General features: G+C 36.7%; 3 protein-coding genes and 1 pseudogene across 11 annotated transcripts in view; 2 read left to right on the top strand and 2 right to left on the bottom strand.

The window, feature by feature from the left end:
• Positions 1 to 16052, top strand: part of DNAJC25 (DnaJ heat shock protein family (Hsp40) member C25) — a 25849-nt gene extending 9797 nt beyond the window's left edge. Inside the window, exons 2-4 of the mRNA XM_025888152.2 lie at positions 10768 to 10920; positions 12538 to 13008; positions 14838 to 16052. Coding sequence (XP_025743937.1) covers positions 10768 to 10920; positions 12538 to 13008; positions 14838 to 14960 — 747 coding nt within the window. The 3' untranslated portion in view covers positions 14961 to 16052. The remainder of the gene's footprint in view (positions 1 to 10767; positions 10921 to 12537; positions 13009 to 14837) is intronic.
• An 8921-nt stretch (positions 16053 to 24973) lies between these two features.
• Positions 24974 to 59725, top strand: GNG10 (G protein subunit gamma 10). 4 transcript variants are annotated; one of them, XR_012373514.1, is made up of 4 exons: positions 24974 to 25120; positions 29700 to 29831; positions 43034 to 43141; positions 59425 to 59725. XR_012373514.1 is itself a non-coding variant. In XM_025888154.2 (3 exons), the coding sequence occupies exons 1-2, from the start codon at positions 25040 to 25042 to the stop codon at positions 29823 to 29825; spliced, it is 207 nt and encodes a 68-aa protein (XP_025743939.1). In that variant the 5' UTR covers positions 24974 to 25039; the 3' UTR covers positions 29826 to 29831; positions 59425 to 59717. The 4 variants fall into 4 exon arrangements, 3 of the variants coding, with proteins under 3 accessions (XP_025743939.1, XP_025743940.1, XP_025743938.1); XM_025888154.2 differs by lacking the exon at positions 43034 to 43141 and having other exon boundaries at positions 59425 to 59717; XM_025888155.2 differs by lacking the exon at positions 59425 to 59725 and having other exon boundaries at positions 43034 to 43153.
• On the bottom strand, positions 37433 to 140416 carry SHOC1 (shortage in chiasmata 1). Of its 6 annotated transcripts, XM_073876549.1 has the most exons (28): positions 124447 to 124545; positions 123668 to 123710; positions 121852 to 121932; positions 119582 to 119705; positions 115730 to 115820; positions 107701 to 107885; positions 100114 to 100276; positions 99589 to 99685; positions 98013 to 98163; positions 96716 to 96817; positions 95311 to 95419; positions 82939 to 83033; positions 76269 to 76682; positions 74310 to 74438; positions 72896 to 73072; positions 69888 to 69992; positions 66680 to 66858; positions 65331 to 65403; positions 61171 to 61240; positions 59486 to 59664; positions 57721 to 57838; positions 56978 to 57089; positions 54710 to 54831; positions 50370 to 50463; positions 44789 to 44920; positions 43008 to 43157; positions 41382 to 42345; positions 37433 to 38037 (listed from the first exon to the last, which is right to left on the bottom strand). In XM_073876549.1, exons 3-28 carry the CDS (start codon positions 121894 to 121896, stop codon positions 37937 to 37939), a joined length of 4281 nt encoding a protein of 1426 aa, XP_073732650.1. In that variant the 5' UTR covers positions 121897 to 121932; positions 123668 to 123710; positions 124447 to 124545; the 3' UTR covers positions 37433 to 37936. The 6 variants fall into 6 exon arrangements, with proteins under 6 accessions (XP_073732650.1, XP_073732651.1, XP_025743941.1 ...); XM_073876550.1 differs by lacking the exons at positions 123668 to 123710; positions 124447 to 124545 and adding an exon at positions 140342 to 140416; XM_025888156.2 differs by lacking the exon at positions 123668 to 123710 and having other exon boundaries at positions 124447 to 124566.
• On the bottom strand, positions 84303 to 85601 carry LOC112836445 (casein kinase II subunit alpha pseudogene; annotated as a pseudogene).
• Positions 140417 to 144179: the final 3763 nt, after the last annotated feature.

Raw genomic sequence — 144179 nt, 5'->3', positions numbered from 1 at the left:
GGTGCTAAAAGCCTTCACGGAGCAAAACAGTGCCACATGGTGGAACCCAGAGTGGCTTACACTGAGCGCAGCCCACTGGCAAGGGAGGTACATTTCCATTAGGGCGAGGGCACTTGAGAATCAGTGCAACAGGCCCCTCCCCCAGAAGGCGAGCAGGAACAACTGGCTCGCACCAAATTTACTGATCATAGATGGCTACAGAGCTTCTGCTCTTGGGGAAAACAGTATATAGCATTTGTGGGGGTTTTTTATTCTTTAGTCTTTCAGTATTATTTTTTCAGTTATTTTCTTATTTTTTCAATTATTTTTATATATATGTTATATATTATTCTTTCTTTTCATTGTATTTTATTTTTGTGTATATATATATACATATATATATAAATTTTCTTTCTTATTTTGGGATCTAGTTTCCTTTAACAAGCAGACCAAAACACACCCAGGATCTAGTGTTTTGTGGGTTTTTTTGTTTCTTGTTGTTTTTTTGTTTTGTTTTGTTTTTTTTCTGATTTGTTTTGTGTTTTTTCTGTTGTTATTGTTGTTGTTCTCTTTCTTCTATTCTTTTCTGGACAAAATGATGAGACTGAGAAATTCACCCCAAAACAAAGAACAGGAGGTAGTACTCACTGCCAGGGAGTTAATCAATATGAATAAAAGTAAGATATCTGAACTAAAATTTAAAACAATGATTATAAAGATACTAGTGGGCTTGAAAAAAGCATAGAAGACACTAGAGAATTGCTTACTAGAAATAAAAGAACTAAAATCTAGTTAGGCTGAAATTAAAAATGCTACTACCAAGATGCAGTCCCAAATGGAGTCTATAAAAACAAGAATGAATGAGGCAGAAGAAGGAGTCAGTGATATAGAAGATAAAATGATGGAAAATACGCTGAAAAGAAGAAAGAAAACTGTTGGATCATGCAGGGAGACTTAGAGAACCCAGAGATTCTATAAAGTGAAATAATATCCAGATAATAGGGGTCTCAGAAGATGAAGAGTGGGAGAGAGGGGCAGAAGGTTTATTTGAACAAATTATAGCTGAGAACTTCCCTAACCTGGGGAAGAAAACAGGCATTTAAGTCCAGGAGGCACAGAGGAACCCCCCCCAAATCAATAAAAATAGGTCAGCTCCTCAACATATAATAGTGAACGTTGCAAATTTCAAAGATAAAGAGAAAATTCTGAAAGTAGCTTGGGGCAAGAGGTCCTTAATCTGCAAGGGTAGAAACAAGGCTGGCAACAGACCTGTCCACAGAGACCTGGCAGGCCAGAAAGGACTGGCATGATATACTCAATGTGCTAAATGGGAAAAATATGCAGCTAAGAATACTTTATCCTGTAAGGCTGTCATTCAGATTAGAAGGAGAGCTGAAGAGTTTCCAGGACAAACAAAAACTAAAGGAATTTGTGAACAGTAAACCAGCCCTGCAAGAAATATTAAAGGGGATCCTTTGAGTGAAGAGAGAACCCAAAAGTAACAAAAATTAGAAAGGAACAGAGACAATCTACAGGAACAGTGACTTTACAGGTAATACAATGGTACTAAATTCATATCTTTCAATAATGTAAATGGACTAAATGCTCCAATCAAAAGACATAGGGGATCAGAATGGATTTAAAAAAAAGATGCTGTTTACAAGAGACTCAATTTAAACCAAAAGACACCTCCAGAGTGAAAGTGAAGGGGTAGAGAACCATTTATCATGCCAGTGGACATCAAAAGAAAGCTGGAGTAGCCATCCTTATGTCAGACAAACTAGATTTTAAACCAAAGACTATAATGAAAGATGAATAAGGGCACTATATCATAATAAAAGGGTCTGTCCAACAAGAAGATTAACAGTTGTACATATTTATGCCCCTAACTTGGGAGCAGCCAAATATATAAAACAATTAATAACAAAATTAAAGAAACTCATTGATAATAATACAGTAATAATAGGGGACTTTAATACCCCACTCACAGCAACTGACAGATCAGTTAAGCAGAAGATCAACAAGGAAACAAGAGTTTTGAATGACCAGATGATCTGTATTTAACAGATATATTCAGAGCATTTCATCCTAAAGCATTTCATCCTAAAGCAAGAGAATACACATTCTTCTTGAGTGCACATGGAACATTTTCCAGAATAGATCACATACTGGGCCACAAATCAGGTCTCAATCGGTACAAAAAGATTAAGATTATACCATGCATATTTTCAGACCACCATGCTTTAAAACGTGAAGTCAAGCACAAGAAAAAATATGGAAGGACCACAAATACATGGAAGTTAAAGAGCATCCTACTAAAGAATGAATGGGGGCGGGGGGCGCCTGCATGGCTCAGTTGGTTAAGCGTCTGCCTTCGGCTCAGGTCATGATCCTGAGGTCCTGGGATCGAGCCCTGCATCGGGCTCCCTACAGGGAGCCTGCTTCTCCCTCTCCTCCCCGCTTATGCTCTATCTCTGTCTCTCAAATAAATAAATAAAATCTTAAAAAGAAAAAAAGGAATGAATGCGTGCGTCAACCAGGAAATTAAAGAAGAATTTTAAAAAATACATGGAAGCAAATGAAAGTGAAAACACTACAGTTCAGAATCTTTGGAATGCAGCAAAGGTGGTCCAAAGAGGGCAGTATATAGCAACACAGGCCTTTCTCAAGAAACAAGAAAAGTCTTAAACACACAACCTAACCTTACACCTAAAGGAGCTAGAAAAAGAACAGCAAATAGAGTGCCTGGGTGGCTCAGTCAGTTAAGCAACTGACTCTTGATTTCAGCTCAGGTTGTGATCCCAGAGTCCTAGGATCAAGCACAGCATCAGGGTTACCACTCAGCAGGGAGTCTGCTGCTCTCCCTCTTCCTCTGCCCCTTCTCCTACTTACATGTGTACTCTTTCTCTCTAAAATCTTAAAAAAAAAAAAAAGCCTAAATCTAGCAGGAGAAGAGAAATAATAAAGATTAGAGCAGAAATCAATGATATAGAAATCAAAACCTGTAGAACAGATCAATGAAACTAGGACCTGGTTCTCTGAAAGAATAAGATTGATAAACCAGTAGCCAGACTTATCAAAAAGAAAAAAGAAAGGAGGAGAGATCACAACCAACACCAAAGGAATACAAACAGTTATAAGAACATGTATATGAGCAACTATATGCCAACAAATTCGGTGATCTGGAAGAAATAATTGCTTTCCTAGAAACATATAAAGTACCAAAACTGAAACAGAAATAGAAAACCTGAACAGAACCATAACCACCAAGAAAATTGAAGCAATAATAAAAAATCCCCCAAAAACAAGAGTTCAGAGCCAGATGGCTTCCCAGGGGAATTCTACCAAACATTTAAAGAAGAAATAATAACCTATTCTTCTGAAGCTGTTTCAAAAAATAGACATGGAAGGAAAACTTCTAAACTCTTTCTATGAGTTTTACCTTGTAATACTTGGTAATACCAAGTATTACCTTGATCCCAAAACCAGACAAAGACCCCACCAAAAAGGAGAATTACAGACCAATATCCCTGAGGAACATGGATGCAAAAATTCTCACCAAGATACTAGCCAATAGGATCCAACACTACATTAAAAGTATGATTCATCACGACCAAGTGGGATTTATTCCTGGGCTCCAAGGGTGGTTCAACATCTGCAAATCAATCAATGTGATACACTACATTAATAAAAGAAAGAACAAGAACCATATGATCCTCTCAATAGATGTAGAAAAAGCATATGACAAAGTATAGCATCCTTTCTTGATTAAAACTTAACAGTGTAGGGTTAGAGGGAACATACCTCAATATCATAAAAGCCATCTACAAAAAGCCCACAGCGAATATCATTCTCAATGGGGAAAAACAGAGCTTTTCCCGTATTAAGGTCAGGAACACGGCAGGGATGTCCACTATCACTACTGTTGTCCAACATAGTACTAGAAGTCCTAGCCTCAGCAATCAGGCAACAAAAAGAAATAGAAGGCATCCGAATCGGCAAAGAAGTCAAACTCCCACTTTTCCCAGATGACATGATACTCTATGTGGAAAACCCAAAAGACTCCACCCCAAAATTGCTAGAACTCATACAGGAATTCAGCAGAGTGGCAGGATATAAAATCAGTGCACAGAAATCAGGTCGCATTTCTATACACTAACAATGAGACAGAAGAAAGAGAGATCAAGGAATCAATCCCATTTACAATTGCACCAAAAACCATAAGATACCTAGGAATAAACCTAACCAAAGGGGCAAAGGATCTGTATTCAGAAAACTAGAGAACACTCATGAAAGAAATTGAGGAAGACACAAAGAAATGGAAAAATGTTCCATGCTCATGGATTGGAAGAACAAATATTATTAAAATGTCTATGCTACCTAAAGCAATCTATACATTCAGTGCAATCCCTATCAAAATACCACCAACTTTTTTTCACAGAGCTGGAACAAATAATCCTAAATTTGTATGGAACCAAAAAAGACTCCAAATAGCCAAAGGAATGTTGAAAAAGAAAACTATAGCTGTTGGCATCACATTCTGGACTTCAAGCTGTATTACAAAGCTATAATCATCAAGACAGTATGGTACTGGCACAAAAACAGACACATAGATCAGTGGAACAGAATAGAGAACCCAGAAATGGACCCTCAACTCTATGGTCAACTAATTTTCAACAAAGCAGGAAAGAATATCCAATGGAAAAAAGTTTCTTCAACAAATGGTGCTGGGAAAATTGGACAGCCACATGTAAAAGAATGAAACTGGACCACTTTCTTACACTGTACAGAAAAATAAACTCGAAATGGATGAAAGACCTAAATATGAGACAGGAATCCATCAAAATCCTAGAGGAGAATGCAGGCAGCAACCTCTTTGACCTTGGCCATGGCAACTTCTTACTAGACACATCTCCAAAGTCAAGAGAAACAAAAGCAAAAAATGAACTACTGGGACTTCATCAAGATAAAAAGCTTCTGCACAGCAAAAGAAATAGTCAACCTATGGAATGGGAGAAGACACTTGCAAATGTCTTATCAGATAAAAGGCTAATATCCAAAATCTATAAAGAACTTACCAAACTCAATACCCAAAGAACAAAAAATCCAGTCAGGAAATGGGCTGAAGACATGAACAGACATTTCTCCAAAGAACACATACAAATGGCCAATAGACACATGAAAAAATACTCAACATCCCTTGGCATCAGGGAAATACAAATCAAAACCACAACGAGGTACCACCTTCCACCTATCAGAATGGCTAAAATTAACAAATCAGAAAACAACAGATGTTGGCAAGGATGCAGAGAAAGGGGAACCCTCTTACACTGCTGGTGGGAATGCAAACTGGTGCAGCCACTCTGGAAAACAGTATGGAGGTTCTGTGACAAGTTAAAAATAGAGCTACCCTATGACCTAGCAATTACACTACTAGGTATCTATCCAAAGGATACAAACATAGTGATTTCAAAGGGGCACATGTGCCCTAATGTTTATAGCAGCATTATCAACAATAGCCAAATTATGGAAAGAGCCCAAATGTCCATCAGCTGATGACTGGATAAAGATGTGGTATATATATCCAATGGAATATTACTCAGCCATCAATAAGAATGAAATCTTGCCATTTGCAACGACGTGGATGGAACTAGAGGGTATTATGCTAAGCAAAATAAGTCAGAGAAAGACAAATACTGTATGATTTCATTTATATGTGGAATTTAAGAAACAAAACAAATGAACATAGGGGAAGGGAAGGGAAAATAAGATAAAAACGAAGAGGGAGGCAAACCATAAGAGACTCTTAATGATAGGAAACAAACTGAGGGTTGCTAGAGGAGAGTTGGGTGGGGGTAAGGGGTAACTAGGTGATGGGCATTAAGGAGGGCATTTGATGTAATGAGCACTGGGTGTTATATGCAATGGATGAATCACTAAATTCTACCCTGAAACTAATAATACAGTATATGCTAACTAAATTGAATTTAAAGAATTTTAAAAAAGAAAAAAGTGAACAAAATATTATTACATTTTCATATATAATTGATTCCTGGCCTTTAACATCCTAAAATGGTTTCTCCTATCTGTGTAACTGAAAATTTTTAATGTAAAAGTGGCTGCAATATCAAATTATTGCAATTATGTATATTGAGATCAAACAGTTCATTATTTCTTTCAAGGGCAAGAATGTAATATATTTTTGCCTCTGGGGAGGGGGGAGTATGATCATTTTCATAAGAGAAGGAAGGATTCAGTGCTTTCTTTGTTTGTGGGTTTCCTCTTGTTCACTTTTGATCTAGATATTGGTGGTTATGTTCCAGTCCTCCTGCATGTGCCCAAGAGGATTGGGAGTGGAGTGGACACCAGCAGAAGCACCATTTTTTCCTGTAGACATTAGAAACAAGGAGCTTATTGCCCTGCTTGTCAAGGCTCAGGACAGAGAGGAGGAAGAAACAAGTATAAAGGTTTTGGTTTTGGAAAGAAGTTGGAATCTCCTGACCGTGGGACCTTAAGATCCACAAAATTGCTGAAAGAAAAAGTACTACCTTATTGAAAGGTAAGACATTAAACTGTTTTAAGGTTTAAGCCGTTTTAGCCACAGTAGCATGTCTTCCTAAGCTGTGAAATCAAGCAGTCATTTCTGCTAAGCCAAAGTTTTTGTGAAATAATCACCCATCCAGCCTTCCTGGTGAGATAGAGACCTGTATTGCTCAAGGGATGTTTATAGTGAGGGAGAGCCTTTACAAAATTGTACTCATTTTTAAATTGACATTTACTGAATGCCAGGCACTGTGGTAGGCCTTGGATATACAGAGATTAATGTGTCAGTCACCCTACCTATCTTCCAGAAGTTCTCATTCAAGGAAAAGAAAAAACTGATATTTGCAATGTGATAAGTGCTATAATAAATAGGTCACATGTGTAATAAGAGTGGTCTAAATCTGAAGCAGTAATGTTTGTGTCCCAAAGGATTAATGGAAGCTCATGAGGTTGGAAGAAAGGGATGGGCATTTGAGGTAGAGAGAATTATATGTTTAAAGACATAGGTATGAAAGAGGGTGCTGTACTGGAAGAACACACCAAATTGCAGAAATTACTATCTGATGTTTGCTATGGGGCAGAAGGGGGGCAAGTGATGAGATGTTGCTAGGTGAGAGTGGACTAGTTATGGAGGTCTTGTTGCATGCTAAGGAAATTTTAACTTACTTATTAGCCATGGGGAAGCATTGAAGATGAAAAAAAATTGTGGGACTACCTGAGTTCCAAGATGGGTAGGAGAAAAAATAAGTATGATGGTTTTAAAAGAAGTATGTACCTGTAGCTCTCAACTGGGCCCAGTCTCTTGTCTTTCCTTTTTTGCTAATAGTCCTCGTATCCTTGTGTTCTTACTAGGTTGATTCTAAACTTTGTAGGTTACTGGAGAGTAGGATTTTGATTTAGACTATTGAGGACTAACTCTCCAATCTGTGTCAACCTTGAACACCTTCCAAAGTGTATTCATGTCTCAACCTAAAATAATTTTCTTCATTCTGGAGAGAAAGCTATAAACCCAAGAGTAAAGATTCTGGCTGATTAAATGCTGAAACAAGGAGGTGGCCAACCTTTCTTGTCTTTAAAAACAGGGTTATAAATTTATGGTGACCTCAAGGAAAAGAAAGTCATCCTAAGAGAAGTCAGACTTGATCCTGAAACCTGCAGGAATTAATTTGAGGACTTATTAAAGGGCCCTGGTTGCAGTAGAGAGGTCAGACACAAGGTACAGATTTTGGAGTGGCTGGTCGCTGGAGTATTAGTTGACTATCCTATTAGAGGAGCTCAAGACTCAATGAAGTAAGTCAAACATTTAGGGACCAGTGAGAAGATGGTGACCCTGGTGGAAGAGCTGGGTGAAATGTTTGAATAGGGATATCTGCATTCTATGGATTGTGACCTTCACTAAGATAAGGAAGGGTAGTTATTGGACCCATGACATTCAAATGGTAGATTTCAATGACACTCAAAGATCTTGCTGTATACTTTAACCAGGAGGAGTACAGTCAGGCTGGGCAAAGGGCTCTGTATAGGTAATGATGCTGGAGATCTGTCAGAATCTGATCTCAGTGTGGCAGTTAGTTTCAAAACCACATGTAATCTAGTTGGAGCAAGGAGAAGAATTGTATTTGAAGAAATACATTTCAAAAAGCATCTGCCAAGATTGAGAGGCTGAATTGAAAGTCAAAGATCTCAGGCCAAAAGCAGAACATTTCTATAAAATTAGTCCAAAAAACAGAAACTGGAGGGAGGATCGAAAAATTCTTAAAAGATGTCTTGAAGTACTCAAAATGAGATGCATCAAGAGTTGTAGGCCATAGTCTTCAGAGCTATCTGTGACCTATAAAGTTTCTGTATGTCCTATAAAGTTTTACCCTCTTTAGGTTAGAAGCTCTAAAGTATGATAATGGCTTATAGGAAGAAGAATAGATTGACAGTTGAGGTATGTGGGAGTTGACACAGAAAATCTTTTTTGACAGAAAGGAACATTCAAGGAGTGAATTTGAAAATGATTAACAGCCTGAGCTCAGCCCTCATATAACAGACAGGTCTCATACTGGCCCTCTAAATAGTGCTGTGGAATAGACTTTAAATATATTTACATTTAATTCTACTAGATACTAGTTTATCTAGTTTCAAATTCTAGTCAGAGGTAAAAAGTATTTTGAATGGGGGTACCTTGGTGGCTCAGTTGGTTAAGCATCTGCCTTCGGCTGTCATGATCTCAGGGTCCTGGGATCGAGCCCTGCATTGGGCTCTCTGCTCGGTGGGGAGCCTGCTTCTCCCTCTCCCTCTGCCTGCCGCTCCCCCTGCTTGTGCTCTCTCTCTCTGTCTCTCTAAAATAAATAAAACCTTAAAAAAAGTATCTTGAATGTACTGAACCTAAGAGAATTGTCATTCAGATTCAGAATTAAAAAAAATGTATTTAAAAAATTTTTTTTTTAATTTAAGATTTTATTTGAGAGAGAGTGGGAGAGAGAGCACAAGAGGGGGAGGGGCGGAGGGAGAAGCAGGCTCCCCACTGACCAGGGAGCCTGACGTGGGGCTCAATCCCAGGACTCTGGGATCATGACCTGAGTCCAAGGCAGACACTTAACTGACTGAGCCACCCAGGCACCCCCAAAATTATTTTTTTAAAAGATTATTTATTCATTTATTTATTTATGAGAGAAAGAAAGAAAGTACGTGCTCACAGGGAAAGGAGCAGAGGGAGAGGGACAAGCAGACTCCATGCTGAGTGCAGAGCCCAATGTGGGGCTTGATTTCAGGACCCTGAGATCATGACCTGACCTGAAACCAAGAGTCAGATGCTTAACTGACTGCACCACCCAGGCACCCCACAAATTCAGAATTCTTAATAGAAAGTATATGATTTTAATGGGTACAGAGGAGATTTTGTCATTAGCAAACTTATTTTAAGTCTAAGAAACTGCATGTTGGAGGATCAGGAGGTCCTGAATAGACCTGAGAGCCTCTGTCTTTGGTAGGAAAGCACTAGGTGTAGATTTTGAAATGCCTTTAGTTAAGTATTTGCAACTTTATGAGTGTTGAATAATTCATCCTAGAAAGACATCCTCTAGTTAAAGAATTTTTTTTTTTAATTTTCATAATGATTTGTATTGTACTCCCTTATAGAAAGTAAAGAATTTGTTGTGGTTTTACTCTTTAACATTTTTTGGGCATAAGACAAAATGAGGGTGCCTGGCTGGCTCAGTTGGTAAAGCATGCAACTCTTGATCTCTGGGTTGTGAGTTCAAGCCGCATATTGGGGGTAGAGTTTACTTAAAAAAAAAAAAAAAGACAAAATAGGTTTACTGTGTGATTAAAAAAAAAAGCAAATCATAACCCAGTGTAATAGTTCTTCAACCTATGTAGCTCAGTAAGAGATTAGCATTTATCCCTATTTGAAATTGATTAGAATTAAAGGTTTTAAGAAATGTTTTATTTGTGAACATTCAGGGCAGCATTTCAGAATGCTCTGATTTTTTTCAACATGTTTGTATGATTAAGAAAGATGTATATGTTAACTTATTTATGAACTGGGCTGGGACAATATGTTATACTAGTATATGTATTATGTATTTGTAACGTTTTTGTATATCATTTGATATTCAAAACACTAAAATTAGTAAAGCAGATATTATCTCTGTTTTACAAATGAGGAAGAGTGAGACTCCGAGGCTGAAAATACCACGTGAAGTCACAGAGTTAAACTTTCAACATTACTGCATCAGGGTTTCTTTGAGATGAGCATAATTCAGTTTTATAGGCACAGACTGGCTTTGTCTCCTTTTTATTGTCTTAGTCATTGCTTTCAACAGACAGCTTTCTACACAAGCCCGGAAAATGATTGTGAATATCTGTAACAGGGATAAACATTTGTTCCTATCAACAGTTACTGAGAGAAGGTAGCAACATGTTCTGAGGTTACAAGAACACAACATCCTTATTACAACCATTAACACTGGCTAAAACGGCATAGTTAATCGTTATTAAAATGTTTTTCTTTTTCCAGGAGGACTAACAATACTTAAGAATTACTTTTATTATGCTTATACCTAATATTAAAGTTCTAGAAGCAAATTTATGTGTGCTTTTGAAGAGTGGTAGGAAATTTTTTGGTTTTGATAGTTTCATTTCTTTTGTTCAGATTAATCTTATATGGTTATAAAATTCTGTTTGACTTTAACAGATTATAAACTACAGCCATTTTCTGAAATATCCTATGAAATTGGGTATCTTGTTATTTTACAGGATGAAGAAACACGAAAAGATTATGACTACATGCTGGATCACCCAGAAGAGTACTATAGCCATTACTACCACTACTACAGCAGGCGCTTAGCCCCTAAAGTGGATGTTAGAGTTGTGATTTTGGTCAGTGTATGTGCTATTTCAGTGTTTCAGGTGTGTATTGATGGAGGAGTGTGTCTACATGTGCACGTTGCCTAGTGCTGGTCATTAAAACTGAATTAGAAGTACCTTTTTATAAAATTTTACCTGTACTTGAGACTGATTTTTTTAGAATAGAAAAATATTCATTTATTCAACCAATTGATTAACACTGGAATCTTTGTCAGTTGTAAATCCAAGCAATTGATGATAAATGTCATTATATAATAAGAAAACCCAACAACAGATCTTTTTCTCATTGTTCCCTTTAGAGTATTTCCCTCCTAACCTGATAATATTTTGTAGGACTTTTCAATGATTTCCCATTAAATTTGTGAAAAACCTGAGCTTCTTGATATGACCTGACAAGTCTTGGCACCTATCCACCATCACTGTAACGACCAAAAATGTCCCACGCATTTCCACTGTCTGCTAAGGGCAGTTTTGCTTTGATTGAAAACTACTGAAGTAGATTAAAAGAGTAGTAATCTTTCATGTTTTAAATGTCACACAAATTTAACTTCAGCTTGAAATGAGTTTTTCCTACTATTATTCTTAAACTAACCACAGCTATCTTGTCTTCTTTTAGAGGGAAAGAACATGTCAGGTGACTAGAATAAATCAATTTGCTAGTCTGAAAAATGCTTCTCTAGTTTAATTCCCAGAAATGAGATTTACTTTATATGACAAAAAGAATTACTTATTGAAAACTAAGGTTGTGGATTTTAAATGTATCTGCTTTTGCAGAAATATTTTCCTTCCAAAGGGGAAAGCAGGGATAATTTTACCTTTCTGTTTTAGATAATGTAATACCCTAGTAACATTCCCCCCCCAGTCCTAATAGAGTGCTGCTATAGTATTTCAAGATATTATTGGTGTAACTGCAATATTCATTCAGTAAAAGAGCAAATGTGTGGAAATGTGAATAGGACTTTTTCTGACAATTAACGAAAACGCTTTGTGTATATTTATGAAATAAGTTACGTGTTTTCCAGTCAGATAAGAGTTCAAACATATTAGAATCCTTTACTTCAGAATATGATGAGCATTACTGTGATAGATCGAGACGGTTTAGGGAAGAGATGGGAATGAATATAGTTGCCTGAGTCTATATCCTGTGATTTTTCTTTTTTTTAAACAGGTTCTTCACTGGCTAGTTTTGCCATGTAACTCTTCCCCCCAGAATGTAGGTCACAGTCTCACAGTCTTAAAAAAAAAGAGAGATTTCTTAATAGTGATCTAGGGAAAGCCAAATGGTAGATGTGAAATCACAGGTGTGGTGTGATTCTATTGATTTATCCCCTAATCTTGGGTATCTCCTGTCTGAATTAATGGCTTTTTGGCCTAGCTTAGGGCTTACCTGATTTATCCAGCCTCAGGTCCCATGTACGTGTGGGCATTATTCAATTTTATCTTTTATTTACAGAGAAAGATGATTGAGGTCCCTATTTTTTTTAATTAAGTAAGCTCTATGCTGAATATGGGGCTTAAATTCATGACCCCACTAAGCCAGCCAGGCACCCCTTGAGGTCCCTATTTTTAATCAGAATTGCTTTGGGTGGGGGGGGATGGTGTTCACCAAGGTGCATTTTGGTAGTAAAATGACCCATTTTTCTTTGTTAAATATTTCAGTTTTTCAGCTGGTGGAACAGCTACGACAAGGCAATCAGCTACCTAGCCACAGTGCCCAAATACCGTATCCAAGCCATGGAGATTGCCAAGCAGCAGGGGCTACTCAAAAAAGCCAAAGAGAAGGGCAGAAACAAAAAGTCCAAAGAGGAAATTCGTGACGAGGAGGAGAATATCATAAAAAACATTATAAAAAGTAAAATAGATATAAAGGGAGGCTATCAGAAACCCCAGATATGTGATCTTCTCCTGTTTCAAATTCTCTTAGCACCTTTTCACCTGTGCTCATATGTGGTCTGGTATTGTCGATGGATCTATAATTTTAACATCAAAGGCAAAGAATATGGGGAAGAAGAAAGACTATATATCATACGAAAATCCATGAAGATGTCGAAATCTCAGTTTGATAGTCTAGAAGATCATCAGAAAGAAACTTTTCTTAAACGAGAGCTCTGGATAAAGGAGAATTATGAGGTGAGTAATTATTTGCTGGGATTTTTGTGTCCTCTTACTTATCTAAGTTAAAATTTGGTGTAGGGGAAGGGATCACAGAAATGCACTCCAGTTTCTGAAATCCAAGATTTAAATAATGAATAAAGATCTTATTTTTATTGAAAGTGTGACCGTATTTGGTAGTGGGACAGTGGGTTTTTAACCTGTAATTTGTCTTAAAAGATGAACTTCAAATATTTTAACTGGCTCATGCTGAAAATCTTAAGAATGGTCTAATTTGTTATGTTAAACTGCAGTGGGATAATATGTATGTTTGCAAGGATGTTACAACAACTTTACGTTAATTGCTCTAATTAAAATTTGTTCTTCCCCAAATTTTCTTTCAGTCATGTAAACTTAGCTACAGGGATTAAAAAACAAAACAGGGAAGGAATAAGACATGGAAATTTTGTTGAAATAACTTCATTTCAAAATAGAGCACAGAATCTTCTGTATAACTAACTTATATATGAAAAGTTACTTTTATTTTTTAAAAAATGCCTCTAAACTTTGGGCAGTTTAATAAATGTTATATTCTGTAGTTGTCAGCTACACCAGTTACCTTGAGGTGATCATGTGCTTAGCTAAAGTCTTAGAGGAACTATTTATCTCATCATAATAATATTATTTTAGGTTTTGGGTAAAATTACTTGGCTAATGTATTAAAGATAAGAATAAAGCACAGTGATGGGGTACCTGGCTGACTCAGTCAGTAGAGCATGTGACTCTTGATCTTGCGGTCCTGAGTTCAAGCCTCACATCAGGGTAGAGTTTATTTAAAAAACAAACAAAACAAAAAGAACACAGCACAGTAAAATCTTCCTAAGAAATCTGAATATATTTGTGTTTTTAGTTTCGTAGACATTCCTTTTTATATGTGGTATACTAAATATATTTTACTGAAAGTAGAGTTCCAGTCTGAATTATATTTAAGTAACTTACTATGAATTGCCAGATTGTTTTGGCAAGTAGATATAGTTGGCCTGCTTGTAAATAACATAAAAATGGAAGGTAACATACTATTTTGCTCCTAAAGTATTTGAAAAGTTTTCTCTTAAGTAGGGTAAGCAGTCCAGTTCACAAAACTGTATCTTTCATGGAGTACTACCCTGGGCTGAATTACCATGTTATTATATGAGGTGATCTTAGTCATTACTTCCTAAAATTTGGAAGTAAAGTCATTTCTTTCTAAAATTTGATGCAACTGGTTATGAAAATTTGTCCATTTAGTTTCAACTGACATCCACAAAAAGTTATAGAAACGAAGATTTTCTTTGTCCTTAACCTGCATGGTTTATTTGACCCTCTTTGGGAACCTTAATAAAATATTTTGAAAAACCAATAATTATCTTTAAATTTGGAGACAGTGGTATATATAAAGGTCATTTTATTCCTTGGTTAGGATCAACAAATACTGAAAGTCATCAGTTAAATTTTCAAAGGACCATATTAAATAGTGTGATTCTTTAAGATTGGACATTAGTTGTAGAGAGGAAATGTTTAAACTCTTTAAACTCAGCTGATGGATGATGTCAATGAGGAAAAGAATGTATTCTCAGGTTACAGAAATCAGTGACAAAAATTACTAAGTTCTTGTACAAGTTTTTTTTTTTTTTTTTTAATTTAACACCAAGTGTTAAGGTGCTTAACTGCTTAGTATTTTTAGATGCATGGTCTACAGAAGACAAACCAGTACATTCATAGGAAACTTTTACCTAAAATGTAATTTGAAAAATGTAAATATGCGTAAAGGTAATGACAAATGTTTCCCTTTGGATGGTAAAGTAATTTAGTGTTATTTATACTTACAGGTTTATAAACAAGAACAAGAGGAAGAACTAAAGAAAAAATTGGCAAATGACCCCAGATGGAAGAGATACAGAAGATGGATGAAGAATGAAGGGCCTGGACGGTTAACGTTTGTGGATGATTGAGGATTGCTGAATGCTACTATGCTAAACCTTAATTGTGATATTTTCATAACTGAATTATTTTAGAAATGTATCAACTGCTCCTCAGCAGTACTTAAAACTCCTCAAATATGTGATTAAACAGAATAATGTAGAAATTTAAACTTCCCCTTAAAACTTTATACATAAGACATTTATGATTGTTCAATTTTTATAACCTATTTGTGGATTTTGTTAAATGATCTGAAGATTTACTTGTTGCCATTTAAAATTTTTATATGTTTAGTTAAAAGATTTGACATGAAAATTTATTAGATACCATTTAAAATTTTTACGTGTTAAGTGTTTATTCTTTACAAGTGCTTCCTTATTCTTGGTTATAGTGCTACATTGTTCCGCTTCCATGGCCTCTAATATTTTCACAAAACATAAAAAATTATAACAGCATTTAATTACATTGTGAGTGTCTTTAGACATGAACTTCTTCAGCAAAATGATTTCAACTGTCATGTCATCTTCATCACAGTCATTCTAGGATTGAAATATGTTCAAAATACCTCTCTAGGAGAGTCTTCTGCCAGAATATGCTGATACTATTTTTCCCCCTGTCATAATATTCTTAATAAGATCAGAAACTCTCCAAGAGAGTGAATCAACCTTCATGTCCTTGTAGGATGATCTTGATTACAGTCATTATAAGACTATAACTGTATTTTCAAACATTTTTTCCAGAAGACACCTTAAAAAGGTCTTTTGTACCATAGTATTGCTTTCCCAACCCCCTTCAGTTAAAAAAAAAAAAAATGACAGAGCAGAAATAGCATACTGAAAAGTTGTTCATGTATTACGAAGTCCTTGAGCCATGGAAAATCCAGCGTACGTGAGTGTATTTACGTGCATTTAAACCAGAAAGAGGAGGTGCATGGCTGTGTGCTGTTCTTTCAAACAATGAAATATATGTTTTATACATGTGGAAGTGAAGTAATTCACACATAAATTGACTGAAGCAAGTATGATACTGCATCAAGGTATCGATACACAATCATGATAGTGAATCAGTACTCCTGTTAAAGGATTTATCTCATTGCTTCATATTAATAAAATGGTTGCAATATATCACAAGTTTGTTGGTATGGCATTTTGAATCAAGGATTAACATAATTGCTTTTGTATTATATAGTTTTAAAAGATTAGTGTAGATAATAGATATACAGAGTCTGTTTCTAGCTAAAAGAAAGTAGGGCTTTCTGGAGCTCAGCCCAAATATGTGATATATACAAAGAGGCAGGAGGGAGGAGTTTTGACCTTGTGAGTCATTTAGTCTGTGAGTGAGGGCCTCAGTTACCTTAATAGATAGAAAGTTGGGGGAGGACTTTAACTAGATTATCAGTAGGACCCCTTTGCTGTTCTAAAATTCTGAAATATATTTTTCTAAGGCACTTGCCCCTCTGTTAAAATTTCAAACTTCTGGTATTCTAAGTATTTTTTTGTTACACCTAGTAATAAGGAATAATAAAAGGACTGGGTATGTTAGCATTCATAAAGGTTGGCTGATACAAACAATGTGTGTTGGAAATTATTTTGCATATCTGCTAAATTATTGTATTTTTCCCTGGCTTTATTGAAACCTCATTTCTGGAATCACCCCCAGCAGCCTTCTCCCTTGGTAAAAGTTTGGTCATTCTTTTAGAATCAGGGTCATTGCATGGGTCAAGATAAATGGATTCTCCTTACAGAAGGACTATGATTTTTCTCTTTCCTTCCCTCAACAAAATATGCTTCAAAATCCTAGAGTGAAGGAAGAGCCATTAGTTGTGTCATTCAAGTACTATGAATAATCTTTATTCATACTCTGTCCATCCCCCACCAAAAAACCAAAAGCTTCTCAATTTTAGAACCATCTGGAGGAGAATCCTAGGTGGAGGATCCCACAACCTCACTAGTTAGATATTTTTTCTTGTGCTCCGTTTTAAGGCTACCCTATCACCATTTCCTTTTGTTTGACATGTAGGGGTTTATAGTGCATAGTTGTTCACTGCTATCTATTATCACTCTATATAATTGAGGTCTGTGCTAAAATTACTCTTAGGATCATATTCATGTCAAATATCTTCATGAGAGATTCCACTGCTAGCCCTTTCCTCAGTGGTCTTTCTTTCCCTCCCTCCCTCCCTTCCTTTTTAAAGCCCTTTCCCTCAGTGGTCTTCTTCCTTCCTTTCCTTTCCTTTCCTTTTTCCTTTCCTTTTCTTTCTTTCCTAAGATTTTATCTATTTATTTGACAGAGAGAGAGGGCACAAGCAGTGGGAGCGGCAGGTAAAGGGAGAGGGAGAAGCAGGCTCCCCGATGTGAGGCTCAATCCCAGAACCCTGGGATCATGACCTGAGCCGAAGGCAGGCACACTTAACCAACTGAGCCACCCAGGTGCCCTTCAGTTGTCTTCTTTATGAATTCTCCAAGTTCTACAAATCAGAGGTTGCTGTTTCATTGAACATCTATACACATAATCTTAAAAATTATGGTAGATAGGATTTTTAAGTGTTACATGAAAAAAATAGTTGAGATTAGAGAATATTTTAGTACTACTGAATTTATGTTTAGAAAATCATAGTTCATTTTCTTTGAGATTCTTTTTTTTTTTTTTTTTTTTACTTTGGACAGGGTAATAAACTTTTAACTCCCAAACCTTGGAGATATTTTGCTTGAATGGAAGCCATCGCTAAGCTAAGCTAACATTCAGCTAGTATTATGAACCAGTCTACTGGCCCCAAACCAAAGTTTTGTGAAAAGTAAAGATAAATGGCTTCTATTAGACATTATTATAAATAGATCTAGCTACTTTAAGACATTAAGTCAGACATGATCTCGAGTTGCAATTGTGCATTTGAGGGAGATAAATACTGGTATTGACACAAACTAGTGTATGGATGAAGTATTTAATCTTATTTGCAAAATGCAATACTCTTCACATTTAAGAATGGGTTAAGGCCAAATCTAGAACCTAATAACTCAATAAAATTTGCTAAACAAATTATTTTACCTTTCTGGTTTCCTCATCTGTGAAATGAGGGGATCTTTTTAGATAATTAGGATTTAACATTCTAATATAGCCTGCAAATTCATATAGGTTTAGGGTCTGAAGTAGATTAGATTGCCTGCAATTGGGAAATGTTATGGGTATTAAAAAGCTACCTAATTAGTTGTAAACTTTAATCAGATTCTTAGCATTTGAAGGATTCAGAGTATCCCTGACAATTATGTATGGAATGGATCACATGGTCTTAGGTCAGTGACAAATGGGGTTTCTTAATAGACCCATCCTCCTGGGTGTCATTAGGGATGGAGAAACTTCGTCCCCTTCAACAGTTCTCCTTTTATAACCTCAGGAAGAGTGAGCCAGATGCAGTGGAAGGGCTCAGTCAGGCTTTGCAGCCAGATAGACCAAGATTTGGTTTCTGACTCTATAAATGACCAGTAACTTGACTTTGGGCAGGTTAACCTCTGAACCTCATTTTCTCATTTTTAATAGTAGGTTTACTAACTACACAGGATTCTTGTGAGAATTAACCAAGACAAGGGTAAAGTATTGGCATATGTTAAGTGCTCAATAAATGGGTTTTCTTGCGTTTAGAGGAAACAGGGAAGAGTCATTTTCATTTGTTAAAATCCATGTTAACAGGAGTGTGTTTAGTGATGACTACAAACCCCTTGTTTCTTTATTCTTTTAATAGGTATTTGAATCTCTTACCTTGGGCAGGGTACTGTGCTAGAGTGGGAAAGTGATGCCCCTTAGGGCTGGGATTATATATTTTACAGGCAGCTACCTGGCTCTTGTTGCATTTGAGGTAGAAGTTGAAGCAGCTGAGATGACAACTCAAGAAAGACTGAACTTTCAGGGACAACAAACAACATCAGCTACTTGCTAGTTTACGGCCTACATTCACTGCAGGGACACTGTCAATGAGATAAAGAGGCAGGCTTGGAACAGCTGTTCAAAAGGACAAGGAGCCCTAAGTTCCACTGCCTCCCAAAGTCTCAAAAATGCCTGTGAAAATCTCTCTGGAGAAGCTACACCTACAAACCTGCTAGTGAGCCTTTAGCTCCTGCTTCATTATTCTAAGTTCTAAATGCAATGGGTGTAAGAAGTGAAATAGTTTTTTTATGGTACATTATACTGTGTCACATGAAATACAGCTGTTAAAGCGTTTTCCTGTTTCTTTTAAATCATTTTAGAAAACTGAAGGTATATATTGTTGTCATTCTGACATAACGTTGGCAGAAATACAAACCTTCCCATTATATATCATATATATCATTTTTTAAAACATGTATTTACTTACTTGAGAAAGAGAGCGAGAGAGCAAGCAAGTGGGGGTGGGGCAGAGAGAGGGGGAGAGAGAATCTCAAGCAGACTCCCTACTGAGTGCAGAACCCGACTTGGAGCTCAGTCTCATGGCTCTGAGGTCAGGGCCTAAGCCAAAATCAAGAGTTGGCTGCTTAACCAACTGAGCCACCCAGTCACCCCTCATTATTTTTATGGAGAAGAGTTATATGAAGCTCCTTTTCTGGAAAAATAACCCACGGTTAGTAAAAAGGTGACAAAAACACAGGTCAGAGGAGTGAAGAATTATATACATTATAACAGAAACAAAACATTTGTCCTTACAAGGACACTGACAGGGTGCCTGGGTGGCTCAGATGGTTAAGCATCTGCCTTCGGCTTAGATCATGATCCCGGGGTCCTGGAATCAAGTCCGCATCGGGCTCCCTGCAGCTTGGGGAGCCTGCTTCTCCCTCTGCCTCTCTCTGTCTCTCATGAATAAATAAAATCTTAAAAAAAAAAAAAGACACTGACATTTCTAAAAAGTACTGAGATTCTTAAAAACAGTGGAAATTAGTAAGTTCTTATTATTTTACTTCAAGTTTTTAAATTCTAGTTGACACATATGGTAAAACTGGTTTTAGGTGCAGACTTGAGTAATTCATCACTTACATATAACACCCACTGCTCATCACAAGTATCCTCCTTTAATCCCCATTACCTATTTAGTCCATTCTCCATCCACATCCCTCCATCAACCCTGTTTGTTCTTTATATTAAGAGTCTCTTATGGTTTGCGTCCCTCTTTTCTTCCCTTCCCCATGTTAATGTTTTGTTTCTTAAATTCCACATATGAGTGAAATCATATGGTACTTGTCTTTCTGACTGACTTAACTTCGCTTAGCATAATACCCTCTAGTTCCATCCACGTCGTTGCAAATGGCAAGATTCCATTCTTTTTGATGGTTGAGTAATATTCCAGTGGATATATATGCCACATCTTCTTTATCCAGTCATCAGCTGATAGACATTTGGGCTCTTTCCATAATTTGGCTATTGTTGATAAGGCTGCTATAAACATTGGGGCGCATGTGCCCCTTCGAATCACTATGTTTGTATCATTTGGATAAATACCTAGTAGTGCAATTGCTGGGTTGTAGAGTAGCTCTGTTTTTTTAACTTGTCACAGAACCTCCATACTGTTTTCCAGAGTGGCTGCACCAGCTTGCATTCCCACCAGCAGTGTAAGAGGGTTCCCCTTTCTCCGCATCCTTGCCATCATCTGTTGTTTCCTGAGTTAATTTTAGCCATTCTGATAGGTGTGAGGTGGTAACTCACTGTGATTTTGATTTGTATTGTAAGTTCTTATTTTAACCAAGAAAAAAATGGGTAACAAATTTTTTAAATAATATATTGGTGATCTGCGCATTTTAGCTGGGGTAAGAAGGAAAGGATTCTCTGTCCCTGGGCCTCACCTATTTTCAGAGCTCTAGAAATAACTACATCTGTGGGAACAGACTCTACTCCTCCAGATGAGCAGTGACTTCTCTTGGAAGCTAAAATGAAAGTTCTTTTCCCTACTCCTACTTTGTGAGATACTACGTAAGTCACTTTCCTTAGTGGCTCTTAGTTTCCTCATCTCTACAATTGGGATGGATTACATTATATGAAGGTCTCTTCACTCTGAAGTTCCATGATGCAAAAATGATGGATGAGAAGACATTTTGGTAAAGAATAAAGCAAAAACACAGATGGTCAGTGGCACCAAGCTTGCCTGTCTATGGATCACTGTGGGAGGCTCTATGCTAGAACCTTGTTGTTTCTTTCCAAGTCAGACCATTCCTCTCCAAGAGAGTAGCACAATCAATCATACAGAGGTGGGCAGAAATAGTGGGTGTGTACAGCATGAAAAAGGGAGATGGGACTCACCTCTGAACATTTTCTGCTACCTGTGGTTAACACACAGGTATTACATCATGTGTCTCCTCACTGTGGGCAGCCCCAAGCTGTCTTTTCTAAATGGAGATAAACTCACTGCTTCAGCTGTCATTGTGCTGTGCAGATGTCTTCCATATCAGCATCTTGCCAGTTAACATTTCTAACTACCTAGAGGCACACAGCATTACAGCTGAAGACTTGGTTTCTCCTAAGCCAAACTCATCTTTGTTCTTTACTCCTCCCTTTAAGCCTAGGACTGTTTCCTAACATCTGTCACAGGCACCAGTTCTAGCCTGCTCTCTGCTTCAGAACCTTTACCCCATTTCCTTTGCATTTTATAACCGCCATGGAATATGCCTGATTTAGTCTTTTTAATTTGTTCTCCATCCCACCTTTGTAGTCCTACCTAGGGCCTCATTCCAGCCACCCTCTCCACCAAAAAGACAAAACAAAACCATTATTGAAGTCATTTTGTTTCCCCAGTTTCAGTTTATTTTGTATCCTCATCCCAGATTAACATTCCTAAAATGTGTTACCATGTGGCTATACCACTGTTTGCCACAAACTTTTCTATTTCTTTTGAGGTTTTCTGTGACTTTGAGTCTTATCAGCTTTGTATCTTCTATTGCTCACTAGAGCCTTCTCCATTCGTCATTCATTCCCTCCATGTATAGATGGCCTGCTCTCCCCTCACTCCCCTGTGCTCTGTGCCATGTGCAGGACTCAGATTTTCAAAGTCTTGGTCCTGCCATTTATGAGGAGCTTTCCCTAACCCTTCCACTCTGTATATCTTTGCTCTGAGTTCTTTGCCACACCTTTTTGACACATGACCATTCTACTCGCCTTACTCACCAATCTAGTAATGTTCCCAACATGTAGTTTCATCTTTTGACTAGAATGTAATTTAAGTTTTGTGGTAAGGAAACTTGTCACTAGAGAGGGCTTTAACATTTGCAAATCTGCTCGTCATAAGAAAAATTTTAACACCGCAAAGACTGAACACATAGCTCACAAAATAAAAAGAAATGTTCAGTCTCAACACTTAAGATATTTAAGAGATTTGAGATGCAATATTTCATCTATTAGGTTAGTAAAGATAAAGAACCACAACATAGAATTGTGAAGGTGCAGAGAAATAAGCAGTCTTCTGGTGGGAATAGCAGTTGATTGCTACCACCTTCTGGAGGATCAAATTGGGAAAAGTGTAAGAAACTGTTTATATTTTTAGTCCATCAATTCCACTTTTAGGAATGCATTCAAACCCTGCTCCCAAACCAAACATGTACGAAGCTGTATGTTTAAGGAGGTCATCACAATGCTAAGTAATAGGGCGGTAGGTAAGTTATGATCCAGTTGTACAATGGAATATCATGCATTCATTAAAAGTAATAGGTGTAGGGTATATCTTTTCTGACTGCTCCTGGCCCCCTTCTGGTATCAGCATCTGGTTTTCCTTTGGGGAACCACTCTTCCCTTACCCCCCTCAGTCCATGTAGTTTGGGTGTCTTAGCTTGGGTTTCTCAGAGAAACAGACTCTAAGAGATTTTCATGCAGAAAGTTTACTGGGGGGAGTGTCAAAATCAACCCCTGTGGGAGAGGCTAGGGAGTGAGGATTGGGCAGAGGGAGGAGGTGAACTGTGACGTAGTTGCCATAAAGGCCTCAGATGATCCCAGCAAGGAGCTGTAGAGGTGGGATCATCTTTCAGTGTTGTTCTGACTCGAGGCAAGGGGGTTAGGGTTTGGGTCTTATACATCCCACATCAATTTGGATGAGCACTGACACTGGGAGGGATGGCTATCAGCTAAGGGCAGTTCCCAGAGAGGTACTTGGCTGAGACATCAGTTGCAGCTACTCCCAGCTGCTGGGGGAATGAGTGGCTCAGTCCTAAATGGGGAAGTTGGGTGGTGCATCCCTCCTCCTCCTCCTGGCTAGGCACAGCTAATCTGGGCATTCCAACTCTACATAACGCTTGCTTTCAAATAATGATTGGTTCAGGGTGGGCACATGACTGAATAAGGTTGGTAAGATCCAGTATAGGGGTTTTTGTTGGAACAATGAGAAAGAAAAGAGGCGCTCTTGCTCCTGAGTTTGCTAGCTTGGGACAATGAAAGCATGGAATGGACCTTCCTTTACAGTACCTCTTAGAGAAAGTCTATTTACCACTGAAGAAAATGAGGCCAACATCCCAAAAAAGCAGAGCCAAAAGGTAGAGAGCCCCAAAGCTAGTATTTGGGCAATTAAATCCACTACTTTAAAGTCCCTGGGCTTTTCAGTTATGTAAGCCAATATATTACCTTTTGACATTACTCAGTTTAAATGAGTTGACATATACAGCTGACCTTTGAACAATGGGGGAATAGGGGCACTGACCCCATGCAGTCAAAAATCCACATATAAATTTTGACTCCCCCAAAACTTAACTACTAATAGCCTACTGTTGACTGGAAGTCTTACCAATAACAAATAGTTAATTAACACATATTTTGTATGCTATAATTTTTACTGTACTCTTCCAATAAAGCTAGAGAAAAGAAAATGTTAAGAAAATCATAAGGAAGGGGCACCTGGGTGGCTCAGTTGGTTGAGCTACTGATTCTTGGTTTTGGCTCTCATCATGATCTCAGGGTGCTGAGATCCAGCCCGGGGTTGGGCTCCATGCTCTCCAGGAAATCCGTTTCTTTCCTTCTCCCTCTGCCCCTCCACTCCCTCTCTCTCTCAAATAAATAAGTAAATAAATAGGTAAGTCTTAAAAAAAAAAAAAAAGAAAATCATAAGGAAGAGAAAATATTTTCAGTACTGTACTGAAAAAAAAGTATAAGTGGACTCGCGCAGTTCAAACCTGTGTTGCTCAAGGATCTACTACTGTACAATGGTGTACAATGATAAAGGCAATATTCACAACACATTAAGTGAAAAAATTTAACACAAAACATACATTTTACATGTAGTAATGATGCCGGTTTTGTAAAACAAACTAATGTACACAATTAAAAAAAAAAAAAAAGAGGGGCGCCTGGGTGGCTCAGTCAGTTAAGAGGCTGCCTTCGAGTCAGGTCAGCCCCTCTCCTGGCGGAGTCGGCTTGACATTCTCTCCCTCTCTCCTCCCCCTGTTCTCTCTCTTTCTTTCTCCGATGAAATAAATAAAATCTTAAAAAAAAGAATGCAGCACAACAGAAACAATGTTATAGTTAAATGGTGAGATGGGACGGGGGGTGGGGGAAGCTGAATTTAGTTTTCTTCTATAGGTTCCAGAAAGATGTCAAGGCCTGGGATTTGAGCCCTGCTCACCTTACTTACCTACCGAGTCGTCAACTTGACGGGATTCCCACGAAACAGTAACAGGTGACCCCACAGACCTGTTAGCGTTTCAGGGGCTCCTTACCAACCGTCCTCCCTCTTCCCCCAGCCCCATTGCAGCAAGGCACGGAAGCCTTCACGAGCTTACTTCAACTCCTTTGCCACCTGGGCTCCAGCCACACGGAGTCACAGTCCCGATTTCTCAGGAGTGCGTCTCCACCTTCCCGAGCCCCAGAGCCCCCCAGCCCCGCAGGTCGCGCCCACTCCTCCCGATGCCCCGCCGCGTTGAGGAGATGGGGCCACCGCGCCGCTCCGCGTCCAGGCGCAGCTGCGGGTACTAACCACGTTTAGAGATCAGGGGCGACTCGGGACGCGACACCATCGCTTACCTGCGGCTCCGGTCGCGCGGGGCACGGCCACCGGGAGAGGCGGGGCGGCGGGCGGCGGGGCGGGCGCAGCGGCTTCCCCGCCCCGGGGCGGCGCTCGCGCTCGGGGCCTCGCGGCTCCCGCAGCCCGGCTCCCCCGCCTTCGGAGCCCAGCGCCGCCGCCATGTCTTCCGGGGCCAGCGTGAACGCCCTGCAGCGCCTGGTGGAGCAGCTCAAGCTGGAGGCCGGCGTGGAGAGGATCAAGGTGAGGCGGGCAGCGGCGCCCTTTCCTCAGGGCGCGGTGACGGCGCTCTCCCGCCGCCGCCCGGGAGACAGGAGGGGAGAGGCCGGCTGCCCCTCGCCGCGGCTAGGTCGTGGTGGGCGGCCGTGAGGACGGCGGCCCGGTCCCGGCCAGCTGCCCGGCCTCGGCGGGGATGCGGCCGGTGGGAGGAGGCCGGGCCTGGTGGGCCGGGGGAGCCGGGCGAGTCCTCCGGAGCATGGCCGGGGCCGAGCGCCCTGGGGGCGTTTCCCAGTCGGCGGTGCGGCCCGGGACTCGGGGTGGGGGCGGGGTGGGGGCTGCGGAGCCGGGCGCACGCGCGCAGGCCAGGGATGCGGGCACCGCGCTGCCGGCCTGGCTGGGCTGTTGCGGGAGGATGCGGTCCGGGCCTGCGGAGGCGACGAGGACCGGCCTTCGTGAAGGATTGATAGGACGAGAGCGAGAGCTCGGAGGAAGACGGGGCTCAGGTTTCTGGCGTGGTGACCGGGTGTAGGGCGCTGCCCTTCGCCGCAGCAGAGGAGGGAGAGCGGGTTCGCGGAATGAGGAGTTCAGTGTTGGACATGGGGCCTTTGCCGAGATATCCAAGTAGGGCTGGAGGCTCAGAGAACAAGGCCTAAAGTCATGAGAATGTGTGGGAGTAAAAAAAGTTTATTAACGAAAAGACCAGAGTGTGGAACCCAGGACCAGCCAAAAGATGGCTGAGAGGAGAGGAGAACCCAGGGAAAGCAAGGAAGGAGGGGTTTTCAAAAATGTGGGGCTTAGTTCTTATGTCTAATGTTTAGTCAGTTGATTGAAAAGCATCTGCTGTATATTGTGTTGAGCAGCTAGGGTCGCAGTATTTATAGAATGTACGTCCGTCTGTATGAATGAACACCGCCGGGATAGTCCATGTACCTCCGTAGTGCCTTTTCTCTGTAGTTGGCACTATTCTAGGTACTGAGAATATGGTGATAATAGTGGCGAAGATCATCAATAAACACATTAGCCGATAAGTAAAATAATTTCAGACCATAGTGAAGATTATAAAACAAGGTGAAGAGAGTTATGGAATGCAGAAGAGGTTTTAGTGACATATGTAGTAGTAGAAGCAGAATCTAGATTGTAAAAGGGTAGACAGGCCTTTTTAAAAAAGAAATCTGGTTCTAAGAGGAAACAACTTTTTTTTTTTTTTAATTTAGGAAATGAAAAGCTTTATTTGGAGGTTGAGGGAAAGGAACAAAGTGTTTTTAGATTGAGGGGGACCAAATAGAGAAGGCGAATTGGAGGTAGAGGAGACAGGCAGTCTGCCTGTGGGGACATGGATTGGAGGGGCACCTTGTGAGATAGGAGGAAAGGAGATCAGGACGTGTGTGAAGATAGATGTTTCTAGACATGTGGACTTAAGGACTTGTATGATGACAGTTTTCTTTGTGAAATAGAAGACCAAGTTTTCTTCTAGGGCAAAGGGGAGGGAGCTAATAGAGTCACAAGAGTGAGGGTGGAGGAGAGTGCTGTTGGGAATGGGAGAGGAGCCCCTACCAGGCACATCCATAGACACCTTGTGACTCTGAAGACCCTGCTCCTTTGAGATTGGAGACTGATTGCCCTACTTGTGGATTTTTTTTTTCTCCACTAGCACTTAGCCACCCAGGAATGTGAGTGTCCAAGGTGAATGGTAGTTGATCCAAGTAGTGGGTTAGCAGAGGCGGTATACCAGAAAGATGGAAGTGGGGGCAAAGGGCAAGGAGCTTGAGGGGTTGGCCAGAAGGAGGCTAAACATAGGCTGGGTAGAGAAGGAACAGAGCCAGCCTCCTGGTGATGGGCGGCGCAAAAGGGGAGGAGGCCTTCTCCTTGAGGTCAAAGAACGGATGTAGTGAGAAGGAAGTAGCATTCTGGATGGGTGGGAGAGATTGTGATCAGAAAGTAGGAAGTTGAAGTGTAAAATTTCAGTTGTGGAGCAGTTACACATGTTGGCTATAACTGTTGGCATTGAGGAGAAGGCTGTCTGAGGAAAGGAAGTCAGGGAACTGAAACTAGGGTTGTTGAAAATGGTCAGGATGATGTTGGCACCTGAGAGGGAAAGGAGAGCTGTGGGCCAGATTCTTGCCTACCTTGTGGAGTAGCTAGGCAAGATATTTTCTACATTTAAAAAATAATTTTGAGTGATGAAACAGAGCCAGAGAATTCAAGTGAATTGCTCAAGGTCACACAGATAATAACCTTATTTGTGAGGTGTTCTCATGGTAGTATGGTTTCAGGTGCTTGGTGGGCTTCTCTCAGGCAGTACCCTAGGGAGTCACAACACTCCACGGTCTAGTTTGCCTCTTTGCAGGGCTCAGTAGTGAATGGATGCTCTTAGCACACCCACAGATGTCTTCTCTAGCAGACTTGCTAACTAGTAAATAAACCAGGACATCAGTTTTCTAGCATATAGTGGAGGGCATCCCTTCCCAGTGATTGGAATGCTTGATATCCTTCCAAGGGCCCCTTCTCTGTTTTGGAGAAATCTCAGAAGTTGCTGGGTGAGCATGGACTCAAACCAAGGAAAGCCATGTAATTTGGGTATCCTACCTCCCATGGCAAATGACAGCTTCTGAGTGTTTGGGCTTGTACTCCACCCTCACCCCACACCCAGAGTCTTTTTCCTGTAAAAGTGCTAGAGAAATGCTGACCACTTTTATTCTTCTCTTATTTTCTCTGCATATCCACTCATCTTAACTCTTTGACCATGTTCTTTAGGCCAGGGTCCAGTTAGTCCCATTTTTCCAGGGGTCCTGGAGGATAGTCTCCTTCTACCCATTGTGTGTGAGTTCGTCTGTTCCCTCTGATGGAGAGATACTAAGCATGAGCATAATTGGTTCTAAATTCCTGTGAGTTAAAAGCTGCTATATATAACCATTAATTCCAGTTATAATTAACATGAAAATGGCAGAACTTCTTTTGAGGGAAAAGGAAGCTTAACTATTAGTTTGATGATAATATTTTATTTTATTACATTAATGAAACCAAAATTCCTAAAGCATTCTAGAAACTTAGATGGTAACCATAACATAAGGGGCTGATTTTTCAGTTATTTAGAAGCTTGGAAAATTAACACAAACTAGTAGTAATACTTGAACAGCAATTGGAACCATTTTTGTATGATAGGAGTGAGATTTTATACAAAACACCTTCTCAGTGCACATAAAATGGAATGTGAGGAAAGCCTCGATGTACAAATCTGCATCAAATGGAGGCTAAGAAGAAAGGCAGAATAATATTTATCAATGCTGCCTAATAAACTTCTCCAAAACTTAGTGATTTAAAGCAACATTCATTAATTCGCAGTTCTTAAGTCAACAATTTGAGCTGGGCTCAACTGTGTTGTTTTGCTGATCTTTGCTGGGCTCTTCCACACATCTGCAGTCAAATGGAGGGTTCTTTGGTGGCTGGATGATCTTCTCCACAAGATCTCCAGCAGACTAGCCTGAGCTCATTAGATGGTCTTAATTAAGAGTTCCAACTACAGCAAGAGAGTTAGCAGCAAGGGCTCTTGAGACCTGCGGCTTAGGACTTGCCCATTATTTCTGCCACATTGTCCTGGTCAAAGCAGGTCACAAGGCCAACCCAGATTCAAGGGGTCTTGAGTAAAGACTCTACTTCTTGGGGCACTTGGGTGGCTCAGTCGGTTGAGCATCTGCCTTCGGCTGGGGTCCTGATCCTGGGGTCGTGGGATCGAGTCCCACATCAGGCTCCCTGCTCGGCGGGGAGTCTGCTTCTCCCTTTCCCTCTGCCTGCCACCCCCCCTGCTTGTGCTCTCTTGCTCTCTCTGTCAAATAAATAAATAAATAAAATATTAAAAAAAAAAAAAGACTCCACTTCTTGGTGAGAGGAGCTGCAAAATATTGTGACTGTTTTTGTAGTCTGCAACAACTGTATTGCTGACCATGTGTCGACACTATTCTAAGTGTTTTACATGCATTTAGCTCATTTAATTGTCTCATCAACTCACTGAGTCAGGTACTATTACAAAATACATTTCACAGATGAGAAAACAAAAACTGAGAAATTAAGTTAACTTGCCCAAGATCATACAGGTAATGTTGGAGCTGAATAGGAGTCCAGGCATTCTGGTTCCAGAGGCTGCACTCTTAACCAATAAGCTATCCTGCCTCAAAGGCTTGGTGGAGAAAACTTGTCACTTGTTTTGGGCAGACTGGATAAGGCTCCAGCCTTGTAAACATTAAAACAGTTTGCCCACATGGCAAATCTGACTATATCAGTGCACGCTTTGTAAATGAAAATTTGTAAAGGAAGTACTAGAATGAGCTTTCTTTACCAATTCAGTCTCAAAACTAGGATTCTAACTGGATCAAAGATACAGCTTTATTTTTCCTTTATTGAGGGAGCAACTGAATAAAAAAATACCCTTAATCATGGAAATTGTAACATTCCCTCTTTCAAGTTCAGTTATTAGAACTTTCAGCAAAAAAGAGACTTTTGGAGATCACAAGATGTGGGACCTTTATCAAGTGGTAGGATCATTTTCCGGAGTATCAAATGGCTCTGGCTGCGAGCAGTACGGCAAGCTGTTGTCCCTTTGTTTCAGGTCTCGCAGGCAGCTGCAGAGCTTCAACAGTACTGCATGCAGAATGCCTGCAAGGATGCCTTGCTGGTAGGTGTTCCAGCTGGAAGCAACCCCTTCCGGGAGCCGAGATCCTGTGCTTTATTCTAAAGGCTGGTGAGTAATGATACACCATGCTATCTTGGGGCCATGGCATTATCACAGGGCTTCCCAAGGGGACGGGCAACTGAGTTTTGAATATCTACTATTCTTGGGGAGATTAAAATAAGAAACAGCAAAATGCACCTGAAGGGTGACTCTAGTCAGCATGCCTGTGGAATACATCTCATTAAGAGAGTCTCAATCCTCTTGGGCACTAACTCATGAGATGTTAATATTCTTATGTACTTGAGCTCTTTAACTGAGTTGGCTGATAGTAATTTCATGACCTTAATCCTACCATCTCTGTCCTAACACCATCCCAGAGTTGTGATTTGCTGCTTGGTGCTATCAGCAGACTTGCTGCTCTCTGGACTGAGGACTCCCCAGAGGAGACTTGTTCTTACCACCAGCTATGATTTCTTTTCTGCAGGCTTTCAGAATATATCTGTTTTAATAGAGGAAGAAATGTAGCTAGTAGGGAAAAGTGTGGGTAGAGTTAAAAGAGCTTTACAAATGATTGCTGAAATGAAAACACCTCTTTGGTGGCATATTAGAAATTTCATGGGTCCTAAAGTGTTGTATTTCATTCATTCACATTTTCTTTCTTTTTTTCCCCCCCCCCCCTTTTTTGGAAGAGGTCAGGGCATAGGTTACTGGAGTCTTTTGGGGCGAACATATTTCAAATTATGTGTTCTGAGGGTTTTTCATACAGTAAGTAATCATCTTAGATCCTTTTTCACATATTTGCAAAAGGAAATTATTCATATTAACAGAAGGAAGTAATCATGCTATCAGGTGCTATTGTACCTTTTAATGGAAAATGTCCACATTTATGGTATTAAAATAATAGTCTTATGCTGGCATAGCATTTTCCTTTTACAAAGCACCTTAATGGGTGTTACTCATTCAACAATGTAGCTTAGATGTTTTTTATATTGTTACTTTCTACTTTGAGAACACTAAAGTGACCTGTAATGATGACTAGTTAATTATATGTATAAATCTTACTAATGTGAAAACCTACCTAATTCTCTTTCCAGTAAGGAAGAAGTTCACTGAGGAATGCTTCTAAGCGCAAAGTGATGAATAACTAACTGCCTCCAAGTCTCAAGAAAACACTTTTCTCCAGACAAATGACTCTTAGATATTTCAGACCTTTCCTTGGCCTGGTCCTATAGCCAAAATTCTATAGAAATTGATAAGTTTCTACTCAGATAAGGAAACTGGGTGAGGGCGAAGACTTTAGATAATAATGGTCAGACTCTTTTGGTAAAGTGCTTTTGTATTAAACAAAAATGTTACCACCAAATACACCTCTTTCATAAGTGAATTACTGGTGTTTCTATAGCTGGAATATTATGTTTGTTGTATTTACTGGATGTTTACATTTTGGGAAGGCAAACATTTTTGTTTGTTAAAAAATTGAATATTTGTAATTTGTTGCTCCTAAGATTTTTATACCCTAACAAAACTGTTCTTTTCTCCTGAATTTACAGTTTCTAAATGAAGACAAGCAAGTGTAAAACTGGGGGAAGAATAGGCTTTATTAGTCAAATGATGTCTTGATTTTTCTAAATGAGAAGATTGCTTTATTTTTAACACTAAACATGAGAGCTGTTTCTTAGCAAACTTGTTTGGAAAGATTCATGTTGTGTTGTGTATTAGATTGCCCCATCTTGTGTATGAGCAGATTTGGTCTTTGTCTTCTTAAGTTCCTCTACTTTATAGTTGTGGTTGTACTTAAAAAACAGAAAAACAAAAAAACACACCATTATCTCATGTCTTTAAAAAAATGTTTAAATGTGTTACTCAGAACATTGCAAATGATTAAAAACAATGTGAAAATATTACGACCTAAATAAATTCTTAATGTCACAAGTGTTTTACGTTGATGATATGCCTTTGATTTAATTTGGGACACTTTTAAAAGGATACTTTATTTGTGTTTGTAATAATCTTTGATGAGCTTGGAAATAAAATTTCTGCTTAATTCATCATTTTCTATGATAGCAACATTTTCTGTCTGCTTTTGTTTTAAGGCGTTACAGATTTTTGTTTCCTTGTGAAATTGAGTGCTAGAAGTGGGAAGTGAGATTTTTGCTTGTAAGTCCTTGTAGAACTTTGTAAAAAAAAAAATATATATATATATATACACACACACACGTAAAATTTGCAGAAACATCTCAATTTCTGGTGACATTTGCATTTCGAAATAGTTATGTATAAATCCATAAATAAATAAATGAAAATATCTTTTAGCATAGTGTTACCAAATAGAGAAAATAGAAGCCATCATATGGAAACTCCCTTAATTTCTGGCCACTAAACTTCCAAATCTAAATGATCTGAATCTCTCCATTCAATCAAAATTCAAGTGTCCCTTTTCTAACCCTGCTATTTATTCTCTGGATCTGTTTGACCTTCTCTGAAATCACACTATCAATTATCCTTTCTCCTTTATCTTCAGCTACTTTATTGGATCCTTTCTGTCAACATTTAAATATGTTCCAGTCTCCGTCTTAACAACAATAAGCATTTTTAAAAATCTCCATTAAAAAATTCATTTTCATTTATAAAAGTAAGTCTTAAAGATCTACTCTACAGCATAGTGCCCATGGTTAGTATATTGTATTATATACTGAAAAATTTACTAAGAGAGTTGATCCTATGTTAGGTGTTAACACAAAAAATAATAGGGTGGAAGGAAACTTTTGGATATGATGGATAAGTTTATGGTGTAGATTGTCATAATGGTTTCAGAGGTATATACTTAACCTCCAAACTCCTTAAGTTGTATACATTATTATGTACAGCCTTTCGTATGTCAAAAAAAAAAAAAATCTTTTCTTGATTCCAATTTCTCCTTTGGCAAAAAGTTGGTAAGATAGTACAAGAAACTATAGGTGTCTCACTTATGAATATAGATATTTGCCCTAAATATAAGCAAATCAAATTCACTAGTATATCAAGAGAAAACCTGACAAAACTATTTTTTTTTAAAGATGGCACCACATATTGGTTGCTGTTTTTGTTTTTTTTTTTTAAGATTTATTTATTTATTTGACAGAGAGAGGCACAGCGAGAGAGAGAACACAAGCAGGGGGAATGGAGAGGGAGAAGCAGGCTTCCTGCCGAGCAGACAGACCGATGCGGGGCTCGATCCCAGGACCCCGGGACCATGGCCCGAGCCGAAGGCAGATGTCCCAATAACTGAGCCACCCAGGCGCCCCTGACAAAACTATTTTGATAAAATCTGTCAGTGTAATTCATTACATGAATGGTTAAAGAATCTATGCCAACAAGTCATTTGACAAAATTCAAGGGCTGTTCTGAGTAAGAACTAAATGGCTTAGGGAAATTGGAAGAGAAAGATGATAAAGACTATCAAAAGCAACAGCAAATTTCATACTACATAGTGGAATGTGGAAGTATTCAGCATGTTAGGAACAAAACAAGCATACTTTTTATCACTACTATTGTTCAGCATTGCTTTCTTTTTTCTCTTTTTAAAAAAGATTTATTTGAGAGACAGAGAGTGAGCTGGGGGAGGGGAAGAGGTAGAGAAGCAGACTCCCTGCTGAGTGCGGAGCCTGACAAGGGCCGCCATCCCAGCCCTGAGAGCATGACCTGAGCTGAAATCAAGTCAGATTCTTAACCAACTCAGCCACCCAGGCGCCCCTATTCAGCATTGCTTTAGAGGTGTTAGCTAATGCAGTAGATGAAAAAAACGAAAGGGGGTAAACATTTTAGAAGCAATATCTACTTATGGATTATATAATTGTACACTTTGAAAACTGATGAGAATATGGGAAAAGAAATACTCAAATTTGTAATAGAATTTAAGGGGCTGGCTGGATACAAAGTATGTAGAAAAATGAAAAGTATTTTCTACACTGGCAATAGCTAGTTAAAAATGGAAATGGAGGGGCGCCTGGGTGGCTCAGTTAAGCGTCCGCCTTCAGCTCTGATCATGATCTCAGGGTCCTGTGATCTAGCCCCACATCGGGCTCCCCGCTCGGTGGGGGGCCTGCTTCTCACCCTCCCGCCTGCCGCTCCCCCTCTATCTCAAATAAATAAATGAATAAATAAAAACATTCTCAATAAAAAAATGGAAATGGAAAGTATATACCATTTCCGCTTTAATGACAAAAAATTCTTAAGAATACATTTAGGTGCCTCCCTGCAAGAATAGTTTTTAAAACTCTGTGTGTGTGTATAAAACATGGGAGGGTGAAACCTGCCTTACTGGATATTAAAACTTACTTTGAATATAGGGCACGTGGGTGGCTCAGTTGGTTAAGCGTCTGACTTGGTTTCAACTCAGGCCGATCTCAGGGTCATGAGATTGGCCCCGTGGGCTCCATGCCCAGCACAGCATCTGCTTGAGATTCTCTCCCTATCCTCCCCCTCTGCCCCTCCCCAAGGCTCATACTCACACACTCTCTCTCTCAAATAAATAAAATCTTTAAAAAAAACCCTTATTTTGAACATGCTGAATCAAAACTATGATTTTTTATTTTTTTTTAAGATTTTATTTATTTGAGAGAGAAAGCAGGGGGAGGGGCAGAGGGAGAAGCAGGCTCCCTGCTCAGCAGGGAGCCCGATGGGGGACTTAATCCCAGGACTCAGGATCATGATCTGAGTTGAAGGCAGACACTGACTGAGCCACTCAGGTGCCCCCCCCCCTTTTTTTTTTAAGATTTTATTTATTTATTTGACAGCACAAGCAGGGGGAGCAGCAGAGGGAGAGGGAGAAGCAGGCTCCCTGCTGAGAAGGGAGCGTGATGCGGGGCTTGATCCCAGGACCCTGGGATCATGACCTGAGCCGAAGGCAGACGCTTCACCGACTGAGCCACCCAGGCGCCCCTAAAACTATGATTTTTTAAAAAATTAAAAAGAAAACAAAATTGTGATATAGGAATAGGCAAATAAATGATTGGATCATAACAGTTCAAAAATAGACTTTTCTATTCAAATGGCCATCCATTTGGAAGGAAATAAAATTGGGCTTGTATTATGTAATAAAAAATCCACATGGGTTAAACAAAAGGGAATACAAAAGCATTAGAAGAAAAATTAAGGGAATAGTTGTATAACTAAGGTAAAAATTTAAAAGAGGTCTTCCTAAGCAAGGCACGAAACCTGGAAATCAAAAAAGAAAAGATGCGTATACTTTACTATATAAAATTTAATTTAAATAAATAATTCAATTTAAATAAGTATTAAGTTAAAACTGTTGTATGATAAAATCATAAACTGAATAAAAAGGCAAAAGACAGAAAAATATATACTTTTTCAGTCCTCATTTGGGATTGCTGTTTGCATTCTCCACCCCGTCTAATCCAGGCTGCTCTGTTTATTAAAATCATTGGATCCCTTGTTTGAGAGTCGGTTTATTATGTGGGGGAAAATAACCAACCTATCACTGTTAGAGGCAAGGGGTGAGATGCCCTGGTGTTGATTCACATTTATACCTTGTATCTCAGTGGCAAGGGAAAGAGTATCTATGTCCATCCACAGTTGGAGGGAGCAGCTGATGTTCTGGACAAACTTAGGGCTGGACAATGAAACTTGGAGTAAGATCTCTCAAAAGTTCTCAAAAATGAGAAGCACTATCACAGCAATGGATCTAAGGGCAAGTAACTCTTTGGAACATGAAAAAACCTCACAGGGAAATGCTCTCAGAGGGGGGAAAAATCAAAGTTCATTGCAAGAGCCAGCCTGAGAAGTTGGGGCTGTTCCAAACAATTCCTCATGATGGGGTGTTTGGAAGAGGACCTTGGAGGCCGGACTGACAGTTTTGGTCCCCTAACAAGGATCCAACCAGAACCTTTGGGCTTCTATGATCAGCCCAACCTGTCATGTCACGATGGCTCCCAGGGAGTACTCTACTAAAGCAGAGCTCACTTACTTTATCCATTGTTCCCAGATTCCTAACACAAGACTTGCTTCCCAATACCTCTGACAGAGGCTGTTCCACACCCAGGCAGAATGTGTCTTTAAACAGCAAGCGCCATTGAGGAATGCCCACAGGAGGACTCATACTTCCACTCGATTTGGTGAGGAAGCAGGGACATGAGTGTTGATAGCCTAGTCTCAAGGCTTGCTGGAGTTGATGGCCTATGAAGAAACTCCTCTCCTGTGGAAGCTGATTAAAGGCAGGATAAAGGAGATCTGCAAGCTGAGAAGCCTTAGCCTTACCTTAGTTTAGAAGATATCCTGACAAAATTTTAAGAAAGTAGAACAGGGCACCTGGGTGGCTCCGTCATTGAGCATCTGCCTTTGGGCTCCCTCCTTGGCGGGAAGCCTGCTTCTCCTTCTCCCACTCCCCCCGCTTGTGTTCCCTCTCTTCGCTGTGTCTCTCTGTCAAATAAATAAATAAAATCTTAAAAAAAAAAGTAGAACAGAAATTCCAATTAGATGTCCAGAAATAGTTTCTCTTTAAAGTCTCCACCCCCTACATACCCCAGCAAAACCAAACATCCTATAAATAAAAGTGTAATAGCAAGAGCAGAGTAGGAGGAGGAAAGTAAGAGGTCGTATTAAGCCTGTTTCAAAAAGGAGGACATGATTAACAGTATCAAACGCTGAAGAGAGGTCAAGTAAGGTGATGTCTCCATGTCTTTTGGATCTAAGAAGGTAGAGGTCAATTTTGGTAGTAATAGGGTGATAATTTCAGAAGCCAGGAAAGAGAGTATGCCTGTGGTCTTCAAACATTTTTCCTGGTGTACCACCTATAATAATGTCAAAAACCCATTACCTCCGTTTTAGAGATGACATGTAAAAGTTTTGTTAATAACCGAATAGTTGCAAAGAATATAACTTTATTAGGAATTCTGACATTTTAAAATAAAATTATTACATCTTTTAAAAAATGTACTCAATGGAATATAAATACCAGAGTAATTAGAAACCTACAATCATCCATTAAAAAATATACAAACTATCCTCCAAAAATGTTGTACCAACAGTATAGGAAAGTGTTCTTTCTCCAATATGCTGACACTGAATATTATTAATTTTCAAAAATTTTGCAGATCTGATAGGTGATCTGTTTTCCTTTGCATTTGCCTGATGAGTAATGAAGCTACACATAATTTCAAATGTTTATTGGCTATTTTTGTTTCTTCAGTGTAATATCTATTCATATATTTTGTCCACTCTTCTATTAGGTTGTCTTCCTATCAATTTGTAGGATTCTTTGTATATTAGGAATGTAAATTTTTTTTATTATGTAGGTTGCAAATATTTTCTTAGTTTTAAATTTTTATTTATGAAGGCAACACTTTAAGTATTTATTTATTTATTTAAGTAATCTCTACACCCAGTGTGGGGCTCAAACTAATGACCCTGGGATCAAGAGTTGCACAGTCCTCCTACCGAGCCAGTCAGGCATCCCTGAAGGCAACACTTTAAATGGGAAGTTCTCTCTCTGGTGCCTGGGTGGCTCAGTCGGCTAAGGCTCAGCTCATGATCTCAGGATCCTGGGATCAAGTCTCACATCCAGCTCTCTGCTCAGCAAGGAGTTGGCTTCTCCCTCTCACTCTCCCTTTGTGCGCTCTCTCTCTCAAATAAATAAATAAAATCTTTAAGAAAAATAAATGAGAAGTTCTCTAACTTGAACTTTGCCTAGATTTTAACTTTCTTGGTGATGGAGGGTTGACTCTGGTGATCTTCACTTCTTGACTTAAAAGGTCAGACTGAGATGGAGGCTCATTTTAAAAGGCTTGCTGGAGGAAAGGTGGGAAGCAGTAAGCCCTTCAGAAGACAACTAAATAACATGTATATATTTATATTTATATATATCCACACACACCATACTGCATATACTGCTATCGCTCTAAATGTATATATTGTATCTACTGCTTTAAAAAAAAAGGCTTGCAATGTTCAGGTGAATCTGGAAGATATTTGGATCTTATGACAATTATGCCAATTAGAATATTTTACATACAAAGATGCAAACAATAGGGCAGAATATAGATTTTGAAAATTTAATACGGAAGCACCAAGAACATCTAACAATGTATTTTCTTTAATGAATGAGCAAATCTAAATCATTTTGTTACTAGATTTTCATCAAAAACAAAGGAATGTGGCACAGAACACTATCCTTTCTTTCAAAAAAACCTCAGACGAGTTTGTCCATCAACTCTACCAGGGACTTTTTCATACACTAGACGCCGTTTTTTGAATTGTGGTAGTTGTGAGCACATGAAATCTGTTAAAAGAAGAAAAAGGAAAACCATTTTATTTCTGAGAGTAATAAAATATAGCTATTTTTTCCAGCTATTCTGGTGCATCCTATCTCTTCATCTATCTACAAAGTGTTAACATTTACAAACTGAGATAAAATGATAATGAGATAAATGCACCTCTACCTAATGGCTCAATACTAATTAGTGTCATGTACACATATTTGTATGCTCATGCTTTGCACAAATAATTAAATCTCCCTAGATTTAAGACTCTTTCATTTAAGTTTTCCTTCATTATCTCCTATCTGTAATGTGGAATTTATCCTGAGCTCTGATATATGATAGGTGGTGATCATGTATGGACTCACCTTCTATGACTGTATTAATATATGACACATTAGCCTGAAATATCCTAGATTTGGATTCTTATAGAGGTTAATTAATTAAATCAGTGAAAAAGGAAGCTAAAGTATTTAAAAATGTTTTAGTAATTATTCCTGGGAATATAATCTCATAATTATAAGAGTTGGATGCCATTATAAGCAAATTTAAAAAGCAGTATGGTAGGTAATTTTTATCATAGAGATCACAAATACACATCTATAAGACAAATGGAATATTATCTTGAGATTATACCAATGGCTTTGGATAAATTGTCTAGGCCTGCATTAATATGAATTCTAAAAGTGTTATATCTTAAACAATGAAGGTAATGATGTGCTTTGGGAAAGCACAGTAAAAAAGTCAAAAGTTTCCATAGTGATAATGATACTAGTATCAAAGATTCATGTGAACTGTTTGAATAAAATTATTTTATGGAAGAAGTTTGAAAGTGGAAAAAAGCAATATTTCTAAATGAACATTATTTATCCAATCTATGATTTAAAAATATATTTACACTTAATTAAAATGTAAATACACATTTGACTATTCCATCCCTACCCCCAAAAGCCTAAATATTAAAAGTTATTAGAAATAATTTCTGAGATCTTCTCAGAGGATTATCATATATTGGGATGCCCTATGTTCAAGAACATATAGTAATTCCCATGCTTGATTTGGTTCAAGATGGAAAAAAAATGGAATTTTTAATTCAGTTCATTTATGAAGCTGGAATAAACTTCATGTCAAAATGTGACAGAGCACAAGTAAAGAACACAATAGATTAACTGCATTATGAATATAGATATGAAAATCATAAATATTAGTAACCATATTCAACAGCAAATTAAAAGAATCACTCTTCAAAAGCCAATTAAGTTTATTATGGAATAATAAGAGTGATTTAATATTAGTAAACCTGTTACTATAATCCTCGACACCAATGGATCAATGGAGAAAACATGTTTGATTTTCCCCAATAGGCGCCAAAAAAAATGTGGATAAAATTTGGCATCTATTCCTCACAAATGTTCTTACAAAACTAGATAGAATACTTCCCGTTAAGATCAGGAACAAAACAAATTATGACTATTAAGTAGGACCAAACCCAAGTTTTGTGAGTCCTGGGGTTTATACAGTTGATCCTTGAACGATGAGGGTGTTAGGGATGCCAACTCTCTCCCCTTACTCAAAAATCTATATATAACTTTTTTTAAACATAATCTCTGCATCCAACATGGGGCTCAAACTCATGACCCTGAGATCAAGAGTCACATGCTGAGTGAGCCAGCCAGGCACCCCAAAGTTCTATATATAACTTTTGATTTCTCTACTACTTAACTACTAAGAGCCTACTGTGGACTGGAAGCCTTACTGATAACATACATAGTCAATTAACACATATTTTGTATGTTATATGTACTATATACTGTATTCTTACAAAGAAGTAAGCTAGAAAAAAAATATTAAGAAATCATAAGAGAGGGGGGATGGGTTAGCCTGGTGATGGGTATTGAGGAGGGCACGTTTTGCATGGTGCACTGGGTGTTATGAACAAACAATGAATCATGGAACACTGCATCAAAAACTAATGATGTAATATATGGTGATTAACATAACAATAAAAAAAATTAAAAAAAAAAAAAGAAATCATAAGAGAAAATACATTTATAGTACCATATTGTATTTATCAAAAACTCTGTGTGTAAGTGGACGATGCAGTTCAAACCTGTGTTGTTCAAGGGTCAACTGTACAGGTTGGGAGGTCCTCTTTTATTTTATTTTATTCTTTATTTTTTATTTTTATTTATTATTATTTAATCCCAGTATACTTAACATACAGTGTTATATTAGTTTCAGGTGTACGATATAGTGATTCAACAAATCTATATATTACTCAGTGCTCGTCATGGCGAGTGCACTCTTTAGTTCCCATCCCCTATTTCACCCATCCCCCACCCACCTCCTCTCTGGTGACCATCAGTTTGTTCTCTATAGTTAAGGGTATGTTTCTTGGTTTGTCTCTTTTTTTCTTTGTTCATTTGTTTTGTTTCTTACATTCCACATATGGGGGAGATTATATGGTATTTGGGGAGGTCATTCTTTTAACAAAACAAAGAATACAAGATTTTCTGGGAGCCTCTCAAGCCTCACAAAAGGGCCTATGCAAAAAAGGAGCTTTGAAGCTTAAGCTTCTCCCATTTTTATTATTTTTTTCCCCTATCATGGTAAGGCTACATTTGTATGGCCATTAGAACTTAATATTTTGTTCTAGATGTTCAAGAAATGACATAGAAAATAAAGGTACAAGAGGTACCATTACCAGAAAAAAAATAAAATTGTCCTTTTAAAAACTGGTATGATTAAATGTTCAGAAACATCAATTGTAAAGTAGAGCTAACAGTAATATCTGTTTAATATCTACTTAATAGGATTGTCAGAATTCAATAATCCACATAAAGGGCCTAAAAGGGCACCTACAATAAGCTCTTAATAAATGTTAGCCTATTAAATATTCCTGCCCAACAAAGAAGTTAGTTCTTCTAATTCACTGATTTCTCTGTTTAATCTTTGCTAATTTTAGTCTTCAGCTTTACTTAGACTTGTTCTGAGGTTTTATTTTTAACTTCTTAAGTTGAATGCTTAGTTCATCTAAAGCTACAAGAATTTGACATATTTTGTTTGCATTTATTTTCTTAGATGTCTATAATTAGAATTTTGATTTTCTTTTTGACTCCAAAGTTATTGAAGATTCTTTAAGTACAGTAATTAAAACAAACTTTTTTTTTAAATTTAGAGATGGTTCTGTCTTTTAAAATTACATCTGCAAGGGGTGCCTGGCTGGCTCATGTTGGAAGGGCATGTGACTCTTGATCTTGGGGTCACGAGTTTGAGCCCCATACTGGGTGCAGAGATTGTTAAAAGAATAAATAAACTTAAAAAAATTACACCTGTGAGTAGTTTTATTAACGCTAGATAGTGTTACCTGGTAATGATTTCTTGTCTCCTGAGTTAGATGAGGATTCAGCGTGCCTTTTCTGTCCTAAACATTTTCCAGCTCTTTGGTGGAAATAAAGACTGCTGAATTCTTTTTGATTTACATTAGGATCAGAAGCACAAAATAAATCCAAACTGGGTACAGATGGTAATTCTTTCCAGGAAGTCTTTTTAGTCCCAGCATTTGAACTTTCACATAGGAAGCCTTCTAACTCATCTGATAGATATTTTTGCTGATTAGTGAATAAATTATCTTTCTGAGAGTACCATTTGTCACATGTAGTCTGCTCTGCACCACATTCTAAGTTGAATGAGTGATTCTGTTGTTCCCATACATTTTTCTTAAAGTTCCAGGGAAGAGGAGATTGGGATCCTTCTAGTGAAAAGCCAGGGGCAGACAATTCTTTATTTATAGGTCCTTTTGCATCATGTGTTCCCTTTTTCTGGTAATTTATAAAATTAGGGGCAACTCTCTTCTGAGTGTCAATTGGTGACACTATGTTTTCGCAGTTCATTTGTGTTAGATCCAAATAAAAGACATCTGACTCTGAATCATTTTGGTTTCGAAAGCAGTTACCAGCCACATTTCTTGATTCTGTATTAATCAGGAAAGGATTGTGCACTGTGTTAGGGTTACAACTGGAGTCCTTCCAGTAGCTGGCCTGATTGTAAGAAGTCACAGGTGGTAAAATGCATGGCATTTCTCTTAGTTCCATAAGGGAAGAGTTATAGTTTGAAGTGCTGTTTGTATCTCTGTGCATTGTCTCTCCTATATCTGAATAGTGGTAATATTCATTATGTTCTTGAAAGACAGAGTTTGAAGAGCCAGAAGCTGAACTCTGGAAGGTAAAGGTACTAGTCTGATTCCCATTTTCCTGAGGTGATGGACTTGGAGGTGAATTTGTTATGGAAGAAGAACTAATCTTGAATAAGGAAGTGATGCTACAAAAATGCTAAAAAAATTTAAAAATTAATTACTATAATACAAATACAATATAAACATCAGTCAAGTAATATAAACAAATAAAATATAAACATCAGTCAAGTAAATATAAATAACAATGCTTATCTATATGTAAAGAAAGGAAAATATAAATAAGTAGGGTATTATAGTGATCCATGTCATAAGAAACATAATTAGGCTCCATTAAAAGAAAAACTTATTATAAAATCCATTTTCTAATCACTTGTAATAGAATTTTTAGTTACACAAGTTATACATGTATACCATCTGCTTGATAAAAATGTAAAATTTTTACCAATAAGGCTAAAGTTTTCTTTATTATTATAAGGAAGGGCACGAGGATTGTAAGCACATATGAATAGAGTGTGTGATCACATACTTGTGGGCCCAATAACATTTCAAAATAATTTGAAGTGTGATAAGCTGACTGTACTGAATTATCTATACAAGACAGCTTTAAAATGTATAATGTGATTGACATCTAATGAGAGTTCTATGTGAAATTTAGTTCAAGTAAATTATTTCTTTGGTACACAAAGTCCAGAACAATTAAACTTGGATACTTTCTCTTGAAAACTGTCATGGTAAAAATCAGTACTCAAATGGAAAGGAAATAAATTCATGTAAGACTATGGAGTTCAAATAACTAACCTTTAACACTTTTTCTGGAACTTCAGGTAAAAGCTCCTGAAGTTGACACAGAGTTGCTAATAATATCCAGTGCAGTGAAGGTCCTTTGTTTAACATGAGCTGAGCCACCAATGGGTTAATACATGGAAAGTCAAGTAAGTACATTTCTTCCTAGAAAAGAGTTTAAAGGAATAATCAGCCACTGGTCCTTTGAAAATGATCCATTTTATTCTGCTCAATCTAGCAGATTAAAATTTTTGTCATTGTATCTATCACCCAATTTGAGATGCCTGGAAAAAAGTATGGCTAGTAGGGAAAGGAACTTCTTTGGCAGTTAAGATTCATATGCTCTCAGAATTGAGAAAAATCTTAAAGTTCATTCATTTTAATCACTCATCCAAAAATTTTTGTTCTAGTTCGTCTCCTTCGAATGACAACTGTTTTACCTAATGGCAGATTTTCTAATGAGAAACGTTTTAGGGGACTTTTATAACTCAAAATTTCTTTAGCTCTCCCTTATACTACTATCACTATTTGATTAAGATGAACCATGTTTATGAGAAACCATGTTTATGATACTTCCAGGAAAGCCTTGCTGTGAAGAGTATAGGAAGAACTTCTATTGAACAGAACTGACCTTGTTGGTCTAAAAATGTGTGTTTTCAGAGAGATCTCATAAAAGTCTAGAAATACAGCAGCCATGTTTTACTATTACTCTATTTCCTTTTCTTTCTGGGTTACGCTGGCTTTTTGCACCCTCTTTGATTTTATCAAATGACAGACACGTGAGTAGATTAGACATGCCTTGCTAAGAGGGAAACTGCACAGACATACATACATCCCATAATGAGTTATACCCATACTTGCCAAGAGTACTATGTTCTGTTTAGGCATACAAAAATTCTGTGATTTAATATATATGAATATATGAATGTTTGATGAATGTATAGGAATACATTAATAATTAATTTATTTGCTTTATAATTTTATTTTTTAAATAGGTAAAATAGTCACATGGTTCAAAATTCAAAAGGTACTAAAAGGTGTGCAGTAAAAACTCTCATCCTCACCCCATTATCCCGGTTCTCCTCTCTGGAGGTAACTAATGTTATCATTTCTTGGTACCCTTCTAGGGATGTTTTATTCATTTACAAACACATATAAATATTAATTTCCCCCTGTTTTACACAAGTGGTAGTACACAAGCTCTATGCTGCAACTTCATTTTTCATGTAATATATCTGAAAGAACTTTCCATGTTAGCTTCATTATTCTTTTTTTATGTTTTCATGATTTGAATATATTAAAAAAATAAAGGTAACAGAGATACTAGGTTGGTATGAGAACTTGGAGAGATTGATGCTTAAACAAAAGGAATTTCTAAAAATTAACTGTGCAATCTCACAAATATGTTACAACTCTACTTTCAGTTTCAATTATGTAACTGAATTACTGACAAAATGGAATGATGGAATTTTGCTCTTCTCATATTTACTACTCTTAAATGTTTAAATTTAGGAACTAGAAAAACAGTTATGTTTTGAAAATATTAGGCACTGAAGTCATTATATCACCTAATACACTTGATTTGAAAGTTCATTATAAAAGATCTCATTAAAATACTTCTGTGAAGTTGATGATTCTGGAAAATGATCTAAATAAATATTGTACATTTTGGTTACTGCTATATATGCTCATGCAAACATTATAGGACAAAAAAAAATGTTACCAAAAAGAGAATTCAAACACATGTATTTATATTTGCTTTGCAAATACCTAATTTACATATTTAGGAAATGAACCTTAGATGGTGAAACTTCAAGCCAGGATTTATCCAACCATTCATGAGGTTCTCTCTTTGAAGTCATTAAATTGTGATCAGCAATTTGCCGAATTATCAGTGCAGCCTCTTCCACTCCTGGGGCAATTACAAGCTAAAATATATTTTTTATATGTTAGAATATAGGAAATTTTAGGAAGCAAAATATATCATTCAAAAATTATTTGTAATTAGAAGAAAAAACCCCCAGCAGATTTTAATCTTTGAAAATAATTTTAGATATAATTTATTAAAATGTCTATGTGAAACCCAGCATATTTTATTTGGGAGGATAAGCAATTTTCTTTTCTTCTTTAAATATGATATCCTTATAGTTTTCCAATTTTTGGAGCTAAATTTCTTCACTTCCATTTTGTATTTACTAATAAATTTATTTGTAATTTGGATGTCATTAATATTTAATATTTTGGTTTTTTCCAAGTTAAATTTAGTAGTTCTCAAAAATAAGAATTTAAGGGGTGCCTGGTGGCTCTGTCGGTTAGCCGTTTTTGCCTTCAGCTCAGGTCATGATCCTGGGTCCTGGGATCAAGTTGGGCATTGGCCTCCTTGATCCATGGGGAGCCTGCTTCTCCCTCTCCCTCTGCCTGCCGCTCCCCCCTGCTTGTGCTAGTTCTCTCTCTCTGTCAAATAAATAAATAAAATCTTCAAAAAAAAATAAGAATTTAAAAATATACTGCAAGATTTTTCAAAATGACATTAAAAGATAAAGGATATTTACAGATGAATTTGATGCTGTATTTAAAAAGAAAAAAGTTTTTTTTTAAGATTTATTTATTTATTTGACAGCGAGATAGAAAGAGATAGCACAAGTAGGCAGAGCGGCAGGCAGAGGGAGAGGGAGAAGCAGACTCTCCACTGAGCAGGGAGCCCGACGCGGGGCTTGATCCCAGGACCCTGGGATCATGACCTGAGCCGAAGGCAGCTGCTTAACCGACTGAGCCACCCAGGCGCCCCAGTTTGTTTTTTTTTTTAAGATTTTATTTATTTGACAGAGAGGGAGCACAAGAGGGGGAACAGCAGGCAGAGGGAGAGGGAAAAGCAGGCTCCCTGCCCCGCAGGGCTCTACCCCAGGACCCTGGGATCATGACCTGAGCTGAAGGCAGACGCTTAACCAACTGAGCCACCCAGGCATCCCCAAAAAGAAAAAAGTTTTGATTTAGAATATTTTGGGAATTGTTCATCCAATACTGGCTTATCTGATGCTAAACTGTGTGTGTTAAACTTAACTCTAAAAAAAGTTTCTTAATATCTCCTACTTCCTGTCAGTTGTGTTTTCCTTCTCTCTTTTGAAATGTCAGTCTTTTTCTTCTTTCAGTTCTATTTTTATCTTCTTCATCTTTTAGATTCAGTATTCCTTCGAAATATAGTCCATGTGGTTAGAAGGGTTTTTGCTTGTTTGTTTTTTTAAGATTTATTTATTTATTTTAGAGAGAGAGGGGAGTGGGGAAGGAACAGAGGGAGAGGGAGAGAGAGTCCTAAGCAGACTCCGTGCTAAGCGAGGAGCCCGAAAGGGGGCTCAATCTCAAGATCCCGAGATAATGAGTGGAGCCCAAACCAAGAGTCAGTGGCTCAACCAACTGCACCATCCAGGCACCCCAGTCCATGGATTAGCAGTTTAATGTGAATAGGGAACACTGTCCTAAAAAATCATCTTAGAAATATAAACATCCTGTCCTGTAGTGAAAATTCAAGAAACAAAGACTGTATAAACCTCATAAAATAATTATGACAATTTTTTCTTTCACAAGATAACAAATACACAACTGTTAGTACATACCTGGGGAGTACATGTATTCTAAAGGAGGATTTTCTTTAAATTATATTAAATATATACAAAAAAATTTTTTTGAGAGAGAGAGTGAGCAGTAGGGGGGAGGGGCAGAGTGAGAGGTAAAGAGAGACCTTTAAGAAGGCTCCATCCCCAGTGGAGTGGGGAGCCTGACTAGGGCTCAACTCAGGCTCAATCTCAGGACCCTGAGATCATGACCTGAGCTGAAATCAAGTCAGTTGCCTGACTGACTGAGTCACCCAGGCACCCCAAATATGTATAGAGTGCACAGAAATAACACTGTTTGATTCCAAATTAATTTTATTGCAGTTTTGGATGTTTTAAGAAGATCTGACAGTTTTATTTAAATATAAAACGGCACAATTTTATGATGATGGTAATGAATATTACCTTAATTTATTGGGGCAAGCATTCTGGAGCTCATGGCTAGATTTGGGGAGATTCAGGAACCCCCTAGCATTATTTTCAAAATTTTGCATATATGTTTATCTATGCATTTTTCCACAAAAGGAGTTTATAAAAAATTTATAGAACTTTTTTTGACGTTAGAATAAAATATAGCATAACACTACTAGCAGTATTTTCTTTTAGTTTAAGAAAATGTACTTGGGCGCCTGGGTGGCTCAGTTGGTTAAGTGACTGCCTTCGGCTCAAGTCATGATCCTGGAGTCCTGGGATCGAGTCCCGCATCGGGCTTCTGCTCCTCCCTCTGACCCTCCCCCCTCTCATGCTCTCTCTCTATCTCTCATTCTTCTCTCAAATAAATAAATAAAATCTTTAAAAAAAAAGAAAATGTACTTAAATTTCCTAATGCTTCCTTTATGGCTAGGCTGTTCAGATACCTGAAAAAATTTTTTAAAAAATCCATACTGATGGGCTCTAACAGGCCAAAAGCCATATTACTAAATATAGTAAAGTAAAGCAACAGTATACTTTAAGATAATATGAGTCTAGGGAACCCCCTTTAATGTGGTAATGTCATCAAGTCAGGAGACTAGGAGGCTTGAGTACTGGTGACATACTGATAATAGAGCAAACTGATAATTGTTTCTCAAATTCTACGGAAAAACTGACCTACTTTTAAGATTATTATGTATAACTTGAAAGACTTTTGGAATCGTTTGATCCGGGTGGGAGCAGACTTTTGTTTGGAATGGATTGTGCCTGGGCATACTTCCTGTGTCATCCCTAAATGCCTTCCTTGGAACATGTCCTCTATGGGCCATATCACTGTACCTGAATATAGTATTGCTCACTAATATCACATAACCCATGTATAGAGGAATAAAATGATTCTCTGAAGTATATTTTGCATATAACTGCTTACCATTAGCTGAAAAGAGGCTGGTTAAGTGGTGAAACCACACTTGAATGGGTAAAGGAAATAAACTTAATTTGCCATTCATTGGTAACTTTTCTAAGAATTTTATTTCAATGCTTAATAGGCCTCACAGGATCAAAATGATCAGGATTCTATTTCAAATAGATCATTTGTTAATTTTCTTAACAGGTGTGCTTTGATTTAATTCTATTCAGTAGATGTTTGTTGAACATTTTTACTGTGTACAAAGCCCTGTGCTGGATGCTACACATTTTTCAAAGAAACAGGGTCTGGTTCTTACCCGCCTCCGGCATGGAAGGTATATGAATGAATACGTCATGCTACAATAAAGGTATGAAGTGCTCTTGCGAGAATGGGAGGAGAGATTTATCCTGAGGGCATACTTGGGGCACATTTCTTAAAGGAGGTAGTGTTTGAGCTGGGCAACAAACAAAAGACAGAACTCTAAAGGCTAGCAGTAAGAGAAAGTGGGAGACAGGCTGGGATGACATGTTTGTGCATTGGCTGAACTGTGATAGAGTGGACATATTCAGGAAATGGTGAGTAGAATGATGTTAAAGGAAGAATTACTAGGGGCCAAATCATGAAGTTGGAATCCAGCTGAGTTTGATCTCTTTTGAATGAAGTAGGAAGCTATGGAAGGTCTGTTGAGCAAGAAAATTCAATTTAACAACACATATTTATCAAGAGTCTACTATATACTTGGCGCTGTGCTGGATACCAGGAATCTGAAAACAAACATGTTTCCTTTCTTTCAGGAGCTTACAGTTCAGGAAGTGAAATGTTCACAGCTATATTTCAGAAATGTAATTGGTGTGAATCTATATTATGCACCAAAGGAGGACGACTAGAAATAAGATTAGTCAGGAAGTTGTTTTAAAACTCCAAAAGAGAGGTGAAGGCCTGAATTTGGGAAAAAGCAGTGGGAGTAGAATGGAGAGACATATTCTAGAGACTCTGCAGCTACTGATTAGGTTACAGTAGTAATGCCATAAACTAAGTGTGGGGAGGATGAGAAGTTGTGTTTTAGACATACAGAGTTTGAGGCACCTGTGGGATATTCGTGTGGAGATTTCCAGTAGAATGCTAGAATTATAGGTGCAGATCTTAAGAAAAGTCAGGAAAATTTTAAAGATTATACTCAGAAATGAAAGCCAAATTTGTGGGAATTCTGAATTTATTTTTTTAAAAGATTTATTTATTTATTTATTTGACAGAGAGAGAGATAGTGAGAGAGGGAACACAAGCAGGGGGAGTGGGAAAGGGAGAAGCAGGCTTCCCATGGAGAAGGGAGCCTGATGCGGGGCTCGATCCCAGGGCCCTGGGATCATGACCTGAGCCGAAGGCAGACACTTAACGACTGAGCCACCCAGGTGCCCCGGGGAATTCTGAATTTATTAAGGAAAAAGTATAAAGTGGTAACAGAAGAGGACTGAGCTCTGAATTTGGAGGAGTGTCTAAATTTCATAATAGGACATTGAAAAAAGAACCAAGAAAGGACACTGGTTAGAGATCACTACAGCAGATAAAAAGAGTGTATGTTTCTTAAGTGATGATTTTTGATCAATGGATATTTACTTTTATTCATATCCTGCCATATAGTAATTAAGAGATAAAATATGACTTTAAATTTATTAAAGGCTTTTAATTTTTCTTAAATTTATTTATTTGAGAGAGAGAGAGAGCACAAGCAGCAACAGAGGGAGAGGGAGAAGCAGGCTCCCCACTGAGCCGGGAGCCTGATACAGGGCTCAAGCCCAGGACCCCGGGATCATAACCTGAGCCAAAGGCAGACACTTAACCAACTGAGCCACCCAGGCACCTTTTTTTTTTTTTAATGTTTTATTTATTTATTCATGAGAGTCAGAGAGAGAGAGGCAGAGGCAGAGGGAGAAGCAGGCTCCCTGCCTAGCAGGAAGCCTGATGCAGGGCTCGATCCCAGGACCCTGGGATCATGACCTGAGCCGAAGGCAGACGCTTAACCATCTGAGCCACCCAGGCACCTTTCTTTTATTTTTTATTTTTATTATTTTTTAAAGATTTTATTTATGTATTTGACACAGGGAGAGAGCGCACAAGCAGGGGGAGCGGCAGACGGAGAGGGAGAAGCAGGCTCCCCACTGAGCAAGGAGCCAGACACAGGGCCTGATCCCAGGACCCCCAGATCATGAGCAGAGCCAAAGGCAGATTCTCCACCAGCTGAGCCACCCAGGTGCCCCAAGGCACCCCTTCTTTTAGAACAGAAGTTGAAGTGGAAAGGATATTTATTAATTAGAAAATGTTCTTTATTTAAAAGGCTTTTAAGCATTTTTTAGTTTACTAATTTAATGTTTCTTTGCACTGGGCACTTGAGTTTGAGTATAATTTTGGTTTATGAAAATACTTATAAACAAACATTTAAGAAAAGAATACCTTTACATCCAGTTCTTCTGATTTTAGCCCAAAAGATAACAAAGCTGCATAAATCAGTGCTAGATGATGAAGTGTTTTTTCTGTAAGATGGTACCTAAAAAAAAATTATATTATTATACTGTACTCATTTGATATCTGATTGTACCTATCAGAAGTTCATTTCATTTTCCACATTTCATGTTATGAGAATAATCTGGCTAAGATAAAGCTGTGTGGCAGACTCAGCACTCTTTTAAGAAGATGGTTCCACCTCCATTCTTTAACAATCCAGTTGAATCTAGGGGATGCTGAGAGTGTGTTTGAGGGGAGAAGTTTAACTCATCCCCTTACTGGCTCCAGGGATGGCTCTCTAACTGATCCAACTAAAATACTCTATCCCCTGGCCAAAGTAACAAGTTCAGATATGAACATGTGACCAGAGCCAGGATAACTAGAATCCTCCCTGTGTCTTTTTCTTGAACTGTCAGAAAAAACACTTTTTTTTTTTTTTAAAGATTTTATTTATTTATTCATGAGAGAGAGAGAGAGAGGTAGAGGGAGAAGCAGGCTCCCAAGGAGCAGGGAGCCCGATACGGGACTCGATCCCAGGACTCTGGGATCATGACCTGAGCTGAAGGCAGACGCTTAACCATCTGAGCCACCCAGGCGACCAGAAAAAACACTTTTTACAATGATCATTATGTAATGTGATAGAGGTGTTAGCTAACCTTACAGTGGTAATCATACTGCAATATATAAATGTATCAAATCAGCATGTTGTAGACCTTAAACTTACAAAATCTTGTATGTCAATTATATCTTAATTAAAAAAACACTCTTTTTTTTCCCCCTATGGTAATTAAGCAGATCAGATGTGAGTCTTGAGCTATGGGTATATACTTCTACTGCCTTTATCCACTTTAAGTACCCTAAGCAGAAAAAAGGAAATGGCTCATATTACTAAGAAGTCCAGGAGAGGACTTTATTGGATCCAGGGACTCAAACCATATCATTGAGACAAGGGCTCCTTAATTTCTTGGCTCTCCTTTCCCTTGCTAGTTTTTTTCTCAGGCAAGCTTTTTCCGTAAGAGTGGCTAACAAGAGTGGCTTACTGTGCCTACACTGCTTGTATAAACAATGTGGTTTCTGCTGAACACCTTTTCTTCTTGGGAGTCTAGAATTTTGATATGTGCTAGGCAGAGGGTGCCTACATAGCCAATCCTTACTGAAAGCCCTGGGCATTGAGTCTCTAGTGAGTTTCCCTCGTACACAACATTTTAACAAGTGTTGTCACAACTCTTTCCTGTGGAAATTAAGCACATTCCGTGTGATTCTACTAGGAGAAGATTCCTGGAAGCTTCCTTCTAGCTTCCTCTGGATTTTGTTCCATGCACTTTTTCCCTTTGCTGATTTTGCTTGGTAACCATTTACTATAATAAATCATAATCATGAGTACAAGTATATGCCGAGTCCAGTGAATCCTCTTATCAAATCATCAAACCTGGGGGTAGTCTTGGGGACTCCTAACACATTTTCTTGAACAGGAACTAAGGTAATTCAAGCAATTTTATTTTGTATGTTGAATTTTCCTCATTTGGTCAGTTGATTAAGAGACTTCTTAAATGTTTTATACATCTAAAAGTATAGAACTGAGATACCTAGAAGTCTGAAAATAACTACATTTTATAATAATATCTTATTGTGAATAATTAACTCTTCATATCCTGAACATAAAACTGTCTCAGACTATTACATAATTGGTTTTTTTTTTTCATGAAAATCTGGGTAAAAATAAGTGTGAATCCCTTCTCTTTTGCTGTACTTCAATTACACCTCTGGAACATAGGTGAATAGCAATCTAAAAACAACTTAAAATTTTTTTCCAAAACAAAACAAAACAAAAATTTTTTTTCCAAAACAGTTTTTATCTATGGGATACTTCCAAGATCTTGATAAAGCTTAAATGCTTTACAAGCAAGTTCCAAGCTTAAAATGCTATACAGCCTTTACTATATTCAAAATGAAGATTTTACACCTAAATTATTATTTTTATTTTTCAATTTTGGTAGAAAGGAAAAACAAGGTTAATGACTTGCTAGAGGTTATTGTTAATAGAAAAAGAAATAAGAACCAAGGTGTTTGGACTCTTAAATTTTAACTTATACTTATCCCACATATAATAATTGTATACAAAGAGCTTGGTACAGTAGGTAAACAAAAATGTAATCAAACTGGAAAGTCAGTAAAGAAAAAAATCACATATGCAATGTCAAATAAGGAAAGATCTCTATACCTTCTCTAATAACTAAATAATATATTTTTAAAGATTTTATTTATTTGAGAGAGTGAGAGAGAGCACAAGCGGGAGGAGGGGCAGAGGGAGAGGGAGAAGCAGACTCCAAGCTGAGAAGGGAGCCCGACGCAGGGCTCGATCCCAGGACCTCAGGATGGTGAGCTGAAGGAAGACACTTAACCAACTGAGCCACCCAAGGCACCCCAGACTATATATTTTAAGAACTTCTACTATGAGTGATTTGGTATGTGTTATGTGATACTGTAGAGATTTTTTTTTTTAAAAAGGAGACCAGTTTGAAATTTAGTAGGAAAGATTCATTCATTCAATCAAGGAGTATTTACCAAGCATCTATCATACGAAACAATGTGCACTGCCTTGGGGCAAGTACTCCAAATGATAATACAAGGCAAAATGTGGTAAATATCAAAGATGAGGAAAGGATAGAGAGCTAAGGAGTTCAAAGGATGGAGAGGTCACAGTTAACTATTTGTGTGCATGAGATGGGGGTATTAAGGAAAGACAGAATAGAAAAAGTGATATTTGGGGATAGGTTTTGAAAAATAGGCATGATTTCACCAGATTAAATAGTTGGAGGAAATACAGAATATTGTAGAAAGAGAAAAATGTATCAGCAGAAGTAGAAGTGGCAAAGTAAGGACCATGTTTGTGAACCAGTGAGCAATCCTCTGGCTGAAATGAAAAACAGTGAAAATTAAGCCTGAAAATATAGGTCAGGATTATATTCTGAAGACTTTGAATATTAGGGTGAACAGTATGTATGTATTCAGTAGATAATAGGGAAGTCAGTAGGCTTTTTATTAGAGTGGAACAGTAAGAGCCTGGTTTTTGGAATATTAATCAAATGTATGACAGATTATGGAGAGTAACATGGAGAGCCATGAGGTGGGAAAACGGTAGTTAACAGTCCACATAAGATCTAAACTAAGATGTTGGTAATATAAATGGAGAGAGGGGATAGATAAAAAAGAGACTAGTGATTATATCCATAAGATATGTTTTTAATTTCAGTGACTAAAAGAAAGACAATGGTCATAAATAGTCAAAGGGCAGAAAAGAGGAGATACTGTTTTGGAGGGGATAGAGAATACAATGAATTCACCCTGGAACATGTTAAGTTTGAGAGCCTACAAAATATCAGGGTGGAAATATTTAATAGAAAATTAGAGATACCTGTCAGGAATTTCAAAGAGCGACTCCAGCTGCAGATATAATTATAATCATTATAGGCAGAAAGATGCTGATTGAAGCTATGGCAGTGAGTAAGGTTTCTAATGGATTGAATAGAAGAAAGGAAAGAATTCAGATGTATCTGGAGACTGGGACAAGGAAGAAGAAGAGGTAAAGAGAGAGAAAGAGTAGTTAGAAGATCAAAACTGTGAAGTGTCATGGGACTGAAGAGCTTCAAGTAAGGAAGCACTGACAACAGTCTTTAATACTTTAGAGCAGAGAAAGATAAAAATACTTTTGGAGGTGGAAGTGATCCTGAGAGACAGATTAGTACAGATGTAGGAGAAAAGCCAGACTGCAGAGAATAAAAAAAGGAGGTGAAAGCTGTGGGTTCATAAAATTTTAAGATGAAGGAAAGAAGGGACATATAATGATAATTTGAGCCAGTATCTTGGCATGGATTTTTTGTATTTTTTAAGTTAAGCACGTCAATGAAAGAAAGAATAGCAAGGTGCTATTTAGTTGGCAAATTTAAATAAGCTTTTAGAGAGAAGTGATTTAAGAATGGCATCTTTTAACAGACAAGTCCAGAACTAAAAAGTAATGAAAAGTGAAACACTTAAAGCAGCAACTCTTAGTGAACTAGAGGAGGATGATTTGCACAGAAAGCCCAGTGGAAATATATCATCTCCAAAATTCTGATTTGTTTTCCTATGGGCATGCCTCCATCTCGAAGATCCCTGACTCAAAGCAAACTAGATGAGCAAGTAGAAAAATTTTAACTACTTTTATTCAAAAATTTTGGCTACTTTTATTCAAAGAAGAGGACCAAATAAGGAATAGAAACATAACTTTGGATGAAGAAATGTTTACTTACTCTGAGTTTAATGTTTTTTTTGTATATAAGATTATCCAACAATAGCTGTACTGGAATGATAATGCCATCAGTCTCATAATGATATTGTCTGATGCCTTCTCACAATTCAATTCTTCTAGGTCCTACCAGAAAAAAAATAAAAAGATTCACTAGGTTGAATAGTTGTTATGAAATTATTACTACCATATTTTAATAATCTATTTTAGATTATATATATATTAATATATATATAACAACTTGAGAAGAGTCATGGGTATGGGCTTCCATTTTCTGGAAAAATTAAAATCACACTGGAAGTAATAGGGGAAAAGCTACAGTAGATATCAACCAGCAAATGATAGCTTCAGCAAGGAAGGCTCATGAATCTCCCAAAGTCCTAGATATGAAGAAAGCAGCCTATAGAGTGCCCCTATTTGGGCAAAGTCCTTTATAGACAGGAATTTGTCTACTTGTAAGGGCAATATAAAATATGTTTAAAAACTCATGGGATAATCTGCACTGAATGTTTATTTAAGGAAGATAATAAAGAAGCGATCAATGGACTTCCAGGAATTGCTCTCTAATAGTCTAGAATATTCTTTTCCCTTTAATGCAATTAAGTTTTTTTCAAAGTTACATTCTATTTTATTTTCTTCTATTTTATTTTACTTTAGAGAGAGAGCACATGCAAGTGGGGTTGGCTGGGGCAGAGGGAGAGGGAAAGAATCTTAGAGAATCTTAAGCAGGCTACATGGAGCCCGACTTGGGTCTACAATTAATTTTTGATAGAGTGAATGATTCAGGAAGTGTCTTACTCTAACAACAAGTTATATAACTATGAATTAAATTTAAAAGTCTCCCAAATGGTATTTCTCCCTAAATAATTGTTTTTTAAAAAAACTTTAGGGGCACCTAGGTGGCTCAGCCAGTTAAGCATCTGTCTTTGGCTCAGGTCATGATCCCAGGGTCCTGGGATAGGGCCCCACATCAGGCTCCCTGCTCAGCTGGGCACCTGCTTCTCCCTCTCCCTCTGCTGCTCCCCCTGCTTGTGCTCTCTCATTTGTGCATGCTCTCTCTCTCAAATAAATAAATAAAATCTTTTTAAAAAGCTTTAAATATGTAAGACATGGTAACTCTTAAGAAACCCTCTAACAGAGCTTTGTGTTTCCATTATATAATTCTTATACTGTTAACATTTGCTCACGATCGGACTTCTACCTTACCGTATTTGCTATTAATTTATATTCCATACCATTCAAACTAGTTTCTGCTCCCCACTTCCACCCTAGTGAATTAATTTCTTTGTAATTTGTACTCCAATTTTAGTATTTGTGCTGCCGAAGCAAGCACTGTAATTTGTACTCCAATCAAGCAAACTTATCAGGGAGATTCAGTCAAGAATTTGTACATTTAAATTTCAACTATAGGGATTTTTTTTTGAGAGAATTTTTCTTTTTTCTTGTTTTTTTAACTGGCTTACTTACAGGCAATCCCCACTTACCTCAGAGGAAATCCCATATTACTAATCATGGATTAAAATACTACCACCTTTTTTTTTAAAGATTTTATTTATTTATTTGAGAGAGAGAGAATGAGAGATAGAGAGCACAAGAGGGAAGAGGGTCAGAGGGAGAAGCAGACTCCTTGCTGAGCAGGGAGCCCGATGTGGGACTCCATCCTGGAACCCCAGGATCATGACCTGAGCCAAAGGCAGTCGCTTAACCAACTGAGCCACCCAGGCGCCCCAAAATACTACCACCTTTTAAGAAACATAGTGACTAAGATTTGATTTTTAAGGTTTTCAACACTGTGATTATTCTATAAATATATTTTAAAATAGGTCAATATTAACATTAAAGATTCCATACTTTGTCTTCTTAAAGTATGTTAAAAATTAAAGGCATTAAAGAAGCTTGGTAAAAGTCATTTTCCACAGTGATGATTTTAATACTTGTTATCTATTTGCAAAGTTTTGGAAGAAAACCCTAATGGGTTATAGTTAAGCTCTCTATAGTAAAGCTAATAATAAATTACATGGTTATATATATTGTACTATATTTAATTTATATATATTTTTAAAAATTTTATTTATTTATCTGAGAGAGAGAATGAGAGAGAGAGAGCACATGAGAGGGGGGAGAGTCAGAGGGAGAAGCAGACTCCCCGCCGAGCAGGGAGCCCGATGCGGGACTCGATCCCGGGACTCCAGGATCATGACCTGAGCCAAAGGCAGTCGCTTAACCAACTGAGCCACCCAGGCGCTCTATATTCTTTACTATATAATTTTACCTGCAAAATTATGGCAGTGTGTTCATCAACTGTCACCACCACATAACACTCTGTACGTCCAAAGAGTTTCAATGACTCACTGCAGCATCTCTCCACTAGTGTGATATTGTATCTGTAAAATACCATATTTTGGGGTGAGATAATGAAATGCTAAGAAAAATTCCTTAAGAAAAGCTGTATTGTCCTCCCGCATATTAAATTATTTGAACTACTGTGCTTTTTGTTTCATACATCAATTTATTCTACTTTATAAATTTGAGGAATGAAATTATGATTTATTCAGTATATATGACAAATTAGTTGAGATGTGCATTGCCTTAGGCATTTCACTTAGAACTTCGTAGTCCTATTTCCCATGCAATATTTAAAGCCCTCTAATTAAGAATACTCATTCTCAATATTATCAATGACCCAAAGATATGACTATAAAATTCGCAGGAAAAAAAAGATAGTGTTCATATTTGCTGGTAACAAGAGAAATGAAATTAAGATATAAATTTAGACACTAACGAAATATTTTTTCTTCACATGATTGATATATATTGCCAAAAAAGATAATATTCAGTAATTATGATAGTGTACTATAGGGAGAGAAGTGTAACTTGACATAAACTCTCTGGAAAACTTTCTATGTGATGTAATTGCACGCTTCAATCAGAGAGAAATATGCCACATATACAGCACAATGTTTAGCCATTTAGGATATATATACCTTTGCTAAAGTTATGAAATCAATAACTTACTTGGATTCTAGCAACTGAAGTATTTCTGGAGTATTAAGAAGTCCTTCAGATGCAAAAAACACATATGGAACCTGAATTTCCAAAAGAAATCCACCAAAACTATCCAGCAATGTGCTTCCTAAATAAGAGAAAGTTTATAAATATTTCTCTTTTTTCTTATCCTTCAGCTCTTTCTCTTTTTTACTAAACATGAGAAAAGCAAGTGTATGTTCAAGGAGTAGTACAAAAATAAAACATAGTCATTGTAAAAAATCAGAAATCAGAATAAAGTTCTGAAGAATAAAATAAAAACCATATGTTCTCCTACTACCTAAAAATAAAACAGCATTAACGGAGTTTACTAAAACTACTATGATACGTTAATAGGAAAATAATAAATACATCAATGGATAAATGGACAAAGAACATTAATAGGCAATTTACAAAAGAATGGCTATACAAGATCACATCTGAAAAGATATGGATAATCTAAGACATTATCTGTAATTAATTAACTATAATATAACTATAAAATATTTTATGCCTATAATTCTGTCAAAGATTTAAAAGAATAATAATACCTACTTACAGTAAAGATATTGGGGAAAGGATTCTCTTTACTTTCTGCACAAATACGAATTGAGATAGCATTTCTGGAAGGATATTTGGCAATATATAAATGTGTGTATACCTTTGACCCAGCAACTCATTTTACTTCTTCTAAGAACAAGTATATAAAAATAAATAAGACATATAAGCTACTAAAAATCTTATAGTAAATAGTAGAAAATTGAAGCATTGTAAATGCTCCGAATAAGGAATTGGTTGAATCAATTAAGTTCATCTTTTTTTTTTTTTTAAAGATTTTATTTATTTGTCAGAGACAGAGAGAGAGAGCACAAGCAGGAAGAGTGGTAGGCAGAGGGAGAAGCAGGGAGCCAATTGCAGGACTTGATCCCAGGACTCTGGGATCATGACCTGAGCAGAAGGCAGCTGCTTAACCAACTGAGCCACGCAGGCGTCCCCAGTTAAGTTCATCTTTGACAGAATGGAAGAAGCCTCTACATATAAACTGAGATATTTATCTTTTATCTTTTGGGGGGCCCTTATTTAATCAATTTAACATTTAATTTCATATATCAAAGATTCCAAGGTAATCATTATGATGACTATATTTTTAGAATTGAATTGGAATATCTCAGAATTCAAAACTTCCCACTCAGACTTGAGATGGACAGAAAATAACTTAAGGCAAGTATTGAAAGGGATGCACTGGGACTAAAAGTGTACAGGCTTTTTAATTTAATGGATGTGAGAATTCACAACCTGAGTCATGTGAAGTGTTGCTGAGATATACAGAGAAACCGAATGATATACAAAGTGGTTTTAAATTCTTTTCGAAGTGTTTCTGTATAATTTTTTTTTGGCACATTAAGTTTTCTGAATCAGTCAACATACTACGAAAGAATTTTCCCCTAAAATTCAATAAAAAATACTACTGCATAGAAGTATCAGGTGAAGATTGGATATAATTGTAATAAATTGTGCTATTATAAGTAAAATTTAGAAGGTAAGGGGATGAAGATGAATATAACCAGTAAACCTTACTTTACAAACGAGGAATAAGAGGTAAGGGGTAAAGAACTGGCCCAAGGTCATATGGAGTGCTGAGGTTAGAGTTTGAACTCAAGTCCTCTAACGCCATTGCTCGTTCTCTTTCCACAGATCAGAAGCAGAAAACAATTTCCATTCTACTACAACAAAAGGATTTAGTTTATATCCTTACTCTTTAAAACTGTATCTGGAAGAATCACTTTGAAGACCTTGTGAGGAATATTCAATTTCTCGCAGTGTTTAGTCCAACAAGAGTTTTCTACAAAATTGTATTCCACCACAAATGAGAAGTTACTCCAGGGGAAATCTGCTCCAATATATTGATTATGTACAACTACACAGGAACTTGTACTGAAGACAAAATAAAGCCAAGAAAATAGAATTATATTTGTGTCATTATTTACTTGGAAGGCCAAAAGATGACTGTCTTTGGCTATTTTATTCTTCTCTAGTCTGTGCCGACTTATCTTGGAAAGGCACTGGTGTATTTTCTGTTGATTTGTTCTCCAATTGTGCTAATTCCTTTTTATCTTTCTTTTTGATGGTCATACATCTTTAAAAAAATTTTTAAAGATTTTTTAAAAAGATTTTATTTATTTATTCTAGAGAGAGAGCCAGCCCAAGTGGGGGAGGGGCAGAGGGAGAAGCAGGCTCCCCACTGAGCAGGGAGCCCTACGATGAGGGATGAGGACGATGATGATGATGACGATGACGATGTCGATGATGACAATGATGACGATAATGACGTGGGGCTTGATCCCAGGACCCTGGGATCATGACCTGAGCCAAAGGCAGATGTTTAACCGATTGAGCCATCCAGGTGCCCCTTTTAAGATTTTATTTTTAAGTAATCTCTACATCCAATGTGGGGCTCAAACTCACAACTCCGAGATCAAGAGTCGTGTGCTCTTCCAACTGAGCCAGCCAGGTACCCCTATGGTCATATATTTTTTAAAAAAACAGGATCTAAAAAACTGTGGACTACTTCACATTCTCAAATGCAAGGGACCCTAATTTTATTAACTGAGTCCTATCAATAACAGACAAGTCACTGTGAGAATTCATTTTCTTACACATGTGAGGTTTCATCTTTGAGGATCTACATAAGAGAATATTATCTGACAACTTTGAAATGATTTTTCCTTTTCTCAATGAGCTTCATAGGTGATTTAGCAACAACAAAAAACGGATACTTAAATATCATAAGTTTATCTTTCCTATCTTCAAATTCCATATAATAGCACTTACTGTAATGAAAATTCTCTACTGCTGCTTTCTATCTAGAGCAATCTAGATAGATAATAGACAGAAGTTAAATGCTTTTATGGGCTTCTATTTGATTTACAACTTCTTTTTATTATCTGGATCCCAATATTAGAAATAAAAATTTCTACATAAAATAAGGCAAAATAAAAACATTTTTAGACAAATCAACACTAAATTTTATTATTAGCATGCTTTCACCAAAAGAATTTCTAAAGAATGTACTTCAGGAAGAAGGAAAGAAAGAAGATATAAGAAAAAATGCTGAGCAAAAAAAACCCCCAAAACTGGTATAAACAAGGGTAAATCTAAATGGGTACTTCCTGTACTAACAGTAACACTGATAATGATTAAGTTGGGGATATTAAAGCAAGACTGAACTATAAAATTCTGGACAACAATAATATATAATACACAAGGCAATGACCTGAATTCAAGTATTCTAATGTAAAACACTTTTCAGGAAGAGGAGAGATACATTGATTCATTTCAGGTTTTATTAAACCTTTTAAAAAGTTAAATTCCAGGAGAAATTGTGCTTTTCCTGTGGAACTGGTATGTTTATTCCCCGTAGGTGAAGAAATACATTTTTACCCATTTAAAACACCTTCAGATTCCACAAAATCTTTCCTTTTGTTTGAATGTAAGACAGTCAATGTTAAACCTGTTGGGAAAAAAAGAGTAATACAAAAAAGTGTTTTTCAGTGTTTTGTTCATATATAATTTTTAGGTGTTCATATATTTCACTATAATAAAAAATGAATTAAAGACCTTGAACAAGGAAACTGCTTAAAATACAATTTGCTGGATTATTTTTCTGTCTGTGGGTATCTGAAAGTTTGAAGCATGGGCAATATTTCTGTTGTGTGTATATGTTTTGTATGTATAAGCATGGAAATTCTGAATTTATTATGTAAAATAATAAAATGTATCAAAATCTTAATTTTAAAGTAGCCAAATTAAACACTCATCAATTCTGTGCATTTAATTTTACTTTGCTAAAAATCATGGTTGATTTTACCTTTTTTCTCTAGTCAAAAATTTAAGTACATAACTAAATAGCAAGAGACTACATTTTGATGTTGTTTTTTCCCTTCTACTGGCTGTATAAGAAGTAGAAGACCTACTGGGTGTCATCTGCTCCTTAGAGTCACTTCTGCTTCTTAATTGTAATTTAAGTTTCTTATGTTACTGATTTTTTTAACAAAATAGATTTCAAAAAGTTCTGTAGCCACACATATAGTTTATTTTTCGTACATATCATTGGTTTAAGAATAGCTGATTCTAGTTAAAATAAATTTTACTCTCGATTGGTGTATGTTTGTCAGTTGTAAAGTTGACAAAGGCATGATGTGATAATGACAGAGTAATGCTTAATAATTTAATGTTTACTTGGCTTGATATGACAATAGTTTTGGTAGCAATAAGAAGAGGATGAGTAGTATTTCTCTTTTGTATATAAATTTATAAAGTCATATTATTATTATTTTAAAAGATTTTACTTTTAAGCAATCTCTACACCCAACGTGGGGTTCAAACTCACAATGCTGAGATCAAGAGTCTCATGGTCCACCGACTGAACCAGTCAGGCACCCCAAGCTCATACTATTTAAAACCTAATCTCTTTAGCTGATTTGTTTTAGCTGTAATCTTAAAGCAGATTACTTGCTAAATGCATTACTAGGATCTTGCAAGCAGAGAAGATGAAACCACAGTTCTACTTTCTAACACTAGACAGAGAAAAAAGGCCTCACTCCTAGACACAGAGGATAGCTGCTTGTTAAAAGATGGGAGAAAGATTTTTTTTTTTCAGCTTAGAGAGTCAAATATTTTTGTGTCAGTTTCAACCTTGTTGAAATAAAATAGCAGAGTAGTGATGAAATAATCTCCAAAGCCAAAAGAAATAGAATGTTCAGCGTGAAGCCTATATAAGAAGTAATATATACAATAATAATTTGTCCATGTGTCTTAAGCACATCAAAGGAAAAGATGCCCCATTAAGTAGGTCTAAGTATTCTTCTCTGTGGGGCAGGCACATTTCTTCAGCCTCTTCACAAAAGTATTACTTCAGTTACCCAAATCCCTTTGTTTCTTAATGCTACATTGCTCAGCACCTTCCTAACTAAAAAAAAAAAAAAATGTTTTCAGTTACCCTGATTCCAGACAGGTGTGGCAAGTTCAGCCTCACAATTGTTAACTACTACTTTAACATTTTGGTACTAGTAAAATCTTGTGAATTTGGTGGATAAAACCTCATCTTCCCAGGATCGGAAAACTGGATGAAGTAATAAGATCCAGGCTTGCAAATCTGGACTGTAGACACATGATAATGTCTAGAAATAGCACCTTATAAAGTTCGACTGCAAAAAGTCTTCCATTCTCACATTACTATAATTTAATAGTTAATTTTGCTAAGTGCACTGATAAGCAGACATTTGTAATATTTGTATATAGTTCAGTTCAATCTTTTTCACTAGTCTCAGTCTACTAGGTATATAGAGAGGCATTCATTAGTTCAGTTATTCAATTCATTTACATTAAGTTCCTTCTAATTCCAGGCATTTTTGTGGATGCTAGTAATACAAATTAGGGCATGGTCCTTACCTTCCAGAAGGTGACATGCTAGTGAGGAAAAGAGACAATAGAATCTCAGTTGTTATAGCCTAGGATGGTAAGTAGTGCCTTAGAAGTATGCACATAATACACTAAGAGCACAAGGGAAAGCATTTATTTATTTATTCATTCATTCATTTTTTAAAAGATTTTATTTATTTATTTGAGAGAGAGAGAAACAGCATGAGAGGGGAGAGGGTCAGAGGGAGAAGCAGGCTCCCCACTGAGCCAGGAGCCCAATGTGGGACTCAGTCCCAGGACTCCGGAACCATGACCTGAGCCAAAGGCGGTCGCTTAACCAACTAAGCCACCCAGGCACCCTAGGGAAAGCATTTAAATCAAGGCTTCCTGAACAAATGCGAAGCCAGAGGAAACTCTGGTGGAGGTCCGTAGCGGTCCTGTTTTAACTAATTTTTAAAGGACGTGTAGGAGTTAGCTGCTAAAGAAGGGAGAAGAGCACTATGTAGCAGGAACAGGAGGTGTAAAGGCATGGAGATAGGAAATAGCATGATAAACAGTTTGGTAGGGTTACAGCAAAGATATATTTGGAGATGGCCAAAGATGCAATTTATGGAGGGAAGAGAAATAGTAAACAAAGGGTGACATAGGTTGAGGATGGTATTTTATTTTTAATACTGGAGTGCTTAAAGATTAAGGGAGAGTCATTGGAGAGGAAAGTTGGGCGAGGAAATAACTGATGAGAACACACTGATGCGGGAAGAGATGGGATCCAAAGCAGAAATGAGAAATTGTTTTTCGAAGGGAGGAGATTCACCTCCTTTATAAAGAAAGGAGGAAAAGATAAAAGAATAGAAGAAATGAAGGTAAGTTTGTAGATGGTAAGGTTGTAAGAAGAAAGGTTGTTAAGAGGTATTAAGAGCCCATACAAGGTCAGAGAAGTTAAGTTTGTAGTGGTACTAAACTATCTGATTTTCTCTAATAATGCTCAGGAGCTCAGGTACAGGAACAGAGAGGTTAAACGTCTTGATGGATTCAGAGCTGAGATTTAAATGGAAGGTACAGTAGAAGGACAAGACTGATTAAAGTCATGGGCACATCACCAAGCCTGGAAAGAGAAAAATGTGAAACAAAAAAGGAGGTGATTGATTACAGATCTCTAAGTTGCTGAACATCATGGAAGAGGTAAGATAGCTGTGTATCAGAGTTTAAAGTTCAGAGGTAGCACAGTTCTGCACTATTACAAGGTTAATGGCATAGCCACGGAGTGAATATCATTTCTCCTGTGGAGGCCAGTGAAACTATAAGGTCAGTGTATTGAATGAGCCATTCACATTAAAGACACCTAGGATAATGGCAGCACTAGGAGTGAAAATACCATGAACCAGGTGCACAACTGTCCATGGGTGATGGGGAGTGTTTGGGTGGTTACTAGATGATGGCAACATGGAGTGGTAGTGAATGGTGTGGCAATACGGCATAGGCTCAGAGGACAGAGAAATAATATTTTGGAAAGGATAATGGAAAGCAAGAAATGACCCTTTCAATCCTATGATATATATTTCATATATAAGAGGGAGATAATTATCAGCTTCTCTATGAAAGGGATACAGGGGAAGCTGTATCATCTGTGAAAAGCTGGGTTCACTTAAGACAAGGAGATTAAAAAAAAGTTAAAGAGTTTACATATAAGCAATGGGTTCCATGGCACAAGGTGAAAAGGGTTGGCAGAGGGGGCAATAGTTGGTAGAAGAGTTGAAAATGACACTAGAACAAGACAGACCTTGGTTCAAATCCTGAGTCCCTCACTTACCACCTGTGAGGTGCGGCATGTTACAACACCTTTATGAACTTTAGTTTCTTTATTTGTAAAACTGATTTGTAGAGTTATTGTAAGTATACAGAATCATTTAGCAACTAGTAAATGACAATCAATAAAAGGTGTCAACTGATAATAATACACACAAAAGTACATATAATGTACATATAAGTACATTATAGGATATTTATATTGCACACTTAAAGTTCAGATTTATTTAAAAACTGGTTAGATTCCACTGAGTTATATACTTTTAAAGTATGAATTTTATGTTATTATATCTTAATTTAAAAACTTAGATCACTACATTTTTATATGTTCCAAACCTTTGTTATCAAATGAAGCATAATTTAAAACTCCATACCTTCCATTTTGTTAAGGATTTTAATGAGTAAATGTTTTTCACCATCTGAGTCCATTCTTATTATAATCAGCACCTGATCGAAAATAAGAATTTCATATATCTCTGATTAATTATTCTTTTTCATAGTTTTGCTACTGTGACAAAATAACAAGCTTGATTGGTTACATGAAACTATTGGCAAAAAGATTACCAAGTAAATATTTGTGCTGTAAAAGACGTCAGTGCGGGGCGCCTGGGTGGCTCAGTCGGTTGGGCGACTGCCTTCGGCTCAGGTCATGATCCGGGAGTCCCGGGATCGAGTCCCACATCGGGCTCCCTGCTCGGCGGGGAGTCTGCTTCTCCCTCTGACCCTCCCCCCTCTCATGCTCTCTCTCTCTCTCATTCTCTCTCTCAAATAAATAAATAAATAAATAAAATCTTTAAAAAAAACAAAGATGTCAGTGCTTAAACACAAAGGAATAAATTCTGGTAAGATCAAATATCAATGAGGAAAATATTCTGGAGTGGAGCATTCTTAGCATCCGTGTAATACCCTGTATACATAAATTGTCTCTACCTGCATTCTTAGCGTAAATTCAAACCAGACAAGTTTGAGTTGATTGGAAAAAGAACCAATGATTTGTTGCTATACTTTCCTAGTTATCATTATAGCTTTTTTTTGGTGGTGGGAGGGAGAGGACAACAAATAAATTCCAGTTCTTAAATTTCTTACTGATTATTTTACTTTATTTTAATGACAAGCAAGTTATCTAAGTAACCACAGAGTTGGAGATAAAGACACAGGAGGGACAAAGAAAAAAAAAAGAAAAAAGCCAAATTTGTATCCAGATTTAGCGTAAAGCACTTGAAAAGTTTTCTGATTTGAAAACATTTAAGAAAGTATTTCCTCTTAAGTTTTTATCAATATAACCTTCAGATGCTTGAGGTAGGGTGGACAAAAATTTCCAATATAATTCAAAGCATAAGCTAAATGCTTTTTTTTAAAAAATAGAATCATATAAGATGAGATTCTGGCTTAACATTAAAAATAAATTATTGTAGTTCTGTTATTTGGTATATGTTCATGAACTTAGATGTACCAGACAACAGTTTTGAAATTTGGAGAGCTAATCCACAGAAAACTGTGTATAATAAAAATTAAAGTATTTTTAAATTCAAGATACATGAACAATGATGCAAATCAACCTTTCTCTGTGTCTGATTCTGTTTTGTTAACTTACTTAAGGAGAAACCCATCAAGGACCAAATAGTCTAGACTATTTCATAATTTCAGAGTTAAATGCAAAAATTTCTTACATACAATTCTTGTTTAAGCTGATTACCATTATCTGCTTTATTCCAGCACTTACCTTAATCTGTTGCTCACTTTGCATCCAACTTAGTATCTGACATTGCAGTTCTTGTATCTTGTAGTTGGTTTCAGGCTTTTTTTCCCTAATAAACTGTACAATCTCCAGCTGTCTCCAAATGTCATCCAAATAGGAGCCTAAAATGCTTTTGTAGATATCTTTTGCATTTGACAAATATCCTGTTAAAAACAAAAGCAGGGGGGAAAGGCATATCTTTTTGTTCTTTGAGAAACTCCATGAGTCATAACAGAGTTAATCGTTTTCCGATTTTGATCAAAGATATTGACTAATGAAAACCTTTAAACTGAGTGAAGCTGAAAATTATGTACCAAATGTATGTACCAAGCTTCTTTTAAGCTACATAATGACATACTCTATATATCCTCTGAATATATCCCATCTTTTCCTGCCTTCTGGCTTGGTCTACACTTACATGCAAGTCGTATGGAAATGCCACTTCATTGGAATTTTCTTGGTATTTTATCTATAGAGCTTTTGTACTTAATTTCTTGTTTATGTATACGACAATCTCATTAGTCTATAAACTCTTGGGATATAACCCATGATATTTATGCATAATTCACTTATATAGCTGCTAAAATGGCAGAGCCTAAATTCAGACTCACTAAAGCAGTTTCTAAACACAGAATCCTGAGACCAATCCCTGAAAGTTCATATTCAGTAAATCTAGACTCTTTCCCAGGGATTTCTGCCTAAAAGCTCTTCCTGATTCTCTAGACTTTATCTTCTGAAAGAGAAGCCTAATCCAGTAGCATCCCCGTTTCAATGGCTCCTTATCATCTACAGAATAAGGTCTGAACTCTTTTGTGCAGTTTAAAAGGCTATTCATGATTTGTCTCTTTGTTATGTCTTCAGGCTTAGTTCCTATTCCTTTCTACCTTATACTCTTCGATTTAGCTACATGCAGCACACCCACTGGGTCATTCTTCTGGGCTCTCAATTCTGCCTATAATACCCTTTTATACTTTATTTATTTGGCAAACTCCTACTTGTTTTTAAACAAATATTCAGCTTTTAAGTTAACAGTCTCCATCCTTTGTGCCATAGTACATATTGCTGCTGTAATACCCATTACACAATACTGAATTTATTTCTGGGTTAAAGCTCAGAAGTGAAACTCTATACCTTTAATCTTGAAACTCATTAACTTGCTAGCTTGAGAGAGGTAGCAAACTAGAAGCTGGGAGAAAAATACAGAATTCTGGAAGGCAGCAGGGCAGACAGCCAGACCCCCATGGACCTTTCTTTCTCTGACACTATGCAGAGAAAAAGAAAAGAGGACAACCTAACTTACTCTTTGATTTTGAGAGGTTTAGAGGAGTGAGAAATCTCTCCACTAAAAATGTCCAAGGTGGCTAGGTTATTCCTTATGGCTTGGTACGTAAGGCTTAAGAAGTTCGTTTTCCAACAAGGATTTTACTTTCATAGTATTCCTCAAGGTAACCAAATAGCAATGCCCAAATTGATTTGGTGAAAGTATTTCTTTGAGGAGTGAAAATTATTCAGCCCAAGTAGATGGTTCTTAATGGTCTCACCTAATCCTAGGGTAGACTGTAACAGTACCTAAAGGTGAATATATCTCAAGCAATCCTCCATAAATATTATTTCTCTAATTCTAGCTCTCTAGTACTAATAAGTATTAAGCAGCAGTGAGTCACGATGCACTCTCTCTCTTTTTTTTTTAAGATTTTATTTATTTATCTGACAGAGAGAGATAGCAAGGGCAGGAACACAAGGAGGGGGAGTGGGAGAGGGAGAAGCAGGCTTCCCGCAGAGCAGGGAGCCCAATGCAGGGCTGGATCCCAGGACTCCAGGATCATGACCTGAGTAGAAGACAGACACTTAACGACTGAGCCACCCAGGAGCCCCCACAATGTACTCTCTTTACAGCACTGGGAGCTCAGATAGTCTATATTCTGACATTCTGCCTTACACTATGCTTTAACAATCAGCTTAGCTTTTGATAGAACTGATGATTTTTTATGGAAGCTGAAAGACAGGTGACTAAATAGAAGGGCATGTAATTTTACACCCTTATACCAATTTCAGGTACTGTAAACTAGGGTGAGAGCCCCCAATCCATACTTGATGGGGATGGAGGTAAAACAACCCAATCAGCATCAACACCCAAGTGGTTTAATTGGAGAGAAAAGGAAAAGCACCATGTTGGGCTTTCTAAAGGTAGTTGTAATTTAGTTATAATACTTGGCCAGATAATACTAATATAATACTTGGCCAAATATAACTCCCAGTGCCGAAAGGGAGTACAGTTGTAATTCACTGCTGCTCAGTACTTATCAAAACCTTGGATTAGAGAAATACTTGTCTGGGTCACAGATAAAACAAAACCTCTGGGTCACAGATCAGAGTAAAATTATTTTCACTTTATATTTTAAATAGGTTCTAGAAATTCTAAATTATGAAACAATTCTATAAGCACACCATTACTAAACAAGTCTAAATAATCCTGCAATAAGGAGCCTCAAACAGTAATGTACTGAGACAGATATTTAAATGATTTTCATAGTTTAGAAAAAATTTCTATAACCTTTAAATTTTCCAATGTATTCAAAATAGTTTGATTTTTATTCCTCCAGTAATTCATATCCTAATTTACAGATAAAACTAAAAAAGAAATTGCAAAATATCTTACTACTAATAATTTGGTTATATTAGTTAAGTATATTCATCTAGCAAAGATTCAAAGCCACAAACATTCAATGAAGACCGAAAATGTACATGGCAAAATATCACCTTACATTAAAAAGTAGTGCACGACAAAACAATGAATCATGGAACACTATATCAAGAACTAATGATGTAATGTATGGTGATTAACATAACAATAAAAAATTTAAAAAAAAATTAAAAAAATAGTACATGACAATGATTATACAATCAAATCTGTTTAAGGCATTATGACTCTGTAATTCAGGCCTAGATTAGAGGATCCTAAACCTAGTTTTCTAAGTGATGATATTTGTTACAAATGATTTCTTTTAAAGAATACAGGCAGAATAAAAATATATATTCTATTATAATTATGTCAAAATGTATATGATGTTTAATGCGGAAGTAAAAGAGGCTACATCATTTCTTATAATTTCTTTTTCAGGAAAGTAAAAGTTATTTCAGATGAAATATTTCAATAGGAAGAAAAGGGGAAATAAAAATTTCCCCCACTAACCCAATGCTGTGTCCAAGCTACATGTTAAAAGGACATCTCTAATTGTTACCAGAAGATGTAAGAGAGCAGCATGCTTGAACGTTATTTCTTTTTCATCAATTGTACCTAAGCAAACAGAAACATATTTAAAAACATAAGATACACATCAGAATTTTTGAATATGTATCAGAATGCTTAACAATAATAGCTAACATTCATTATCAGGTGCTTACTATGTGCCAGGCTGTATGTAAGCTGGTTATTTCACTGAATCTATAATGATAACCCTGTCAGATAAGTTTATTATGAGCCTCATTTTTTGGATGAGGAAATAGTCTGAACAAGGTTAAGTAACTGTCCAAGGTCAATATGTGAATAAATGGTGGAGCTGGCATTCAAACCCAGATGGCTAACCTCAGTGTTCATACTCTTGTTGTTTTCCCACTTAGGAAAAAAGATCAGTGATTCCCAGTTATAAAACAAGAAGAAAATTAAACTCATAACTTGCCAACTGGTGAAGATAAAGATGGGTGATCATAACATAAAGCAATACCTTAAAATGAAGGTAGAGACACCTGGGAATAATTGTCCAAAGATATGACTCAAACAAGAGATGTATTCACAGGGACAGGCCAATTGTCTACTTAATGTGTTCCATGTAGTTCTAGAGCTTTTTGAAGATGACAGATTGGATTTTACCGTGTGCAAAAGTGAAACCAAGAAGATAGGAATCTAGGCCCTTTGCCCTTTTCTCTGTTTTATATAGTGGGATCACATGAAATATTTATTTGTACAAAATGTTCTGCTAAGAAGTTTGAAAACTGCTCATCTAATCAATCAATAAAGATCAAGGCAAATATGAAGTAGTCACTGGGAACCAAGAGACAACAGGAGAACCATTTCTGGGTAGTATATCCAGCCCCTGTAAGACTTGTGGAAACAAGTCAATCATGACCTGGAAGGGTTGAGAACAGAGCAGAGAAATCAGATTTGGTATCATTTTTCTTCTTTCTTTAGGAGAACATTTCTTGAACATCTTTTATAGTGCAGGTCTGCAGCTGATGAATTCTTTCAGCTTTTGTATGTATGAAAACATCTTTATTTCACCTTTGTTTTCATAATATATTTTTGCCTAGTATAGAAAACTAGGATTTTCTTTCTTCAGTATTTCATTTTATTTTTTAAAGATTTATTTATTTGAGAGAGAGAGAGAGTGGGGGGAGGGGCAGAGGGAGAAGGAGAGAGGGAACCCTTGAGCAGACTCCCAGCTGAGTGCAGAGCTAGATTCAGGGCTCAATCCCAGGACCCTGAGATCATGACCTGAGCCGAAATCAAGAGTTGGTTGCTCAACTGACTCAGCCACCCAGGCACCGCTTCTTTCAGTATTTTAAAGATTTTACTCCACTGTCTTTTCACTTGTACAACTTCTGACAAGAAATTACGTCATCCTTATCTTTGCTTCCCTTATGCAACATGTTTTCCGCCCCCCCTCTGGCTGCTCCTACAATTTTCTCTTTACTACCAGTTTTGAGCAATTTGACTATATGCCTTGATGTAGCTTCATTATGCTTCTTATGCTTGGGGTTCACTGAGTTTCTTGGATTTATGGGTTTGTAGTTCCTAACTAAATTTGGAAACCTTTCAGTCACTATTTCTTCAAATATTTTTTTCTGTTTACCCCCTTTGCCTCTCCTTTGAGAACTCCACTTACTATTATGTCAGGCTATTTGAAGTTGTTTCACAGTGCACTGATGCTCTTTTCTTCTTCTTTTTTTTTAGATTATTTTATCTACCTGTGTTTTATTTTGGAATAGTTTCTATTGCTATGGCTTCAAGTTTACTAATCTTTTCTTCTGTAATGTTTACTCTGCCATTAATCCAGCGCAGTTTTCATCTCATACATTGTATGGAGATGATTTTTAAAAATTTTTTATTTTAAAAAATAATTTCTAGAAGGCTGATTTGTGTCCTTTTTCTATCCCTAACTTATTGAACATATGGAACATAGTTATAAGAAGTTTCAGTGCCTTTCTCTAATAATGCTAACATCTCTGTCAGTTCTGAGTTTGTTTTGATGGATTATTCTCATTATGGGTTGTGTTTTCCTATCTTTTGTCATGCCTGGTAATCTTTGATTGGATGCCAGACATTGTGAATTTTACCATGTTAGGTGCCCCACAAATTATGAGTTTTTCTAATCTAGCTGATCGGAGCAGGCATTACTCCCTGCCCTGTGTGAGTGCAGAGTACTACTCCCTCTAATCCTTTCAGATGGTTTGCTTCCCCAACCTCAGGTGGTTTCCTCACATACACTCTGATCAGTACTCTGTTCAACACTCTGTGTAAAGCTCTCTGTCTCTCATATTCTATCCTTTGAACTCTAGTTGCCTTGGTCTCCCTGGATTCTCAGTTCTGTTTCCTCAACACAGATTGTCCACTGGGCTCTGCCCCTACTATCTCTCCCTGTGCTATGGCCTGGCAACTTTTCCAAGGCAGTAAGCTAGGGCAATGGTAGGGCTCACCTTACTTGTTTCCCATCTCTCGGGAATCAGTGTGCTTCACTGCCTGATGTCTAGAGTCTTAAAAACTGGTTTCATATATTTCGTCTTTGTCTTTTCTTTTTTTCCCTGAAAGAAGTGTAAATTCATTCCCTCTTACTCCATCTTGGCCAGGAGAAAAGTCCAGGATTGACTTTAATTAATCTATTTTTGACATCCCCCCTACCTTCAGAGGGAACTAGGTGGTTCAGATGTTAACAATAGGGTTGATATGGTTTTTGCAATAGGAATCTGTCAAGTAAATTATGTCAGTTAGGAGCATTACTGAGAAGCAATGCCAGATGTATTTGTTACCTTTTTCTCCTTACTTAGCTGACCCTCCGGTATTAGTTTATGGGTGTCATATTCTGAATTAAAGTTATGTCTTCATCCATGACTAATTTCTATACCTTCTATATTCAATTTTTACTCATTTGATACAACCCATGAATTTTTATCCTTTTAAATAATATGACTTTTATTTGTACTTACCTTGCTGAATAGCATCACTTATTACTTTTTCTTGTTCCTTTAAGAGGAACCTTGTTTGGTCAAAAATGACAGTGGCAAATGTCCAATTAGCAGCAGGGAGAGTACAGAGGCATACAAGTTTTTTTAAGATAGGAGTAGCTGCTGCTTCTAGGAGACAGAATGCTTGGCACTGGCTATCTGTGAAAGTAAAAGCATTAAAGATAGTGTTTTATAAGGATGGCATGCTCTTTTTGACAAACCTGTTAAACATGTCACTTCATGGAAAACTGAACTACATCCAAATTATTTTCTGGGTTAAAAATCGTGAGATTATATAGAGGTTCATTTTAGGATATTTATTCTAAATAAATTAATAACAAATAATAAGAAAACAAAACAAAAAACCCATCTATAGAATTTATATAATTTTATGGTTAATTGTATAATTTTATGGTTAATATGTATAATTTTATGGTTATCCTGCTTATTAGAAAATATGTATTTGGTAACTAATATGGCAAGTGTGAAGAGCCATATAAAGAGAATCACGTATTTTTTTTCCCCTCCACAATTAGCTTACAACCTTAAGCTGAACAAATTTACCACAATGACAAACTGTTTCTAGTTTTCACTAGAATATCAGTATTTTAAGATTTGCATTATCATCTTAAGGTCATAAATAAAACTGAACCGAAAAATGAAAAGATATTAAAAACTAGTGTCATATTTCCTCATTGATTTTAATAATGAGCATGATGTTCTTTTAAGTAGGCTATTCTTTAGGAGTCAAAGAATATTCTTCTTCACAGCAGAAGCAAAAATTTTAATCACTATAGGAAACAATAATAGCTTTTTTAACATCACCCTGACAGTGGGTAAGAGAACAGAGGGAGTGAGCCTCAGCAGTTCATTTTTCCTGACTGGGCAGAAGAATCTGAGCAGCTGCAGTCTGCTGTTCTCTGATGAATGTAGGGAAGAAGCAGTTTATTTATTTTTTTAATATTTTTTAAAGGTTTTCTTTATTTATTTGAGAGAGAGAGCATGAGAGGGGTAAGGGCCAGAGGGAGAAGCAGACTCCCCGCCAAGCAGGGAGTCCGATGTGGGACTTGATGTGGGACTCCATCCTGGAACTCCAGGATCATGATCTGAGCCGAAGGCAGTCGCTTAACAAACTGAGCCACCCAGGCAGCTGGGAAGCAGCAATTTAAATGATGGAAGAAATAACAGTGAGTGGACTGGAGTAGGGCAATGGAAAGGGGCAAAGGCAGTGAATGGGGTGTTCAGGTGTAGGAATATCTTAAAAGTAGGAATGGAATGAAGAAACATCTGAAACAAATAAAGAAAATTACATGGAAAATCAGGTATGTCCTAGATACTCAGGAAAAGGCTTTCAAATTTACTTAATTTGAATGCATTTTAAAAGCATACAGCATACCTGATGCTTGAATTTCAATGACATTAACCACTCTCCTTTCCTGATTTATTTTCTCTATGGCTTTATTAGTACAAACAGGAGGACTTTCTTCCTGAAGAGTTAAAGAATGTTCTTCTTTATCTTGAAATTCTAATAAAAATTATTAATTTGCATTATTCAGGGAAACTTAGTGTTGCTTTACTTAAAATGCTTTCATGTAATATGATCACAATTGTTAAAGTTCTTCCTTGAAACACGTCAGTATTAAATTGAACAACTATTCAGGTCAATGGATGTAACACAATGCTGAATGGCAATAGTGGAAAGAATCTTGACATCGAATCACTGTTTCAATCTCAGTTCTGACACTAGCTTCAGTGTCCTCATATGTAAAATATACATAAATATACCTATTTTGAATATCGTTATAGGGATTAAACACCAAGTACAGTTCCTGACACCTGAAGGGCACAAACAGCTCAATTTCATTTCTCTGTGACTTTCCACATACCCCTCCTTCTGCTACTAATCCTCTCCTATGCCCCAAGCCCTCCCTGGCTCCATCCTTTCTTAATTAGGTCAGTTCTTACCACTTACCCTTCAGCTCTCAGGCATTTTCTATAAGCCTACTCTACTATGTTGTAAGCTTCTCAAGGTCAGCAATGGTATCATCTTTATCTCTAATATGTATTTTAGTGCCTGGCATACAACATTCAACAAATGTCAGTTTTCTTCCTTCTTTCCTAAGTATTGTAGAGGATAACAAATATGTATATAACTAATTAATTTATTTATAGTTACTTATATTAACTAGATAGTAATGTTATCTATTAATTATATGATTACAGGATAATTTTAGAAACACAATACCATCTTAAAACATTTTAATATATGAGCTTTAAATACATGGTGGAAAATAATGGAGTAAAATACCCTAAACTAGATTATGTTATTATTTTCAAGTATACTTTTAATTAACTATAAATAATTGGAATAGCTAGGACTAAATAATACAATTACTAGAGTTTTTGAGGGGACCCAATAAGTTGTAACATTCTTTCTTGCCCCTGAATTAACTATAAAAAAAGGCAAGAAGTAAAATATATACCAAAGTATTACCTCTGCTACTAATAAAGGCTAAGTTGGAGAAAGGAGCTTAGTTTGAGAGTCAAATGGGCTTATTAACTAAACAGCAGAACTGTATGTTAATAATATATGAGACCGTAAGACCTAACTATGCTGTAACTCTCACACATAAATATTTTTGTACTTAAGGTCAAGTGTGCTCTCATTTTGTGAGTTTTCTCCCTCTCTCTCTCTTTTTTCCCCTAAAAGTCAGAGCGGGGGAGCAGTGGGAGATTTATTCATGTAATAAAGTGAAGTCCGTGACAAAATATATATATATTTTTGTACTTAATTCTTCTGGGCAATGTATGTCAAACATATTGTAGAATATTTATTATTTCTTTACCAGAAGTGAAATGATATGACACATACTACCTTTGATATGGTTATAAGCAGTGAATGTAAAACAGTTACAACTCACACAGAAACTCTTCGGTAAATTTAAAAAGAGTAATAAGCAATCAAATGGGCAAAGTGTTCTTAAGTACACATTAAAATGTAATACTGAGAATTGTCAGCTAAAAGAGAAAAAAGAATGGCAGAATGATCAATAAAAGTTAGAAATACTGACTCTGTATGGCCAAATTACAAAAGCAAGTTTTACAAATAGTGGCTTTTCTTATAAGTTCAAGTGTACTTTTAAGTTTTTTGGGAAATACATATTACATCTATATCTAAATAGCCACATCTATCTCCATTTTAATGAGTATCATGAATGAATGATACCTTCTTTGACTTTGAAAAAGAATATATTCTATTTGAAAGAGCTTTACATTTTCTTACCTTCTGTCGTAAATTATACACTTAGTCCTTAAAGCTATCCTATCTGTGCCAAAATATTACTAAATTACCCACCATCATTTTCTTTACTGCCTGTGACTTCAGTCTTTGAGGTGCAAGTTTTATATTTATTTCGCAGCATAATGAAGTCACTCAAAAGGTCCAAATCATTCTCCCATTTTTTACCATGTTTAAAAGATGCTTTTTCAATTTTTGGAGAGGAAGATGATTCAATAGATGGTACTGTGCAGTCAAGTTCCAAGTAATCTTCATTTTCTTTATTTTGGCTTATTCTATAAACTAGTTCTAGATCATTCTTTGGTTTTTCTTCTTTTGGTTGTTTAACAGAAAAATTGTCATCAGAAAAACACAGGTCTGGTACTTCTTCTGCCGGAGATGAAATCTTTTGTGGAAGTAATAAATGATCATTTGTAGATGTCTCATTAATAAGTACAATAGGTGAGGAAAAACTTTTCTGTTCTAGCCATGCTAAAAACAGAAAATAAAAATATCCAAATGACTTCCATGATAAATGAGTGTTCTACTAGGGTATTAGAATAACTTTTATTTGTAAGTTCTTATTGATATAATTTGATCCTTAGAAGTACTTTGTTTATTGCTTTGAAAATCAATTTTGGCCTGAATAATATAAGTTTTTAAAAAGGGCAAAAATTCAGGACCTCTTTTTCTTAATCCTGGAGCTAGGTTACCAAGCAAAGAAAGAATTCCAGAAAAGCCCTATTGCCAATAGGCTTGCAATTAAGTCTAAAGGTAAAAACCTTAGGTATCAAGCAATCCACAGGCCAGAAGAATATACTTGCAATACATACACTTGAAAAAGGACTGTATTCAATATATCCAAAGAAGTCTTATAGCTTAATATTTAAAAAGAAATCCAATTTAAAATTTGACAAAATATGAACAATACTTCACATAAGATATGTACATGCTACAACATGGATGAATCTTGAAAACATTCTAAATGAAAGAAGCCAATCACAAAAGACCACATATTGTATGACTCCATTTATAAGAAACATCCAGTCAACAAATCTATAGAGACAGAAAATAGATTAGTGGTTCCACAGCTGGGGAAAATGGGGAGTGACTACTAATGAGTACAGGATTTCTTTTGGGAGATGAGAAAAATGTTCTAAAATTGATTGTAGTGATGATTTAACTCTGTGAATATACTAAAACCACTGAATGGCATACTTTAAATGGATAAATTTATGGTATGTGAATTATATTTCAATAAAGCTATAATATATATGTATATTTTATTTTATTTTTAAGATTTTTATTTATTTGACAGAGAGAGCACAAACAGAAGGAGAGAGAGGGAGAAGCAGGCTCCCTGCTGAGCAGGGAGCCCGATGTGGGACTCGATCCCAGGACCCTGAGATCATGACCTGGGCTGAAAGCAGCCACTTAACCAACTGAGCCACCCAGGCATCCCTATATGTATATTTTAAAGGTTTATTTATTTTAGAGAGAGAGTGCATGTGCAAGCAGGGGGAGGGGCAAAGGGAGAGAATATTCAAGCAGACTCCCTGCTAAGCATGGAGCCAGCTCCTGGGGCTCAATCTTATGACCCATGAGATCATGACCTGAGTTGAAACCAAGAGTCAGACACAACTGACTGAGCCACCCAGGCGCCCTAAAATATATTTTTTAAAGGAAGATATACAAATGGCCAATGATGATGTAAAATGATGTTCACCATCATTAGTCATCAGGAAAATACAAATTAAAACCAAACTGAGATAGCACAACACACCCACTGGAATGCTAAAATTAAAGACTGTCAATACCAACTGTTGACAAGGATATAGAGTAACCGGAACTCTTACACATTGCTAGTGTAAATGTACAATGGTGCAACCACTTTGGAAAACAATTTAGTAGTTTCTTTCTTTTTTTTTTTTAAAGATTTTATTTATTTATTTGACAAAGAGAGACACAGCGAGAGAGGGAACACAAGCAGGAGGAGTGGGAGAGGGAGAAGCAGGCTTCTTGTGGATCAGGGAGCCCGACATGGGGCTCGATCCCAAGACCCTGCGACCATGACCTGAGCTGAAGGCAGACGCTTAATGACTGAGCCACCCAGGTGCCCCATCTTTCTTTTTTTTTTTTTTAAGATTTTATTTATTTATTTGAGAGAAAGAGAGAGACAGAGATAGGGACAGAGATAATGAGAGAGAGCATGAGCTCTCAGAGCTCCTTCCCAGAAAGGGAGAAGCAGGCTCCCCATTGAGCAGTGAGCCTGATGCAGGGCTCAATCCCAGGACTCTGGGATCATGACCTGAGCTGAAGGCAGACACTTAACTGACTGAGCCACCCAGGCACCCCTTTGGTAGTTTCTTATGAAGTTAAATATACACCTACCATAAGACTCAGTAATTGTATTCATAGATGTTCTATCAAGAGAAATGATAACATATGTCCATAAAAAAACTTCTAGAAGTTTTTTTCCTAATAGTAAAATTCTGGGAAATACATCTAGGAGAGTTGATAAGCAAACTGGGGTACATCCATATGAAAAATTCCTCAGTAGTAAGAAATGAACTAGTCATACACATGACATCATAAGTGAATCTCAAAAGTGTTATGCTGAGTGGAAGAAGTCAGACACAAAACAGTTACTATATGATTCCATAAATGAAATTCTAGAACAAAGAAAACTAATACATAGTGACAGAAAGTAGACGTGGGTCTGACCTGGGGTTAAGGGTGAAGGTTGGAAGAAGAGAGGAATGTAATGACTACAGAGTATAAAGGGGCACAGGAAACATTTTGGTGATAGAAATATTCTATATCCTTGGATAAAGAAGACGTGATATATATATATATATATATATATATATAAAACGGAATATTACACAGCCATCAAAAAATGAAATCTTGCCATTTGCAATGATATGGATGGAACTAGAGGGTATTATGCTAAGCGAAATAAGTCAATCAGAGAAAGACAATTATCATATGATCTCACTGATATGTGCAATTTAAGGAACAAAACAGATGATCATAGGGGAAGAGAGGAAAAAAATAAAACAAGATGAAACCAGAGAGGGAGACAAACCATAAGAGACTCTTAATCATAGGAAACAACCTGAGGGTTGCTAGAGAGGAGGGTGGGTGGAGGGATGGGGTAACTGGGTGATGGACATTAAGGAGGGCATGTGATGTAATGAACACTGGGCGTTATATAAGACTGATGAATCACAGACCTGTACCTCTGAAACTAATAATACATTATATGTTAATTAATTGAATTTAAATAAAAACATGTAAAAAAAGAAATATTCTATATCTTAATTGTGGTGGGTGGTTTCATTGGTATGCACATTTGTCAAAATGCATAAAACTGTACAGTTAAAATGGGTGCATTTTATTATATGTAAATTATACCTTATAACATTTGAGAAAATCTTAAATGTCTATAGGGCCAGAGAAATAAGGTATGTAAATGAATGAAGTATGTATTGCCAGTGCTTAAGGGCACCTGGGTGGCTCAATTGGTTAAGTGACTGCCTTTGGCTCAGGACCTGGAATCGAGTCCCATATCGGGCTTCCCTTGCTCTGCGGGGAGCCTGCTTCTCCCTCTCCCTCTGCCTGCCACTCTCGCTGCTTGTGCTCTCTCTCTGTCAAATAAATAAATAAAATCTTAAAAAAAATATTGCCAGTGCTCCAAATGCAGTCTGTAATTTTGTTTTTGCTTTTATTAGAGATATTGGTTTAAGAAACATTTTACTTTCCTCCTAACTATACTAAATGTAAGACAAAAGTGCCAGAGTAATGCTAAGTGCCAACTAACACCTGGCCTCAATTTATGAGGGCTGGGAACTATGGTGAACTGGAGGTGGGGAGCTATAAATGGCCTGTCTAAAGTGGTGAGCTGCTATTGGTTCCAACCAATTGTTACCATATAAGAGTATGGGTCTGGTTTTTGGAATTTTTAAAGACAATCTCAAAATACAGATCCTTTATCTGCAACCCTCCAAACTGTAAATGTTGGTAACTAATTAAAACACCATATGGGTCAATAATATGTGGGCTGAGTAGGATCAGAGGCTACCAATTCGAAACCTCTGAGATATTTTCTAGAGACAACCTGGTATGTTTAGCAGGCAAATATGAACTGTTTATTATTTCCCCTTTCTGATTATTTTCTTCTACTTCTCTCTGTTTAATCACCTGTATCCTGACAACTTGGAAATGAGCTCCTGATATAGTTCTTGCTTTTTATTTATTTATTTTTTTTCAGTTATTGCTTTTTAAACTCCATAAACTATCATCATAACTCTGTTGGATGTCAAGGTGAATTATATGTTTTATTTTAACCTCAAAATAGTTACATACCATAATAAAGACTTTACATAGTCTTACAGATACAATACATTATTCTGGATATTTGAAGACCCCATAAAATCTTCCTCTCCCTTTTCTTTGTCTAGCAATCTGACTTAATCTCTTTTAAAATTCTTCTGAGTACCCACCTAGGCCTTAGGATAGATAGACTGGTGTACATTTCCTTGACATAGTCTATTTTCCTTTCTACCAAAGCCCTCTGTCTTCTGTCTTTGAAACATCTCTTGCTGATAACAATTCCTGCCCCACTTCCTATCTCCTTAGAGCAGTCTCCCAACACACACAATAATATCTAAAATGCATTTTTAAATATATTTACTTACTCTATAATAAACTAAAAGTGAACTTTCCCAACTTCTTTAAGATCTAAAGCTGTTGCACAAACTGATTTAAAAACAATCCATATATACTTCAAAAAGGTGTAATTCAGACTAAATATGTTCCATTTATTATAATGGCATATATAACAACCAAAATAACTCAAAAGATAGATACTCAAAAGACATTTTTGCTGCCTTAAATTGTATAAGTAAAAAATGTTTACTGAGTAAACTCTTTGGAAACAAAGGAAGATTACCTATTGTTAAAGAGAGGTTATTAGATATTATTGAACACCCAGAGTTCACCTGTCAGATAGAAAAATAACAGTGCTGCTTTGAGTCTAGTCTGATATAAATAAACACTGGGCTAGCAATTAATCATTTATAAAAAGAAAGTCACTTTAATTGATTTTCAATTAAAAGAAATTTAAAAACTGAGACGAGAATTTTAGGACAACAAAGGATTTTAAGATGAGCTAGTCAAACTTCCTCATTTTTTTCAAGGAAGAAAATGGGGCTTAATGGAGCTCAAAGTTATAAATTCTGGCAGAGCCAGGGCTAATACTGAATGCTGGAATTTAGTTTCATTTTCCCAATTACCTAGTGGAAAGCCAGTATCTAACATTTTCTCATTCTGAAAAATTCACACAAGTGATATTTACTATTGCGTACTTACATTCTTTTTTTTTTTAAAGATTTTATTTATTTATTTGAGAGAGAGAATGAGAGATAGAGAGCACAAGAGGGAAGAGGGTCAGAGGGAGAAGCAGACTCCCTGCTGAGCAGGGAGCCCGACATGGGACTCGATCCCAGGACTCCAGGATCATGACCTGAGCCAAAGGCAGTCGCTTAACCAACTGAGCCACCCAGGCACCTGCGTACTTACATTCTAATTGAAGCACTTTTGTTGGCAAAAATATCTCCATTTTAGTATCATCAGAAGATAGATCATCATGACACAAATATGTATTCAGATGTCCCAAAGTTTCTGCCTCTTTCAGATTTCGTCCTCCTTTTTCCCACCACTCTGTGCTTACAGGATTAACTATAAGACTTCCTTCTTCAGTAGAAAATATCTTTTTCAAATCCATAACGGAATATTGACTATTGGGCTCTTCACTTCTTGGCACTTAAAAAACAATAACAAACCAAAAACAAATAGAAGCAGTTCATAGGGTAAAAGAAAACACAATAAAATAGAACCACACTGAAAATTCCTTATGAAACAGATTTTCACACACTGGAAAAAAAGTGAAACTTGAAGTTATATAGCTAGTATTCTGTCTTCAAGATGGTAATACTTGTAAAAGTCCAGAATATTATAGCAATAGAAGTCACATAAGGCATTTATTTCAATCTATGGAAATATCATAAAGTTAAAATTATTCTAATATTCATTAGGAAATAGAACCATTATTTTGTTTGAACATTTTAGTAATTACTAAATTAATACGTTTGATAACATTTTGAAGAATTAAAGTAAGATTTACTAAATTTGAAATTCTATTTTATTATAATCTGGGTGGCTCAGTTGGTTAAGCGACTGCCTTCGGCTCAGGTCATGATCCTGGAGTCCCGGGATCGAGTCCCGCATCGGGCTCCCTGCTCGGCGGGGAGTCTGCTTCTCCCTCTCACCTTCCCCCCTCTCATGTGCTCTCTCTTTCTCTCATTCTCGCTCTCTCAAATGAATAAATAAATAAAAAAAATCTTTTGAAAATAAAAAGAACCTAAACTAGAAGATATATTTGATCAGATTTTATGATGACTATCATCTTAGATACTGTGGCACAGAGCTTTCCACCTCATTTCTTTTAATCTAAATAATAACAAATCATAATGTATGGAGGAACGGAAGTAGCACAACTACTTTTATCTGCATTATAAGCATCAACCCAAAATTAAGATGAAAAATTCTGAAATCCTAATTTTGGAACTGTGTATTTATGACAGTAACAATAATAAAAAAATAATAAAGCTGACAAGACATTTCTACTAATTATACCTTCTCACTTTTACTTTTTGTTTAGCTTTCAAAATCAGTTAATCTTTACCTGTAGGCAAAAATGGTTTCAGTGAGCTTCTGCAGCTTTCTAACTGCCATACCATCCAGTTTTTGCTAGCTGATTCTTCAGCAGTAAGCAAACTACTGAAAAAGAAGAGTTAAAGCCTAATATATTAATAATATTGAGACTTTTTGTATAATAAAATTGTATTTTTTCTTCTTTTTTTAAAATTTAAATTCAGTTAGCCAACATATAGTAGTACATCATTACTTTTGTTTTGTTTTCAGGGCTGTAACAAGAGAGTTTATAGTTTTCCCACAATTACAGGTCTACCATTTCAGTTTCACTGGAGATAGAGGCTCTGCTCCTACCTCTCAGATACATTTACAAGACTGAGGGGCAGATCTTCTCACTGGATGGCATGTAAAGGAAGAGGAAGAAAGGAAGAAAAGAAGGTAGAAAGCTTACGATGAAACTCGGTGTGGCCACATCTTCCATTAGCTCTTAAAGAGTTGCTAGCATGAAACCTATACAGACAATGTTTTTCTTTTGTAAAAAGCAGTAAGTTAAGGCCAGTAACTAACTGAATTCAAAATGGCCAAGTCAAAGAAAACTGAAAAAGATTTTTCCTCCCCCTCCCCCCAGCTATAGAGCACATGGGGAGATGACAGGGGAGAGGACCAAGGTAAGGAGCCTGGGAGGGAAGGTATTATAATCTTAAACTGAACTGAAACTAAAATTTTAGGGTTAGGTCAATAAGACATGATTCATACTGAACAGAAGTTTTCAGGACCTGTCTGCACTTTGGGTAGATTTTCAGCATCTCAATGAAATTAAGACATATTTCCACGAGATTCACCAGGACAACCCCACTGAAGCACTTGGAGTAAAGTGAGAAAAGTGACCAGCAGTACACTGCTCTTGTAGCTTGGGCCCTCCCTTCCTCCTTCCTTCCCACCTCCCTTGAAGAACCTACATTTCTGTAATCTCTGGAGAAGAGCATGAGATATAAACCCCCCATAGTGTGGGATGGTGGGGGAGCAATGGTGGACATGGGAAGATATCTCCACCCAAATGCAGCAGCCGGGATTGAGGCTGGTTCATCTTTGTTCTTTAGTGATGAGAAACTGAATTTGAAAGGGGGAAAGATTTTTGTCCGTTAAGTATTCCACCTACAGGTAATTTTTCAGGGAATCCTGAGTAATGAGAAGTTCGAGTTAAAAAAAAAAAAGAAAATCAGCGTATTACAATTTTTTTTTTTTTTTAATGACTGAACTACTATAAATCCACAAGCAACAGTTCAGACACGGTGCTTCTGAAGTATTTCACCCCTCCCCAGCAGGCGCAAGCTGCATCAAGGAGAGCGTGGACTCCCCCACCTCTGCTTAGGCATCAGGAGACAGAAGGGACCATTACTGCTGAGCACCAGCAGCAGCTGGAACAGGCATCCCAAGGGGGTTGGCAGCAGCAATCACCGGTGAGCCTGCCAGAGGTCCAAGGGGTGAAGGGGTTGGCACTGAAGAAATCCCTGACATCATATTGGCGCTGCTGACAGGTGTACTGTCCCCCGGCATGCTAGATGAGCCCATTCGAGCCTGGTCCTTCACAACAGTATAGAAATAGGGGTGCTCCATGGCCTCTCTTGCGGTAAGCCATGACTAGTGGTCGTATCGCAGCAGCTTGTCCAAGAAATCCAAGGCCTCAGGGCTGACAAGGTGCTGGTTTTCACTGTGGACAAAGTGTTCCCATCACTTAAGGGAGTGTCTGTCCAAGATATCGTTGAAACATTGATCTAATTCAATGTTGTATTTGTCAATATAGTCATATAAATCTTCTGTCCTCCCCAGAACTCTGGCTGTCCTCACCAACTGATAATTATCATGTCCATGGAAAAATGGCTCCTTCTGGAAGATCATACTTGCCAGCATACAACCCAAGCTCCACATATACAAACTATAATCGTACATCTGATAGTCTACAAGTAGCTCAGGACCTTTGAAGTATGCGGAAGAAATTCTGACATTATATTCTCGGCAAGGATGGTAAAACTCAGCCAAACCCCAGTCTGTTAGTTGTAGCTTTCTGTGCTCATGATCAATCATGACATTATGGGGCTTCACATCTCTGTGCATAATTCCCATGCTGTGACAATAATCCAGGGCCTTCAGAATCTCATACATGTAAAATAGAATATCATAGTCTGTTAACGTCTGGTACAATTGCTTGAAGTCTGTGTTGTTTACGTGTTCAAAAACCAAGGCAGGGGTTCGTGACACAGGGTCTTTTACAATGTCTGCCAGTGTGATGATATTGGGACCGCCTCGTAAATTCTCCAAAATCTTTATTTCATGCTTGATTTTCTTCTTCTTTACTGGCTTGAGAATTTTAACAACTTTGTCATTATTTGTGATGTTGATGGCTTCAAATACTTCACTGTATTTACCCCGGCCTAATCTTCTAAGCAGCTGGTAGTCATCTTGATTACCCCACTACACCACGTGTGACTCATAATTCCAGTGCTCTTGGGGTCTGTGCATATTAACATCTGTGTAAACTCTGGCCCTGCTTGGCACGGGTCCCGACATGTCAGACAGGTTGGCAAGTGAAGGTGGACTTGATGTTTGGAGATCTGGTGGTCACTGTGTTCAGAAGCAGCTGGGGGTAAGACCTTGTTTCAGAACTGTTTTCTTTAAACTGTGGTGGAAGCAGCAGCGGCGCCTCTTCCCTCTCCTCACACAGACAATATGGCAGCGGCAGAGGAGGAGACACACAGCTTGGCTGCCAGCCGCAGGGACCAGAGCAAGGCTGCAGCCGCCCATCATTAGTTTTTGATGTAGTGTTCAGTGATTCATTAGTTGCGTATAACACCCAGCTCTCATCACACCATGTAATAAAATTTTATTTTAAGAAAATTATTTTTCTAAGTATTTTTTTACACTCAAAAGCAAGTGAAAAATTTACTCTATAAATGTGTAAACTGAAGTAGAGTTTCATAGACCAAATTTCATATACTTACTTTTCCTCCCTTTGGAAGTTTTGGCAATTTGTTAGCCTCTTAATTGCTCCTGCTTGCCTATACCTTAACTCCTACCTCTATCTCCCCCAATGAAACCTGGAGCCAAAGGAGGCTGACTTAGGAGGGTTTTAGCACTTCCTTCCCTGAAGTGTGGCAGCACCAACCCTATAAGCCACCCAAATTAAAAATATAATTTAAGTAAAATTACTGTACTTTCCATACAAGACAGTAGCTTTAACACAATTTTTTTACAAAATTGCTGTCCCCAAGTCCATTCTAAACAAATTCTGGAGCTTCTACTGGTTGAGGATCAGAATTATGAAAAAGTCCTGTCTGCTCTACCTTCTTAGGACGGTAAAAGTTTAGTGCTAAAGTTTAGTTCAGGTCCTTCAATCTTGGTGGGTGTGTGAATAAGTGACGTATGTCTGTTTGCATGTTTTGGGGTGTTAGGAAGAGAAAGGAAGATGCATGACAATTAGTGTAAATCACAGCTTATCAGTAGCTATTAAGTTACTAGCCTTGGTAGGGAAGATAACAGTAATCCTCAAACCCCTTAATCTATGCCCCCAAACCTCTCACTCCAAGGCAAGAATTGATTGTGTTCTGTTTCTCTGTTCATATGGAACATATGTGAGCATGCTAATTATAAGTACTGCTAGTTGAGTTGATAGTCCTGGGCCGCAGAAAGCTGTTTTATGTCTAAGCTATCCAATTTACCTACATAATCCAAAATCTAGGATGAGGTGGCAAACTGTGAGAGTCTAGATAATTCTTGAACCTTACCAAGATCTCTTTGACAACCAAACACCTCAGATTATAGGCAATTACTTTAAAGCTAAAGGAAGGCAAGCCAAGTCCAACAGGAGGCCATAATATAAACAAATATTCTCACTCTTAATGGAACTTTCTAAAGACATGTCTGAATTTGATATATTGTTCGGTCATATATAAAAATATGTTCACAATTCAGTAACCAGTATGGAAATAAAGTCCGGTGTTACACAGACTTTTCTTTTTAGCTCCATAAAATCTAGCACAGGGTTTGACATGTGGTGACCACCCAAAATACTTGTTAACTGGATATATTTCCAGCCAAAATGTTGTATTCTGAAATAAAAGTAAGTGGGGCCATAAAAGCAAATTAAGAGTACAGTAACATTACACATTATTTTTCCCTTCTGTTGTTTTTTTATTTTAACACTTTTTTCTTTGTCTTTAGATTCAAAGATGAGGTGAAAATCCATTTTTAGAATAGGAATTTTAGGGGTTTTTTATATTCATAAACCAAATGGGAGTGATTTACCTCTTGCTAATCAATATAGCAGTGATGAAATGACCTCTTTAAGTTGTTTCAAATGGCCCCAGAATCTTTGGCTAATTTTAAAAAGCCTTTTTTGTTCTAACTTAGGCAAATCATAATATATAGATAAGATTTAAGTTTCATAAATTCTAATTAGATAGTTGAGTTTCAATAAGTAGATACATAACTTGTGTGATTAACAGGAGTTTTTGATAGTTAAGTAAATGCTTTTAATATCAGGTTGAAATTCAAGACTACTAATTTCTGCTAGTTTCTGTTTCTGATTGCCAATCTGCCTTAACAGATGAATTAGGGTATGTGGAGTAAAAGAGTACTAAAAAAGACAGTACAGGTCCTGCAAATAAACATCTGCATCTCAGCAAAGGGACTAAAAGTATTTAAACAAATTAGAAGTAGTTTCTGTACTTGTTCCATGAGATTTTTTAGAGTTCATATCTGATATGGGAGTTCTGGTTCATGGTAGAGTTTTGTATATCACAGATTTATCCCCCAAATAACACAATTCTTTGCCAGAAGATGAAGGTAATTGGGGTCCTCACAATACCAGGCTCCTCCATCGTGTGCTGTGAGACCATTAATAGAAACCTGAGCAGCTAGTGATGAGTTGCTCCCAAATACCCAATAGAAGTCTCCTTTGACAGATCAGTCAATCATTGCTAAAAACTCAAAACTCAGTACTCAGCTCCTGCAGCATCCATTCCGGGAACAATTCATTAGAGACTTGTAGACTTCCCTATAATTTTCCTGATAATGTATTATTTTAGGATACATTTAGTTTCAGGACTACAGTGAAGAAGAAAGAGGCTGTACTGGTTATGCTCCTAGTTTTGTAACTGGTGTAAGAGCAGAACACATTAAGTTATATGTATGCCACAGGATAAAAGACAGCAACCAAAGCTATCTCAGACTCCACTGGAGGGCAAAGATGCTGGGCCATTAAGCTATACAATTTTGGCTCAAACTAGAATACAATGATCCAGCCCTGCAATGTCAATTCTGAGATTACAGACCATTCTGTGCAATAACAATGGGGTATTGAGCATATTTGTGGATCATACTTGGTTCTACATGTCTGGTTCCCCAACACCAATACCACATTGATAGAGGTAAACAAGGTCAATGGATGTCCTCTGTTAGAGATGGGATGTGATTCCCTAGTACTCCTAGGAAAGTAATTTGATAGACAAATCTATTGATGGACCCCTATCCACACTGCCCTGTGATCCTTGGCTATTCCTAGTCAGAGAGCTATGACAATCTTTTAGAAGACCTCATAACAACCCTGAAAGGTATATACTATTAATATCTCAATATTACAGATAAGGAAACTGAGGCACAGGGCAATTAAGGTCTGAGCTGGTAAGTGATACAACCGGGAAATCTGGCTGTAGTTCAGGGCTCTTAACTACTTATTATGGGCTAAATTTCAATCATATCGAAACCCTAACTCTCAGTGCCTCAGAATATGACTGTATTTGGAGATAGGGCCTTTAAAGAGGTAATTAAGTTAAAATGGGGTGGTTAAGATGGGTGCTAACTGAATATGCATAGGACACTGGGACACAGACATGCATGGAGGATTGTAAGAAGAGAAAGGTAGACGGGGTGCCTGGGTGGCTCAGTTGGTTAAGAGGCTGACTCTAGCTCAGGTCATGATCTTGGGATCCTGGGATGGGGCCCTGCTTCAGTCCCCACGTTGGGCTCCACGCTTAGCAGGGAGTCTGTTTCTCTCTCTCCCTCTGCTCCTCCCCCTGCTCATGCTCTCTTTCTCTGTCTCAAATAAATAAATAAAATCAGAGATAGTCCAAGATGGCGAAGGAGTAGGAGACCTTAGTTTCGTCTGGTCCCAGGAATTCAGCTAGATAGCTATCAAATCATCCTGAACACCTGCAAACTCAAGCGGAGAGCTAATAAAGAAAAGCTGTAAATCTACAAAAAGAAAAGTGACCACTTTCTGCAAGGTAGGAGGTGCAGAAAAGTGAATCCGAGGTGATATACGGGGAAGATAAACTGCAAGGGGAGGAAGCCTCCATAAGCCAGCACTGGAAAGTGATATAGCAGTGGAGTGCAAAATCAGTACTTTTAGATCCCTGCCTGAAAGGTGCTCAGGTGGTAAAGTGGGGGTGGAATCCTAGGTGGGACAGTGTGGTCTCAGGATCCCTGGGGTCACAGGAAGACTGGGGGTGCCTGAGTGCAGAAGAGCTCCCAGGCATCAGAGCAGGAAAGCTGGCTGCAATCAGTGAGCCCAGAAGTGGGCTCTCAGCTCAGGGTTGCCATATACCATGAACCACCACCCGGTTGGGCTCAGCAAGCAGCAGAACCATAGTGAGAACCCCCCCTTTCTCCCCTGGCTTAGAGACTCAAAATCGGGTTGCATGCCTGAGATAGAAACACTTGGTCACAGGCTGGGTGAGCACTAAGTGTGGACGGAGACCAGGGAGACAGGAGTGATTGACTGCTTTTCTCTGAGGGCACTCTGAGGGGGTTTTGGCTCTGGGGCTGGAGATTGGGAGGGTGCCATTTTCATTCTCATCCTGTAAAGTGGCACAGAAAACCTTCAGGGAACAAAAGCCACATAGAGCAATCCAGAGTAGCTTACTTAGCCTGGCCCCCAGTTCAATTCCACCCAGGGCAAAGACATCTGAGAATCAGGGCAAAAGGCCCCTCCCCCAGAAGATCAGCAAGAACATCTGGCTAAGACCAAGTTTACCACTCATACAGAACTGCAGAACTCCAGCACTAAGGGAAAATAGTATATAGAATTCATGTTTTTTTCCCCATGATTCTTTAGTCTTTCAATGTTAATTTTTTCTTTCTTTTTTCAACCAATTTCTTATTTTATCAACTCTTTTTAAAGTAATTTTAATTTTAATTTTTACAGTTACATTCTATCCTTTCATTGGATTTAACTTTATTTTCATATATATATATGTTATTCTTTCTTTACAATTTTGGGATGCAGTTTCTTCTAACAAATAGACCATAATACACCCAAAATCTAGTGTATGGCTCTGTTCTCTTCACCTGTCTGATGATATTCTCTCTTTTTTCTTCTTCTTTTTTTTTGTTAAAATCTTTTTAAATTTTCATCTTTACAGTTATATTCTATCCTTTCAATGTATTTGATTTTATTTTTGTGTGTATATATATATATACATACATACATACATATATATATATAGAAGTTTTTCTTTCTTTACAATTTTGGGATCTAATTTTCTTTTTTTTTTAAAGATTTTATTTATTTATTTGAGAGAGAGAATGAGATAGAGAAGAGAGAGCATGAGAGGGGGGAGGGTCCAAGGGAGAAGCAGACACCCTGCTGAGCAGGGAGCCCGATGCGGAACTCGATCCCGGGACTCCAGGATCATGACCTGAGCCGAAGGCAGTTGCTTAACCAACTGAGCCACCCAGGCGCCCTGGGATCTAATTTTCTGACAAACAGACCAAAACACCCACAGGATCCAGTGTATTGCTCTGTTCTGTTCACCTGGCTGATTATAGTCTCTCTCTCTTTTTTTTTAATTTTAACTTTTTTCTTGGTTTCAGGTCTCTTCTGATTTGCTTAGTGTATATTTGTCTAGGGTCATTATTGCCATTTTAGTATTTTGTTCTCTCGTTCATCTATTCTTCTCTGGACAGAATGACAAGACAGAAAAACTCACCTCAAAAAAGAGAAGAAAGTACTGACTGCAGGGACCTAATCACTATGGACATAAGTGAGATGCTGGAACTAGAGTTCAGAATAACGATACTAGCTGGTTTGAAAAAAGCATAGAAGACAGTAGGGAATCCCTTTCTGGAGAAATAAAAGAACTAAAATCTAATCAAGTTGAAATCAAAAGGCTATTAATGAATGCAACCAAAAATGGAGGCTCTAACTGCTAGGATAAATAAGGCAAAAGAGAGAATTGGTGATATAGAAGACAACATGATGGAGAATAAAGAAGCAGAGAAAAAGAGAGATAAACAACTACTAGATCACAAAGGGAGAATCTGAGAGATAAGTGATACCATAAAGCAAAACAATATTAGAATAATTGGGATCCCAGAAGAAGAGGAAAGAGAGAAGGGGGTAAGGTATTTTGGAGCAAATTATAGCAGAGAATTTCTCTAGTCTGGGGAAGGAAATAGGCATTCAAGTCGAGAAGGCATGAGAACCCCGCCTCCAAATCAATAAAAATAAGTCAACACCCTGACATATAATAGTGAAACTCACAAATCTCACAGACAAAGAGAAAATCCTGAAAGCAGCTTGGGACAAGAGGTCGGTAAGCTACAAGAGTAGAAACATTAGACTGGCAGCAGACCTAGCCACAGAGACCTGGCAGGCCAGAAAGGACTGGCATGATATATTCAGAGTGCTAAATGAGAAAAATATGCAGCCAAGAATACCTTATCCAGCTAGGCTGTCATTCAAAATAGGAGAGATAAGGAGCTTCCAGGACAAACAGAAACTATAAAGAATTTGTGTTCACTAAACCAGCCCTGCAAGAAATATTAAAAGTGATCCTTTAAGTGAAGAGAGAGCCCAAAAGTAACATAGATCAGAAAGGAACAAAGACAATAAACAGAAACAGTGACTTTACAGGTAATACAATGGCACTAAATTCACATCTTTCATTAGTTACTCTGAATGTAAATGAGCTAAATGCCTCAATCAAAAGACACAGGGTATCAGATTGGATAAAAAAAGCAAAACCCATCGATATGCTCTCTGCAAGAGACCCATTTTAGACCCAAAGATAACGCCAGATTAAAAGTGAGGGGGTGGAAAACCATTTATCATGTTAATGGACATCAAAAGAAAGCTGAGGTGGCAATCCTTTTATCAGACAAATTAGATTTTAAACCGAAGACTGTAATAAGAGATGAGGAAGGACACTATATCATAATTAAAGGGTCTACCCAACAAGAAGATCTAACAATTGTAAATATTTATGACCCTAACATGGGAGCAGCTAATTACATAAACCAACTAATAACAAAATTAAAGAAACACATTTATAATAATACAATAATCACAGGGGACTTTAACACCACTCTCACTGCAATGGACAATCATCTAAGCAGAAGATCAACAGGGAAACAAGGGCTTTGAATGACATATTGGACCAGATGGGTTTCACAGATATATTCAGAATGTTCCATCCTAAAGCAACAGAATACACATTCTTCTCACGTGCACATGAAACAGTCTCCAGAAGAGATGGGTCACATATCAAGTCTCAACCGGTACCAAAAGATTGGGATCATTCCCTGCATATTTTCAGACCACAATGCTTTGAAACTTGAACTCACTTACAAGAAGAAATTTGGAAAGAACTCAAATACATGGAAGCCAAAGAGCATCCTACTAAAGAAGGAACAGGTCAACTAGGAAATTAAAGAAGAATTTAAGAAATTCATGGAAACATGAAAATGAAAACACAACTGTTCAAAACCTTTAGGATGCAGCAAAGGCAGTCCTAAGAGGGAAGTATGTAGCAATAAAAGACTTTCTCAAGAAACAAGAAAGATCTCAAATATACAACCTAACCTTACACCCTAAAGGAGCTGGAGAAAGAACAGCAAATAAAGCCTAAACCCAGCAGGAGAAGAGAATCAATAAAGATTAGAGCAGAAATCAATGAAATAGAAACCAAAAGAACAGTAGAACAGATCAATGAAACTAGGATCTGGTTCTTTGAAAGAATTAGTAAGATTAATAAACCCTTGGCCAGACTTATCATAAGAAAAGAGAAAGGACCCAAATAAATAAAATCATGAATGAAAGAGGAGAGATCACAACCAACACCAAAGAAATACAAACAATTATAAGAACATATTATGAACAACTATATGCCAACAAATTAGGCAATGAATCACTGAGCACTATATCAAAAACTAATGATGTACTATATGTTGGCTAACTGAACATAATAAAAAAATGAAAGTAAAAAAAAGAAAAATAAATAAAATAAACTATGACATCTGAGACAACTGGAAAAAGAAGATATGGTGTGTATATATATATATATATATATATATATATACACACACACACACACACACACACACACACACACACACACACACACACAATGGAATACTACTCAGCCATCAAAAAAATGAAATCTTGCCATTTTCAACACATGGATGGAACTAGAGGGCATTATGCTAAGTGAAATAAGTCAATCAGAAAAAGACAAATACCATATGATCTCACTCCTATGTGGAATTTAAGAAACAAAACAGAGGAGCATGGGGGAAGGGAGGGAAAAATAGAACAAGATGAAATCAGAGAGGGAGACAAACCATAAGAAACTCTTAATCATAGGAAACAAACTGAGGGTTGCTGGAGGGGAGGGGGTAAGGGAATGGGGTAACTGGGTGATGGACATTAAGGAAGGCATGTGATATAATGAGCACTGTGTATTGTGTAAGACTGATGAATCACTGACCTCTACCTCTGAAACTAATAATACATTGTATGTGAACTAATTGAATTAAAATTTAAAAATTAAAAAAAGAAAAAGAAAAAATAAAGCTCAAATAAATAAAAAAAATCTTTAAAGAACAAAGAAAGAAGAGAAAGGTAGAAGACAGTTACCTAAGATGAAGCCAAGAAAAGACATTTCATAATGAATCCAACCCTGCTAATATCTTAATCTTAGACCTCTAGCCTCTAGACTGTGAATAAATAAATTTACCATAGACTGGGTGTTTAAGCCATTCAGTCTATGGTATTTGTTAAGGCAGCCTGAGCAAATGAATATACTACTACACTGTCTTTCGTAGCAGTGAGTGCCAATAGAGGCAGTACCCTTGGCAGGTATCCAATGGCAGTATCCTAAGCAAATAGTTGTAGTGTCAGAATCTTTACAATTTTTCAAGTTGTTTATTTTTAATGGTAATATGTTCACATTCAAAATACTAAAACTATAAAAGAACTGGCTCTATCACTTACTAGCTCCCATATTGTCAGGTTACCCAGTTCCCTTCCAGACACAACCAAAGCTACCTGATTCTTGTGTGTCTTTCTAAAGATATTCCATAAAAAAAAAACAAGGATGTACAAATGGCCAATAGACACATGAAAAAAATGTTCAACATCACTCGGCATCAGGGAAATACAAATCAAAACCACAATGAGATACCACCTTACACTGGTTAAAATGGCTAAAATTAATTACAACAGATGTTGGCAAGGATGCAGAGAAAGGGGAATCCTCTCACACTGTTGGTGGGAATGCAAACTTGTACAGCCACTCTGGAAAACAGTATAGAGGTTCCTCAAAAAGTTGAAAATAGAGCTACACTATGACCCAGCAATTGCACTACTGGGTATTTACCCCAAAGATACTAATGTGGTGATCCAAAGGGGGACCTGCACCCCAATGTTTATAGCAGGAATGTCCACAACAGCCAAACTATGGAAAGAGCCCAGATGTCCATCAACAGATGAATGGATAAAGAAGATGTGGTATATATATACAATGGAATACTACTCGGCCATCAAAAAAATGAAATCTTATCATTTGCAGTGACATGGATGGAACTAGAGGGCATTATGCTAAGTGAAATAAGTCAATCAGAGAAAGACAATTATCATATGATTTCACTCCTATGTGGAATTTAAGAAACAAAACAGAGGAGCATGGACAAAGGGAGGGAAAAATAAAACAAGATGAAATCAGAGAGGGAGACAAACCAAGAAACTCTTAATCATAGGAAACAAACTGAGGGTTACTGGAGGGGAGAGGGAAAAGGGGATGGGGGTGGCTGGGTGCTGAACATTAAGGAGGGAACATGATGTAATGCGCACTGTGTATTATATAAGACTGATGAATCACTGACCTCTACCTCTGAAACTAATAATATGCTATATGTTAATTAATTGAATTTAAATTAAAAAATGGTATTAAAAATTTTTAAGTATGTACATATATATTCATATATTCTATTTCCTTACTACAGACATTGTCCTCTCTTACATTTTTTTCACAGAGGTATCTTACAAATTGCCTTTATATGGAGGGATTTAATTAAGGACTAGTTATTCTGAATTGCAATTTGAGTTCTAGCTATAATCTTTACTTACATTTTACAAATAGGAGACAATGGAAATGTCTGAAGTCCTGTACATAATGAAGTCATGGAAGAATGTTGGTTTGTTAGATGTAGATGAGTTAATGGCATTTCTAACTCTCCTAGAATACAAAAAGTTTAAAAAATAATTAATTACATAAACACTGAATAAAATTAAGTATAGTTTGGAACTTTTTGTAATTAACTATTATGTTGATCATTCTGCTACAACAAAGATTTTCAATAAAAAGACATTTCAGTTACTTGAAATACAAAATAACAGTTTTAAATTTCCATCTAAGGAATTACACATATGTCACATGCTATCTCAACAGTGATAGTGGTGATTTTTAAAAAATACATTGACAACTAAACTTTATTGTTTACTGTATGATATAAATTCTAAGAGTTTTATGTGAAATAATGCTTTCAATTCTGACAATTTATGTTGTCAGTACTTAGGAGACAGGACTATTTTTATCTTCATACTAAATATTGGTGATGTTAAGTAAATAGTATTAATGGAGACTAATTCTTCATCTTAGTAAGTCTGGGTGGCCCAGCACAGAGTTACATATTTATAGAGTGGGCTTGAGAAACTGAAACTCATTTATTCATAAGTAGTTAGTGTGTTTCTATCACTTTCATAAATAAAGCAATAAACTTCCAAATAGATGATAAATGTGATTCAATTATAAATGTAACTAAGGGAGCATCTGGTTGGCTCAGTTGGTTAAGCGTCCGACTCTTGATTTTGGCTCAGGTCATGATCTCAGGGTTGTGAGATTAGGCTCCACACTGGGTGTTGGAGCCTGTTTAAGATTCTCTCTCTCCCTCTCCCTCTGTCTACCTCCCCCCACCACCACTAAAATAAATAAATAAATAAACAAATAAATAAAATACATGTAACTAAATAATAGTATCATCAACATAGTTAAGAAGCAACACAACTTGGCATTACAGTGGAACAAAAGATGATTCAGGGTCCAAATCTGGTATGATAATAATAGTAACAGTAATGATAGGATTGCTTTGAGTGATTAAAAAGTTAAATTTACAAAAGTGTAACAAGGGTCAGCAAGATTACTAATACTGAGATAAAATATAAAATTTTATTTACTGAACTATAATATTATGATTTCCGATTTTAATATTAATGCTATTTCCTCCATTCCTTTTCCTCAGTCTTTGTAACTCTCTGTATATTATTCAGTTTTGCTGCTAGAAGGATAATGAGTTAATGATAGTAACAAATGTAAATGGACAGATAAGAGAAAAAAATGACAACCTGGATTGCAATAATCAAATTTTAAACATGAAAACTGTCTCATAGTAGACCTTACATGTGAATGTATTGTACCTTTACATCAGATATGGGTAACCACTGATAAACTCAATGATTTATCCAAAATTTCTACCTGGTTCACTGTACTCTGGTTCACAATAGCTTTGAATGGCCAAAATCTCTGTGAAGCTGCATTTTATATCCTCAATGTCAAATCCATGCTCGGTAGTAAGATCTGAAAAGAAAGGTAAGAAAGTCTACTATCAGCGTAAGTACTACTGTATCAGTTTTTTTTCTAATATTGTCCATTCTTCTGTGGCAATGACTGCTTTATTTAGTATACCATCAGAGTGAACTGAAGGCTGGGAGTGTACCACCACAGTCCTTCAGTAAAGTCACGTGTCCTTTATATTAGCATTCATGGATCTGTGTCCTGCTAATAAGCCAATGGGTCACCCTGCAGTTTTAAGCTCTGCTATATTTACAAGTTCTGGTATGAATTTGATCAACTTACTCAGGTTGACTTTTCATTCCCTTGCTTTGACTTGTAGGCTAATCAGTAATTCATTTGATTTAGTCTCGTCTACAAGAATTCCTTCAGGTTTGTGGTCTAGTAATGGCAAGCATCCCTCTTCTCAATGGATTCATAAATCTCCCTTCACTCCTCCCTAATATATACCTTTGATGATTTCAACTGGAATTTATAAGAGGATAGTTAAATATTTGGGCTTAAATTGTCATTAGAAATAATTCGACAATATTTACTAAGTCTAACTGGGATAAAAGCATCTACATTTTAGGTTATGATTCTCCCACTCATCTGATTCCATGAATCATAACCTCACTCTGAGCTTCTCCATATCTAACTAAAGTCAGCATAGAAGTTGTTAGTGCTTTGTCATTGTTTATAAGAAAACAACTTTTAAAAAATTAGTAGTCATAGGTGATTTAGTTTATTTGTATAATTATCTTGAAATGGTTAATTTTAGAGACGTTTTAAGTTTGTAGTGATATGAGTTAACTTATATACATATATATAAATATATATGTTAAGTTATAAAGAGAAAGACAATGAGAAAAGAGTCTCAGCAACAATAATTCTGAGATTTCAACATGTAACCTAAAGAACACTTCTTTTTTTAATTAAAAAAATTTTTTAAATTTATTTTATTATGTTATGTTAGTCACCATACAATACATCATTAGTTTTTGATGTAGTGATCCATGATGCATTGTTTTCATATAACACCCAGTGCCTCCTACAGTATGTGCCCTCCTTAATACCCACCACCGGGCTAACGCATCCCCACACCCCTAAAGAACACTTCTTAAAAATCTGGAGGTTCAGAAAGCAGTTTAATCAACATATTTTTATAACAAACATTATTAAGTAGTTTTTACAAGTAATAGATTTTTAAATTTATTCTCACCTATTCTGAAAAGCTTTTCATTTTCATCTGCATAATTTATTATTTCTGGCATTAAGTTTAAGGATTCCTTCAGTTCGGAGAGTGATGGAATATCAACTTCTTGTTTGAGGCTTGTAGGTATTAAGAATTCACACTCAGGCAAAAATGATGGCTGAAATAGTATAAGTAAAAGAAGCTTTTAGGGAAGTTTTCCAGATAAATATTTCTAGACTTATAAACATAGATAATTTGTTTAATTGGTATATCAAATTTTAAGCTAAATATTCAAAATTTTTAATGTTATGAAAACATTTAAAAAAAACAGAGGTATAGTAGTCAAACAATATATTACAAGCAATGTTCTGAGTAATGTCCTTTATGGCCACTGATCACACTAGTGATGTACAGTATCCTAGATGCAAAAATATCTTCTTGTGGGCTAATAACAAATTTTTAAACTTCCGAATTAAAAATAATCACTGCAGTAGATAAGAGATGGTTAATGGGGAGAAATAAAAAGGGTAGATGAAATGGAATGGACCTTCACTACACTCCATTAAATATGCTTCTCTTTCATTCCTACAGAACTAGATTCTACGTGCATAATTCTCAGAGCTAATAGGTGAGGGAGAGGGGGACTAGAGAAAAGGGACTAATAAGTGAATTAATACTGTCACCGTGTGTGTGTGTTTTGTTTTATTTTGGTTTTCTTACCATGTGTGTTAAAGTTTTTATTTGTAAGGAAACCCTTTAAACGCCTTAAAGTATCTATATCTGTGTCAGTATCTCTGGCTGTGTCTACAACTATATCTATCTCCTTTGAATGTTTTAAGAAAAGCCCCAAATGTGAAATATTTTCAGCTGTCTCAAAAAAATGTTTAAAGTAACTTTGTAAATGCATCTAATCTATGTGGGCCTAGGTTTTCAAGTTTGTTAAACTGCAAAAAGTTATTCGCGCTCTCAACTGCTAAAATTCTTTACATATTAACATCATAATAACAATTTTGTGTGCTATTAGAACTGTACGCTAAAAAAGAGGGGCTGCCTTTGAGGAATTGGATCTTTAATATGCAAAGATGCTATCTTCCTTATTAACCACTGGCAGCACCTAAAATGAAGTCTCAGATCATCTTTATTCTTAGTACTTCAATGAGATCCCTTCTCTTACATAGTGTAAGTGCTGTTTTGTGTATAACTCACAAATAAAAATCAACATTTCTAGCTCTGGTTTCCAATTTTTTAACTAGAATATGACCACTTAATGTCCTATACCAGGGAGATTTATTAACATCATTAAGAGTTGTTTTTAAATTCACTATACCTGGGCTGCACAACAGACCAGTTCAATCAGAATATATCTGAGTAGGGCCCAGGCTTCAGTATTTTATTAAAACTCTCCAAGTAATTCCAATGCGTAGCCAAGGTTTAGAACCACTATCTTGAAGTAAATTTGACTTCATTATTGATATATTCAACCCATTACCAAGTCTTTTTAAACTTAACAGTAGATGGCCAATACATATGACTAAAATTATAAATTACTAACTTTTATAAAACTATTACTGAAAGCAAGTATTACAGTTTGATTTAAACCTACTGTATCTTCTAGCTTTTCCTGATTAAAGGTCTCTTTATCCATGTAAAAATCTTCTTCCACTAGACCTTTCAAATCTTCTTGAAAAGAGATACATTCTCTTAACAACAACAACAAAAAAAAACATTAAATTAGCGTTTACTAAAAGCAAAGTACATACTAAATGTAACCAATCAAATTAAATAATAATTTAATACAATGATTAAAACTGGAACTGATGTAAAGCAATGATAATATATTATTATTGATAACATCTAGACTTGTGAGCATACAAAGAATATTTTCTTCTTGAAAAATATTTACATCAGGGGCGCCTGGATGGCTCAGTCGTTAATCGTATGCCTTCAGCTCAGGTCATGATCCCAGGGTCCTGGGTTTGAGCCTCTTATCGGGCTCCCTGCTCAGCAGGAAGCCTGCTTTTCCCTCTCCCACTCCCCCTGCTTGTGTTTCTTCTCTCACTTTGTCTCTCTCTGTCAAATAAAGAAATAAAATATTTTTTAAAAATATTTACATCAGACAATTAAGTACCTGAAGAAATTAGCTTCTGTGAAGATCTGTCCTTTGAAATCTAAAATGGGGTCCTTTACCAAAAATAGTTTTAGCCTACTCAACAAAGTCTGCAAAGTTGGTAGCTGACTTTTATAGGCCATCAAGTTATTTAAAAAAATTATTTCTTCATCAATAGACAAATCTGAAAATAAAAGAAATGTAAAGGAATAAGAAAAAATCTAAAAGTTACACAAAGAGATCTAGATAGTTACTGCAGTCAGCCATTCAAACACACTTTAAATTCTTTAGTTCATTGTATTGTGTATATAAAGCATGCAGCATAGGATTAGCATATAGATAAAAGCTCAATAAATTTTAGTATTACTTAGTACACTGACTAGTAACCAAATATCCTGAAAGAGTTGTGATGGTTCATTTTCTTTTCAACAAAGATTAGTTTAACCAGTGGAGGAAAATATCTTGCAGCCTTATGCTTCAAAACAACCAGGGGTAGCCTAAGCAAAGTTGTAAAGAAATAAAAGCATTTGACTTTTGTTGAACCTAGTCTTTTCTTTGCATCATTGTACCTCTTAAAGTCTCTAATTCATCCCTAAAGACTCTGAGATGTAGGGAAAGGAGATGGTCTACAAAACCTACAAATGAGATCAATTCAGATTCTATCATTGTAATGACAAAAAAAAAATTGTTTCTATTGTAAAACAGAAATAAAACTTTCATTGCAAAATTGATTACAATGAAAGTTATATGGCAAAGTATCTACTTGAGAAGTGCGATACATCTTATATATTAGGATCCACTACTGCTAAGAGTTAATTGCTGGAATAAATTTCTCCTGTTTATCCCCACCCTACTATGTTCAGGTTACTTTAGAATCTTAGCCAACTGTGTCAGTGCTTTAACAGTTTCTGAGCCAAGGGAGGGAACATAAAACCTGCTCCCATTCTTCAATAAGCTCCTGAGTGGAAAGAAGAAAAGGAAAATATAAGTTCAGATGAGGAACTGCTCAGAAAGCCAAACTCCCTAAAGCAAAAGCTACATTGAAGAGGGAGCAACAATTTCTTGTTCTTGGTAGTGACCTTTCAGTTAAGTAAATTTAGAATGGCATGAGAGGAATAGCATGGAGTGATGTCTCCCATGACCAATTACATCACTGGTATGCATATGTTTAATAAATATGTGGTGTTAAGCAGGCAGCCAGGAAACACCCCTTTCCTGGTGTTACCTTGAAATGCCAACAGAGAACTTGTTCCGTAAGCTAGCCTCCTAAGAGATTACTTATCTGAACCTGCTAAGTTCCTGATAATTTTGTGGCCAAGAGCTTCCCATGACAAATTTGGCATAGTTCTTTTATATACCAGAGAGCTAGCCAATCAATTCCATATCTAAACAGGGCTTATGTGAGACAACTAAAGATGGTTCATTTGTACATCCACTCTGAAAGTATTAATGAAGTCATATTAATAGTGAAAACCCAAACAGCATTTATTTATATCCCTGTTTCCACCTTCCACTTCCAAACACAGGTCCTCTAGCCATCTTCCCTTCCTACAGGCTCATCCTAGTATTTCTGCAAGTCCAAGGAAACAAACATCTATCAGTTATGAGATCGTTTTCCAACCACCCATTTTTGATAGAGCCGCTTGAGGGCAGCATCACACCATAACCAATGTTCTTTGTAACTACACAGAAGTTGTTTTATGAAGGGTGCTAACTCCTTATATTCTTAAGGTTATACAACACTTCCTGGAGTTCTTACTTTATTACAGCTCTTCTATTACCAACACAGATATGAGGAGATTGCTCTCTATTGTAAAGAAGTGTTAAATTGTTATAAAGAAGCAAAATTTTACCTATGAAAAGAAACAGAAAATAGAGGTCTACTGACAGGAAAGACAAGTTTATTCTTGGCAGAAGATTCCTATGTCTACCTAGAAAACCCAAGGTAACTAAGTGAAAACAAATAAAGGAGTTCACTAGGTGTCTGATAAAAAAATTATAAAATCTCTGGTTTTCAAACATACATAAAAACCCCCAAAATTAATGGAAAAATTCATTCATAATGGTAACAAGTATACAACACCAAGGAATCAACATAACAAAAATGTATAGATAGCATATGCAGGAAACTACAAAACTTTAATGAGGACCATTTAAAAAAACTGAATAAAAAGCAAGATAAACCATCCTGGCTAGTAAGACTGACTATAGTAAAAAAAAAAAAGTAAAAAAACACAATGACATTTAAATTTCTCAAGAGATCTGTTTTGTAACTTGAAAAACTGATTTGCTGATAGTAAATCTAGAAGAATAAAAATGTGAGACTAGGGAAAAAATTTAATAGAAAGAAGAGACTATTTATAGATGTTATAATTACATGTATGATACAATAATAGACAAATCAATAGAACAAAATAGAAAATCCAGAAACACTCTAATGTGGGTAAGGATTTAGCATATTTTCTAAGTGGCTTTTCTAATCAGTAGAGAAAGGAAAGACTATTCCATAAATGATATTGAGATGACTGCCAAAACATTTGGAAAAAATATTTTTTATCCTTACTTTTAAACATATACCAAAGTCTTAAGGAAAAGCTTAAAGAAAATATGAATAAATATTTATCTAATTTAAAGAAGAATTTTCTAAGTATAAAAGCAATGAAACAAACCTTAAAGGAAAACATTGATGGGACTGGTTAGTTTTAAATTAAAGATTAAATATATCTTTGACATATACAGATAAAATATAAGAATAGAAAAATAGATAAAAGAATCATTTCACAAAATAAAAATACGCAAATGGCCAGTAAGCATGAATAATTTTTTAAAAGATTTTATTTGTTTATTATTTATTTATTTATTTAGAGAGTGTCTGAGGACACACCAGTGCGAGGGGGCATGGAGGGCAGAGGGAGGAGAGTAAGAGAATCTCTTGCAGACTCCCTGCCCAGTGTGGAGCCCCATTCAGGGCTGGGTCCCATGACCCTGAGATCATGACCTGAGCCAAAATCAAGAGTTGGATGCTCAACCAATGAGCCACCCAGGCACCCCAAACATGAATAATTTTTAAAATCCAAGTAAAAACATAATTTTTGCCCATCATATTAGGCAAAATGTATTAACACAATATCAGTAGTAATATATCCGATGATGATAAGGCTGGTATGAACAAGATATTCTCATATCATGCTAGTGGACATATATATAGTTAAAAGAAATATCAAATAATTCCATTTCCATGAATTTAGTCTATGGAAAGAACTGGAAATGGAAGCATACAAATTTATGTCCATATTTGCAATTAAAAACATTAGTGTTCTCAAATTGGGAAATGTATGATACATACATAAGATTTAAAACTGCAGTCATTAAAAGCCACGCTTTCGAAGACAAGCATATGGTGAGATGTTCCCAAGATAATGTTAACATTTAAAAATAAGAATGCAGACACAATATGATCCCAATAGTAAAATGATTTATGTTTAGATTATAGGTTTGGAAGTTTTTAATAAAGGGACATCCTACATATTTAGGATGTATATATCTTAATAGATGTAGAAAACATTAATAAAATTCAGTTCTCATTCATGATCAAAAGCTCCTAGCAAACTCAGAACAGAAAGAGCTTCCTCAACCCAATAAAGGAAATTCTTCCAACATTTAACCATTGAAACTGACATAAACATTATAAATGATTCACCATTGAAATGACATTTACATCATTTTTAATGATGAAATGTTAAAGTATTTCCTTTACTGTCAAGAACAAGACGAGGATGGCAACATAACTGCTTCTATTAAACAACGTGCTGTAGGTCGTAGTCAGCACACACATACACACAAAGACATAAATGTTGTAAAGGAAGAAACAGATGGCCAACAAAATCACTGTCTTAAAGAGATATCTGTACTCCCACTGCAGCATTATTCACAACAGCCAAGGTGTGGAAACCATGTGTCTGTCCACAGATAAATGGATAAAAAACGTGTTGTAAGGAAAAGATACGTTATACACACAGACACAAGAAAATATTGTTCAACTTTAAAAAAGAAGGAAATCCTGCCATTTGCAATATGGATGAACACAGAGGACATTTTGCTAAGTGAAATAAACCAGGCAGAGAACAACAAATATTGCATGGTATCACTTGTACGTGGAATCTACGGGGAAAAAAAGTAGAACTCATGAAAACAGAGAATAGAATGGTGGTTGCCAGGGACTGGGGCTGGGCTGTGGGGAAATAGGGAGAGGTTGGTAAAACAGTACAAACTTGCAGTTATAAGATGAATAAGGTGTGAGGATCTGATGTATAAAATGGTGACTATAGTTGATACTACTGCAGTGTATAACTGAAATTTGCTAAGAAAATAGAACTTAAGTGTTTTTACCAAAAAAAAAAAAAGAAGGTAAATATGTGAAGTGATGGATGTGTTAATTCAATAATGGGAATCTTTTACGATGTATGTGTATATTAAGTCACCACATTGTACACCTTAAATATATTTAAAAAAAGGAAAAAACGTGGGTGGTTGAAGTCAAAGGACTGCTGCTTTTTATTATAAATTTTGAGTAACTATTTGATTCTCTAAACTGCATGTACAATTTTCTTTTAATTAAAAATAAAGGGATGCCTGGGTGACACAGTCAGTTAAACATCTGACTCATTTCGACTCAGGTGGTCATCTCAGGGTGGTGGGATCGAGCCTTGTGATGGGCTCTGTGCTCAGCTTGGAGTCTGCTTAAGACTCTCTCTGCTCCTCTCCTCTCTCTCTCTCAAACAAATTAATAAATCTTAAAAAAATAATAAAAGTTAAATTAAAAATAAAGCTACATTTGCATTTGCTTATATATTCCTTGGAATCTGAATGGATATTCATAAAATAATTACATTTATTGACAAACATGTGAATGTTGTAGAAATATTCGTACATATCAACAAACCAATAAATAAAAGAAAAAAATTTTTACAGATTTGATTGATTTATTTGAGAGAGAGTGAGCAAAAGAGAGAGAGAGAGCATAAGCACTGGAGGAGGAGCCGAGGGAGAGGGAGAAGCAAGAGTCCCTGCTGAGCAGGGAGCCTGACACTGGGCTTGATCCCAGGACTACAGGATCATGACCTCAGCTGAAGGCACTCAACCAACTGAGCCACCCAGATGCCCCACAATAAAAGAAAATTACCCATTGTTTTTATGTCTTAACGAAATATATGTTTTGAAATTAACTTATAATTTAGTAATTAACTACATTTAAGACAGAAAATTCACAGTATCAATTGAATTTCAAAACTAATGCATTCCTTTGGATATAGACACTGAGACCAAAGTATCTATAAATCTGGCAGCAATCAATATAGCTGCAAAGACTATAAATGAAATTGCAAATCTAAATGTATAAAATGATGTCTAATGACACAGGACCCCTAAGGCAATACAGGATACGGACAATATATATGTATTTAGGAAACTCAAGCATATTCAGTGAATAGTAGTTAAGGAAGCTTCTGACTCTGGTTGATGATAGATATTATGAAGTTTGCCAATAACGGCTCCTGGTTTTCTGCATTAATAATAATAGCTATGTTTGGATATCTGTTATTTTTTTATAAACTATCTCATTACATGTACAAATATATTAGTTGGTCCCCACAGACATTTTTATAAGAAATTAGAAGAATAAGTTAAAAGAAATTCTAGAAGAAAATTGAAAACCATAAAATTTTTAATAACTGTCCTCAAATTGCACCACTTTTTCAGAGTAGATTTGGACTATGATCAAATTTTCATTTGGACTATGATCAAATTCAGATTATTCCTAATATATCATGTTCTCAAGTTTAGTCTTTATTCTTTCTTAAAGATTTTATTTATTTATTTTTAGAGAGAGAAAGAGAGTGCAGGAGCGAGCAGGGGGAGGGGCAGAGGGAGAGAAAGAGGGAGAGAAGAATCCTCGCTGAGCGCAGAGCCAGGCCTGGGGCTCCATCTCACAAGATCATGACCTGAGGCAAAATCAAGAGACAGATACTCAACAAACTGAGCCCTCCAGGTGCCCTTCAAGTTTAGCCTTTATTTTTTTTAATTATTTTTATTTTTTTTTAAAGATTTTATTTATTTATGTGACAGAGAGACACAGCGAGAGAGGGAACATAAGCAGGGGGAGTGGGAGAGGGAGAAGCAGGCTTCCCGCTGAGCAGGGAGCCCAATGCGGGGCTCGATTCCCGGACCCCAGGATCATGACCCAAGCCGAAGGCAGATGCTTAACAACTGAGCCACCCAGGCGCCCCTCAAGTTTAGTCTTTTTTTTTTTTTAAAGATTTTACTTATTTATTTGAGATAGAGAGAATGAGAGATAAAGAGCACGAGAGGGAAGAGGGTCAGAGAGAGAAACAGACTCCCTGCCGAGCAGGGAGCCCGATGCGGGACTCGATCCCAGGACTCCAGGATCATGACCTGAGCCGAAGGCAGTCGCTTAACCAACTAAGCCACCCAGGCGCCCTCAAGTTTAGTCTTTAATGCAATCTCTCACTCTTTCATCTCAAACTAAGAGGGATTTAACTCTATGTCATCACACACCTATTTGCCAACACAAAAAATTTTATACACAATTTGTATATTTACATAAAAACAGCCATAAAAGAACCAAATTATTATATATTCTATATCTATTAGATTATCGTAGCTGAAGCTATAGCATTATCTTAAACTTTTTTTTATAAACATATAATGTATTATTTGTTTTGGGGTACAGGTCTGTGATTCATGAGTCTTACACAATTCACAGTGCTCACCATACACATACCCTCCCCAATGTTCATCACCCAGCCACCCCATCCCTCACACCCCCCTTCCCTCCAGCAACCCTCAGTTTGTTTCCTGAGATTAAGAGTCTCTTATGGTTTGTCTCCCTCTCTGGTTTCGTCTTGTTTCATTTTTCCCTCCCTTCCCCTATGATCCTCTGTCTTGTTTCTCAAATTCCTCATATCAGAGCAATCATATGATAATTGTCTTTCTCTGATTGACTTATTTCGCTTAGCATAATACCCTCTAGTTCCATCCATGTCGTTGCAAATGGCAAGATTTCATTTTTTGATGGCTGCATAATATTCCAAGATGTACTTTAATTATTAATTATGGTAAATTTGTAAAAATGAGGTGAATTTCCTGATCTAATAATGCAACTATTCCATCTCTACTTTGAATTATGGTTTCACATCAATAAGGTGAGATTGAAAATCTTGAGCATATTTTGAAAATAAAATACAGCCATCATTTAGTGATCTACTATTTTAATGTTATACGAGATTGCTATGTCACCAGATCTGGTTACAGTAATATGGTGTGAGCAGACTATGATCAAATCCCTGAGGCTATTTTGATGCCCAGCACACATAAACTCCAAAAACAACCGAATTCACAAAAAGGGGATTAATATGAAAGAGAAAGTATTTCTCTAATGTGGCAAAGCTTAGAATTATAATTTTACAGGTGGATACCTTTAATAAAATAGAAAAATTAAAAATCCAATAAAACAGAAAAACACTCACAAAAATGACAGTCTGTTTGTTAGTAAGAAATGTTTTATAATAATAGAAACAATAAATGTTTTACCTTCGTCCTGTGTTTGAAGTGCTGGACATTTTTCTAAACCGCTGACAAGTGTAAAGACTTCAGTGTAGTCTTTCTGGGTATATAAACTGGCTTCTTCTATTTCAGTTTGGGAGTTTGGGTTTGAACTTGGAACAACTTCCTCAAACCCACAGTCAATCTGAGTCACCATTCCTGTAATTGTTTTTCTATGACATTATAAAATTACTGATTTTATGTATGTCCTATTTTAAAACATCTTTATTAACAAATAGCATATGTTCACTGTAGAAAAATTACAAAATTCCAACAGATACAAAGTTACCCATAGCCCCAACACTCAAGAAATGAATTCAAAATTTATATATTTTCTCAATTACTTTTGGACATTTTTTAACAAAAGTGGGTTCATGTACATAGTATTATGAAACCTGCCTTTTCTGATAAACAATAAAACATGACTACAATTATATGTCAGTCAATGTACATTCACTTCATTTTGGATGAACAGGATCCCATTGTATTGGTAGGCCATAATATATTCAAGCAGTTCCCTATTGTTGGCAATTTAAATTTGTTGTAATCCTTTGCTATTAGAATGCAAGGAATATCTTTGTGCACTTGCTGTTTTCTCAAAATGTGTTTCCTAAAAACAGAAGCAATGAGGTTAAAGGTATACAGATTTTTAGACTTTTCCATGCATTGCCAAGTTGCCCTTGTATTGGATATTCAATGTTCGCTTTTCCACATCATTATCCAACCTTTTATATTCTGTTTTTCAACCTGAGAGGCTCATCTCTATGACTGAACTAAGTTCCCTTGCTCTCTGGTTTCTGGTTGGGTTTAGCCAATGGGAAGCATTGGCAGATCAAAGGTGGGAAGAGAGACAAGTTGGGATATTATTGTTCCCAAATCCCTCTCTCCTGGGCCACAGTTTGAAAGTGGCTGCATTCTTCTCCCAACAGTTACATCTCTTGTCAGACAGCCCCTCTCCTACAGCTGGCCATAGTTCTTACTGGGCTGATTACTGTTCAGTTCCCTTGCTCCTACAAGCTTAGAGCATTAACAACTTCCTGCTGTTTTGGGGCCCCCCCTTTTTTTTTTGGCTCCCCTGTCCTTGCGCATACCTTGCCTATTTCCTGATTCATCCAGGTAATCTACCACTGTCTGTAACATTGGGAGAGTTTGGATTTCTAAGAGATCTTTTTAATGAATTTTCTGACAAATAAATATATTATTGGCAATTTAACTACACATTCTAATACACCTTTTCCCCCGATATCCTAAAATATTTTAGCCTCAATAATTACCTACACAGACTGAGAGAACCAAAATCAATATAACTCCCTAATGTAATTGGAGAAAAATGAATATGCCATAGCTTCAAATCATAGAAAAATCTCTAAAGTTTCTCCTTTACTAAGAAAATACAAGGCACAAGAAAAAATATTTCAACTTACCCAACTCCATATTACTCGTAAGACCATTGATTCCTATGTGAATCTTTACAGACTTCTAAATTTAGCATTTATATTGCAATTATCTTTTTTGTTTTAAATGTTACTAATAGGGTCAGCACTTTGTAATAATCCTTGGTACTAGAGTTTTGAGAAAAACCAGTCAATTCTCTTTCCCTAGATATAAACGTTCTATGAAGAAAAGTATTTCCTGGATCTCCTCCTACCTCCTTGTACAATATTATCTCTTCTTTGTTCACTGGTGTCTCCTCCTCCACCTAACCTGTGGTACTGATATTTCCCAGGATTCCAATCTAGATGGTGTTTGCTTTCTTTCCATATCATTCTATCTGGGTAAGTTCATCCACTCCAATTCACTAATTCCTTAACTTAAAAGAAATATTTATTGAGTGTCCACAGTGTGCTAACACCATTTTAGGCACTGAGAATGGAGTGGTAGAGCAAAACAAAGTTCTTACCCTCGTGAAGCTTACCTATTAATGGGATGATAGGCAAACAAACAAACAAATAACATAATGTCAGGTGGCAAAAAATTGTTTTGAATAAAATAAAATATTAGGACATCAAGTAACAGCCTGAGAGTTGGTAAGAGTTCTGTTTTAGAGAGTGGCCAGGTGAGGAGCTGATAATTCCACAGCTACCTGAATAATGGTAGGGAGTGACCTATACAAAGGCCTAAAGTGGGGGAACAAGTGTGGCATAGTCTAGGAAAAGCAGAAAGGTCAGGGTGACTGGAACAGAGTAAGGTTAGATAGGTAGCAAGGGACCAGATCATGTTGGGCATTATAATACCTAGTAAGAACTTTGGATTTATTCTATGTGCAATGGGATACTGTCAGTAGGTTATAACAGAGACAGTTCATGATCTGGTTTGTGTCTTAAAAAAAAAAAATTCCATGGTGATGGGTATTGAGGAGGGCACGTTTTGCATGGTGCACTGGGTGTTATGAACAAACAATGAATCATGGAACACTGCATCAAAAACTAATGATGTAATATATGGTGATTAACATAACAATAAAAAAAATAAAAAAAAAAAATTCCAGGCAAACTCTTAGAAGAAAATAGAGGAGTAAATCCTCATGACTTTGGATTAGGCAAAGCCTTCTCAGATATGATGCCAAAAGCCCAAGTGACTAAAGAAAAAAAATAGATAAATTGGACTTCGTCAAAAATTTTCAAAAATTGTGCTTCAAAGGATACTATCAAGAAAGCAGAAAGATAATCCACACAAGAAAATATTTGCAAATCATGTGTCTGATAAGGGACTTGTATCTAGACTATATAACAAACTCTTAAAATTCAATTATAAAAAGACACATAAACCAACTGGAAAATGGGCAAAGGACTTAAATAAACATTTTCTTGAAGAAGATAAACTAAAGGCCAATAATTACATAAAAAGATGCTGAGCATCATTAGCCATGAGGGAAATGAAAATCAAAACTACTATGACATAAAATAAGCTACTCATTAGGATGGCTATAATCAAAAAGACAGATAATAACAAGTGTTGGTAAGGATGTAAATAAATTGTAACCTTCATACAGGGCTGGTGGAAATGCAAGATGGTACAACTGCTTGGAAGATAATTTGGCAATTCTTCAAACAGTTAAAACAATGAGTTACCATATGACCTAGTAATTCTACTACTAGAGAAATGAAATCATATGTATGCACAAAAACTTTTCCACAAATATTTATAGCAGCATTACTCATACTAGCTAAAAACTGAAAACAACCTAAATGCCCATCAACTAATGAATGGATAAATAAAATGTGCTATGTCCACACAATGGAATATTATCTGGCCATTAAAAAAAAAGGTAAGTGCTGATACATGCTACAACACAGATGAACCTTGAATACATTATGCTAAATGAAAGAAGCCAGTCACAAAAGATCCCATATTGTATGTGTCATATTGCGTTTTAAATAAAAAATGTATATTTGGTCTTCATCACCATTCCTGGCAAGGAAATCCCAAAGCCCTTGGAATTTCCTAAGTGTTGCGAGTGATAAATGTATATTTGGTTATGTTAATGAGGTGACTTTTGGAAAAACCTCTCTGTTGCCCAGAGAAACAACCATGTGATCAGAGGGCTGGAATTTCAGCCCCATCCCTCTGGCCTCCAGGGAGAAGGGCTAGAGGTTGAATCAACTGCCAATGGCCTATGATAGAGTCATTCATGTGTATGAAATGAAGCCTTCATAAGAACTCAAAGGGTGGGATTCAGAGAGCTTTTGGGTTGGTGAACACAAGCAAACGCTGGGAAAGTGGTGTGAAGGTACAGGGTATGGAAACTCTGTGCCCCTTTCCCATACCTTGCCCTATGCATCTCTTCCATCTAGCTGTTCTTGAGTTATATCCTTTTATAATATTCTGGTAATCCAATAAGTAAAATGTTTCTGTGAATTCTATGAGTCTGTCTAGCAAATTGATCAAATCCAAGGAGGAGGTTGCTGGAACTTCCAATCTATAGCCAGTGGGTCAGAAGCACAGGTTATTACCTGGACTTGGAGTCTGATGTGGCAGGAGAGGGGAGGCAGGCTTCTAGGACTGAGTCCTTAACAGGTGGTATCTGGCACTATCTCTGGGTAGATAGTGTCAGAATTGAGTTGAATTGTAGGATACCCAGCTGGTATCAGAGCATTGCTTGTTGGTTTGGGGAAACTACATCCCCTATGTTGGAATTGGTGTATGATTTTACTTTGATTCCATTTATATGAAATGTCCAGAATAGGCAAGTCTAGAGAGGCAGAAAGTAGACTAGTAGTTGCCTGTCCGGAGGAGGGGGAAAAACGGGAAATGGATGCTAATAAGTATACGATTTCTTTTTGTGTTGATGAAAATGCACTAACATTGATTGTGGTGATAACTGCACAACTCTGTGAATATACTAAAAACCACTGAATTGGACATTTTTAATGGATGAATTATATGGATATGAATCATATTTCAATAAATCTGTAATATAAACCAAACCAAACCAAAGAGTATAGGGTTTGAAGTCAGACAGACTAGGATTTGAATACTTGAATAGCTCCAACTCTTGACTGTGGACAAGTTATTTAATCTGAGTCTCAGTTTCTCATATATAATACTGGGATAGTAATATCCACCTCACATAATAGTTATGGGGTATATGGGAAATAAATATATGTGCAATGCCCTGCATTCAATTGCATTCATCAGAATATAGCAAGCCACAGAGGAACAGGGGATATTGTTACACATTTTTCCTCTTACTCTACTTGGCCATGTGCTCTCTCCTGGAAGCTAGGAAGTTTATTGCATGGTTCTTCCTGATGTTTTTGCATTTTGCCCTTGTCTCCATGATTTGATAGCCTCAACCCCTTCTTTATTCTGTCCATCAAGCTAAAATAAGTGCTATATTTACTCTAATATGTATATATTTATTAGGAGCTTAATATGTCTTTTAAACTATGCTGTTTTTTTTTTGCTGTGGTTTTCTAAAAATTAGAATAGTTATTATTTTTGTTAGTGCTCTGTCACAAGTTGTAGCTTTGACTACAGAAGCCAATTTTCTTGTATGTCCTGTTATTTTTAGTGTGTAATTTTGCAGAACATAAGATTTCTTAGGAACACATGGTGGAAAATACCCACATATGTTAAAACACAGTACACCAACACGTTAGTAAAAGAATTGAAGCCTTAGAATCAATATAAAGAAGTAACAAAAATAGAAACAAGGAACAAAGAGAGGGGAGAAAGAGAGGAAAAGCAAGATTTAGGGACTCTAAGTAGTGTTAATGATCAGAATGTTTATTCCTAAAATCCATTAGGTAACAAAACTACAGTAACAGAATTATTTAAAATTAAATTTTAGGGGCGCCTGGGTGGCTCAGTTGGTTAAGCGACTGCCTTCGGCTCAGGTCATGATCCTGGAGTCCTGGGATCGAGTCCCGCGTCGGGCTCCCTGCTCGGCAGGGAGTCTGCTTCTCTCTCTGACCCTCTTCCCTCTCGTGCTCTCTATCTCTCGTTCTCTCTCTCTCAAATAAATAAATAAAATCTTTAAAAAAATTAAATTAAATTAAATTAAATTTTAACACGGGAAATCTCTATACTTTCTGCTCAATTCTGCTTGAACCAAAACTTCTCTAAAAATAAAGTCTATTAAAAATTAAATCTTACTGTATGAGACAAAATTGAAATTAATAATAGCTTAAACACATAAAAAGTGGAGTTTAGAAGTTCATGGTTAGTAAAGCAGCTTGCAATGTGTCAGAGACTAAAGCTCTTTTTGTTCCACTCTTTCACTTCCACATTTAGTTCTTGTCAGTATAGTCCAAGCTGGTTGCTGGAGCCAGTCATTACATCTCTATTCCAGCATTGGGAAGGAGAAAAGTGAAGGAGAGAAACATGCTGCTTCCTTTTAAGGACATTCCCCGGAAGTTGCATAAGCCTCTTTTGCTTAATATCCCATTGGGAAGAACTTAGTCGCATGGCTCTATGTAGTTACAGAGAGGCTGAGAAATGTAAAAGTGATTCTAGGTGGTGCCACAGGTCCACCTTCTTCGCCATGGACTCTATCTTGGTACTGCAAAATGAATGGAAGGTCAGATAAGATCGCACATCCATTCCTTCAGGGCCTCCCATTTCTCCCATACATGAATCTTGTTGAGTCAAAGTAGCCAGATCATTGCCTTCACTGAGGACTTACTACGTATTCTTGCTCTATACCTTCTGACTTGCTGTTTCCTTTGCCTGAAAAACTTTCTCTCAAGTTAGTTTTTCCTTCAATGTCCAGCTTAAGCTCAATTCCTATTTCTTTTTCTTTTTCTTTTTTTTTTTAGAGAGAGAGAGAGAGAGAGGCAGAGGCAGAGGGAGAAGCAAGCTCCCCACCTAGCAGGGAGCCCGATGTGGGACTCGATCCCAGGACCCTGGGATCATGACCTGAGCCGAAGGCAGACGCTTAACCATCTGAGCCACCCAGGCGCCCCTAATTCCTATTTCTTTGAGAAGCTGATCTCTCCTGCTTATAAATGCACAGTCTTACCAATCTAACTCATAAAGTGAAGAGATCTTAGAGATCATCTTGTTTCTTGTTACTTTAAGTAGGTTCTTGGCCCAGCAATATCAGCATATCTAAGAGCACATTAGAAGGGCAGAATCTGGGGTGCCTGGTTGGCTCAGTCAGTTAAGCATCTAACTCTTGATCTCAGCTCAGGTCTGTATCTCAGGGTCATGAGTTCAAGCCCTGTGTTGGGCTCCATGCTGGGCATGGAACCTACTTAAAAAAAAAAAAAAAGTGCAGAATCACAGGCCCCAACACAGACCAACTGAATCAGGATCTCCATTTTTAATAAGATCTTCAGGTGATTCACATGCACATTAAAGTTTGAGAAGCACTGATCCAGTATCATTATACTGACAGAGAGTGAGGATCAGAGAGAAGATGACTTGTCAAGTAGGTAGTACCTGCCTTTTCAAATCACGACTTGAAATCCACATTTTTTTTTAATTCATGGAGCTGAGCTCTTTTCACTATACCTTCCTGCTTCCTCACTGCTTCAGTTTAGTCTAGTCATGCAATAGGCACTTTGTATTGGCCTTATGCCTTGTGATAGACTTTATGATGGTCATCTTATATTATCATTTAATTCTTACATGGTTAATTCTTTTATGTCTATATATTATCTTCTTAACCTGATTTTTAAATTCCTAGATGAAGGAAATGGTATACTGGGTTTCTTTGCATTTTGAGTCTCGACACATTTAAATTGGTTATTTGTTTCTTTCCAGCACAATTAAGGAAAACTTAAATTACTAAAACCTGAAAATGTGAATAATAACTAAATCCTTCCTGGGTCTGATCAGCACTCTTTGTACAAAGTGAAGCAACATAGTAAATTATTTACCTTTGCACTGAAATCTCTAATTTATGCCTATATTAACAAAGTAGACTGGGTTAGATGTTCTTCCTTGTATTATGTATGCTCTGTGTTCCTATCTTTGTCATTATACTTCCCATATTGTATTGTAATTATTTATTTATAAATCTCTACTCCCTTGTGTTCTTTGAAAGTAGAGACTGTGCTTTCTTGTGTTCTTTGAAAGTAGAGACTGTGTCTTATTCATTTGTGTATCCTGCATCCAGCACACAGGATTGTATATAATAAATATTTGATGAATGACTGAACTAGTAATAAATAATGTTTTGACAAAGTTATGTTAGAAAATAGCCTTAATTCTGCATTTATACTATAAGAAAAAAAGACCAATTTTAATATAAAGTGTCCTATAGACACATTCTACAAGAAGTTTACTTATTGATTAAAATCATAATAACATATTTGCTTTATTTCTGTGTGTGTTTTATAACACAAATGCATAGAGAACAGTTAATATGTGATAAATTAAGCCAAAATAAAAAGGGTATAAATCACTTCTATTAACCTCTCTTTTGTGGCTCAGATTAGGGCTTTTTCTTCAGATAAAAGAATAAAATCTCTGAGTATACAAAGGAAAGGATCTTCTCTTTGCAGAGGTCTGGAGAACTTACTGTTTCTCTCCTAGATGTAAAGGGGAAATTGAGGTTAAGGACACATACTTCTCTAGGAACTCCTCCACAAAGAGACTTGCTTTCCACTGATCCAAGACTGAAATATCATCTGTCATTCCCCACACTGAAACAGCTGAAACTAGAAAGGAGAATGGTAAACATTAGCTTCTAGAATTTTCTTTTGCACTTACTACAAGCCAAACATGAACATTTTACATTATGGTGTTATTTGTTCACAAATGTAATTTTTCCCAAAATTTTACCAGATTTCAAATATTTAAATAATCTTTCTCATTATTATAATTCACCCCCCCAAAACCCCTCAACTATAGTCAGAACAATATCACCTGAACATACCATCCTCATTTTTACATCCTCTCTTTTGCTAATACAGCACTACCATCCTAGATAGTCCTGTTCAACAGCTCATATTAGTCCTCATGAAGTTTTATTATTAACCATTTCAGCTTGTTCTGATATATTCTCTTTGAAGGGCCATAATTGTCAGTAGCACTCACTCTGGCACATGATCATACACAGCCATATTTAAAAATTTTAGGTATCTATAGCTTGTCTCTCAAATTAGACCATTGGTTCCTTAAAAGAGACATCATGTCATATACTAATGTCAGAAGAAGCAACTGAGTGAAGTCAAAGGTGGTATTCTACCACCAATGTTATGTCTTACTAGTTTTGTTATCTTGAACAAATCACTTAACATCTGAGTCTGTGTGTCATTGAAAAAAAATACAAAAGTTTAGTGGTTACAAGTACAGGTTCTGGAATCACCCTGACCAGATTTTATTTAATACTTGTATTGCTACTTATTAAGTGTATAAGCTTGGGTAAACCTCTTAACCCCTTTGTACCTATTCCTTATCTACAAATTGGGAATAATAATGGTCTTTTCCTAGTGTTGTGAAGATTAAATGCAATGAGACATATAAATTGCTTAGAATAGTGCCTTACATATTGTAAACAAATTTTGGCTGTTAATGGGGATGCCTGGGTGGCTCAGTCCGTTAAAGGTCTGCCTTCAGCTCTGGTCATGATCCCAGGGTCCTGGGATGAGTCCCACATTGGGCTCCTTGCTCAGCGTGGAGCCTGCTTCTCCCTGTGCCTGCCACTCCCCTTGCTTGTTCTCTCTCTCTCTCTGGCAAATAAGTAAATAAAATCTTTTAAAAAATTTTTGGCTGTTAATGTTATTATTGTTTTTAAAAAGAGAAAAAAATAGGAAAAAATGATGAACTCATTTTTCCTTCTGTACATTTATTTCTTTATTTTTCCTTCTGTACTTTTAGATAAGCAGATTAATGAAAGCTATTCTTTATCTTATTTCCAACCTGACTGAGATTCACTCCCTTTTTACAATATTCATTGTAAAATGAAGACATTCCTCCCTCATGTCCTTACTTCCTTTCTTACACACTTCAGTTTCCATAGCCAGTCCCATAACCACTACCTTACAAAGACCCTTGATTCCTTTGCCTCTCTTTCCCTTGTACTAACTCAGGAAAACCCCTACTCTCCACCTTGTGTACGTACACTAGAACAGCTGAAAATTATTGGAAAAAGATCATCCAGTCATGATCTTTGTCTGAATGAACTGAATGAACTCATTTCAGATTATGACCATAAATTTCAAATGGGCATCCAATACTGACAGACGATAATAGTACACCTTCCTAAACAAACTGGTTTTCTCATTCTTCTTTCTAAAGATTTTTTTTTTAATTTTTATTTTTTAAAGATTTATTTGGCAGAGAGCAAGACACAGTGAGAGAGAGAACACAAGCAGGGGGAGTGGGAGAGGGAGAAGCGAAGCAGGCTTCCCACTAAGCAGGGAGCCCGATGAGGGGCTCCATCCCAGGACCCTGGAATCATGACCTGAGCTGAAGGCTGATGCTTAACAACTGAGCCCCTCAGGCGCCCCTATTTATTTTATTTTAGAGGGAGGGAGAAAGTAAGCATGTGGGCAGGGGAAAGGGCAGAGGGAGAAGGAGAGAATCTCAAGCAGACTGCTTGTTGAGTGTAGGGCTTTCCCAGGACCCTGAGATCATTACTTGAGCTGAAGGCAGACGCTTAATGGACTGAGCCCCGTGGGTGTCCCTATCTCACTTGTTTTCTTACCTGGTTCTGCCTTTAACTGTTGGAGTGTTCTAGGGCTTTGTCCTAGGCTCTCTGCTCTATATATATATACTCATGCTCACAGTGACTTCATCTGCTTTCATAAGTTTATGTGCAATCCATATACGATTACTCCAGTTTGAAACTCCAGCAGTGCTCAAGATTTATATAATAAATTGCCTCCTTGATGTCTTCATTTAGATACCTAAATAGGCATTTTAACCTGGCCAAAGCAGAGTTTTGACTCTAGCCACAAACTGGCTTCCCCATGAGCCTTTTCTTATCTTGGGAAATAGCACGGCCATCCACCCAATTGCTCAGGTCAAAAACCCTAGAAGACATTCTTTATTGTTCTCTTTTTTCTTTAACCCTCTCACTATTGGCTAGACTTTTAAAATAATCTCAATTCAACCACTCCTCGCACCTCCCATTAACATAAGCCTAGTTCAAGCCACTATTATCTTTTATGTAGAGTGTAGATTCACTTAGCAATCTAGATTCTGAACTAATATGATAGCTTTCTGATTGAATTTATCATTTCTACTCTTTCCCAATCCCTACCCCTTCCATACTCCAGACAACCTGAATGATTTTTCTAAAGCATATATCAGATTATGTCACTCCCTTTTTAAAAAAACTGTCCAATGATTTGTTACATTAGCCATAATATAAACAAGCAAATAGACTCCATATTATGGCCTATAATGCCTTGTATCTTTCAGAAGCTGCCTACTTCTTAGATATCCCCTTTTCATTAACCTGTCACAGTGGCCTAATTTTCTGGTCCTAAAACTCATCAAGTTTATTCCTGAGTCAGGAACTCTGCATTTGCTTGAAAGGCTTCTCCCCCATATCTTTTTATTGTTGTTGCCTTCTCATCATTCAGATCTCAACTCGAATGTCCACTTCCTTCCCTAAGCATCTTAGGAAATAGTGCTCCCTACTAAATCTTGTATCACATTACCCTATTGTGTCTTTTCTACATATTTATTAATACCAGAGATTAGCTTATATATTTGATGGTTTTATTGCTGCATACTTCTTACCAGTCTGAAAACCCACTGAGGGAAGGAATTACTTCTGTCTTATTAGTAACTGTCCTTAGCACCTATAACAGTACCTGGTACATAATACATGCTAAATAAATGTTGTTAACTGACTTGACTCCTCAATGGAAGCTACCTCTTTCTTAAATCCATGACATGATAAGAGCAAAAGATAGTATTTTGTACATATACATTTAAAAATAGTTTTATATGTGGTATATCATAACATTTTAAAGTAGCCCTCCTACAGTTGAGCAAGATCCTATTACAACAAATGTTTACAATGCTAGGATATTTTAAGACTTCATCATCTACATATCTTTTAGTTGTTCTATTTGTATCTTTATAAACTTCCCAATTCCCTACTTTGTCACCTAAATTCTGTCACAAAAATATTAATTTGTAACCTTGAGTTCTTTTTTTTTAAGATTTTATTTATTTATTTGAGAGAGAGAGCATGAGAAGGGGGAGGGTCAGAGGAAGAAGGAGACTCCCCGCTGAGCGGGGAACCCAATGCCGGCCTCAATCCTGGTATTCCAGGATCATGACCTGAGCCGAAGGCAGATGCTTAACTGACTGAGCTACCCAGACACCCCTTGGAGTTCTGATATGAATAAATGCAATGCAGTTTTATTAATAAGAAAAGAACGCTTTCTTAATAATTTACGGTGCTAAACTCTGACATTACTTTTGAAATAGATTTTAGAGAAATAAAAATAAAACATACCTCTCATCCATGGCCTCCTAAACTTATTATCAATAACTCCTGCATGATAATTTCCATCTGGATATAAACATGAAGGGACTCGAAGCAATAAAGCGTCTCTGCAAAACTTCTTTCTAACTATATTCTATGTAAGAAAGTAAGATTATAAAATCTTTTAATATATTTATCAGATGCAACTATCAATATTCAGAATATTAAAATTTTTTATTCTTTCAAATTCATATTATTTTTATTTAAAGGTAATACCTGCTCATTATAAAATATAGAATAACACAGAACACATAACTGAGAAATTCAAGGTCCCTGGTAATATAAGTAATACTTTGGCATGTTTTCCACAGACTTCCTTTTCTAGGCTAGGCTAAAATATGTGTGTGTGTGTGTGTGTGTGTGTGTGTCTGTGTGTGTCTATGTGTTTGACAAAAATGAGATCACATCATTTATACAGTATACCATTTAGCAATGTGCTTTTTTTTCACTTAACAGTATAATATGGCTGTCTTAATTTTGTTTTCTATGTCTTTGCATTATTAAACTTGTGACAACCAGCAAATAAGTTTCTAACTTAAAAAAAATCAACAAATAAAACTATTTCTTAAACCTCATAGTCTATGGTGTGCCTCTGAAAAATGTCCCACTATTCTTCTCAGATTATCAAAATTCTATTTATTAAAAAAAATCCTATTTATCTTTCAAGGCCCATCTTAAGCAGTATCTCCTCTATGCAGCTTTTCCTCAGTAACTCTCAACTTCCCACAAACTTCATTATTCTATGTATTTGGACAAATGATAGTTTCCTGCATTATTTCCCAAGAGTTTTATGTTTGCTGAAGGTGTTATACATATTAAATAAGAGGTCTTAATTATTCAAGAATAAATGGTACAAAGAAAGAAGAGTTAAAGTAATTTCTATAAAACGAGGACCAAAGGTTCATTGCAAAACAGAAAAAAAGCTTGATTAATACTTTGTCTAAAAAAATGAAATAAAGTGATAAAAATTAAATTTTATAGCTAACAAAATTTTGGTTATAATTAGTTTGTAACCATAACTGGTTTTTTGTCAAAATTTTCCCACAAACTGTATTATATAATGATATGCATGATATTAGTCATTACTTCATCTTTGATTGTAAAGAAGATATTTTTAAAAAATATTTAACCAAAATATTCCCAAGGCATCTCTGACTCCTTTAATATTCAAACCATTCTCTTCCTCTTATCTGTAACTAATCCATGTTGCAAGGTCTTCATTTGACAATAGCTTTACCTGTTGAGTGGTTCCCCAACACTATTTCCATGAACTTTACAAAATTCTACAACTTTTGCAAGAAATGCCATCAATCAGTATCATATTTGTACTACATCATGGGGTGTGATCCACCAGCAAGAAACTAAGATACCATGGGCACAGATTAAAATTTAAGGATGTTTGAATACAGACTAATTTTGAAGTGACCAATATATTTGGTTAACAATGACTTCTGATTCCCTACCATGAATATGTTATAATAACACATTTACCTCCCACAGTTATGAAGAAATACAAAACCTGAAGATGTCTAAATGTCTTTCTTATTTCCTATAAAATGGACAGTTTTAGTTACATTGGAGTAATTTTTTTCCTGGTAATGAGGTCAAGGTTATAAAGAAAATCAAAATTTAATTTATCAATTAAGATCATAAGAACAATGATTTGTTGTATGACTATTTTAGTTTCTTAACAATGTACTGGCCTTGAATCTTAGCTTTGTATAAGCTGTTTAAGTTTCTAGACATCAGTTTCCTAACCTGTAAAATTGTAAAATCTAGCTCTTGGAGTAGTTATGATGATCAAATGGCATAATCCATCAAAAGAGCAAAGGATCAAATGATATAATCCATCAAAAGACCAAAGTATCTGGCCCATACAATTGGTCAATACATGCTGTTACTGTTATTTCTCATAAAGATAACTGGGACTGCTTTCTCCCCCGACTCTTTTCAAGGAAGATCACTCAAGAATGTTCATATAGAAGCAGCCCAAATATGCCAAGTTCCCATTTTTTTCTGCTGACAGCTTCAGATTCACAATACGTTGTCAATAATTTCCTTCCAAACGTGGCATTTTTAAGGTATATTGGAAGTGGGAAGAAATTTTAAATAAATCTCCAAGTAATTAGACTAAGGATTAGTCTAAGGACTACTGCAAAATTATCATAATCATGTAGTGAATGCAGGTAGTACTTTTCATATCATAATTCTTAGTAGTTAGTGATCCAATAATACTCTACCTCATCTAAATAGTCTATTGCACAATATTTGAATGCTGAAAACATGTCTTCTTTCTTTGAGAGCGGTACAAATTTCAATATCTGGAAATATAAAAATTAAAATTAAATGTTGATAAAATAGCAAAGCAAGGAGTAGAAAACCATTCTTAATCACAAAACTTTGGTTCATTCATTTTTAAAAAGGCACTGAGTGATAAAAAATTTTACTATAAAAATAACATTTATTACTATGATTTAAATCTAATATGAAAATAATGTATGTTGATATAAAATTTTTCATCTACTTTTCATACATGTTCATATATTGTTTAATCCACACAACTTCTGGTTGGTGGATTGAAATATATATTCTGTGACCATTTTGTTACAAAAGAGGCAGGAATTCTCAAGTTTGAGAAAACCACTGGTACAGTGGTTTTCTCAGGATAACCATATTTCTTAAGTGGTCTTGAAACAGAATAACCACACATAAAACTGTGCAGAAGCAGGGGAGAAGAATCTGGGAAATTCAAGTCTCTTAAAAAATGAAAAGCCCAGGGGTGCCTGACTGGCTCAGTTAGAAGAACATGTGACTCTTGATCTTGGGGTCATGAGTTCAAGCCCCTGTTGGGGGTAGAGTTTACTAAAAAAAACAAATAAAAATTTAAAATAAAAAGGCTGAAGTTAGAATTCCCTAATAGCTCATTTGGAATAAAGCCACTAAGACATAGTATTCCTAGGTCAATGGGTCATTACTGATAAATAAACAAATTCATCTAATGAAGCAGTAGGTAAAATTTAGAATCCTGAAAGAGTCCAAGATGGTTCTCATTTATGTGAGAACCAGAGCAATTACAGCTTATAAGAGTCACTTTAGGACAGAGTCCAGTGTATCAGATAGTTCTTAGCATTCTGATCAGTTACTTCAAATGTTTTGGGGAATTTAGATGTAAGCTAGAAGTCTTCATAAGGTAGTTTGTCAGTAAGTTCTTAGTGAGTGAAATAAACATTTTAATCTGAATGGTTCTGCCTTAGTTTCATTATTATTTTAAACTTATTTGAGGTTTACCTGTTTCCTTATCTATGGTGAAGGTACTGCACCAGAAGACCTTAAGAGCTCATCTACATTAATTAGCTATGAATCTATTCCTATTTTCAGTCATCATCGAGTGAACATTCTTAACTACTCAACTACTGTATTACAAAATCTAAGAGCAAACTGGTTCCGGAATACAATTACTTTATTTGATTAATGAATCAGAAGACATTTTGGATATTATAAGCTTTCCAATGAAAACAAACCCAATAAGCTATCTGAATTATTTTTTTAATATTGTTAGGTTCTGTGGTATCAACAGATATGGGGAGTACATAGTACTCTTAATTCACTCTTTCACTCTTAATTAAACAATGTCAACGTAGCGTTTTCTTACTGGTGATTGCTTCTCTGGAAATATTTTCCAATCATTGTACTTCCATACCTTTTCCATATAGTGTATCACTGATCTTTGAGGCAAACATTAATTTAGAATTTCCATTTCTTGATATTGTGCTTTCAAAAACCATTATCTGATTGTGCATCATTCTAGAAGTCATTTCAAAAAATTTAAAACAACCAATCTACTTAGTTAATCCATTCAGTTATTGTCAGCATTTATCTTAAATTTTCCTTTCTTGTGAAGCCTGTATTTCTACTAGCTTCAGATTCATTCACTCTCATCAACTACCTTAAACAATAATTACTGTTGTATTGAAATTAATCATTTAAATTCATGCTGAACATACAGTACTTAAATAAGATACTATATATCACATATATTCATAGAATTCCTTTCACCTGTCAACTTTACTTCATTGCATTACAGGTGTTTGACCCCATCCTATAATAGTGGATGGATAGGAAGAGATAAATCGGCCTTATTTCTAAAGTTAAAGGGAGAAAAGCAAAATCATGGCTAAAGAGAAGGTATTTTAAAAATAATCAATCAATCAATCAGGAATTTCAGCAATCCCTGAAATATTTTTCCTTACCTATTCCTAAAGATTTTAATGCTCTTGTGCTACCTCCTGATCGGGGCCAAAATGGAAATGCGTATAAGTAATCAGGTTAGGCTCTTATGCACAAGGCCAAAGAAGTAAGGCACAAGATTTTCTCCACTCAGTTTTACTGAAGTATCACTGAGGTAAAAATTTTACATATTTAAAGTGTTGGTATATATATTGGGATATTATTTCCAAGATTATCTAAGACACATACGAGTGAAGGCGAATTTTAGGGCTGGCTTCCCATCTCCTCTCGCCAGCCTCAGGCATATGGAGATTTCTCCCCTTCCTCACTCCTTTGCCTAAAAACCACACTTTAACCATGTAAAATCGCAGAGAAGGCAAGGTTCACAGATTTTCTCGTATTGTTTAATCTATACAACTTCTTGTTAGTGGGCTGAAATCCCACTGGCCTTTCTGTGCCCTTCACAACCTCTATTCCCGCCTCATTAGGTTACGTGGACCCTGGTTCTGGGGTCTTGTCCCCACAGAGCCACATCAACCGGGCCTCACAGATCTGTTTTCCAGCAATTTTGGAGTTGCCATACCCTAGCAATTTTGGAGTTGCCTGACCTTTTCTTCTCCTCTGCTCAAGAACACCTTCCCTTTCTCCTCTCTTCAGCCTCCCCGGGTTGCCACGGAAGTAAAATCGCCACGTACCCGTCAACTGAGATAATTCCCGCCTACTGAGCATGTGACCTCTGGCCTTGGGCTCAGCGCTGGCATTGGCCAGCCAGGCGAGGCCCCGCCCCTCGGGCTCCTGGCACTTCCGCCCGCGGTTGCCCATTGCCGGGGGGTTCCCGGGTCCTCGCAGCTGAGCGAATCCTTTGCGGCACTCAGTGGAGAGTGACAGAGGACAGAGGCAGGAAGCCCGAGGGAACCGGTGTGAAAGGCAGGGAAGAGCACGCCAGGGAGTCTGGACTTCTAACGTTATTAGCTGATCCTGGCCAAACGGGACAGGACCAGAGGGAAGGCAAGGGCAGAAGCGTTCCAAAGGTAAAACAAAGAATTTAGCCATCAGATTCAGGAAGAACGAAAGCGAAAGGGAGGAAGCCAACATGATTCAGGTGTCTGGCTAGGTGTTGGCCATGCCTTGAAGGCGGAAGAGCATTTGAGGAGGGGCAGGAAGATAGAATTGGGACATGCAGATTGTACACGTTGATTGATAGCCACCCCTTCGCAAACACACTCATTTAGGAATCACTAGACCCACCAGATCAGGAAGAAGTGTCGCTGTATTTCTTAACTCCTGTCTTTCTTTCCGTGACGTAACTTGGCATTAAATTTCTTCCCAGAATATTGCAAGAAGTAACATGCATTTATTTATTTTACTAACACATGGGTGTCTTTCTAGTTAATTACTAACAAAATGCTAATTATGAAACATCAGTGGATAAGCTACATTACTCTCCCAAGTTACTGACTTCATTCTATTTTGTACAGGTTTGTGCAGTTTGCTTCACTGATACGGATTTAATGTTTGGCGGTAATCAATACAAAGATGTTCATCTGGCATTGAGGTACATTACTATGCATTCTTGGATGTATACCTTTCATTAAAACTAATTTTAAATTAAATAATTTTGTAAAAATTACAAAAGTAACACATTGTTATGCTAATTGTAACCAGTAAAACCATCCTAAGATGAATACAGAAAAAGTAATCTCTGTTACTGACCCTATTCCCAGATAACCAAGGTTAACAATCTGGGGTGTATCTTTTTTAAATTAAATTAAATTTTTTTAATTTAAAATCAATTAATTACCATATTATATTATTAGTTTCAGAGGTAGAGTTTAGTGATTCATCAGTTGCATATAACACCCAGTGTTTACTACATCAGGTGCCCTCCTTAATGCCCATCACCCAGTTACCCCATCCCCCCACCCAGGGGTATAACTTTTCATACCTGTTATACGTTCACACAAATTTATATGGACATGCACACACAAAATAGTTCGGCCAATTATATAAAAATGGGTGACTTATTTTTCACCCTTCTTCACTAAACAATACATCACGAACAACGTTCCACATAAAAATATATAGATTTAACTTGTTTTTAACAGTTGCATAATATTTCATAGTAAAGATATGCTGTAATTTATCCAAACATTCTGCTACTGATGGATTTAACAGATTGTTTTCAGGTTTTTTTTTTTTAATCTTGACAAATAATGCTGCAATAAGAATTCTTAGACATAGGGTTTTAAATATTATTGCTGTTATTCCTATGGTATAGATTTGTGTTGCTTTGCTGCCGTAAGTGGTAAGAGCATTTTAAATTTAATAGTGCCAATTTACCTTTCAAAAATTTATAGCAATTTATGTTAACAATGCCTGAGAGGGATCATTTTTCTGAATACTCAACAGAAGTGAGTATTTTGCTCTTTGAAAATGTTTGCTGGTCTGACACATGAAAAATACTATCTCATTATTGTTTTAATTTGCATTTTCCTGATTACTACTGAGATTAAACACTTTTTAGATATTCATGAGCCCTTTGGATTTCTTCTTCCATGAATCCCATTAATTGCATAATTGTGTGTGTGTGTGTGTGTGTGTGTGTGTCTGTGTGCAAGATCAGGCCATTTTTCTATTCAGCAGGTTCTCTTTTGAAGATTTTGTATATAGGTACTTTAGTTACTATCAGATTTGACTATGCAGATAACAGAAAATCTCCAAGCAATATAAAATTTATTTCTCTGTCATGTAAATGAGGTACGGAAGTAAAAGGTTCAGGTCTGATATGGCAGCTGTGCCCCACAAAGGCCTCAGGGACTTAACCATCCAGCTCATTACTCTAGTATTCCTGTGTTGTGGTCCTTAGTCTCATGGTCTCAAGTGGCAGTATTTATGTTTCAGGCAGCAAGATGGAGCAAGGAATGAAAAAGAGGAGAGGCCAAGGGCACAATGTTTCTTTATGTATCTGTAATTAAAATTGTGAAACATAATGTTCATATAGAAAAACACATAAGAAAATCTATAGCTTAAAAAATTATTTTAAAAAAGGTGCCTGGGTGGCTCAGTCAGTTAAGTGTCTGTCTTTGGCTCAGGTCATGATCCCAGGATCGTGGGATCGAGTCCCGCATCAGGCTCCCTGTTCCGCAGGGAGCCTGCCTCTCCCTCTGCCTCTCTCTCTTTCTGTCTCTCATGAATAAATAAATAAAATATTTTTTTAAAGATTTTATTTATTCATTTGAGACAGAGAGAGAGAGAGCATGAGCAGGGGGAGAGGCAGAAGCAGGCTCCCTGCTGAGCCAGGAGCCCGATGCGGGGCTCCATCCCAGGACCCTGGGATCATGACCTGAGCCAAAGGCAAACGCTTAACCATCTGAGCCACCCAGGTGCCCCAATAAATAACATCTTTAAAAAAATTATTTTAAAGAAATATCCATGCAACCTCCACTCAAAGTAAAGAAACAGAGCATTACAAGAATTTGAGAAGCTGTGTTTCCTTTTCTAATCACAACTCTCCCTTGAGGAAGTCTCCTCCTAGACCTAGAGATTACTATAATCCTGACTTTATGGTAATCACTGCTTTGCTTTTCTTTAGTTTCATCCAAGTATGCATTTCTAAATGATACAGTTTTGCTTATTTTTAAATATTGCTGTTTGTGTTAGTTTGGTTCTTGTTTCTGTTCAGTGGATGCCATTGTACGTATGTATGTTAATTCAATTTCATTGCTGAATACACCATCATATAAATATACTTCAATTTATTTATCCATTCTATTGTTGATGGACCTTTGGATCATTGCAAATTACAAATAGTGCTGCTATCAATATCCTTGTACGTATATCCTAGTATACGTATACATTTTTCTGGAATATAATTTTAGGAATGAATTTCTGGATTATTGGGTATACATATCATCACATTTATTCAATAATGGCAAACTGTTTTCCAAAGTGATTGTACTAATTTACACTCCCACCAGCAATGTTTTAGAGTTCCTATTGCTTTTTGTCCTTACCAACCCTTAGCAGCTTCATATTATTTAATTTTGAGTATCTGGTAAGTATCTAGTTTCTCTCAAGGAAGGTTCCCATAAGCTGCCACATGACAGTTCTGCTTACATCTCGTTGGTTAGGCCCTAGTCACCTGATCACTCTTGGCTGTAGTAAAGGCTAGAAGAATCATTGTTTATTCTGGACTGTCATGTGCATAGTTACAACTTGGAGATTCTATTATTAAAATAAGAAGGAGGGCGCCTGGGTGGCTCAGATGGTTAAGCGTCTGCCTTCGGCTCAGGTCATGATCCCAGGGTCCTGGGATTGAGTCCCGCATCAGGCTCCCTGCTCCTTGGGAGCCTGCTTCTCCCTCTGCTTCTCTCTCTCTCTCTCCTCCTCTGTCTCTCATGAATAAATAAATAAAATCTTTAAAAAAAATAAATAAAATAAAATAAGAAGGAAAGAACAGATTTTGAGAACTAGTTTCTGCTACATTAAGAATAATAATTTAAAAATAGCTAACTTTTATTGAGCACTTACTCTGTGCCAAGCACTATTCTAAACATTTTGCAACTACTTGTAAATTAGATACTATATTACAAATCCCAGTTTACAGGTAAGAAAACTGGGACATTGAGAATTTAAGTGTCTTACCCAAGATTAAGCTAGAAAGTATGAGACAGAATTGCAAACCCAGGTAGTCTGGTTCAAAGTCCATGCTTTTAGCTGGGCCATATACTCTTTATTTTATTTATTTATTTATTTATTTATTTATTTATTAAGATTTTATGTATTTATTTGACAGAGAGAGACATAGCGAGGTGGGAACACAAGTGGGGGAGTGGGAGAGGGAGAAGCAGACTCCCTGCTGAGCAGGGAGCCTGATGCAGGGCTCGATCCCAAGACCCTGGGATCATGACCTGAGCCGAAGGCCGACGCTTAATGCCTGAGCCACCCAGGTGCCCCAGGGCCATATACTTTTTAAAAGGAATATTTGTTCTTGGTCTGCCATATATTTTACAAAGATTTTCCTCCTGCTTATCTTTGGAAATTTCTAAGAGTAGTTTTCTTTATATATTTATAGTGAATTTCACCTATATATCTAAGTCATCTGTGTTTTTTCTCAGTAGATATTTCTGCATCATTTTTTAAAAATTATGCATATGAAAAGAATCTTAAGACAATTACTTTTCCCTATAAGTTTTAATTCACATTATTTATGTTACTGTTATTTTGTATCTAGGTGGAAGTAAATTTAAACACACTTGAATATAAAGATCTTATTTATTTATTTATTTGAGAGAGAGAGAGAATGAAAGAGCACACACAGGGAGGGGCAGAGAAAAAGGGAGAGAGAATCCCAAGCAGACTTCACACTGAGTGCAGAGCCTGATGCAGGGCTTGATCTTATAACACTGAGATCATGATCAGAGCCAAAACCAAGTCAGACGCTTAACCGACTGAGCCACCCAGGCGCCCCTAAACACACTTGAATGTAAACTAAGCTGAGGAGCCATAAAGGAAGCTGGAAAAACCCTTTACTATCCAGATCAATTCCATACATTTGTGGAAATCCCTTATAATAATATTAAGCTTCATTGTTGTATTCACATGGTATGCTGTTGAGGACAGAGTAATAATGTTTAATGTTTACTGAGAACATACTTTGTGCCAGGCACAATACTAGGCACTGAAGATGCAAAAATAAGGAAAACAGATTTTAGCCTTTGAGAAGCTCGTGAATCCTTGTCTGGGGTTATTCTTATTTTCCATCTTCTTTTCTTCAGACAATTCTGTATATTGCTGCCAAGATGATATTTCTAAAACAACTAATTGAGAATATCACTCCCCTGCTCAAACTTCATAATTTATCACATACAGGATGAAATCTGAAATTCTTAGCATGGAACAATTATTCGATCCCATTTATTCTGGAACCCTGAACCATTAGCCATTCTTTGAACATCTCCCAGATCCTTCAACTTCCAAGTCTTTGTTCTTGCTGTTTTATTTGTATTCTTTTTTTTTTAAGATTTTATTTATTTATTTGAGAGAGAGAATGAGAGAGAGAGAGCACATGAGAGGGGGGAAGGTCAGAGGAAGAAGCAGACTCCCCGCTGAGCAGGGAGCCCAATGCGGGACTCAATCCCGGGACTCCAGGATCATGACCTGAGCTGAAGGCAGTCGCTTAACCAACTGAGCCACCCAGGCGCCCTGTTTTATTTGTATTCTGATCACATGTTGAAAACCTATTTATTCTACAGGGTTCAGTTCAACTGTTTCCTCTTTCCACGGATAATCTCAGAATTAGTTGTTACCTTTCTGGCACTCTTACAGTTTTTCTCAGTGTCCCACTTTGGGTAGTTTCCATGCTTTACATTATAATTGTTTTTTTGATGCCTGCCTCTCCTACCAGGTTGCTGTGTTCTTGAGATCATGGGCCATGGACCATGTCCTAATTATCTATATATACTTTGTATATACTAGCACAATGCCTTATCTAGAGCAAGCTCTAAAATAGATATTTAATTCACTACTTGAAATTTGGCACTAGGTCATTTTGAAATAATAAAAAAAAATTTTTTTTGCATTTTCTATTAAATGTAGGTTTTTAGTGTTTTTGCAGAAGCATTAATGTGTATGAAATATTACCCACACAAACACACACATCAGCCAAAGGAGACACGGCATAAATATGGCAGATAATCAATTTGACACAGAGTTGCAGATTAGTGTGAACCAGATTATGCAGAAAATCTGGATATATGGAATGAAATAATATTGCACAAATGTGTTGCATAAGTAAATTGTCTTGTGGTTGCTAATTTATGGGTGTAGTCTCACATACTATCTTTTGATCAGTAAGGAACTATGTAATAGATTGAGAGCAAACATTTTGGCACAACATATTTAATCTAATTAAACTAGATAATAATGCTAGAAACAAGCTGTGGTAGCATCAGCATGTAAAGAAATTTTCACAAGTATATAAGGGAAGCCTAATATCTCATATTTATGTAGTTTACCTTTTTTTCAACTACAGAATCCAGATGTTATTGTAGCCTATTTTTGCCACATTTGTCTCCATAAACACTATCACTTTTCTCTTTTTCACATGTTGAACCCCTAAACATTTTTCTGATTATGAGTCACCTCATACTTTATGTGTTTATTGTATCTTTTACACATATTGAAAAATTTACTTAAGCTAAGCTTCTGGCTAGGATAAAAACATTATCCATGCTTAGACTTGACTCTGTTCCCCTAAAGAAGTCTTAGGCTGGAATAAACAGTTATACTTGTGTCTATTTCCTTCTGAAAAATGGAAGGGCTAGCTCTATACTTTAATATTTCCCTGGGTAACATTCACCCTAACACCTCTCATATTTTATGGTCCAGTGAAATTAAGGCATTTGCCAAAGATAACATAGGTGGGATAGGAATATAGGTCTTTTGACTTCCACCCAGTGAGGTGTAATTGTTCACTCATCGATTTATCCATAAATTTCTTTGGTGGGGGGAGGGGCAAAGGGAGAAGGAGAGAGAAAATCTTAAGCAGGCTCCACACCCAGGGCAAAGCCCAGCAAAGGGCTGGATCTCATAACCCTGAGATCATGACCTATCTCCAATCAAGAGTTGGACGCTTAATCGACTAAGCCACCCAGGTGCCCCATCCATCAATTATTTTTGAGCACATATTATGTGCAAGGAACTATGCTAGTTGGGGAGAGCAAATGACTCTACTCTGTCAGTGTGGCAGGGGAAATAAGACATTTACATAAAAACTAATTATTCCCTGAGGAAATTAATGTCATAAGAGTTATGGGAGCTTAAAGGAAATAATGCTTTATTGTTTTAACAAGTAAGTTGTAGAGATACAGAATAATTGAGTAAATATCTCATTTAGATATTTCAGCAGGTTAACTACACCTGTGGGAAATCTAGCTGTTTGAACCACAAAAGCATAACACCACCACTGTGTACCTAATAGAAAATGAACCAACTTATAAAATAAATAACTTCCTAAGGTCTAAACTGCAAATTCAAACTCTAATAAGTTATAACAAATCACCAATATCCAGGGTAGCCAATATCATCCTTATACAAGATGGAAAAACTATTTCTCTTTTTCTCTCCAAAAGAAGTCTTTTTAAAAATTACTTATTTATTTTTACTAGAGAGACAGAGAGAATGAGCAGGGGCAGGGACTTCTTTCTCTCCAAAAGAAGTCTTAATGTTGTTTCATAAACAGTAATTCTCACAACTTCATATTTTGAATTTAGACCAATCTCATACCTCACAATGTAAATAAATTTAACAAATAATTTTTGAACACCTACTACGTGCTTGGTATGTACAAACTTAGCAGATTAGCAACTTGTGTTGTCTCTTATAGGAAAAAAGAGAAAAAAGTACCCAGAAACAGTAATATCTAATACTATTGAGCACCTTCTCTTTTATTTACTTATTTATTTATTTATTTATTTATTTATTTTTAAAGATTTTATTTATTTATTTGAGAGAGAGAGAACGAGAGATAGAAAGCACAAGAGGGAAGAGGGTCAGAGGGAGAAGCAGACTACCTGCTGAGCAGGAAGCCCGATGTAGGACTTGATCCCGGGACTCCAGGATCATGACCTGAGCCGAAGGCAGTCGCTTAACCAACTGAGCCACCCAGGTGCCCTATTTATTTATATTTTTTTAAAGATTTTATTTATTTGACAGAGACACAGCAAGAGAGGGAACACAAGCAGGGGGAGTGGGTAAGGGAGAAGCAGGCTTCCCACAGAGCATGGAGCCCGATGTGGGGCTCAATCCTAGGACCTTGGGATCACGACCTGAGCAGAAGCCAGACGCTTAACGTCTGAGCCACCCAGGCGCCCTTATTTATTTTTTTATAAGTTATTTTTTAATTTGTTTATTTTTTATTATGTTCAGTTAGTCAGCATATAGTACATCATTGGTTTTTTATGTAGTGTTCAACGATTCATTAGTTGCGTATAACACCCAGTGCTCATCGCAACACAGAGCACCTTCTCTTTTAAATATCTTTCTCTTTAGTTTTCTAGCTTCCTGATTTCTCACCTGTTCTGCACCTAGAAAATAAATATATATATGAGAGAGAGAGTCTGTATGTGCCAGCAATCTTCTGAATGTGAGAGTCTCAAGACAATGTCCGTATCTTTAGACTCCTTGTCATATTCCAACAGCTAGACCAGTGGTTCTCGTTTGAGGTGATTTTGCCTCCTAGAGGGCATTTGGGCATATCTGGAGACATTTTTGGTTGTCATAACTGGGGGAAGGATTGCTACTGGCATCTAATTAGCAGATGCCAGGATCCTGCTATGAACATCCTAAAATTAAGAGGAAAGTCTACCACCACCCTTAAATAAGAATTATCCAGCCCAAAATATCAATAGTACGAAGGTTGAGAAATCCTGATCTTAACTGATTAAAGACTAAACGATATCCACACTCTTCTAGTCATATATATATAACTTACCCCATTCCCTGGAGATGACTTCACCTTCTTGAATGAGAAATTGTGTTCCTTCACTTTTCTCTTTTTATATCAAAATGTCCATATAGTCTCATTTGGCATTTTCTTACTTCTTTCTGTGGATAAATATTCTTCTTTCTTTCCAAGACTAATCTCTTCCAATATTTATGCCCTACCCTATTTTCCAAATTATTTATGCTGCTGCTAAGAATGCATTCTGTATCACAGAATAAAACAGACAAGAAATCAAGCAAAGAGTACTGTTTCCTCTGGATTCTTTATTTCATCCCCACTCACCAGCTCCAGAATTTAGTTCACAGGTTATTTCCTCTATGTGTCTTCATTCTTTCCCCTACAATGGGTTCTCTCTGTGTCTAAAAAGTACTTAATTATATTCTATCTTAAAATATTCTTTAAAACTCTTACTTTGATCCTTCTGTTTTTTAACTTATCTGTATCCCCTAGGACTCCCGTAATTTTCTCCTAACTGTTCTCCCAGCTTCTACTTTAGTATGCATTGTGCTGTAGAATTTAGATTATGTCAACTACTCTCATCAAAGTCCTTCAGTAGTCAACCAGTGCCCATACACAATAACTATGCTGCATCAAGCATTTTTTATTTACAAGATACTATGCTTGGAACTTAAGTTAGTATTTAATCTCCATCATATAGATGAGAAACTGAAGCTTAGAGAGGTTAAGTGTCTTGGTCAAAACTCTATAGCTAGGATGTGAGGAGCCAATTCAAATCCAAGTCAGTCTTATGCCAAAGTCTTGGCGTACATTTTACACAACTCTTTATTCCCTAAGGTTTCAAGTCCAGACTGCTGATTTTGGCCTTCAGGTCTCTCTGTGTCTGGCTTCAAACTTTTTCCAGCTACTGCCGACCTTCATCCACCCTACACTCATATTAAAGTACTGCTGTTCTCTGCATACTCTCTTTACTTTCTTCTCTTCTCTTTGCTCCCATTCATATCATCCCCTCTATGTTAATCTTCTCGTGCGTCTCTAGAGGTCCAAATACCCACCCATTTTCAAGCCCAAACCAAGCTTCCCAGCCGATCTTTGATCTTTCCCTTTTTTTTCCCCCTAGTGGGCTTTTTCTCACTTACAAATTTTGATATTATAATGTATGTATATGCTTTTTTGCCCTTTCTCTATTTTTACCTCCTTTAGAACAGGGAACTCATTATGTGAAAGTAACATATTTTTGTGTAGAATTTTATAAGCACTCTTTCAAATATGTTAACCTGACAAAGAACAAGAGCTCAATAGATGTTTGTTTTTTTGTTTGGTTCTAATCTTCATAGTAATTCTCCAAGGTATTATTACACTTTACTAACAGATAAGAAAACTGAGGCTCAGAGAGATCAAGTGACCTGCCAAAGGGCAGAAATACTCCAATATGACCCAAGCTCTAACTCAAGAGTTCTAATCGAGGGTTCTTTCTACTATACTACCTAGGGCTTCAGAATTTTGGCCCCCCAGTATATCCCAGCTCTATACCTTGGTCATCGTAGTTACTGAATATGAGCTGAATGAATGAGTAAATGTCTGTTAAGAACATACTTTTTGAGGGGCGCCTGGGTGGTTCAGTCATTAAGCATCTGCCTTTGGCTCAGGTCATGGTTCCAGGGTCCTGGGATGGAGCCCGGCATCAGGCTCCCTGCTCCGCGGGAGGAAGCCTGCTTCTCCCTCTCCCACTCCCCCTGCTTGTGTTCCCTCTGTCACTGTCTCTCTCTGTCAAATAAATAAAATCTTTTAAAAAAAAAGAACATACTTTTTGAGGTTGAAAGTCATGAGAGGTTTATTGGCCACCAAGAATAACAGCACTTTAGGATGTGACTCATCCTCACACATAGTATTTAGGTAGAAAGAAAACAAACCCTCCCATTCTGATAAAATATCTTAGGCAGCATTAGGTTCAAGTCTGTATTATTATACACTTAAGAACACCCGTGCCACACACCTTTAACAAACAAGTTTTTATGTTACTTAAAATCAGCAGGTAGAAAGAAAATTGAGAGTAATTTTTCAATTTTTGTTTTTCATTTTTCTGTAGCCAAATTTATCATTCTCTTTCCTTATCGTCTCTGCTTTTTGGGTCATTTTAGAAAGGTCACCTCTATCCCCAAAATTATACAGATGCTCAAATATATTTTCTTCTACTGTTTTTATCATGTCATTCTTTACATTTAGAATCTCTGGGATTATGTGTCTGTGCATGTGTGTGTGTTTCTATACATGTGTGTAAGGCATGTAATAGGTTTATAATTTAATATTTTTCTTATATAGTTGAATGAATTATTTATTGATTTTCTCTTCTGGTTTAAATTACGTCTTTATCATATATGTCCATATATAAATTATTATATATGTAAACTAAGCTTTCCAGATTTTTAATTTATTCTATTGATGACTTACTCCTGAGCTGTTTTTATTTATTTACACTATTTTAATTCTTCTTATTATTATTTAAAGATTTTATTTATTTATTTGACAGAGAGAGACACAGCAAGAGAGGGAACACAAGCAGGGGAGTGGGAGAGGGAGAAGCAGGCTTCCTGCTGAGCAGGGAGCCTGACATGGGGCTCGATCCCAGGACCCTGGGATCATGACCTGAGCCAAAGGCAGACGCTTAACAACTGAGCCACCCAGGCGCCCCAACACTGTTTTAATTATTAAAGTTTTAATTTCTGGGCAGCAGTCTCATTCACTACTCTTATTTTTTTTACTTTAAAAAATTTTTAAAGATTTTATTTATTTATTTATTTGAGAGAGAGAGAGCGAGCAAGTGGGGGGAGGAGCAGAGGGAGAGGAACAAGCAGACTCCACACTGAGCACTGGAGCCCGTCTTGGCACTCGATCTCAGGCCCACAAGATCATGACCTAAGCTGAAGTCAAGAGTTGGACGCTTCACTGACTGAGCCTCTCAGGTGCCCCCAGTACTCTTCTTTAAAAAAATATATTCCTAGCTACCCTTTAAGGTTTATTCTTTTTTTTTTTTTAAAGATTTTATTTACTTATTTGAGAGAGAGAGAGAATGAGAGATAGAGAGCATGAGAGGGAAGAAGGTCAGAGGGAGAAGCAGACTCCCCGCCGAGCAGGGAGCCCAATGTGGGACTTGATCCCAGGACTCCAGGATCACGACCTGAGTCGAAGGCAGTCGCCCAACCAACTGAGCCACCCAGGTGCCCAAGGTTTATTCTTTTTTTAAAGTTTATTTATTTTTGTATTTATTTAAGTAATCTCTATACCCAACATGGGGCTTGAACTCATGACCTCGAAACCAAGCGCTACATGTTCCTCTGACTGAGCCATCCAGGCACCCCTCTAAGGTTTATTCTTAAAAAAAAAAAAAAGAAATATTTTGTCAAGATCCCTCATTTTCTTTTACTGGGATTCTGATTGAGATGAAATAAAAGCAATAGATTAATTTGGAGAATTGACTCATTTTAATATGCAGTCTTCAGAATCAGAGAACTTAATATGGTTTTCCATTTTTTCAAGTCTTCTGCCATTTTTCCCAAAGATTTTATAATTTTATAATTTCTTTTTTTTAATATATGTTTTTTAAGATTTTATTTATTTATTTATAGTAGATAGAGAGGGAGAGAGAGAAAGCAGGAGAGGGGGAAGGGTCAGAGGGAAAAGCAGACTCCCCGCTGAGCCAGGAGCCCAATGTGGGACTCGATTCTGGGGACTCTGGGGTCATGACCTGAACCCAAGGCAGATGCTTAACCAACTGAGCCACCCAAGCGCCCAATTTTTTTTTTCAAAGATTTCATTTATTTATTTGACAGAGAGAGCACAAGCAGGGGGAGCAGCCCAGGGAGAGGGAGAAGCAGGCTCCTCGCTGAACAGGGAGACCAACTCAGGGCTTGATCCCAGGATCCTGGGATCATGACCTAAGCCAAAGGCAGACACTTAACCAAGTAAGCCACCCAAGCGCCCAATTTTACAACTTCTGTGTATTTGTGTGTGTGTGTGTGTGTGTGTGTGTGTGTTTACACTTTAATAGAGCACTATGCTTTAGTTCATACACACAAGAATCAACTGCCTGGGTTCCAAACTCAGCTATGCCATTTACTAGCCATGTAGCATGTTCTTTCACCTTTGTGTACTTGTTCTTTATTTCCCCCTCCTATAATATGGGGGATGATAATAATAGTGCCTCCTAGAGTTATCATGAAAATTAAATGGGTTAATATATCTAAAGTGCTTAAAACAATACTTAGCACATAGTAAGTACCCTATGAGTACTACCTATGATTACATGATGATATGGTATATATAAGAAACATCTCGTGTTTCTTATTAAATTTATTTGTGTTTTATGTACTGTTATTAAAAATTGATTTTTTTTCTTATTCTCTTCTTATTGGTGGCCATTTTATTAATTTTGAGTATTGAGTGCAATCTTAATAAACACTAAACTTTGAAATTTCAGCCTCCAGAGGGCTCCCCTTTCCTGTGAATTACTATCATTTCCCATAACTTCTTTTTCATAAGAATTTTATGTCACTTAGAGCCAAGTGATGAAAAAGAAAGTGTGTGTCTGATACATTTGAAAGGTCAACTAAGATAAATAAGATCAACAGCTAGTTCACTGAAAATACTAACAGGACAAATAATCCTCTTGCAAAACTGAAGAAAGAGAAAACAGCTGAAAATGCAAAAAAAAAAAATGGAATTAACAGATGCATATAAATATCCAAGAAGTTTAAAAATTACAAGAATACTCGAAGTTTAACCTATCAATAAAGCAGAAATTTTGATAACATAGGATATTATTTAAGAAATATAAATTATGAAAATTGATACAAGAAGTGGCAGAAAACTTGAACTGATCAAAGGAAGAAATGGGACATGTTACCAGACAGTTCTACCTCTGAAAAAGGCACTAGGTCAAGATTTTTTTTTATATTTTATTTATGTATTTATTTATTTATTTGAGAGAGGGAGAGAGACCATGGGGAGGGGCAGAGGGAAAAGGAAAGAGAGAAGCAGACTCTACAGTGAGCATGGAGCCTGATGTGGAGCTTGATCTCATGACTCTGAGATCATGACCTGAGCTGAAATCAAGAGTTGGATGCTTTTAACCTACTGAGCCACCCAGGCACCTCTAGGTCAGGATGTTTTAAGACATGGATTCTATCAAAACTTTTAGAAACAATGTTATTTACAGAACTTTGAAAAAGATGGAAAACTTATAACTCATTATACAAGGCTAAAATAGCTATGAAACCAAATTAGTGAGGAATAGCAGAAGAAAAGAAAAAACAAAAGACCAATTAATAATGAAATCAATGCAGAAATACTAAATAAAACATTAACATATTGAATACAACAGCACTTTTAAAGTTGAATGTACCATGACCCAAATAGATTTTATTTCAGGAATGCAAAAATAATTCGCTATATTAAGACATGAGCCTCTAATGATTTACAGCTAAATAATAAGTAAATCTTTAAATATTTCATAGCATTTTTTTCTCCTAATGTTATCCTACTTTGCTACCTTGTTTGATCATTCCTGCCTAGAACATTTTCTTCTCCATCCAGCAAACTCCTACTTTAAAGACTCAACTCAGGTCACTTCTGGTTCTTCTCTGACCCCTCCCTACTGAGGCTAAGAAGCTCCTGCTCTGTGTACTTCCACAATACCTTGTATTTACCTCTATTACAGACTTATCATACTGTTCTGTAAATGCTAGTTAACTTGTTTGTCTCCCCAACCAAACTGTGAACTTCTGAGATAGAGTCAATTTATTTCTGTTTTGCAAGCCTGACATAAAAATTTGGCAGAATCCATTGAGAAATATACACAGATCAAAACTGGAAATAAAAAGTGCTGGCTAATTACTATAAAAGCTGTATTGGAGGGCATGATTTTGATGTCTAGACTGGACTTCTTAATACTTCACCTTAAAATCAAACTTCCTTATCCTGTTATAGGCAAAGTTGGGCAACCTCAGGCCTCCCTGAAGGCACTAGCTTCTTATCACAGAGTAGAACTGACTAGTGTTAACCTTCTCTGTAGGGAGCCTAGAAGATGCCAATGTATTTATTAATGTACTAATCAAAAGTACTAATCAAGTCAGTTGTTCTTCCTATGGTGAAGTGATTGGAGAAAAGAGAGGCCAAGAGTATTCTTCTAGCTGAAATACTGCATGGGCACACGAAGCCAGAGAAATAGAGGATACCCCTCTGTAATAGCTACCTAACTTAGAATATTTTCCTTTAGAACTTAGCTGCCTACAATTTCAGAGAAAAAATTTCAGTTGCAGTAACTATATTTAGCTTGAGTATTCTCATTTAACTTAGCAGGACTTTTTTCTTTAATTTACAATTTGATTTGTATACTTCCTCAAATTTCTGTTAGAATAGGTGGGGTAAAAAAAGTAACCAAAAGACATGGAAAATTTCCTCACAAATCTATTTACATTCTGTTATATTCTCTGTACTTTTTGTAGTTAATGCAACATTGCTTTCAAGGCACTCTTAAGCAGGTGAACTGTTCCTTGTGTAGCCTCATGAAATTGAATGAGAAGGAATTGTCATCTGCATATATCTTGGATCTATTCAATCTAATAGCATGCTTGGCTAACATTGCCAGAGGAGGCAAGGGCCAGCAAAAGTCAGAGAGTGAGGACAGTTTTAGAATAGGAATCCATTCACTTAGCATTTGTTTCACTAGCTTTTTTCCTTTGCTACCAATACAACTATTAGATAAATTCTGGAGATCTAATGCATAACATAGTGATTATACTCAACAATACTGTATTATATACTTCAAAATTGCTAAGAGACTAGATCTTCAATGTTCTCACCACAAAAAAGAAATGATAATTATGTGATGTGATGGAAGTTTTAGCTAAAGCTATGGTGGTAATCATGTTGTAATACATACATATCAAATCAACACATTGTACACTTTAAACTTATACAATATTACATGTCAATTATATCTCAACAAAAAAAAATATATATATATCATAATTTGTTCTCACCTCTTGATGGACACTTAGGTTATTTAGCAACTATCCCAAATAAAGCTGCTGTGAATGTTTGTTTTACAAGTCTTGGTGTGGATGTGTTTTCATTTCTCTTGGATAAACACCTAGGAGTGAATGGCTGGGTCTTATGGTTTGTGTACCTATAATTTCTTATTGTGATATAATTGACACATAATAGTTTCAGGTGGACAGCATAATGATTCAATATTTGTATATATTGTGAAATAATCACCTCAATAAGTCTAGTTAACATCCATCACCACACAGAGTTACAAATTTTTTTTCTTGTGATGAGAACTTTTTTTTTTAAGATTTTATTTATTTGAGAGAGAGAGAACACAAGCAGCGAGAGGGGCAGAGGGAGAAGCAGACTCCCCGCTGAGCAGAGAGCCTGATGCGGGGCTCCATCCAGGACCCTGGGATCATGACCTAAGCCAAAGGCAGACGCTTAACCAACTGAGCCACCCAGGCACCCCACTGTGATGAGAACTTTTAAAATCTATTCTCTTAACTTTCAAAAACACAGTACAGTATTATTAATTGTGGTCAACATGCTGTATATTACATCCCATAGGACTTATTTCTTTTATAACTGGAAGTTTGTTCCTTTTGACCACCTTTAGCCATTTCACCCACCCCACAATCCCTGCTCTGTCAACAGTCAATCTGTTCTTTGTATCTGGGAGTTTGTTTCTGTTTCTTTTGATTTTTAGATTCCACATATAAGTGAGTCATATGTTCATACCTACATATATATGATCATGTCATACATCATAGGTATTTGTCTTTCTCTGTCAAACTTATTTCACTTAGTATAATGCCCTCAAGTTCCATGTATGTTATTGTAAACAATAAGATTTCCTTCTTTTTTATGGCTGAATAATATTCCTGTGTGTGTGTGTGTGTGTGTGTGTGTGTGAAATCACATTTCCTTAGACGTCTTGGTAGTTTCCATGTCTTGGCTATTATAAATAATGCTGAAATGAAATGGGGCTGCAGATATCTTTTTGATTTAGTGTTTTTTGTTTCCTTCAGATAAATACCCAAAAGTGAAATTGCTGGATCATATGGTAATTCTATTTTTAATCTTTTGAGGAACCTCCATACTGTTTTCCATAGTGGCTGCACCAATTTGCATTCCCACCAACAGAGCACGAGGGTTCCCTTTTCTCCACATCAACGCTAGTTATTTCTTGTCTTTTTGACAGTAACCACCCTAACAGGTGTAAAGTGATATCTCATTGTGATTTTGATGTGCATTTCCCTGATGATAAGTGATGTTGAGCACTTTTTTCATGTACCTGTTGGCCATCTGTATACTTTTTTGGAAAAATGTTCAGATCCTTTGCCCATTTTTTAATTGGATTGTTTGTCTTTTTGCTATGAATTGTATGAGTTCTTTATTTGTTGGATATTAACCCATTATCAGATGGATGATTTACAAATATTTTCTCCTATTCGATAAGGTTACCTCTTCATTTGCTGTTGCGGAAGCTTTTTAGTTTGATGTAGTCCCACTTGTTGATTTTTGCTTTTGTTGTTTGTGCTTTTGTTTTGAAATCCAAAAAAATCATTGCCAAGACCAAAGTTAAGGAGTCTACCCCCAATGTTTTCTTCTAGGAGTTTTATGGTTTCAGGTCTTATGTTCAAGTCTTTAATCCATTTTGAGTTTATTTTTGTGGGTAGTATAAGAAAGTGGTCCAGTTTCATTCTTCTGCATGTGGTTGTCCAGTTTTCCCAGCAGCATTTATTGAAGAGACTGTTCTACCCCATTGTATATTTTTGGCTCCTTTGTCATAAATTAGTTGACCATATATGTGTGAGTTTATTTCTGGGCTCTCTATTCTGTTCTATTGATCTATGTGTCTGTTTTTTATGCCAATACCATACTGTTTTGACTCCTATAGCTTTGTAATACAGTTTGAAATCAGGAAGTATTATGCCTCCAGCTTTGTTCTTCCTTAAGATTATTTTGGCTATTTGAGAGCAACTTTCTTAATCCCTCAAATCTTATAGTTAAAGATTTTATTTATTTATTAGAGAGAGAGAGATCGAGTGAGCAAGAGAACAGGAGCTGGACAAGGGGCAGAGGGAGAACTGCTTCTCCCCACTGAGCAGGGAGCCCGATGTGGGGCTTGGTCCCAGGACCGCAAGATCATGACCTGAGCTGAGGTCCTGACGCTTAACTGATTTAGCCACCCAGGTGCCCCATGAATCCCTCAAATCTTATTGAGGACAGACTCTTATTTCCCATCTTCTCTCTTTGCATCTTTCCTCCCCAATGTTTTCTTTTCTTATCCCTCTTACTTAGAAACTTTTTTTTTCTTCTTCTATTCCTCATCTTCCTTCTTTTGACTTTCACCTTCATATTCACGTCATTTCTTCTTTTCTGTATTTATTTAACATAAATTATGGGTTGCTTCTAACTTAAGTGGCAAAGTGAGAGTATCTCAGCCTCAGGGAAATTATCAGTGGTACCAGACAGAATACAGATGTTTATGAGTATAGGGAGAGTATTGAAAGATGCAATGAAAAAATTAATTGGATTGTCAGTACATATAATGATGCCTGAGATGAGAAGAAGTTAGGAAGAGTATAGCTCTCCTCAAAGGAAATATATACTAAATATCCCTGCAAAATATCACAGAGAGAATGGAGCTATGATATTGTGATTTATATAAGAAATAAATATTTTATCTTTATTCTGGTTCCCAGCATAGGGCTCTTTTTTTTTTTTTTAAGACTTAATTTATGTATCTGAGAGAGAGAGAGAGCACAAGCAGGGAGGAGGGGCTGAGGGAGAAGCCCGCTGAGCAGGGAGCCCAACACAGGACTCGATCCCAGGACTTGATCCTGGGACTCTGAGATCATGACCTAAGCCCAAGGCAGATGTTAGCCAACTGATCCACCCTGGCACCCTTAAACCCTTGGAGTTAACTATGCAGGAAGAGATAAAGGTGTCTTTTATTATGTTAATGAGGGAACTTTTGGAAAGCACCTAAGGCTAGGGCTGGTTGCCTGTGGAGCCAACCTTGTGATTTGAGGATTGGAACTTTTAGTTTGGTCCTCCCCCACCTCTGGGGAGGGGAGAGGAGCTGGTGGTGAAGTTCAGTCACCAGTAGTTGATGATTTAATTAATCATGACTATGTAATGAAGTCTCCATAAAAGCCCAAAGGACAGGGTTCACATAACTACCAGGTTGGTGAACACACGGAGATTGTGGGAGAGTGGTGTGTTCCGAGAGAGGATGGAAGCTTAGTGACCCTTTTCCCTTACCTTGCCCTATGCATCTTTTCAATTTGGCTGTTTATCAGTTATATCCTTTTATAATAAACTGGTAATGTAGTAAGTAAAATGTTTCTCTGACTTCTGTGAGCCACCTTAGCAAATTAATGGAAACTAAGGACGGGTCTTTGGAATATCCAATCTATACCCAGTTGGTCAGAAGCATAGGTGACTACCTGTACTTGAAATTGGTGTCTGAAGTGTGTGTGTGGTGGGGACCAGGGTCGGGGGTGGGGTGCAATCTTATAGGACTGAGCCCTTAACCTGCGGGATCTGATGCTATCTTTGGGTCGATAGTGTCAGAATTGAGGTAAGTTGTAGGACACCCAGCTGGTATCAGAAATTGCTCGGTGTGGGAGAAAAACCCCATACATTAGAATTCAGCGTAGAATCTTAGGAGCACACTCACCTTTTGAGTAATTTCTGAGAAAATAATCCAAAACTGGTTAGGAAAAACTAAGAAAACAATGCTTCTATAGGCTTTAGGTGGCCTATTACTGATTTCCTAAAATTTTTTTTTAAAGATTTTATTTATTTGTTTGACAG

This window comes from Callorhinus ursinus, unplaced genomic scaffold (genome assembly GCF_003265705.2).
Source record: "Callorhinus ursinus isolate GAN/ISIS: 27379988/994484 unplaced genomic scaffold, GSC_fseal_2.0 scaffold24, whole genome shotgun sequence".
Classification (NCBI taxonomy): Eukaryota; Metazoa; Chordata; class Mammalia; order Carnivora; family Otariidae; genus Callorhinus; species Callorhinus ursinus.
The sequence above is the reverse complement of the archived record's forward strand: the minus strand, read 5'-3'. Positions and strand labels throughout refer to the sequence as shown.

What these genes read in the sequence shown, in the direction of transcription:
- GNG10 (XM_025888154.2), top strand. Translation starts at nt 25,040, where the DNA reads ATGTCTTCCGGGGCCAGCGTGAACGCCCTGCAGCGCCTGGTGGAGCAG. An exon ending in CCGGCGTGGAGAGGATCAAG is followed by an intron (nt 25,121 to 29,699) that starts GTGAGGCGGGCA and finishes CCTTTGTTTCAG; the next exon opens with GTCTCGCAGGCAGCTGCAGA.
- SHOC1 (XM_073876550.1), bottom strand. Translation starts at nt 121,896, where the DNA reads ATGTTTTCAGCATTCAAATATTGTGCAATAGACTATTTAGATGAG. An exon ending in CAGAAGAACTGGATGTAAAG is followed by an intron (nt 44,921 to 50,369) that starts GTATTCTTTTCT and finishes AATATATTTTAG; the next exon opens with CTTGTAATTGCCCCAGGAGT. An exon ending in AGACAAGAAATCATTACCAG is followed by an intron (nt 38,038 to 41,381) that starts GTAACACTATCT and finishes TTCTTTTAACAG; the next exon opens with ATTTCATGTGCTCACAACTA.